Source organism: Arachis hypogaea, chromosome 8 (assembly GCF_003086295.3).
Source record: "Arachis hypogaea cultivar Tifrunner chromosome 8, arahy.Tifrunner.gnm2.J5K5, whole genome shotgun sequence".
NCBI classification, from domain to species: Eukaryota; Viridiplantae; Streptophyta; class Magnoliopsida; order Fabales; family Fabaceae; genus Arachis; species Arachis hypogaea.
This window is the reverse complement of record NC_092043.1, coordinates 44,422,431-44,553,371: the sequence shown is the minus strand read 5'-3', so window position 1 is coordinate 44,553,371 and position 130,941 is coordinate 44,422,431. Positions and strand designations below refer to the sequence as shown.

At 32.5% G+C, this 130,941-nt stretch overlaps 11 protein-coding genes across 34 annotated transcripts; 6 read left to right on the top strand and 5 right to left on the bottom strand.

Annotated features, from left to right (window-relative positions):
- Positions 1–7,858: 7,858 nt before the first annotated feature.
- Positions 7,859–8,152, bottom strand: LOC112708467 (small ribosomal subunit protein eS28-like). Its single transcript, XM_025760612.3, has one exon. It carries the CDS (start codon positions 8,088–8,090, stop codon positions 7,893–7,895), a length of 198 nt encoding a protein of 65 aa, XP_025616397.1. The 5' UTR covers positions 8,091–8,152; the 3' UTR covers positions 7,859–7,892.
- A 10,640-nt stretch (positions 8,153–18,792) lies between these two features.
- Positions 18,793–28,123, top strand: LOC112707690 (uncharacterized). Of its 2 annotated transcripts, XR_003156124.2 has the most exons (12): positions 18,793–19,104; positions 19,191–19,258; positions 20,164–20,245; positions 20,381–20,464; positions 20,918–20,957; positions 21,707–21,752; positions 22,200–22,258; positions 23,925–23,992; positions 25,823–25,906; positions 26,629–26,693; positions 27,195–27,365; positions 27,682–28,123. XR_003156124.2 is itself a non-coding variant. In XM_025759581.2 (11 exons), the coding sequence occupies exons 1-11, from the start codon at positions 19,049–19,051 to the stop codon at positions 27,744–27,746; spliced, it is 717 nt and encodes a 238-aa protein (XP_025615366.1). In that variant the 5' UTR covers positions 18,793–19,048; the 3' UTR covers positions 27,747–28,123. The 2 variants fall into 2 exon arrangements, 1 of the variants encoding a protein (XP_025615366.1); XM_025759581.2 differs by lacking the exon at positions 27,195–27,365.
- A 9,361-nt stretch (positions 28,124–37,484) lies between these two features.
- LOC140174746 (uncharacterized) lies at positions 37,485–38,033 on the top strand. Its single transcript, XM_072200256.1, has one exon. It carries the CDS (start codon positions 37,485–37,487, stop codon positions 38,031–38,033), a length of 549 nt encoding a protein of 182 aa, XP_072056357.1.
- An 11,672-nt stretch (positions 38,034–49,705) lies between these two features.
- On the bottom strand, positions 49,706–51,438 carry LOC112707689 (uncharacterized protein At5g64816). The gene is made up of 2 exons (XM_025759580.3): positions 51,297–51,438; positions 49,706–50,506 (listed from the first exon to the last, which is right to left on the bottom strand). The coding sequence occupies exon 2, from the start codon at positions 50,502–50,504 to the stop codon at positions 50,127–50,129; it is 378 nt and encodes a 125-aa protein (XP_025615365.1). The 5' UTR covers positions 50,505–50,506; positions 51,297–51,438; the 3' UTR covers positions 49,706–50,126.
- Positions 51,439–54,555: 3,117 nt separating this feature from the next.
- LOC112707688 (nuclear transcription factor Y subunit A-1) lies at positions 54,556–60,697 on the top strand. Of its 5 annotated transcripts, XM_025759579.3 has the most exons (9): positions 54,764–54,896; positions 55,223–55,312; positions 55,493–55,612; positions 55,732–55,777; positions 57,000–57,115; positions 57,353–57,424; positions 58,289–58,453; positions 59,424–59,832; positions 60,343–60,697. In XM_025759579.3, the coding sequence occupies exons 3-8, from the start codon at positions 55,583–55,585 to the stop codon at positions 59,781–59,783; spliced, it is 789 nt and encodes a 262-aa protein (XP_025615364.1). In that variant the 5' UTR covers positions 54,764–54,896; positions 55,223–55,312; positions 55,493–55,582; the 3' UTR covers positions 59,784–59,832; positions 60,343–60,697. The 5 variants fall into 5 exon arrangements, with proteins under 5 accessions (XP_025615362.1, XP_072057564.1, XP_025615364.1 ...); XM_072201463.1 differs by having other exon boundaries at positions 54,758–54,896; positions 55,493–55,777; XM_072201465.1 differs by lacking the exon at positions 55,223–55,312 and having other exon boundaries at positions 54,767–54,896.
- A 2,483-nt stretch (positions 60,698–63,180) lies between these two features.
- On the bottom strand, positions 63,181–66,782 carry LOC112707687 (TATA-box-binding protein). 4 transcript variants are annotated; one of them, XR_003156120.3, is made up of 11 exons: positions 66,479–66,780; positions 65,915–65,996; positions 65,654–65,741; positions 65,342–65,413; positions 65,022–65,072; positions 64,860–64,904; positions 64,676–64,768; positions 64,118–64,219; positions 63,948–64,021; positions 63,800–63,857; positions 63,181–63,578 (listed from the first exon to the last, which is right to left on the bottom strand). XR_003156120.3 is itself a non-coding variant. In XM_025759574.3 (10 exons), coding segments are annotated over exons 2-10 (603 nt in total). In that variant the 5' UTR covers positions 65,992–65,996; positions 66,479–66,782; the 3' UTR covers positions 63,181–63,577. The 4 variants fall into 4 exon arrangements, 2 of the variants coding, with proteins under 2 accessions (XP_025615359.1, XP_072057563.1); XR_003156121.3 differs by having other exon boundaries at positions 66,226–66,776; XM_025759574.3 differs by lacking the exon at positions 63,800–63,857 and having other exon boundaries at positions 66,479–66,782.
- Positions 66,783–74,236: 7,454 nt separating this feature from the next.
- On the top strand, positions 74,237–75,733 carry LOC112705411 (L-type lectin-domain containing receptor kinase VIII.2-like). Its single transcript, XM_025756242.1, has 2 exons — positions 74,237–74,328; positions 75,283–75,733. Exons 1-2 carry the CDS (start codon positions 74,237–74,239, stop codon positions 75,731–75,733), a joined length of 543 nt encoding a protein of 180 aa, XP_025612027.1.
- A 433-nt stretch (positions 75,734–76,166) lies between these two features.
- Positions 76,167–86,080, bottom strand: LOC112707686 (carotenoid 9,10(9',10')-cleavage dioxygenase 1). Of its 12 annotated transcripts, none has more exons than XM_072201453.1 (15): positions 85,111–85,506; positions 83,661–83,731; positions 83,469–83,483; positions 83,016–83,127; positions 82,185–82,284; positions 81,775–81,837; positions 81,203–81,313; positions 80,937–81,121; positions 80,340–80,478; positions 79,955–80,072; positions 79,745–79,846; positions 79,282–79,533; positions 78,801–78,912; positions 77,802–77,874; positions 76,167–76,518 (listed from the first exon to the last, which is right to left on the bottom strand). In XM_072201453.1, the coding sequence occupies exons 1-14, from the start codon at positions 85,321–85,323 to the stop codon at positions 77,851–77,853; spliced, it is 1,617 nt and encodes a 538-aa protein (XP_072057554.1). In that variant the 5' UTR covers positions 85,324–85,506; the 3' UTR covers positions 76,167–76,518; positions 77,802–77,850. The 12 variants fall into 12 exon arrangements, with proteins under 12 accessions (XP_072057554.1, XP_072057557.1, XP_072057562.1 ...); XM_025759571.3 differs by lacking the exon at positions 76,167–76,518 and adding an exon at positions 77,373–77,639; XM_072201456.1 differs by lacking the exon at positions 83,469–83,483 and having other exon boundaries at positions 83,645–83,731; positions 85,111–86,080.
- Positions 86,081–93,702: 7,622 nt separating this feature from the next.
- Positions 93,703–103,388, top strand: LOC112707683 (structural maintenance of chromosomes protein 2-1). The gene is made up of 20 exons (XM_025759563.3): positions 93,703–94,308; positions 94,866–95,546; positions 95,675–95,818; positions 95,927–96,217; positions 96,309–96,494; positions 96,611–96,775; positions 96,914–96,973; positions 97,459–97,521; positions 97,878–97,969; positions 98,786–98,882; positions 99,450–99,566; positions 99,710–99,928; positions 100,756–100,896; positions 100,970–101,137; positions 101,211–101,395; positions 101,500–101,593; positions 101,671–101,759; positions 101,846–102,071; positions 102,632–102,706; positions 103,017–103,388. The coding sequence occupies exons 1-20, from the start codon at positions 93,991–93,993 to the stop codon at positions 103,134–103,136; spliced, it is 3,531 nt and encodes a 1,176-aa protein (XP_025615348.1). The 5' UTR covers positions 93,703–93,990; the 3' UTR covers positions 103,137–103,388.
- LOC112707684 (CRM-domain containing factor CFM3, chloroplastic/mitochondrial) lies at positions 100,822–112,117 on the bottom strand. 4 transcript variants are annotated; one of them, XR_011864894.1, is made up of 12 exons: positions 111,776–112,117; positions 110,739–110,810; positions 108,998–109,809; positions 108,525–108,897; positions 108,316–108,446; positions 107,886–108,230; positions 107,598–107,754; positions 107,226–107,518; positions 107,081–107,140; positions 106,838–106,918; positions 106,414–106,614; positions 100,822–101,026 (listed from the first exon to the last, which is right to left on the bottom strand). XR_011864894.1 is itself a non-coding variant. In XM_025759565.3 (11 exons), the coding sequence occupies exons 3-10, from the start codon at positions 109,784–109,786 to the stop codon at positions 106,414–106,416; spliced, it is 2,349 nt and encodes a 782-aa protein (XP_025615350.1). In that variant the 5' UTR covers positions 109,787–109,809; positions 110,739–110,810; positions 111,776–112,117; the 3' UTR covers positions 100,822–101,026. The 4 variants fall into 4 exon arrangements, 3 of the variants coding, with proteins under 3 accessions (XP_025615350.1, XP_025615353.1, XP_025615349.1); XM_025759565.3 differs by lacking the exon at positions 106,838–106,918; XM_025759568.3 differs by lacking the exon at positions 100,822–101,026 and having other exon boundaries at positions 106,196–106,614.
- A 14,064-nt stretch (positions 112,118–126,181) lies between these two features.
- On the top strand, positions 126,182–129,375 carry LOC112707682 (uncharacterized). Of its 2 annotated transcripts, XM_025759560.3 has the most exons (3): positions 126,182–127,562; positions 127,722–127,823; positions 128,830–129,375. In XM_025759560.3, the coding sequence occupies exons 1-2, from the start codon at positions 126,455–126,457 to the stop codon at positions 127,802–127,804; spliced, it is 1,191 nt and encodes a 396-aa protein (XP_025615345.1). In that variant the 5' UTR covers positions 126,182–126,454; the 3' UTR covers positions 127,805–127,823; positions 128,830–129,375. The 2 variants fall into 2 exon arrangements, with proteins under 2 accessions (XP_025615345.1, XP_025615346.1); XM_025759561.3 differs by lacking the exon at positions 128,830–129,375 and having other exon boundaries at positions 127,722–127,942.
- Positions 129,376–130,941: the final 1,566 nt, after the last annotated feature.

Here is a 130,941-nt window from a genome sequence, read left to right as displayed (position 1 = left end):
CATTGTTGTTTAATAAAACAAAAACTTACATTTATTTTGGACTTTTTAGTTTTTACATAAATAAATTAAAAAAATTATTTGTTTTCCCTAAAGCCTACAGCAAAATTAAATACACAAATGTCCTCTTTATATATTAAATAAAGTATTTTTTATCTCAAATATTTTTAAATTTTTTTAAAATTATTTTTAATATTTAATTCAATTCAATTTTATTCTGATTTTAAAAATAAATTTTAATTTTATCTTTATTGTTAATTTTTTAACACTCAAAATTATTTCTCTTCTATTTTGTCTTCCTCACTCACCCTCACACTCACACTAATTAAGGAGTGGGAATCACAATCCTATTTGCATGTATTCAATCCGATCGAGTAAGATTACTAATCCGATCTATTGTAGGTAAAATTAAGCGCATAGTGGGTTGATTAAGTAGGGTGTGGGTTGAGTGTTAAACCAAGAACCTTTCATTAATATAAAAAAATCTTTATTCATTAAGTCAAGATCTTCCTGGAACTTTTACACTTTCGTTTTTATAAAAGTCAAATCTATTTATGGTCCGTTTGGAAACACCAAAAAGTTACTTTTTTTTTTACTTTTGACTTATAAAAAGTTACATTAATAATGTTTGGTACAATTTTTTAGATAAATTTTTAACTTTTTAAAAAGTTATTTAAGACTTTTTGAAGAAGTTAAAAAATGTGACTTTTTCTATTTTCAAAAGTTATTTTATCACTCCTATTTAATGTACAACTTTAAAACAAGGATTTCTATAATAACTTTCCAAACACAAATAACTTATTTAAAAGTTATTATTCATAAAAGTCTTTATATTTTAAATTTCTTTTTCAAAAGAACTTATTTAAAAAGTTTAGCCAAACTGACCGTTAGTGATGTATCAATACCAAATTATAACTCCAAGATCTCATCAAATTATTGAATATTATATTTTTTTATAAGGCACATGTAGAGTCAGATACCCGCAGATTAAAGGTAGATAAGGTTAGGATTGACATGTTATAAACCTGCGAATAAAGTAGAGTTCAGTTTTAGTGAAAAAAAATCTTTTTAAGGTTGAGTTTAAACCCTATCCTACCACATCCATTACCACCCCTACTCACTCTCTCTCATCTTCTCATTCTTTCTCTTGTGTTGTACATGACTGCTACTATTGTCAAAAGTTGAGTGATGAAAACAACGACGATGGCCAAGAACAAGTGTGAGTAGTTGGGCGTATTCAGCCCCAGCCCATGATTCTCTTTTTGTGCTAGGTTTTACATCTACAATATTCTTAGATACTATCGTATTTTTTAAGAAGACGATGAGCAATTACAAAAATATAGTTAGAATTGGAAATTTCAGAGACTCGCGGATACCCACTTTGCCCTGCCTAGTTGGGATGGGTAATTATCCAACCCAATGCCAAGTGAATGCTTGGTAAGTGTGGAATCTTGGGTTGAGTCAGATTTAAAAAATACCACTTCGATATGTATGAGTGTGTGTAAAATAATTTGATTCATTGTTGATTGTTAAAAAATTAACAATAAGAATAAAATTAAAATTTATTTTAAATAATTTTTAAAATTTTTAATACGTTAGCAACAAAAACATACATTACTCATGCATATTTATATAAATCGTGTTAAGAACTTAAGATACTATACTCACGAAGCTTTTTTACGCAAATAAAATAAAAAGAAACTAAAATTATATGTTTTTCCTAAATCGGAATCAAATACATGAATTCCCTCTTTCAATATTTATAAAATCGTCCCAAGGTGTTTAACTTTATATTAGACAATACTTCATCTTATCCTAGAACGATTTACGCTTAAAAACTTATTTTTTATTTACTAATAAATTGTGCTAGACTACTGACTTTTATTTTTACACGTAAATTATCTTACTCTAGAAAATTTACACTTTTTGAGCTTAAGCACAATATCTTGTGACTATTTACACTTTTCTTGCTAAAGTATAGAAGGTTGGGACGATTGATGTTTTAATTGCAAAAGCTCATGATTTGTGACGATTTATGTGTAAGAGTGAAGTACAATAAGATTTCACGATCAATGTTTCCTCCATTGCAGTGCCATAGAATACTTGCCTGAGGAAAAAGCACCACTATAAAAGGACAGAGAAGAAAGTTTTAGAAGGCAGCAACAGAGGAGTTAGTGCATGTTTGGACGTCATTATTTTGTTAAAAAAAGATTTTTTTTGATAAAAAATATCTTTTTTTTATTTTTTAACGTGTTTGGCAAACTTCTAGTAGTAAAAGTAAAAGCACTAGTAAAATCAAAAAAGATCTTTTTTGAGAAGCTGTAATTTAAATCTTTTTTTTAAAAGATCTTTTTTCCTTAAAAAAAAGATGTTTTCATGTAATAAATAAACAAAAAAGTACTTTTATATTGTTATACCCAAACATAATTGATAGATAAAAAGACCTTTTTACATGAGATATCCAAACATAAAATTACTTTTGTTTTTCAATAAGATCTTTTAAAAAAAAGATAACTCGAAAAAAGATTTTTTTTAAAAGTTCACCCAAACAAGACCTTAATAGTGGTTCACGAAGGAGTTAAAGGCAGCATATAATACTGGCGGAATTATTGCATTTGACGAGTTTATTATATCCTTCAAGATAGCAGGTTGTCACGGCCTTGGACACACTCCAACGCTACTGTGCCGGCACTCGGACTTACTCAACCTCTTGAACTAAGACCAAGTCAGCCTAACCCTCAATACTTAGCAAGAAAGCTAAGAATACAAGAGAACACAAGAGAAAGGAAGCTTTGGTGGAAGAACACTTTATTGCTCAAGTGTGGTTACAAATGATTCACACACACCCAAACTAACTCTTACCTCCTATTTATAGTCATCCACCTCCTCAATTGATGGTTATGATTAAATCTAAGCAATGGTCTAGATTAATCATCTAGAACCTTCTTTATAAATATCTATCCTACCACTACTTTCTAAATACTTCTAGATTATTCCATACCACTCTTTATACTTCTGTATACATCTATACTCTTCTAGAATATTCTATGACCTTCCAGAGTCTTCTAGAACCTTCTAGAGTATTTCGGAACCTTCTAGGACATTCTAGAACGTTCCGGAACCATCTAGAGTATTCTCAAACACTCCAGAAAACTATACAAACACTGTTAAATCTAACCTTCTAAAAATTTACCGTTACATTCTCCCCCACCTAATGCGCAGACGTCCTCGTCGCGTTCTGTTCATGATAGTGCTCTAGGTGTTCTTGGAATTGCCACAGATCTTCACGAGCTTCCCAACTAGCTTCAATTATCGGGAGCCCTTTCCACTTGATCAAATATTGAATACTTGGTGGTACCCCTCTTCGTCTCACAACGCGATTAGCTAAGATCTCTTCGATTTCTTTATCGAAGGATTTAATCACCACAGGCGGAGCACGACTCGAGTCACCTCTACTCGGTTCATCTTGATCTTCATGATATGGTTTAAGCATACTCACATGGAAGACCGGGTGGATCTTCATAGAGGGAGGGAGTTGTACTTTGTAAGCAACCTCCCCAACACGTCCAATGATCTCAAATGGCCCTTCGTATTTGCGAATTAAGCCCTTATGAACCTTGCGAAAGGCTTTGAATTGTTGTGGAAGAAGTTTAATCATTACCTTGTCTCCCACTTGATAGCTTGCATGCCTCCTCTTCTTATCTGCCCATTTCTTCATCCTCTTGGCAGCTTTGTCGAGGTAAGAACGAGTGACATCTGCTTATTCTTCCCATGACTTAATCATATGATAAGCTCCAGGGCTCTTTCCTGAGTAAGGGGGAAGGAAGAGAGTGAGGTGTAAGCGGTTGTTGTCCAGTCACAATCTCGAACGGGCTCTTCCCTGTGGACTCGCTCCTTTGCAAATTGTATGAGAACTGAGCAATGTCTAGGAGTTTTGTCCAATCCTTCTGATTAGCGCTTACAAAATGCCTCAAGTAACACTCAAGTAAGGCATTCACTCTCTCAGTCTGCCCATCGGTTTGAGGATGGAAGCTTGTTGAGAAATGAAGCTCCGACCCAAGGAGTTTGAACAGCTCTGTCCATAGTCGTCCTGTGAAGCGTGGATCTCGATCACTAATGATGCTCTTAGGCAATCCCCAGTACTTCACCACATTCTTGAAGAATAGTCGTGCTGCTTCCTCTGCAGTGCAGTCAGTAGGGGCAGGTATAAAGGTAGCATACTTCGAAAATCAATCTACTACCACGAGAATAGATCCAAACCCCTCGGACTTCGGTAAGGTAGAGATGAAATTTAGAGAGACACTTTCCCACGGTCGCTCTGATGGAGGCAGAGGTTCCAACAACCCGCTTGGTGTCTTGTTCTCAATCTTATCTTGTTGGCACACAAGACAAGTCTTCACATAGCTCTCCACTTCATCTCTCATTTGAGGCCAATAATAAGAAGATTCAATGAGTGCTAAGGTCCTTCGCTGACCTTGGTGACCAGCCCACTTGGTGTCATGGCATTCTCTTACCAACTTCCTTCTTAGATTTTCCCATTTAGGAACGTATAGTCTTCTCCCTTTTGTGTAGAGAAGGTCGTTTTCTAACCAAAATCTTTTGGTCTTACCTTCTCTAGCCAACTCCACCAACTTCTTGGCTAATGGATCGTGATGCAACCCTTCCTTGATGGTATGCACAATATCTCCTTCAACCATAGAAATGGCCCCCATCCTGTATGGTTTTGAGATAGGCGGTTTTGCTCCTAACTCCAATTCAATGTTGTCATCCATCTTTCTTCTAGGTGGTAACTGCTTTGGCAACTCGAGAGGTATCACATCCTTATTTTCTTCAAGGACTTCCTTGATTTTATAGGGAACATCTTCTCCTTTGGCTGTTGACTCCTCTTGTAGTAAAGCCAAAGACATCATCTCCTCCTTCTTGAAACCTTTCTTGAGTTGCATGGTCGAGAGCATCGGGATTCCTCTCGCCTTTGAGATTGTAGGGACCATGCATGGAGACCTTTTCTCCATGACGCATACTATATTGTAGTATGGCATATGTATTATATTTGCCTTCCTTTGCAAATCGAGCCCGATGACTATTTTAAAATCGTCCATGTGTGCTACTGAGAAATCCACAAGGCCTTTCCAAGAACCAATAGTCATCTCAACCCCTTTTGCTACTCCCTTAAGGGGTTCACCCTTGGTATTCACAGGTTTGAACCAACCATTCTTTTCGGTGATCTTCAACCCAAGCCTCCTTGCTTCATCAGGCGTGATGAAGTTGTGTGTAGCACCAGTGTCGATCATAGCCATGACAGGTTTTTCATTGATAAAGGCTTTGACATACATCAAGCCTTTCTTTTCTGCAGTGCTTGCCTCTTTGGCCTTCACAGCATTTATGTGTTGGATAGATCCAACACACTCAGTTACTTGAGTTTGGGCCTCTCGTTCCTCGGCAATAGATGCCAGAGTCCCTAACTTGGGACAGTCCTTCATTTGGTGTGGTCCCTTGCACACGAAGCATCCTCCTTTAGGTACGAAAGCCTTCTTCTTTTCCTCGTACTCTTTCTTTGAAGAGTATGTTCCTTCCTTCTTGATTGAGAAACTCTTCCCCTTGTCTCCCCCACCTTTAGCAAAACTGGGCTTAGAGGAAGACTTGGGTTTAGAGTCTCTCCTATGATACTCAGTGAGTGATTCGGCCACCACGATGGCCTCATCGACATCCTTAACATTCCTTCTTTGTAGTTCTTGCTTTGCCCAAGGTTGGAGTCCATCAATGAAGAAGAACAATGCATCCTCTGATGCTAAGTTGGGGATTTGAAGCGTGAGAGTAGTGAACTCCTTTACGTAGTCACTAATTGTACTCTTGTGCTTCAACTCCCTCAACTTCTTCCTTGCTTCATAAACCACATTTTCAGGGAAGAATTGTCTTTTCAACTCCCTTTTGAAATCTTCCCATGTGGTTATGTTGCAAGTACCCTTTTTCATATCTACGCACTTTCTCCTCCACCACAAAGTAGCATTATCAGAAAGGTAGAGAGCTGCAGTGCGTACCTTTATTGCTTCTTCGACCACCCCTTGGCCTTCGAAGTACCTCTCCATTTGCCATAGGAAGTTCTCCACCTCGCGAGCGTCCCTTACGCCCTTGAATTCCTTTGGCTTGGGGAGATCAATCTTTGTCGTCTCCCTTATAATGGTTGGTCGAGATTTTGCCTCCTCGAACCAAACTCGAACTTCCTCAAATAGCTTCAAGGAATTCTCAAGCTTCTCTTCGATTTGGAACATGCTTTCTTTGAAAGCATCTAGTTCTCCTAACACGTGAGCCTCGAGGGTCTCCTTGTCATGTTCTATCCTTTGGAACCGCTCATCCATAGAGGATAGAACATTTTCCAACATAGAAACTCTTTCTTCTAAGAAGTTAGAGTCCTTACCTCTAGGCTCACTTGAAGAACGTACCTTCTTGCCTCCCCATTGAGAAGGAATAGTATCCCTTCCCCTTTGTGACTCAACATGCTCCATGGTGATATTTGAAGCCATACCCACAAACCACTTGTGCTCCCTCTCGAACCTTGCTCGGATACCAAATTGTCACGGCCTTGGACACACTCCAACGCTACCGTGCCGGCACTCGGACTTACTCAACCTCTTGAGCTAAGACCAAGTCAGCCTAACCCTCAATACTTAGCAAGAAAGCTAAGAATACAAGAGAACACAAGAGAAAGGAAGCTTTGGTGGAAGAACACTTTATTGCTCAATTGTGGTTACAAATGATTCACACACACCCACACTAACTCTTACCTCCTATTTATAGCCATCCACCTCCTCAATGGATGGTTAGGATTAAATCTAAGCAATGGTCTAGATTAATCATCTAGAACCTTCTTTATAAATATCTATCCTACCACTACTTTCTAAATACTTCTAGATTATTCCATACCACTCTTTATACTTCTGTATACATCTATACTCTTCTAGAATATTCTATGACCTTCCAGAGTCTTTTAGAACCTTCTAGAGTATTTCGGAACCTTCTAGGACATTCTAGAACGTTCCGGAACCATCTAAAGTATTCTCAAACACTCCAGAAAACTATACAAACACTGTTAAATCTAACCTTCTAAAAATTTATCGTGACAAGGTGGCGAAGAAGACATATACCACTTAAATAATATTGCGTTGATCGTTGGATTTTTTGATGGTGAGGTTGGTTTTTATTTCTTTCTATATGACTACTTATTGATAAATTTTTTATTTTAATAATTATAAATATTTATAATAATATTGTTGGTATATAGATTTTTTTATGTTTTTTGTATGTCCTTATATTATGTTTGTTGTTATAGTTTTTTTTTTGTATGTTCTTATATTATGTTTGTTGTTGTGTTATGAATATGCAGTTTGTGTGAATATCTAACTATAATATATCTGACTAAAATATTTGATTTTTTATTTAAAAATAACATATTTAATTTTTTATTTAAAGTTGGATAAACATCTCTGACTAAAATATTAGTTATTAGTAATTGATAGATTTATATAATTTTAGTTATTTGTTTAGGAGATTGATATCTCGTTAGTATTTTGTGCTTAAAATTTTGTGAGGATATTGTTGTTGTTAAGTTATTGGGATATTAACATTTTATTTTTTACTAATTTATATTGTTTTATTTGTTATAGTTATCTTTGTTGATATTGAACCATTATTTGAGCATTTTGTTGCCGTTTTATTAAGACTTATTCTAATATGAATTTAATTTTACTGTTTTGTCAGTCAACTTTGTTAGAGAATTATTAGAATCAATTTAGATCAATTAGTATCGTCTATATTTATATAGCATATCTGTACATTAATTATATGATTCTATGTCTTTATTACTTTGATTGCATTTGTAGGCAACAAAAGAAAACACTTCAACGCAACCTCCTTGCTTCTCTTTCAGATTCAAGCAGGGTGAGAACATCACCTTCTCTAACTGGTCCCTTCACATTCCTCATAATGTGACGGTTCTGATCATCCAAGAACTTCACTCTAACCTGAGTCACCTGACCTCTGGATCCAGTACGGCCAATAACTTTCACAACAATAGCATGCTTAATCCCAGAATCCATCTTGTGGCACAGACGAAGTGGCGGAGGAAGAGGAGAAGGAGGCGGCCTAAGCTTCAAAGCTCTCTCGCTAGTAATGTTGCTTTGAGTTTTGTTAGTCAGTGAATTCCCAATTATATTGCTTTCTTTTTATGTTTTTATTGGACCTATTTTTCCATTTGAATTTTGGCTTAATGTGTATTAGATTGATATGAGAGTATGGATTAATGTGTTTTGATTTCTAAAAAAAAAAAAAGACCTAAGCTCTGATACCATGATAGAAACAAGAGACTGAGAGAATGATGTGAAAAGTGTATTATTGAGTTGTATGTCAGGTACAATATACAAGGGGTATTTATAGGTGCTAAATGAATCAAAGTAATAAAGACATAGAATCCTACAATTAATGTACAGATATGCTATATAAATATAGACGATACTAATTGATCTAAATTGATTCTAATGATTCTCTAACAAACTTAATGAATAAAAAGTATTTGTAGACAACAGAAGACAATTATGTATGATTGTATAGTGCCTTATCTATAGAATGTTGGGTTATATTATGTTATTAGGTTTAATGATTAATGGTTTAAATTGAATGAGTTACTGCTCGCCTTTCACCTATTGTTAGAGAATTGTGTGAAAAATAAAAATAAAATTAAAATTAAAATTGATTATTTATTTTAATTATTTTTTTTAAAATTGATATTATCATCGGATTTATCGTGAGAATAATTCGACGGTAATAGTACACGAAATAACATTTTTTTGTGCCAACAATATTGTTTGAAAAATCTGTCGGTAACCAATTAATTTTTTCGAACTAGTAATCCATCGCAGATTTTGACGGTAATTACTAGACGAAAAAAATCTACGATAATCATTTATCGGCGAGGTTTATACCGTCTAATTCATTCCAACGGCAAATTCGACGGCAATTTAATTATCGTTGGATTTTAATTGGTTTTACGACGATAAATCCAACGATACTCAATGTTTTTCTTGTAGTGTCTTCTTTTAACTATCTATTTTTATCTATTCAATTAAGGGAAAAAACTTTGACTGCAATGGTCAATAAGGTGTATTTGCACTTGAAATAAATTCAATCTAACATATTAATTAATGTTACAATATTAATTATATTCGATGATATTAAATTTAATAACTTTTTTTACCAGTCACAAACTTAGAAAAACACCACTAACTCATGTTGGTAAAGAACAATATTGTATATAATCATTACTAAATAAAGTAACCTAGCAAAAAATATGTCGTTCGAGATAATTTACATAATATAGAGGAATGGTTAACCACAAAAAAATCTCCCAAAATATTATGTCACCAACAAAGTGACCCCATTTTTCGTATCGACAAAAATACCCTTTAATAATTTAAAAACGCACACGAAACACCCATCTATCAAGAGCAACGTTCTCCGTTAACGTGAATATTTGATGTGGCAAATAGAAAAGCATATGTGGCTAACAGAGTTACCTAGCTGGCAACTTATTCCCAAATTTTCAAAATTTTTAACCCTAATCCCCAATTTTCAAAATAAAAAAGTCATCTCTGTGAAGGTGGTTCCTAGCAATGGCAGATAGGGTGTTCTCTCTCCTTCATCTTCTTCCATTGTGCTTTCTCTTTCTCTCCTCTCTATCTTCTTATCTTTGTGCTTTTCTCATTCCTCTTCTTTCCTTATCGATGTCTTTCTCTCTTCTGTGTAGCTCTTCTCTTTCTTTTATGCATCAATGGTGGCTCCTCCATTTTTTGTGTGAGCTCCTTCTTCTTTTCGATGCCACCTTCTTCTTTTTTTCCTCCTGGCACCGAGTCTTTATCACATCTTTCTAGTGTTATCGAAATATAATTAGTATTTTGTTTAAGCACTTGCAATAAAAATTGTGATTTTGGTATTAGAAATTGAGAATTTTTTGTGAAGAAGAAGGTTTTGGAAGCTTTGGACAAGAGTGGGGTTGGGAATATGAGAAATTTGGGATCTTCATCATGAATAATTTTGAAATTGGGGTTTGGTATAATTAAAATTTGTAAAATTAGTGGTTTGAATTAGAAAAATTAGGGTTTTAATTTAAAGTTGTGCATGTTCTATTCTTTAATCTAATATTTGTTTTTGTTCTTTTTCTGTAATTTTGAAGAGAAGTATAGTGACGGGTTGTGTTGATAGTCAGGAGTTGAGAGAGGAAAATTGAGTGTGAAGAAGTGAGAGAAGAAAAGAAGAAGAGAATAGGGGGAATGGTGCTGTGACAGTGGTAGTTCGCCGGTAGATCTGTCACGGGTGACATAGGTGTTGCGGATGCGTGAGTGAGTGAGTGAGTGAATTAGTGGGTGGGTGAGTAAGAGAAGAGAAAGGGAGGAGAGAAAATTGGGAAAGAAGAGAAGAGTGTGTAGGCCATGTCATTCTCTCGTTTGTCACCTCAAACATTCACGTTAACGGAGAATATTGCTCTTGACGGCGTACCAAGATCAGATGCAGGCCAGTGGCAGCAGCATTGCTAGAGGGGCACCGACATCACCACCTAGTTCGCCGCATCAGTAAGACCAAGAAAATGACGACTATCATGATTTTTAGTGATTAGAGTTTTTGTTCTAGAATATTTCATTATATTTTATTTATTTGATTTTTAATTTTTTTGTACACTTTATATTTAATTCAACTTATTTGGTTTCTAATTTAGAATTTGACTACTAATTATGCAAAAGATAAATTTAAATAAAAAAAATTAACCACCTATTATGTTCAAAATAAAATAAAATAAAAACTTAATTTATCAAGAGAAAAAATCCGATAGTAATTAGGCGGGAAAGAATATAGTAGAGCGCCAAAATTACTGGTGGAAATTTTCCTTCCGCTGCTAATTAAATAGTTTTTAGGTAAAGAATTAATCGCAAAATCCGATGATAATTGGTTATCGGCGAATTTATACCGTCAGTTTAGTTCCAACAAAAAATTTACCGATAAATATATTACCGACGAATTATTTCGTTATTCTGTCGGTACTCAATATTTTTTTTTGTAATGGGTGTTTCGTGCACGTTTTTAAATTATTAAATAGTATTTTTGTCGATACAAAAAATGGAAATTATTTTTTGCCAATGATAAAATATTTTGGAAATTATTTCTGTCGGTGATATAGAATATTTTAGGAATATTTTTTGTGGTTAAATTGATGAGTAATCTTTTTTTATCTTTTTAAAAATCTAAAACTAAACAAGATATCTCAATTCTACATATTTTAATACTCTCATCTATCAAATAAATAATTTAAATTAATCATTTTGATAACAACATACATGCATTTTTGTGGTCAATAAAGCTTAAGCTAAGAAAATATACTAAGTATTACAAAGAATTTTCACTCGGCATATATTTTTTTATATTATAATATTTTTTATTAATTATTCTTATGGTTTGATCTCCGAAAAGGAAAAAAAATTCATTTTTCTTTTTTCCCATGTTATAGAAAAAAAAATTAAACTTAGATTTATATTTTAAACTACTACTTAAGAAAAATAAACAAAAAAAATTCGTGACACTTGAATATCACATTTCTTTAGTAAATAACTTACATGTATTTGGTATTTAATATATTTTATTTAAAACATAATATTATAATGATTATTATATGGACTAAGATGTTACAAATTATTTTTTATATTGAGGTGAGAATGGTGTTTTCTTATGATCATGGGATATAAAATTGTTAATATCAAATGTGGTATTGTTTGATTTAAAATGTAAAAATTGGATTTTTCAATTTTTGGGAGAACAAAAATTGGACTCTTTGAATTTGTAGAGACAAAAATTGGACCATTTGACATGTGAACTTCAAAATAAAAAAATTACAACAAACAAAATAAAGTCTCTAATTTAATATTAATTTTTTGAGTATATACTCATTTTGGTCCTCAAAGAATTTTGGACCAGACACTTTAGTCTCCAATTAAAATTAATTACTCGATTGGTCCCTAATAATTAATTTCGTCAATCTCTTAGGTCCTTGGCTCCGTCAATTCTAACGAAAGACAAAAATGGTCCCTGACAACTATAACAGGGGACAAAATGATCCCTGACAACTCTAACAAGGGACAAAATGATCTCTGACTCTTTTATTCGAAAACGACACTATTCTTCTCTAATTTTTATCATATCTCGCATAACCCTAACATTCATACTCTCATTCTTCATCTTCATAGTCTTCTTTTCCATCTTTTCCTTCCTTCTTTTTAGCTCCAAGATTAAGTCATGATGTAATTACCATACGTGTCGCATCTACCTCAACATGTCATGGACCACACACACTTCCTAAATCTCTATGATTGGTACATCCACCTCCACTGCACTTCACCCACCAGAAGCATTCACTTCCACGTTCTCGATAACATCACCTCAAACCCCGACAACGTCCACGACATCCTTAAGACCAAGTTCTGCAACTACTCGAAGGGTACGCCTTTTTTCACTCTCCGGCAAGCAATATAGATTGTTGGACATTAGGACTTCATGATAAGATTCTTCTTCGATATCATATGCAAATTCTCATTTGAAATAGACACCGAGTGCTTCATTCCTTCTATCTCGAAGTCCAAGTTGGCAGACATCTTTGACCTCACATCCAAACTATCAGTACAACAAGTAATGTCATCGTTGCCTCTCATATGAAAACTAAAGTGATTACTGAACATTGGTTCGGAGAAGAAGCTGACGGAAGAGATCAAATTGGTGGACAACTTGGTGATGGAGATGATAGGGTAGAGGGGGAGATGACAACGATGGCGACGAGTCTTAACAATTCAGACTCGCTGTCTAGATTCATGGGATCCATCTAAGACGACAAGTACTTGAGAGACATAGTCATTAGTTTCCTGAGTATGAATTGGTTGAGAACAAGTTGAGAATTTTTTTTCTTGTGAACATTAAAGTTGTAGAGTGTGCATTGTGTAGCTTGAAGTTACAGTGTTAGATTGTTAGTGTTATGCGAGATATGATGGAAATTGGAAGAGAACAGTGTCGTTTCCGAATATAGGATATCAGGAACCATTTTGTCCCCTGTTAGAGTTGTCAGGGACTATTTTGTTCTCCGTTAGAGTTGACGGAGTAAAGGACCTAAGTGATTAATGGAGTTAATTGTTAGGGACCACTCGAATAATTAGTTTTAGTTAGAGACTAAAGTGTCTGATCTAAAATTCTTTAAAGGCCAAAATGGATATATACTCTAATTTTTTTTCTTATAAAGTAATCAGACTATCCAATTATATAATCCCATACTAAAAAAATAACTTATGCAAAACCAACATAATTAAATTATATACTGTCTTTATTTATAATAAAAATTTAGTCCTAAGATGGTTTTCAGTGTACTGTTTAATAATATTTTTACGGAAAAGCTATTATTTTGTAATCATTTCTTTGAAAAATTGTCATTTTCAACCATATAACAAAAATGATAATTTACTTACGCTATCAAAACCATTATTTTGGGAATTGAAAAATTAGTCAAACAATTGGTTAATTGATCTATTTTTTAACAGTTAATTAATTTAAATTAATAAATATAAAATTATTTTTTTATAGCATGCCAAAGATTAATTTGCCAGAAATTTAAGCTCCATTTAAAAGTCTATTGTATATACAAAGAGAAATTCAAATTTTCGACACGTACTTAAGTGGACAAGTAAGAAGACCATTCGACCAACCCAAGTTAATTATATAAATATATCTTTTAAAAAAATTTTATTTGAACACTAAAATTAGCCACCAAAATCAGTCAATATGTGTACACAAATACATGTATTGTTTAACTCATTTTCAATATGTATTTTATATTTCAACATATATTTTATATTAGTAGCTGCTTTTAGTGTACGCTTAGTTGGTTATTTTAGAGTAATTACCCAAATCAGTCCATGAAAATTTTAAAAGTGGACACTTTATTCTCTAAGAAAAACTAATACACAAAAATATCCCCAATATTTTTCTCCGGCAGACAAATCAATCCCTGACTTGCTTTCTTTGAATATGCTCGACAAAAAATGCAGTAGCACGTTTAGACACCACGTAGACCATTATGTGTCAGGGTGACATAAATGGATGAATAAGTCCATGTCCTTGTCATCAGAACTACGTCGTTTTTTCTGTAGCGCCCTTCTCGTATTTGTTCTTTGAAAATAAAAAATCCTACGTTGTTCAAATTCTTAAATTGGGAGTGTTCCAAATGGAAAGTAGTGGAGGAGGCTTAGCCGCCACGGAGGGAGATTTGTCCATAAAAGCGCTGGGAATTTGGGTTTAAGTAAAGCAATAACACTCGGAATGCTTATTCGATCTTTTTACAATTATATCCAAATCCGTCACCGTCATGAATCCAAGAAAGTTGTTCTTTGGGTATCCAAGGTATATGATAATCAATGCTACTCTATTGTTAGACTCGAATCATTTGGATATAAAATCTTGTGAACACAATGGGGGTTTGTACGTTGCGGGAAAAACAATCCTATATTGCAAGTTCTTTGCGTGGGTTGACATGATTTTTAACCTCAATACAAGGAATGTTGGTCTGAAAGAAGTCGTTGTTGTTGATGATTTGGTTGGTGGTTTTCGAGAGACTTTCTTGGAGTTGCAAGTGAAGGATTACTATATGTTCATAACACGTAGCGGAAGAAAAGAAAGTAATACTAGATATCTATTTTGTGCTTAAACTTTATTCCAATAATATAATTTATAGATTAGATCTAAATACCTTTAGATGTTTTAGTAAAAACTTTATTCTTCGATTGTACGAAGACTCTATGCGTATCTGCACCAAAACCAACTTTTGCTGTCCACTCCTTGACCGATGGATATCTTATCTAAATTGAGAAACCTCTTGCAACTCTTTGTATACCATAAAATTTTTCTCCAAGAATTAGGCTCACATATGTTTATGTGTGTAGAGGTAAAAGAATAAAACTCTTGTGTTTTATTCTCCTGTATTTTCTGTACTCTTAGCATACATATATATAGTATGAGATTTGTTATTGATTTTAAATTTGAATCTCAATTCAAATTTAAATCATATCTTGAAATTCTAAATTTGAATCCTTCAAATTTATGAATCATATCATAACTCAATTTGAAATAGAATCAGTTAGGATCTCATCCAAATTTAGAAATAGAATAACTAATTATTCTCAAATCTCATTTAATATTTTCAATTATCATACTATTATATTCTTTGTGCTAGCAAATAATGTAATAATATTCTATTTTGAATTAATATAATTATTTATTTGATCGAATCAAATAATAATTAAATAATTCTATAGCAAAGATTAGAACACTCGTTAGTGTGTGACCCATAGGTTCAATACCAAGCGGGTAGTAAATTAGTTATACTAAATTTACTAATCAAGGTTGGCGTCTAGCAACACTCTTCAACGATCCGATAGTATGAAGTAATATATTTTTACTAAGAACCTTAGAATAATAAAGTATAATTCTTTTCATCTTTCCACCTCTTGGTTAACCCTTCGAGTATGGTTTAATTGCCAAACTCTAAATTGTTACCATTATTATAATGAACTGTGAATGACTTAAGAAACTCATTTCTTCATTCATTCAATCTCCTTGGCCAATGTTTTATTCTTCTCAGTCATTATGATCATAGAGCTCAAACTCTTTACCGAGAGTTGACAGAATCCTTATTCACTAATCATTAATCCTATAAGTATTTAAATCATACCTAATATCTATTCAACTAGTACCCTAGGGTATTAGGTGTCCATAATCAAAGTATAATAAATACATTATTAATTACTATGACAGTCGCAGGTCAAAGGAAACTCTATCACCATGTTCATCTTGAGAATATCCTGTTGACAAATATGCGGTAATTATAACTATTAGAAATTCTCAAAGTGAGTCAGTTCAATTGTCATATCTCTATATACACCATCTACATATATAATTTAATAAATGAGATCTATTAATCTTCATCCAATGAAGACTATATATATATATATATATATACATGTTGATCTTTCCAGATTATTAATGTCATTTTTTAATAATCCGATGACCAAGAACAATTTAGATTAAATTATAAAAGATTTATATCTCAATATTATGATCACTATCACAATGATAAATCTCTAAATTTAATCAAGGACATTATTATATTAACATTTTAATATAATAACAATATCAAATTATTTGACACATGCTTGATTGGATTGTGGTCATACTATTTATTCCCAATAGCAAGACAAGGTGGTTACATTAGAGAACAATCAAAATGCAGCCGTGAAGAAAGACTGGAAAAATAATTACTTTAATGTGTACTTATTGGTTAGGTTTATTGTGTTAGTTTGTGTAGTTGTGTTCAATTGTTCTGCAAAATCTTATATTTGTATGTTTCATTTGAATTTATGAATGAAATCAAACTATTATGTATATTGTGTAATTTTTAGAGTGTTTTTGTTTAGTAAATTTGTGTTGAATTCATAGGAGTAGTTGCATTATGTTCCGAAACAAACATAAATCAGAAGTATATCTTCTAATTAGCTATCATAGGTAACTAAGCAATGAACCAATACATGAATTAAGAAAAAACACCATTGAGTACTGTAATTGAAAACATATTTAGTCATACATTCAACACCACAAATCCATGAAAGATAACAACAATAGAAAAGAAATATGCCAATTTCATGCAAGGCAGTAGCATGAGCAAGTGTGGAGTAGTTTCTCATTGCTTCTTTCTAGGAGCCTTGAATCCTGGATTCGAGATGAACTGAAACATTCTTGACATTGTACCTTTATTAGCAGTAGTCATTGTTTCTGTCGAGACCCTATCACTACTTCTAGGAGGTGGGATACGTGGTAGAGTGCTTGGCTGTGCTGGTGATGGTGGGAAATGATGTGGTCTAATGATAGGCAGCTTAAACTCTTGCATGTGGTAGAACATTGGATTCCAACGCAAGATTCTGTAAATTGCACAAACCAAAAAATGTAGTTATTATATACTCTACTAAAAGAGAAACACAAGATTGCAATTTTGCAACAACTTACCACATTTGGAATTGAGTTAATATTAGGGTTAGGGTTGGAAGTGAGTCGAGCTAGACCAAGCTCAAACTCGGCTCACGAAAATTAAGCTTGGCTCATAGTTAGACTCATTAACAATCGAACTTATTTTGTGAGCTCAAGTTCGGCTCAACAAAAGTTCACAAGATGACTCAAATAATAGGAACATAATCTATAATTCTATATCAATAAATTATAACTTATATATATATATATATATTAAAAATATAAAAAAATGATAAATTTTATATATTGTCTATCTATCAATTGTGTGTGTGTGTGTGTGTATATATATATATTAAATTATGAATACGCATATCCTATATGCATTTAATCTATATTTTTAATATTATATATATAATCGAGCCAGCTCACAAGCTAATGAGCTGAGCTTATTCAAGCTCAAGTTCGGTTCATTTAATTTATGAGTTTAATTCCAAGTTCAAGCTCAGCTCGCCAGCTTACGAGTTCAGCTTATCGATCTATTAACGAGTCGAGCTCGAACTGACTCATGAGTTAACTTGACTTACTTTCAACCATAATTAAGGTGAAAAGCTTGAGTGTGACCAGTATTTTAACCACCATTTTAAAATAGTAATAATATATGGTTCAATAGATGTCCAAATCAAACCACGAAGGGAACTAAAACAAAAATAGATCTGTCCTTGAAAAAATTTAAAATAGTCATTTAATTCCCGAGAAAATTTCAAACAATCATATTCAGTCCCCTCGATCAGTTTGGTTCATGTTATACGTGAGGTTGTGGTGCTAATTAGGAAACATGGATCTCACCTGCGCCTTGGTTAGAGGTTTCAGAACCGGTTTCAGCACCAAACCATTTGAGTATGAGGCATCATGAATGGTAACGATTAATGAAATGTGGAATTTGATCAACGTTGGTGACGATGGTAATGTGGGAGATGAATGTTTCAAGGTGGTATGGCTTTTTCTGTAAAAAACTGAACATAGGTGGGTGTATGGGATCTTTTACCCTGATATTAAGTGAAATATACGAGAGAAGAGAGACTTTTCATATCCATCTCAAACGATGCGTTTCATACCACAGATACAAACGACATTGTTCTGTTGACTAGAAATTGAAATTATTTGTCCATCTGTGTCACCCTAACACGTAACGGTCCACATAGCGTCTAAACGTGCCACTTCATTATTTTCTGTCGGGTACAAACGGAAAAAGCAAGTTAGGGACTGATTTGTCAGCTGAAAAAAATCTTGGAGACGTTTTTGTGTATTAGTTTTTTTAGATTAAAATATCTACTTTTAAAATCTTTAGAAGCTGATTTAAATAATTACTCGTTCTGCTTTTTTTATTTTAGAACTAACATATCCGATTATAACTTAGTTTGGTAAAACTTGTATTTTTCAAAAGTTGTAATATCTATATTTAATAAATTAAATTAAAAATGAGTTTATTAAATACAAACAACAATAAATATATTTAGTAAAATAAATTTAAAAATTTAAAAATATTATAATAAATATTAATATAAAATTAAATTTAAATATTAATTAATAGATAAAATTATATTAACTTTTTAATTTTGATACAAACTAAACTTTTAAAAATTAATAAACAAAAAATTTTTTACTAAACCAAGCCTATACAAAGTCCAAACCAAGCCTATATCCTAGTGACTCCTATTTTTTTTTACGAAGACTACACCTTCTCTTCGTTTTTTTTTTGATCAGGAAGACTACACGTCTACACCTTCTCCTATCTACTTGAAACCCTGTTGGGCTTCACTAGAGAGATCGGAAACATGTATAATTAAAACCCACGGGCCCAAAATCGCTTCCATCAGGCCAGCACCACTCCGGAACAAAGGGCAACCGGCGGCGAACAGAGATCGACAAAGGCAATCTGAGTCGTCGAGGGAGAAGAAACATGGCTTCGTTTGGTTCTCTAAAATCCACGATATTCGAAAGAGAAGAGAGAAAACAGTGCGTATTTTTTCTTCTTTGTTCTTTATTTTTGCGTCTTATTATTTTCTTGTTCTTTAGGGTTCCATAACGTGAATGTTTTTCAGGCAGTATCAGGCGCATATTCGAGGCCTCAATGCATACGATCGCCACAAAAAGTTCATAAAAGATTACGGTATGATGATTCCACATTTCAAGTGATAACTATACAGCTTCTTTTCAATTTGATTATTATTATTATTGTTGTTGTTTTGCTTTGTTCTTCTTGATTGAATTGTGAAAGCAGGAATGCGTTCATCTTTAGTAATCTTTGATACTGTCTATTGCTTTATAACCAAGAAGAGTTTGTATTATTATGTGTATGTTTTTAAGAATTTAATTTGGTTGCCCAGTGTAAAAAAGTTTTATGAATCATTTGGTGCTTCATTTCCGTTATCTTAAAAGTTTTACAATACAAGAATTTTCTTGAGTGCTTGTTTAAGATTCTCTTTTAGTGAATAGAAATTAAACTTGATTTTTTAAATAGCACTTTCAAATAATTTTTATTTATAAATGGTCAAAAGGAATTAATCAAATCATGAGCAATTTGATTTGGTTGGGTCCTTATGTCCTACAGGAAAATGGATGATGAACAGTCTCCTCCTCTGAGAAAGAAAGGAGGCTACAATCATCCTGAAATTTAAGTAAAACCCTGTTAGTGTTCACAACTTATTCTTATGTTTTTTCTTCTGGTGCCATTACCAATTCAAGAATAATGATGCTCTAGAGTTAAATTAGCTCGGTGTGTTTCTTCTTCTGTTTTCTGTGTTCTGTTAGTGGCAACTTTTAATTTGCTTCAATTTTCTGCTGGAAGTTTGATGTGAAACACCTTTCCAAAAAGTATTGATATTTGGTAGGGTATTGTAGTAAGATTTCTTCTATTGTTGCTGTTGTTTCTGGGAAGTTTTTGTAGCATTTCTGTGTAATGTAATCCTAAGTTCAAGTGCTCCACGTTATTTTATTTTATTAGCTTGGTACTATTTCCAACAAGAGACTCTTCCTTATCTTAGATTTTTTATTTTTTATTTCTTGATATTACAGTTAGTTTCTACAGGCAAGATAAACCTTCAAATATAAAGTTGCCTATCAAAACAGATCAAGACACACTAAGAGAAGGATACAGGTAGGATTATCATATTCACAGCTTATATTAGCTAAAACTGTTCAGGCATTTTATTTTCTATCCTTATCATTTCTTCTCTCAACTTGTGTCATATGTGACAAAATCTTAATTCTGTTAGTCTAAATCTATTGCAAGATTCATACGCTCCGAGGAAGATGATATGGAATCATCATGGGAACAAAGGCTGGTGAAGCGTTATTATGATAAGCTTTTTAAAGAGTATCCTTTAGAAACTTTGATCATTTTCTGCTAAAACTGTATATACAGTAGGAGTGCTGGTTTATTTTATTTTATTTTTTTCAATTACTTTTTGTTGGATTCATATTATGAATTTGTTTTACTTATTTGTTAAAAAGATTGTTGAAAATGCAAATTTATTGAACTATTTCAACTTGAATTCAGATGGTTGCCTGTAATATATCAACATGTAATTCTTATACCAGGCCTTATATACACTTTTATTTATGAATGCTTATTTTACAAATCTTTATTTTTTCCACAATGTGACCATGAAGGTTGTTGTGGCCTTGAGCTTGTTGTTCACTTGTTTGTTATTGGTGAGAAATATTTATTTATTTATTTTTCTTTTACAATAAATTTATTAAATATACCATGAGTTTTGCTGTGAATTTTGTTGCACTTGTTGCCTTGTTTACCTTAAATCTTTTCAAGATACTGCCTTGCCGACATGTCGCAGTACAAGAGTGGTAAGGTAATTATCTGTAACGTATATTGTATATAATCTTGCTAGATTGTTGTGCCATTATGGTTGTTTATGTGTGGTAATCCGAAATTGGTCACTCTTCAATTGATTAGATCACCATTGGTTGAGCCCTTGACAAAAATTTCTATTTCTTTACTTCCTATATAGGCTATATTTCATATTCCTCCATATGAGTCAGTGTTTGTTTATCCATGTGAAGCAAACAGAGTGCACAGAATCAGTTCATGCTCATCCAATCTCATTGGACGTTTTTTTTTTGTTTTGTTTTGTGGGTGGGTGGGGGGGGGGTAGTGTGGGTATGTCAGTGTATCAAATTTACACTTGGGTCAGAATTTATAATACGTTCCTCTACCTTTGTGCCTAAGTGGCAGGGTGGATATCTATTAAGGTTCTTGCAAGCTATACATCTTGTTATGATTATTTTCATTGTAGGGTCCCATTTAACTTTGGTTTGCCCTTTTGATTGATCTCCATTTTGCTTCAGCGAAAAGTTGTTTATTGCTAATGAGGAGATGTGTAACGTGATAACTAGGGTAGTTGGTGATAGAGGATATTTTGAGAATCTCATCCTAGGATATCTTTGTAATATCCTCTCTTGTATAGATTGGGTTAATGTGTTTTAGATTTGCCTCATGTCTAGGGATGTTGATGAGAGTTTTTCTCAAGTCAAAATAATTTAAGTGATCTAAAGTACATCTCAAAGGATCACTTGTTGATGAATGGAATTTTCTTTGTAGATTGGTCTCAGGTGGAGGACAGAGAAGGAAGTCATGTCAGGCAAAGGTAATAATTATTCACTGGCTAGTTAAACTTAATATTCTCTTGCTCTTTGTCCCTGTCTTGCTGCAACTCATAAAGCATAAAGCAAGTAGGTTTTAGTGTGCGTTATTTCTATAGACTTCATTCAATTTTTTTTTACAAATGAACTCAACTATTCAAGAGAACGAGCAAGACCCTAGTTTTTGTCATCCAAAGATACAAGCTAATCACTTTATCTCTCATGATTTACTAGAAAATTTTAATTCCAGTTTTTAAGCTTATCCCTAAACATTTTTTATTTACAAACTTTCAAAACTTTTGTGGGCAAGATATAGTTGTGCTGGAGATCATTTATAAACAACCTAGAATCATTTACCTTGTCCTTTTCTAGATTTATTCTGCTTGCATTGCTCTAGAAGTACTTATCTTGGTTTGTTTTATAGTTCTAAACTTTCATTTACAACTTTTCAGGGCAGTTCATATGTGGTAACAAGCATTGTGATGAGAGAAATGGATTAGCCAGCTATGAAGTAAGTGCTTATTTATTCAATTACTGTTGAAAACTCTGATAGGTATTTTCTTATGTGTGTACTAATGTGATACAGAATTAAAACCCATGAATCCTGTTTATGGTTGTGCTAGACTCCAATCATAAGAGAGCTAGCTATACACAAGTTGAAATACCTAAGATTAAGATATGATTTATAATAAGATGTTACCTTAAAATTGGTATACAATTATCATTGGTCTTAACGAACATTATCCGGACCTATTATGCATAATTTTCTCAATCATCTGATCTTGTTAGAACTGGAATAAAAATATGGAAAAAAAAGTTAAAATGAATCTGTATTATTAAGTTTGGATTAATCGCAAAGTGGCAAGAGCCCTAGAAAGACTACACTAATTTAAGGAGAGTTAGAGCTTCCGAACTTTCAAAGGTGCTAATGAAATGTCAAAGACTCCTGACTGATTCCATTCTCTCCTTATTTGTATTCCCTATGTAATGTAACTAAGTCCTAAGTATCAAGGTCCTAACAGATCTATATAGCCAACTTGGTGGAACATGATTTGGTAGCTGTTCTTTTGAACCTATGATGAGCTTGACTCCATCTTTGGGATTGTTCAAGGAATCAAGAGATGAAAACTAAATGGAAATTGTGCAAGAAGGAAAGAAACTGAGAGGAGAGAAAATGTACTGAATGCTATATCAATAATGATAGCTCTAAATTTGATAGGGTATGATATATTGTTACAATGTGTATACAACTCTGAATCTTCTATGCTTGCCATTAATTTCTCACAACAGGAACTTGCTCAATCATGACTTACCTCAAAGGAATAATTGAAACCTACTTGCCTTACATGTGACTTATCACTCTCTAAGATACTTGTAAATATTCTAACAGTTACCAATCGATCATTTTTCATTAGTCCATCAAGATGGAGATGAAATGAAGATTGTTCCAATTGAGGGCTTAGTTTGATGAGCTTCTCCACAAAGATTTTTTGAAAAACTAGAAATTATTTTAATGTTTAGGTGTCATATTAAGATCTTATTTATCCTTGAGCATTCTTTTTTTTTTCTGAAAGATGAAGATTGTAACTTCTCAGAAATATATTCTTTTTTCCTACTTTCCTTGTGGCTATGCTTTTACCAAAAAGTTTTACTCAAACATAAAAGAATAGAAGTACTTATATTTTGTTTTAAAAAAAATATTTTACAATAATAATAGCACTGAAATAATAAGCACTAAAGGCATGGGGAATTCCTCAGCAAGCATTAGGGGGGGGGGGGGGGGGGGAAACTGTTGAAGAGGTCCTTGATTGGCTTGATATAACTGTTTTAGTGAAAGTATGGTTTTAGATAGAGCCAAGTGGCAATGACATCAATGCATGTAACAAACTCTGACTTTTAGGATGGGAATAATGCTTGGTTTTTTGATGTTGTTGTTTAGCTTGTTTCATGATATTATTCTATCACTGGCTTCTGCTTAGACATGATGCATAGCCGTAATTTGCATATAACTTATTAGGTGCACAGCACCGTATTTTTTACCATTTGTTTGGCTTGTTTTGTTAAAACATTGTTTTATCCTTCTTCGATCAATTCTATCACCGGGCAATGCACAGCTGTAATTTGCATATCACTTATCAGGTGTCCCACTAAAATTTACCATTTATTTTATATTACAGGTTAACTTTTGTTACTTCGAAGCTGGAGAAAACAAACAAGCATTGGTTAAATTGGTAGCATGTGAGAGGTGAGTTGGCACGATACATGTTGGTTTTATTGGAAATTCATTTGTTTTTTTTATTTTGTCATTTTACATATCTCCTTCTGAATGAGGCTCCCCATCACATTTGTTAAGTGTTTCTACCCTCTTAATTGTTGCTTATGTACCTTTAACATACTGATAATGATTGAAATTCCTATCCTTGGAAGTGATTGCTGGATTGGGATTGCATTGATGTCTAAATCTTTTCTCGTCTTCTTAAATTACCTTTAAGAATCAATGCTGATGTGATAAGAATACAATTTAATGCATGTCTCAAGAAAATTTACTTCCATACAGATTTTAAAATATTTGTTTGACACTACAAAGTTTGCTTTACTGTTCTACAACAATACCTGAACAAGAAGCCGTCATTTAAGCACTTCTTGGTGACATGCCATAACAGAAACCGAGTTTTCCGAATGTAATATCTGCAGGTGCCCTTCAAACTAGTCAATTTGTCAAATTCCAAATCCCAAAATTACCATGACTCCCTGGACAAATATTTGTTGGCTGTAGCTTACCTACTTTAGATGCATAATCATTTACAGGTTGTTCCATAGGGTTCTTGTTCACTGTGATTTATGTGTCTGATTTTAATTCACTTGAAACTGGGCTTTTTTAAATGGGCCTGAATTTCTAGCAAATAAGATAGAAATGTGGATAACCTCACTAAACCAATATCAAGGTAATATTTAGAAGAGAATGATGGTAAGACACCATGAAGAAAACAAACACCTAGAAAATGAAGATATGCATATTATTGGACGCAAGAGTGCTTAATCCTCTCTCTCGTTGCAAGTTCCTCATTTCATCCTTTTTCTTTCTTCACATTTCCTGTCCCTTTCTTATACCTTCCCTAACTATCCAACTTCCTACCCACAACAACAACAACGAAGCCTTGTTCCTCTACGTAGGATGGACTACATGGATCAAATGATGCCATTATGCCCTGTAATGTATCATGTCTACAAAAAGATCATTTATACTTAAATCTCTTTTGACCACTTCATTCAAAATTCTTTTAAATCTTTCCTTGCCCTAATCACTGGTCTATTTTCCATTTAGCAGTTTTCTCTCCACATGCCCAAGCACCTAAGATGGATTCTTCAATCTTTTCAATAATAAGTGCTTCTCTGACTTTCTCTCTTATGTCTCTGTTTCTTATATTGTCCATTTGTGTATGACCACTCATCCATCTATGTTCATGCATTTTTATTTGGCCACACTAATCTTATGTTCATGCATCAATTGTTGCCCAACACTTCGTTCCATACAATGTTTAATGGCAGGGCGATAAACTTTATCCTTAAGTTTTAAGGGTATTTTTTTGTCGCATATAAAGTCCAAAGTTTACTTTTCCATTTTGACTAGCCTGCTTGAAACCTATGGTTAGATCATCCTTTATTTTTTTTTTTATTGTCTTAAATAATATAACCGAGATACTTAAGTCTCTCGACCTATGGTGTGTGATATATTCCTACCCACAGTGTGACCTTTTTTCTCTTTGCACCATCAGATTTACTATCTACACTGCTCCCTGAGTAATTCAAATTTACACTGCAATCCAAGTAGTTGTTGATTACATTACAAAATTGGCAGTTACATATTTGAGGTCCTGCAGCTTTTTCCAGTCTGAATATTTCCTCCTTAGTGCACATCTGTGTTACGAATGGGATCTATCAGCATACTATCATCCCTTTGCGTAGGAGTGTCTCCTTCAAAGGCATTAAGAGCTTTGCATGACATTTTTAATAATTGAAGGTTGTATGAAAGATAAGATTCAATTCAATTTTTCACTTGATTAGTTTTTAATAGATGTGCAGAGAAACTTAACTACAAAAGGCAAAAAGAGAAGGAACAATTACAGAAAAGAGTACAAGAAGAGGATAGAAGAAAGAGGTAAGGAGGAACCTTTCTTTATTCATTCACTTGCTTCCTCTTTTTCTTTTCCTTTTGTTTTTAATTCTTTTTAACCTTTGGTGATATTAAAACTGGATCAGCCGATTCAATTGGAAAACCGGTCATTGGCCTAGCTTGGTTTTGACATTTGAACCAACAGCTGTCAAATGTATTGAAATAAGTGTAAACAGGCCGGGTTTGGGACCAATTCGGTTTATGAACCATTATTGTTGTAAGTGAGGACATTGCACATACAAAATTCTGCATTAATTATATCCACGGCCCATGATTGAACCAGGGTGCTGTAACATGTCATTGATATGCACCAAACACTTGGCTAGCCTGCTTTTTGAGATATAAAGTCTATTTTTCATATTAATTCAATTCAATTTAATTTTGTTAATTTTTATTTATGGAATTCAACTAATGATCCACTGACTGGTTGAACTAATGACCCAGTGGCCCTACCTTAATTGTCTAGTCGGTTTTAATAACTATGCTTTGATGATATCCAAGCATTGCTGGACTAATCCTTTCGGTTCTTTGACAATTGACATACCCTGAAATACCATTGGACTTGATACTGAGGAGGGCCCTGATTAATTGGTGCTTTTCCCCCCGCCTCCCAGGCTTGAGCCAAGCTCAATTAATCATCATCATTGGCTTATTAATTCACTTGTTATTGACTAGAAAATATGGAGACTTAATCTTTTCAATTTCAGGAACCGGTCAAAGAGTGCTGATGATCTAGATGAGTTCCAAGAAAGCAAAGATAGGAGACGGAAAGGTTTGGTTTATTATTTTCAACTGGAATGCCATTTTTACCTGATGGTGGGATAATTTCAGTATTTTTTTAGATGGATTGATATGATCATTTTAGATTTTTAGCACTTTAAGCTCTTTCTTTGTGGAAGGGGCAGGGATCACTAGAGGAACTTAGCACGAATTGTTGTGCCTAGTAGAGGAATTAATGCATTTAAAAATGGTTTAATGGTTAACATTGCATCACTGTTACTGGGCCTCATAACTTAAGTTTAAAAAAAATAAATTGGTAGGGTCGAGTCTCGTCTTTGAAACGCTTACTTTTGTGCTGTATGGGTTTTGTTGACATTGGGTGAAGAGCATTCAAAATGTAGCTTATGGGCTTCATTCTCAGTTGTGTTTTGTCATCATTTGCTCTCACTAGTCATTACTTAAGTTTTTATCTAACGAGCATGAGAAGCTTGGTATTAATTCCGGTTTTGCTATATTGATGGGTCAGATGTATGTTTTACTTTCTTTGATTAAGATGGTGAAGCTGGTAGAATTTTGCATTCGTGGTTTAAGTAGGATGATATGGAGTTGGGGTTGCACCAATTATAGAGAAGATGGTGGAATTTTGTCTGAGATGGGATGGATGTGTTTGGAGAAGGTATGCTGAGTATTGAGGCTCCAATTCAAAAGTCGGATCACATGAAAGGTAGTTCTGTAGTTAGAGGTAGAGGGAAACTTAAGAAACATTTAAAGAAAATTATCAAAAGAGATGTGATTAAAAAATAACACGATTTATGATTCAAAAAAGAGTTGCACTTTAGCATTGTTTGATCTATGTATAACAGATCTCATATAGCTGGGATATGGCTTAATTGTTGTCTTGTGATGGATGATTGCTATACACTTTGCCTTCTTCCCTTAGAAATGCCTGTTTCTTTTGTCTTAACATTTATATGCTTCAATTTTCCTTTTTCTTTCTCTTCTGGTTCATAGCTATAATTCTTTTCTAAATGCATTTACAGGTAAAAAGGCTGCCATTGATGATGAAGATAACTTCGACGAGTTTCTCGAGGAGATGTTCCCCTGATCATGATTGGTTCAGGAATGCAAGAGATACACAAGATTAGGCATTCATAGGACAGCCATTCTTATTGATAATCAGTAAAACGGCTCAGAGAATGTTGTGGCAACTATGATTATGTATATCTATAATATGGTAGGTAAATTTTCATTGTGCACGATACATCGAATGGCTTACCTATGTATGTAGTGTAAATAAAGTAGCTTTGCAAAAGGAACTAATTACTTGGTACTGGGAAAAACCACATTTAGTATGTGTATTGAAAAATTTATGATTGCTGGGACCAAACAAGGGGAAGTTGTTATTCCCACCGATATTTGGGAGTAAGATATTCTTCCATTTTATAGTGATAAAATAACTATTATTATTTACAAAGAGAAAAATCTTTTTTTTTTTTTAATAGTTGTTGCGAATATGTATTTCAGTTCTTTGAACATTTAGAAAACTTAAAAACAGCACAACAAATAAATTAAAACAAAAAAACAAAAATCTACACATTAAGGTTGTGTATTATGCTTGACTACTCAGTTTGAGTTTTGATTTGATATAAGTTGTTGGTTGGATGTGTATTTGGAGGACGGTAATTAGGATTAGGAATTCATGGGAGATTTGCCTATAAAATTAAGCAAAGTTCCATAGTCAGTAGGACAACAGTAGAAGAACAGACCTTCCCCGTCTTGTGATTTGCGTTATCCATAGAAAATTTAGACTGAAGTGTCAAACATCATATTTGCAAAAAGAATTACTAAATATCTTTTGCAAAAGAAAAAAAAAAGATATATATTTTTAAATGTAGATGTTTTTTTTTTAAATGTAGATGTTACTTTCGACTTTTTATTTTTTGTGTTGTAGTGGTAGTGGTGTTTTTCAATAACATGAAATTTGGTGAATTTTTATTTTGTGTGGATACCACAAATTTAATATTCAGACTTGTGGGTTTTTTTCTTTAATTTATAAAACCAGCCTACCGATTTGTTCTACAGTTAAAAAAAATTCAATCCACACAATATCAAGGGCCAGTTTCGGTTTTGTAATTTTTCTTTTAATTTACAAAACCGATCTACTGATTTGTTTCATAGTTTTAAAAAAAAAAATAGCCTACACAATACCAAGAATCCGATTTGTTGATCACCAAAATCCGACTCTAGATTTTCTTACTTTCACAATTCCAAGCTTCCCATTTGTGAATTATAATTTAAAAAGAATTTTTTTTTCCATATCTATAAAAAATATGCCAACAATCCATAACAATAAATAACACGTAATGAAAATTCATTACCCAAAAAATTAGCCTACTTTCGAACATAGGAGGGAGTAACAAATCCGTCCCTAACAAACATTGTCATATCATATTCTAATGGAGCTGAGAGAATTGCATAAAACATGCATCTTTTGAAGCAAGTGTATTTGGGTATTGTATATCAAAGCATTTTTGTGAACGTCAGAAACTAATCATGAATATATATATTCGTCTTTTACATATTTTTCTAACAGTACAATTAATTATTAAAATAATCAAAATTTAACATTTGAATAATCATTTTGTTTTCAATAAATTAATCAAATATTTTTACAGTAAAATAATTAAATTTTATATGAATATGAAAAATTAATTATTAATTAGTCATCATAGTATTTCTGTGAGATTCATATTTTGATTGTTATACTATTTATATTATTTATGAAGCTTGATTATAAATATGGATGATATTATTTTCAATTCTAATATGCATAGTTGATTTCTAGTGATCATATAACATGATTGATTTTTTTCATTTTCTTTACCTTTTGTTTCATTGTACGGTTACTCCATCTTTTATACAAACGGTTGATTAATTATAAATTTTTGGGGTCATATACCATGGTAAAAAGGAAAAATTAATTATTCTTAGATTATTAAAAAGCATTTTATCCTACTTTCGCACTTTATAGTGGTTCTCAAAATTTTAATTATTCTTTCAAGCTATCCTGTCTAGGCCCCTGAATAAAATTGGCTGGGATAAAATTGCATAAAATATATGCAATAAAATTGGCTATAAAATGTTTAATTGAGCATATCCAATTACTACATTGAATCAACGAATCGACTCCACATGTTTCTAAATAATTTGTAGATAACAAATGAGTAGCAGTAAAAATTTTAATTTGATCTTTTGGGTTGTGGATGGCTTTTGTCAAAAATATTAAGAATTAGTTTATTTTATTTGTTTAATATTTTTCTGTTGAGACGTTGATACTCTACCTTATTGTGTTGAACTTTTTAATTATTTCAGAAAAATAAATAAATATGATAGTAAAGTGTTTTTAGAGAAGCATTTATTGTGAATCATATGAAGATCTGATTTAGGGTATATCACTAAGGATGTAGTTGAATTATTTTGTTGTTGACAAAATATTTTTAAATTATTTAAAAATATAATAAAAATATATGAACTAAAATATCATATGTTAACAAAAAAATAATGTGCAAACAATTTTTTATATAAAAAATAAGACTCTAATTATGACAAGTGAATTATATCATACTTTTATATTAACGGAGCAATTTTTTTATTACTGTTAGATATTTTTGACATTTTAAAATATTTTTGTTTGATAATAAAATTTAAAAATATTTTTATCTACGGTATGATAATTTGAATGTAATTTTAGCTGTTTATTCTCTTATTTAAAAGTAAATGTGTTAAGCCACTTGGAGAATGCAGAGCGGGTAAGCTTACATGGCCATCGATGTTAGCAGCAAGAATAATTTCTTATGTTGTTAACTAAAAAATCATTACTATAAAGAAATGAGTTTTATTTTGGCGCCGCAAATGTGAGTAGTGAGTTAGAAAAGGGTAAAGTCTCGTTTTTTTTTTTTTAAATTTAGGGTAAGTTTTATTTGTGTTTTTAATATTTAAATTGTTCTATTTATATTTTTAATGTTTATAAAAATAATTTAATATTATTCTGTTATCAATTATATTAATAAATTAGATTATATTTTTTAATTATTCTCATTTGGATATATTCATTTTTAATTAGGTCTTATTTGGATGTATTCGATTTTAATATTATACTTACTATTTGTCTTTAGGTTCAATTATATCTTTAGAAAAATAAATTATGTAAATGTTGTAGGAATTAGTTTCAATTTTTTATGAACTATTTTTAAAGTAAATAATTGATTTTATCTCAGATATTTATATTCTAATTTCAAAAAAAAATTAAAATTCAAACTAAAGTGTTTATTGACGTAGGAGAATATTAAATCACTTTTATAAACATAAAAAATACAAATAAAACGATTTAAATATTAAAAACATAAATAAAATTTATTCTAAATGTTTGAGAACAAAAAGTCAAAAACAAAGTTGAAAGCTACTTTTGTCTCGAAACATTTCTATGGCTTCAATCAAACGCAGTCAAGATTATGCACAGAAAGTCAATGCCTTGTGAATTGATAAAAAATAAAGCGACTATCCTTTTTTACACTGATTGTGTTAAATATAAATAAATATTAAAAATAAATTTTTTATACATATATATCTATATATATGTTTTGTAAAAACAATTTTATATTTTGCGCATATACATTAAAAATTTGAGACAGGGGCACCTAAATTGTATCCGTTACAATTATGTATTGTAACTAACATGATCATTATGAGTCATACCTAAATTAATAATGGCCTCCTAATATATACTATAAGACTTCTCTTTTGTGCGTTCATACTTCCCGATATGCCAACTCTTTAACATACCTAACCTAATTATCTTAATTATCTATGACCATACAATAATAACCAGGGGTGGGTGGAACTTTTGTGGTATAATTTAACCTTAATCAAACAGTCTTGGGTTAATTAATACACCTGCCAAACTATGAGAGGTCTTCACCATTTTATGCCTGCGATTTTGTCCCCCAAGCCAATTCAGTATAATTTTCTCCTGCTACACTTTCTAGGTTAGGAAATTTATAGTATGATCCTTATAATATATATGGTCCTTATCTTTAATATCTTAGTACTTAAATTTTAAGTTAAACGCATGAATTCTTAACATTTATTTAAGTTCAAATCAATTATATATATATATATATATATATATATATATATATATATATATATATATATATATATATATATATATATTCAACATTAAAAATAAAAACTCATAAATTTCAATAATTATTATCTTAATCTTCGTTGTTTGTTTACTCTTTCGAGTAATTATTTGACCGATTAAATGTTGACGTGTCATATTTATGTTATATTAATATTTTAACTTATTTAAGTATTTTACGTTATTATAAATTAACAATGCGCAATCATATATATCATGCATATTCTCTAACCCAAGTACTTATTGAGATTCGTGGTTACATGCAGGATGAAATCTTTTTATTATAGTTGTTAGAATTAAATAGGTGATGGAATTCATCAGGGTATTGCATCATTGAGTCATTGATTTAATTGATAAATTATTGATTAAATTAATTGATTTGTCTTTACGTAAATAAAAAATAAAAATTATTAAAAATTTATCAGAATTTATTATTTGTAATCATCACGTAATTATTAATATTTAAAAAAATAAGATAAAATATATTATTAAATTATTAAATTTAAAAAAAATAAAATAAAAAAATTAAATTAATAATTAAGTGATGACAAAAAATAATAAATTCTTATAGCTTCTTAGTATTTTTTATAAAAATATAAAATAGTTAAAAATTTATAATTAAAATTTAAAATATATATCTTCACTAATATTTTAATAATAATTAAATCTCAATTTTTAAAATAAATAATACAAAAATAAACATAGAATTAATTCGTACTACTACAATAATATGATAATATCTTAAATTTGATACTATAAGAGTAATAATTCATAAATTAATCCAAGAAGTAATTTCAAAATCTAGGTATCTTTTTTCACAAGTGTAGAGCTACATCCAAATTGTCTTCATTTTGATTTATATTTTCACAAAATTATTATAAACTCCATCATCATCTTGATCATCTTTCAAATTCAGTTGATCTAGCATCTGAATAATTTTTCACAAATCAATATTAATAATTTTGTAAAGCATATCAAAATCAAAATTTGATCAAACTTCATAATATGATAGACACTACAAGAAAAACACTGAATATTGTCGAATTTTTTATCGAAAAACGAACAAAATCTGACGGTAATTAAGTTACTACTAAAAGAAATCGGACTGTATAAATTTCACCGGTAAATATTTACTGTCGAAGATTTTCATTCGACGGTAATTATCGTCGGATTCTGCAATAGATTACCTGATTGAAAAACTATTTGATTACCGGCGAATTTTTTCGACAGTAACATTGGCGACACAATATGTTGTTTTTCGCACTATTATAGTCGGATTATTCCCTCAGTAAATTTGATGATAATGTCAATTTTTAAAAAATTGTAAATAAAAGGTCAATTTTAATTCTTTATTTAAAATTATTTTTCAGACAATTAATGATCAATTTATAAATCATAGGAATTTATTATCTAAAATAAATAATAAAATGTTCAAATAAATTAAAAGTCAAGTAAATCAAATAAATACAATGAAACAATTAAACAAAACACTAATCACTAAAGATTCAGGTAGTCCTCCTCGTCGTTGTCGTTCCTGGTGACTTCTTAAGGCGGCGCAGAAGGCAGTGATATCTGTGTGCCACCAACAGAACTGCTGTCATCAACAGCAGTGCTACCACTAGCAGAGATGATGCCAGCGACGCGCATCTAAGCCTGGTACACTTCCATCTGAGCCTCCATCCATTGAAGCCACTCCAACTGCTCCCTCAACTCTAGTTTGAGATCATCTGTATCTGTCACACATGTAAGGATCTCCTGATACCTCTCCCAAAAATTGTTCAGCTCCTGAGCTTGTTGGTGAAGGCTGCGAGTGAGCTCTTGCACCTACAGCCTCAAATCCATGCCTTCCTTGAGCTAGAAGGCTCGACTGGTGTCAGAGGTGGATGACGGCCTCAACGTGGAGGTGCGGAGGCTGCTGGCGAAGAACGACCCCAGCCCGTATACGCGGTTCTTGTACGACGCTGAGGTGGTCTCGTGTCAAACTACATCAAAATCGATGGCTGAAGCAGTAGATCCATCGGTGGCGTCCTTCCCACTTTGTTGAGATTGCTGAGTCGCGGCCTCTAGTCTCTGCGTGTAGGACTCCTGTATAACACATGTTATTGTGATTAGTAACAGCTACAAAATTAATCTCTAATTTTATATCAGAAGATCAAATGTATGTTTAATAATCCTGAGACCGATGATAAGCAAATCTCGCTTTATTCTCCGTCAACGTGTGGGTGTACTGAACGTCTCCGCCAATGTCGTCTCGCTATCCAACGACTTCGACTACACATGTTGCATTGAAACAATATAATTAGGATTCGTAGTAATAATATGTAAAAGAATATAACTAAGTTAATAACAAAACTAAAGACACTACATACCAGCCTAGTCTTAGTCTTCATGAAGGTCATTGAGCCACCGATATACTTGGATGACCTGACCGATGTCCTGTTAGCTCTGTTGGTGAGACACCGATGCCTGAACCCCTCATCGGTCTTGTTATTTGATATTGAGTAGTCCCTTTCTTGTTGCATCAAGAAATTGGATAAATAGTAGAGTAATTATCTTTGTATTCAATTTCAACCTATCTTTTTGTTTCTATTACAGTTACAATTTATCTTTTCTATTCAATTTCAATTCTTGTCTTGTTTATCTTTTTTATTTTCTTATCATTTGGTATCAGAACTTAAATATTAGATTAATCCTTACTAATCTATGTCTGTTCTTTTTGTATCAAAAAATAAAAAATAAAAAAGAATCCAATATCTCTCACATCCTTCTTTATGTTATTGTCTTTCTTATTTGTATTTCATTATTTATCTTGTCGTTATTGTTGATTTTATATTTAGAAAAAAATAAAAAAGTACAAAAAAAAAACACAATAAAAAGTTATCTTTCTTGTATTTGTCCTTTTCATACACTAATTTTTCCACTAGAAGATTTGAGGATGAATCTTTTTGAAAAGGAGGAGAATGATACGTGCTTCAAATGTTCGGGATATGAAGAGTTCAAATATTATTCAGAATTATTAGTTTATATTTTTAGAATATTCAATTGAATTTAATGTATTTTAATTTTGTTTATTTAGTTATTAGATTGGACTTTGTATATGTGGGCTTAGTATTGAGTTATTGGAGGTACCAAAACATTTTTTTTAATTTCGTGGTGAAACTATAGTGTGGACAAATGAGGTTAAGTGAGTTGCATGGGAAATTGGGTAAAAGGTTGACGAGTTCATTCTATTCAATTCCCAAACTGTGATGTGGACAAGTTAGGTTGAAGAGTCTCTTTCTTGTTGCATTAAGAAATTAGATAAAAAGTAGAGTGGTTATCTTTGTATTTAATTTCAACTTATCTTTTTTGTTTCTATTTCAATTACAAATTATCTTTTCTATTTAGTTTCAATTCTTGTCTTGTTTATCCTTTTTTTTTTCTTATCATAGAGAGAGAGAAAGGGGGAGGGAGAGTAAAATTTGAATGAGGGGGAAGAGGGTTTGCGCTTTGAATTTACCGTCCAAGTTACCGTCGAAAAAATTCGACGGTAAACCATTGTGCGTCACCAAAACACAGCGTTTCATTAAGTGGGTTGACCGTCAAATTTTTCGATGGTAATCCCGACCGTAAAAGACGCGCCAATTTATTATACAAAGCAATGAAGTTAATGACAAATCGAGTTGGAGTAAATCGAAGTGTTCCCCGTCCAACTGTAAATTTTCGCATCAAGTACAACGGATGACAACGATTATATATGTACTTCATAACCATTAAAGTTTGTGACACAGTTTCACTTACTTTCTCAAACTTTTTAATATCTTGAAGCATCAGATTAATACAATAAGTAGCACAAAGAGGCCAATATAGTTTAGGAAACTCAGATTCCAATAACATTCCAATAACAATATAATTTGTAGTATTTTTCGTTACTATATACATAACATTCTCAAGCAACAAATAATACATCCTCAAACAATTTAAACAAAGTATTGACAATTTTTGAGACATAAGAAATATCAACTAATTTTAGAAAAAACAATTCCTATATTATAATAAACTAAAAATTAATTAAAGTACACCTACAATAATTAGTTCATCTGTCGGCCATCATAGTACATCTAATTTATTTCCAAATCTCACAATAATTTTCAATAATTTTTTTTACATCTTCAATTAATTTACTCAACAAATACACATGAACTCTACATAATTTGGGCCCATATACCCTGTAATCATGCTTACAATAGCATCAATAATCATTGGTTAATATTTGATAATATAACTTGAATTATCTGCATTAAATGATACAACGAGTATCCATTATCCATTTTTTAATGACAATGTCACATTTTTTTATAATTTCTTTGCTTTGGAATACACTTTTTATAGTAGGTTGAGTTCCAGGTGAAAAAAAAAATTATAATTCTTTGAATTGTTTTTCTTTTCTAAAATTAGGTGATGGAAGTCTTAATTTTTGTTGCTATCGCATTTCATTCTCATCAAATTTTCTTTCAATTTCATCACAAGTATTATAAGTTTTTACATATTATTCTTGAGCTTTTATCTTCTTACTTTGAAGTTTTTCGATGTTCTGATTAAATTGGTATCTTACTAGTGCTGGCACCTTTTGACATAACTTAATATCTCCTCTTTTTTCGACCAAATAATATTTAAACCGATTAATTTCTCCACCCTTAATAAACTTCTCGCAATATATGCATAATATAATGATTTTTTCAAATTCAATAACTTTTTTACAATGCCCTATGCAGGATAATTTTTTCTCTATTGTTATTTTTTTGGATTTCAATTATTGCATCAAGAGTTGATAATTATTCTTGGGATAATGGTATTTTTGATGACGTATTTGATGAAAGCATCCTAAAATAATATAGCATAACAACAACATAAACAGTATTAAAGTGAGAAAAAGAATTCTATTTTTTTTAAAAAATGAATTCTAATTTTATTTTAGATTCAAATTCATGACTTGAAATAATTAATTGTATGAATGAAATGAAGTGTGTATTTTTTACTATTTTATCTTTGTGATTTCTTTATTTGTCTTTATTATTTATTATAAATATTTTTGATATTTCAATCTTTAATAATGATGGAATTGCAAATCAGACATTTTTTTGTCTGATTTAACTTGAACACTAATGTGAGAATTGGAATTCTCTTGAAAATGATACTTTTTGTATTCCAAACCAAAGAAAAGATTTTTTTTTTTGAGAGTTCTATTCTCAAGATGTTACAAACACACTTTTTATATCTATACTTATTATGGATTTTTATTTTTTATTTTTTTTGGATCAAATGACATCAAACGAAGTTTGAACCAAAAATTTCTAAATTAAAAAAAAAGAGAGACATATACCATGTGAATTACAGTTCGTTAGCCTTTTATGTCCTTTAACTCTATAAATAACTAGGGAGCTCCGTTTCTCTCAATAGGAGAGTCTTCAAAGAACTTCGGGTTCTTCTCCAAATGTAAGGGAGTTTATTCTCAACCTTGTTTTCAACAATCAAATCCACATTTCTACATAATCCTCATCTTTCTTGAACCGTCAAACCACTGAAACCTGAAACACATTACATTTCCCACATTAAACTCTGAACCTGGAACACATAACTTTCTCTACATCAACTTTCAACATGAACACCATCGAAGGAAAAGTCATAAAGCTCAACAAGTCGGGAGAAATGGGATATAAGAAAGATTGCTTAAACGTGGTGGGAAAGCTAATAAGTGACAAGGAGATAAATTTCAAAACTTGCAAAAATGCCTTACTGGGAATGTGGGGAAACCCTCAAGGAGTGGCAGTTACAGATATTGGAAGAAAGAAGATACTTTTCAGCTTTAAAGACAGGAAGAAAGGGTTGCAGATCATTCAGAATGGACCATGGAATGTCAAAGGTAATATGATTAATCTCAGGTTGTGGAAGGAGGGCGAGTCTGTTTTTGAAGTTGACCATGACTTCATGAAATTCTGGATTCAAGTTCACGGCATACCACTTGAATTCATGGAGAAAGAAACTGCTAGGCTTATCGGAGAAATGTTAGGAGTCTTAGTCGAAGCTGAAGAACCAAAGACAGATGGAGTCCTCAAAAAGCCATATCTGAGAATTAGGGTGAGCATCGACATCACAAAGGCATTACCTACAGGATTCTGGTTAGATAGAGAGAGTCTGCCTCCACTGTGAATTTTTTTCAAGTATGAGAGACTGCCGGACAGCTACTGCTTCAACTATGGCATACTAGGGCATGAGAAGAAGTCATGCAAGAATCCAACAGCCATGGCATGCTAGGATCCTACAAAGAAGAAATATACACCGGGACTGGGAGCAAGTCAGGGTCGAACAGGATCAACCATGGGAGGAGGTACCCCAAACCAAGGAGGACGGAATCAGGATGGGGAGATGCAGGCGCGTGAACAAAGGAACCCGGAGAGAGAGAGAGTAGCGATGAACGAAGCTTTGAAGAGAGTAGGATGAGGTCAGAAAGAGTTTCGCAGCAGAAAATCCGGGAGGAAAGTGTCTGGGAAAACCAAATGAAGAGAGAAGAAGAGATGGCAGATGCAGAGGAGCAGGTAGAAGAAGTACCAAGAATCCCTAATTTTCAGGAAGAGGGGGATACGCATCATGACCTAGAAGCAGCCTATAAAATTAGCAATCTGATTGAAGAGATAAGAGAGAGGAAGAATGAATGGGCCAATTTCAAAAAGGCCCAGATGCAAGAAAGGAGGAATCAGGAAAAGAAATCAGATGGAATTGGTCAAGCAAGGGATATTGGGCCCAATACAGGGGCTTCACACCAGCAAGTAAGGATTGCGGGAAAAAGTGGGCTAAATAAGTATGCAATGGAAAGAGAAGAAGTGAACAGCTATAAAATAGAAGATTGGAGAATGGGCCCAGGAAAAAAAGGAAAGGAAACTATAGGCCAAGAATTAAAAAGGCTTATGTTAGCAAGGAAGCTGGATAAACAGGAATGTGTAGCCAGAACAGAGGAAAAAGAGAAACAAGAACTTCTGAAGGGGGAAACAGAGGAGAATGCTAATGGAAGACTATCCAAAGAAGATCAAATGACAGAACATAAAGGAGAGTACCAAAAAACAAAGCCAGGGGATAACATCTATTATGTTGAGTTAGCAAGTGATGAAGATGAAGAAAAGGAAGCGGAAGCACAGACAGACTGGGAGATGCGACTTGCAAAGAAATTGGAACTGAATCTGAATCTGAAGAGAAAATGAGAAACCAAACAGATTCCAATGCTAACTTACAGAGAGAGACAAGAGGAGCAAGAGGATAGAGAACCCAAGAAAACAAAGAACAGCAACAATTCCAATGGTTCAGGGGAGTATCAGTTAGCTAGGTTTGTTACTGGTCAGATTACTGAAATGCAAATGGCTGAGGAGGCAGGCCTTATCAAGCCCCACCCTCAGCCATGAGTATCATCAGTTGGAATTGTCGGGGAATAGCGGCTGCCCCGACAATTTCTGAGTTGTATAACCTTTGTAAAAAAGTAAAGCTGCTTATAGTGTTTTTAATGGAAACCAGGGCCAGTCAAGAAAGAATGAGTAGGATAAGAAGAATGTTGAATTTTGACAAGCTTTTTTGTGTAGAACCCCGGGGCTTGTCCGGTGGGCTATGTCTGCTTTGGAAATCCAATATAAATATTGATGTTTATGAGTGGTGTGATAATTATATTAAAGCAAGTATTAATATCAATAATGTTATGAAATGGCAGGGTATTTTTGTGTATGGCAACCCAATTTTCCAAAAGCGAAGGAAACTCTGGCAGGAGCTTACGGTAAGTAATAGAAACAAGGAAGAACCTCAAGCTGTTTTGGGAGATTTCAATGATATCCTAAGTCAAGATGAAAAGGTAGGCCTTCATCCTCAACCAAAAATTTATTTGGATACCTTCAGAAAATTTGTAGATGATAATGGTTTAATAGATATTGATCTTAAAGGAAGTAGGTTCACATGGTACAGCAACCCAAGAAACAACTTTGTCACTAGGGAAAGACTAGATAGGGTATTAGTGAATTGGAAATGGCTTAGTCTACATCAGAATGTTGTTCTAAAAGCTGCTCCGGCCATAAGTTCGGATCATTGTGCCTTAATTTTGGAAACACAGCCGAAAGTTAGGATGAAAAAAGAATTCAGGTATGAGGCCTTTTGGACTGAGCATGAGGAATGTGAAGAGGTTATTAGGAGGAGCTGGCAGCAGGATGATAGAAATAGAAACTGCTGGAATCAATTCATCAAAAAGAGGGGTAGATGCATAAGGGAATTGACGGAGTGGAGCAAAAGAAAGTTCAAAAGAGCAGACAAAGAAATAGAAAAAAGGAAGAAAGAGTTACTTCAGATACAAAAAGGTGATATGACGGACAGGGATCAAAAAAGAGAGAAAGAATTGAAGAAACAGATAAATGATCTTTGGAGGCAAGAAGAAAAATACTGGGGGCAAAGATCAAGGTTGAAATGCCTCAAATGGGGAGACAAAAACACAGCTTTTTTTCATGCAACAACCATACAGAGAAGAATGCGAAACAGAATTGATAAACTAAAAGATGAGGCTGGACATTGGATACAGGGAGAAGCAGAAATCATGAGACTAGTAGAAACACATTTTGCCAAACTGTTCACCCCGGAAGGGGATAGGAACATGGAAGAATGCTTAAAACATATACCTATGAGGGTCACGAGAAAGATGAATGATAACCTAATGGCAAAGATCAAAGATGAGGAAATCAAGGAAGCAGTCTTTAGCATGGGAAGCTTAAAAGCCCCGGGTCCTGATGGGTTAAATGGACTTTTCTACCAACAGCATTGGGATATTCTGAATAAAGAAGTGTGTGGTGTGGTGAGGCAGATTTTTGAAGAAGGCAGCTTACCAGAGGAGTTAGGAGAAACAACTGTGGTTTTAATTCCGAAAGTGAGGCAACCGGAGAGTCTGAATCAACTCAGACCCATCAGCTGCTATAACTTCATATACAAGATTGTAACAAGGGTCTTAGTCGGAAGATTGAGGAAAGTGCTTGATATTATCATATCTCCGGTTCAGAGCGCTTTCATAAAAGGAAGGCTCATACAGGACAATATAGTAGTAGTGCAGGAAGTGTTTCACAAATTAAACAGAAAAGGAAATCACGGAAGTAATGATATAGCCATCAAATTGGATATGAATAAGGCTTATGACAGATTGGAATGGAATTTTTTGCAAAAGGTCATGGAAAAGTTCGGCTTCAGTATAGAATGGGTGAAGCTGATGATGAGTTGTGTTAAGAGTGCCACTTATAGATTTAAAATTAATGAAAAATTATTGGCCAAGATCCACCCTCAAAGGGGACTTAGACAGGGAGATCCGTTATCACCATATCTCTTTATCTTAGCAGCGGAAAGTTTTACTATTCTCATGGAAAGGGCATTGAAGGATAACCTGATTTCAGGAATAAAATTAGCTCCAACTGCACCAGTTTTAACCCATTTGCTATTCGCTGATGATTGTATCATTTTTGCAGGTGCGCAAGAAGAGGAGATTTATCAATTAATTCAGATCATAAACAAATACACAGAGGCATCAGGACAAAGAATAAATATAGAAAAATCTGGACTGATCTTTGGAAGCCAAGTATCGATTCAGAGGAGAGTTAATATTGAAGAAATCACCGGAATGGCGTCATGGGAAGAGCCATGAAAATACCTAGGATTACCAGCTACATGGGGGAGATCCAAGAACAAAGCACTAGAGTGGATTCAAGAAAAAATACTAGATAAAATGCAAGGATGGAAGGAGAAACTCTTAAATCAAGCGGGAAAGGAGGTTCTGATAAAGGCAGTTATACAGGCGATTCCGGTCTATGCCATGAACATCATCAAATTTCCAAAGTCTTTTTGCAGGAAAATGGGATCAATAATTGCAAAATTCTGGTGGACTACGAACGATAAGGAAAGAAGCATTCACTGGAAGAGCTGGACAAATATGACTAGGAGCAAATTAAACGGAGGCTTAGGATTTAAAGATTTTGAATGCCAAAACATAGCACTCTTGGCTAAGCAAGCTTGGAGACTGGTAAAGGAGGAAGATTCAATATGGGCTCGGATTCTAAAGGCCATATACTATCCAAATTGTAGCCTATGGGAAGCGGAAAGAGGAGGCAGCGCATCATGGATTTGGAGGAGTATGTTAGAGGGTAGAGATTTTCTCAGAAGGAAAGGAAGGTGGAGCGTAGGAAATGGAGCAGGGATAGATATCTGGAAAGATAATTGGGTGGTAGGAATAGACAAGTTGAGGAGAGTCGGAGAAAATCAACATAGAAAAGTGAGCGAGCTAATAAGAGAGGGCGAGGGATGGGATTTAGACAAAATTCAAAAATTTTTTCATGGAAATGAGATTGAGCTGATAACAAGAACACCCATTAGTTTGGTCAATAAGAAGGATCATTTGGTTTGGCCGTATAGGAATGACGGAGAATATTCAGTCAAATCAGGGTATCAGGCAGCGAAGGAGGAGAAGGATACAATGGAAGTCACAACAATAGGCAAAGCTTCAACAAGTCAGAATTCGAAGGAGATATGGGAGAGGATTTGGAGATTACCGGTACCGGAGAAGGTTAAAATGTTTCTTTGGAAAGCAGCACATGGAATTCTGCCAGTGAACGCGAGTTTATATCAGCGCAAAAGTGCTATCACTCCCAAATGCAGCATATGTCATGAACAAGATGAGACAATAGAACATGTGTTGCTATTATGCCCGTGGACGAGAGCGGTATAGTTTGGATCTAGTATTCAAATCGTGCCTACGGCTTATGAGGTCAAATCTTTTGAAAAATGGTTGATAAACACAACTGACAAAATTAAGAAACTGGCAGGAGGTGAACAAGACAAAATTTTGTGCAAATTAGGATGTGTTTGTTGGTGCATTTGGAAAGCTAGGAACCAGCACATATTCCAGCAAAAGAAACTCAATCCACAAAATACAATAATTCATTCAGAACAGATTACAACAGAATATCATAATGCAACAAAAGATCTCAACAAAGACATTAAAGCTATGGCAGATAGGAATGGAGAGAAGCGGAGGATTACCTGGAGGCCTCCACCCCGCAACAAGATAAAAGTAAACATAGACGCGGCTTTTCAAAGGGAGACAGGAATCGCAACAACAGCAGCAGTGTTCAGGGACTGGGAAGGCAAAATCATAACCGGAGCTTCATCAAAATTCAAATCAATATCAGCTTTAGCAGCAGAAGCACAAGCATACAGAGAAGCTCTTATTCTCACAAAAAATTTACAGATAAGGAACTGCATAATTGAATCAGATTGTTTACCTTTGGTTCAAGCGATCAAGGCAAGATCGCCATTAGCTGAAGCAGACGCAATTATCAGGGACATTCTGCAACTGCTGGAAGAGGCGCCGGATGTGGGAGCTACTTGGACTCCACGAGAAGGCAACACCTTAGCTCACCAACTGGCAGCGATGGCAGCAGTAAATCAGCTACAGAGGCAATGGACATTCAATCCGCCTATACAGATCATGAATATTATCAGAACAGAGGCAGGATTCGCAATTCTTCAGAACAATCAACGCAATCGAATTCAAGACAATCAGGTTTCAAGTTCAACCAACCCTCAAGGAAATCAAAGAGACGAAGGATTACCTGGGCGGGTGGAAAGGGAAACCTGGAACAGCCATGCAACTCAAGGGAATCGGCGAATTCACAACCCGGTTTCAACTCGGCAAACAAAACCCACCAGCAGAGACACGTTCAATAACACAAATAGCCGCAACAAATGGAACGAAGACTCATTTCATATTGGGCAGATGCTCTCTCAGCACAAGTGCAGCAATGGTCACAATGTGGTTGAGAATTCAACAAACTTAGGACGTGCTCAACGGCAGCAGGGGGAGCTTCAGCGAGGAGGAGAACTCGCGCCGGATGAAGATGGGACACACACAATGATTGGCGAGAGAATCGAAGCTGGAGATATAACTCTGGACGGCCCGCAGCAGTACCGTAATTTTCATAAGGAGCCGCTGTGACGCAGCAGAAGCGAAGACGCACTCATCGGAAGGATGAAGAAGAGGGTGAGGTTGCTTAGGGTTCTGGGTTTGGTCGGGCCTGAGAGTGGGTGAAATGAGCGGATTCGGGTTGGTTTTCTGGGTTTGGGAGTTCGGGTTCTGGGTCTAGGCCAGGTTTGTTCTTCTGGCCCATGGCCATGTCCAAAAAAAAAAAAAACTCTATAAATAACTAATCTTAAAATAAGGCAATTAACTACAACATATTTTCCCAACTAGAGTCCATGTATACTCTGCCCAAAATATTTTACTTCGAAACAAATGTCAAAATGATATTTGTAAAATAACAATAAAACTGAAAATTTGGGATTCTTCAAAAAATTCAAGGCGTCAAAGTGCACACGAAAAAAGTATACAAATAATAAAAATTAGTCATTCATATTTAACAGATGCAAATATCGGTTTTTTCCCTCTTTTTTCTAATATTATTCATGTACAGGCTAATTTTTTTTATATGAAAAAAATTGTGTATAATTTATTATTATAGATAATTAGTGTGTTTTTTTTAATATAGATTAATTTTTTTAACTTTAAATAATAAATCGAACCCTCAAATTTAAAAAAATAGAAAAATTTGAGAATTAGATTTCATAAAATTATAAATCTGAGAAAAAAATTTAAAATAAAAAAAACTTAAATCTAACTTAGATTTGAATTTCTTTTAAAAAAATTAAAATCATAAATCTGACCCTCAAATTTATAAATATCAACAAAAAAAATTAAAACACCACAAATTTAACACTTATATCTATATAAATAAAAAACACACCAACTTTTTATCTTATTTAAAAACACCACTTTCTACTCCATATTAAAAATACAAAGCGTCATCTACATTCTTCAAGGTTCAAATGATATATCCGACAAAAGATCATCCATGATAGCTCAAACAGCACAACACTCTACATAAGCTATAGCAACTTCAACACTCGCCATCTGTTCTCTTGTATATATATATATAATTTAAAAATTCTTCAAAATAAAAAATTCATAAAATAATAAAATAAAATTTAATTACTATTAAATTTATAATTTTTATAAAATATATATTTAATATTTTAATTTAAAAAAATTTAATTTATAAAAATTTTATATACACATGCAAAATTAATTATTAAATTTTTATTATACATTTATATATAAATATATATTTTAATTGATTTTTAATATATATTGTTATATTTTAATAAAAAAATATAGAGAATCAATAAAATATTTATATAATATGTACAATAGAGGTTTAAAGAGTATTAGAGATATAACCATTAATGTTACTTTCTCTTATCAGTATAAGCTTTTGGAATGAGTGCTATCATGACATGGTATGAGAACTTTAGATCCAAAAAATTAAGAGTTCGATCTCATTGTACATATTGTACAAATATTCCATTAGCTCCTTAGCAATACTCATTTTAATATTATTATTTTATAGAGTAAAGTATCGTTTTTATCCCCAACGTTTGAGATAAGTTCCAAAGTTGTCTCTAACATTTCAATCATCCTATTTAAGTCCTAACGTTTCAAAAACGTTAGGATACATAGAAATAAATTTTAATTTTATCATTTAATAATATCAATTTTTACTATACACAGTATTTAATTATTTTTTAATCACATCTAAATAAAATACACTTAATCATATTACTTTCATTCTAAATAAATTAATTTTTTATAATTTTACTCTTAAAAATTTTTAGTTATCATAAAATATTTGTAGAATGATTAGTATATAAACTTGCAGAAAAAAATAATATATATATATATAATAAAATATAAATTATATATTTTGTCTCTAATGTATCAAAATTCTTTAAAATTATAAAAAATAATTTTATTTAAAATAAAAATAATGTGATTAAGTATAATTTACTTAGATGTAATTAAAAAATAATTGAATACTATGTACAGTAAAAAATTAATATTATTAAAAGATAAAATTGAATTAAAAATTATTTTTATGTATAATTTTTGTCTCTAATGTTTTCGTCCTATTTAAGTCTCTAGCATTTTAAAATTGTTTCAATTTTGTCCCGTCGTCAATTCTGTTAACGGATCTCTAACGACAGAATAATATTCAATCAATTTTAAAATGTTAGAAATTTAAATAAAATGATTGAAATGTTAAGAATAAATTTGGAACTTATTCTAAATATTGGGATAAAAATGATATTTTAGAATAATTTATTTTTTGTGTACACACTGTATAATTATTTAGATATACCACGAATTCATGATCGGCACGCGCCTCGTAGCTTCTGCACGTGTCTCCCTCTGTCTAAGACCTGAGACGACGTTTCACTCCTTTTGCGGGTTAAACGACAAAAAGAGCCAACAAAAATACAAAATTCCGCAAAACGACAATACGCCAACGCTAGTGTGGCATGGCCGTACGGACACTAGAGATGACACGCCACACGTGGCACAAGATTTAAAGTAGGGCTCACTTGCGTCCTTTCACTCCTTTGTTTATTCTTGCGACACGTATGGATGGTACTATGGTAGATACTATACTATTTTGGGAGTAAATATATGGATAGATAGCTCTCTTTAATTAGACACCACTATTTGTTCTATAGTTTCAAGTAAAAAGATTATCTAGTTCAAATTTGGAGAAATTCTCTTTCATTATATAGTGTGTAAATTCGTACCATTATTGGTTTATGAAGTATGCCTCGGTAAAGATTCAATAAATGAGGGAACAATCAAAGTTGAGTTAGGGTGGGTTTGGATTAGAGTTTGTAAATAAAATTTTGTATAGAATTAATTTTGTAAATTTGATTATGATATATATAAATGAACATATAAAAATTTTAAATAAAAATATTTATACTATTAATATAAAAAATAAATAAAAAATTGATAAAAATTAAAATTTAATAAAGAGTACTAATAATAATATTAAAAAATATTTATTTATGAAAAAAATTCAAGAATTTTGATGATTATTTTTAGTATTTTTTATTGTAGATAAGATTGAATGGTAAAATTAATAGAATGTCAATTAATTTTTTAATTTATAAAGTGAACGCAAAGTAGCTTTTGCTAAACGGGAGTTTAAATTCAAAATCATGTTCGCGTTCAGAAGAAAAAAATTAGCCAAACAAAAATTACAACGTTTAAAAAGATTAAACGCACTTCTTGTGCTTCTAACGTGTTTACCAAACACACCCTTGAATATATTCATCAAGATAAACTTGTCGCCATTAAAAATAAAGAAAGTCTATGGGCCAGTATTTTTGTTGAAATCTGGCCAACTTTTAACTATCAAAAGAAAAATGATTAATCTTATACCATTAGATATCATTTTATACCATTAAAAATATTAATAATAATTAATTAATGACTAAACATCACAAATTCTATTGACCCCTTAACACCCCTCTTAAAAATAATCTCCTTAAAAAAACAAGAACTTACAATCCTTCAAAAATGATAAAAAAAAATAATTGACAATTTTACGAACTATGATTGATTTATAAATTTTAATAATTGTTTTAGAATTATTTAAGAATAACGGGCACAATATCATACTAATACAAAAAAAGGCACACAAAAAATACTAATACCAAAAAGAGATCATGCTTACTTGATTAGTAAAGGTTTCTAAGTTTTATAATCTTTAAGGTGTTTATTGATCAAATATTGTGATAAGTATATAGATAGATAAGGAAATCATATAACTTTTTTTTTTTTTTAATTTGCATACGGTATTTTTTAACGTATTAAAGATTAATTTATGGTGGATTAAAATTTTATTTAAAGATTTGCAGTCAAAATGAGTTGCTATATATATATATAAAGTATAATTCTAATTTTTAACATTTAAACTAATGAATTAATCATTAAACTAATTTAAATTGGTTAAAATGATATAACTTTAATCTAGCCAAGAACTGCACCTTTTAAAAAAAAATCTTTTCTTTCTTTCTTTTTTGCTTTTGCGTCCGAAACTTTAGTTTGAGATATAACTTATTCACACTATTTTTAAAAAAAATAGCTTAAATAATAAATATTTATATTAAAAATAATTTATAAATAAATTATTTTATCTGTAAATTTTTAATTTTAAAAATATTTATTTTTCAAAAAATAAAAAACTTTTTATTATTAAAAAAATTATTTTTTTTATAGACACTAAAATAATTTTTTAAAAAATTAAAAATTAATTTTAAAATTTATATCAAACATTAATACTATATATTTTTATAAGCTAAAAATTAAAAAAAAAAATAACTTGTAAATCTATCTAGACGACCCATATCTACTTGTGGCCTTGTGGGACTACCTTCGGCGTTAGTGGATTAACATAGCAATAGCATAATTGAATTTAAAGGAGCTACTACTGATTAAATTAAATACATGGAATTGTAACCAATAAATAAATAAATAAATAAATACATGGAAATATCAACCGGGACCAAAAAGAAGTATGGAATTGAATGTTCTAGTTTCATACTTCATTGTATTCAGCTTTTATCATAACAAAGCATGGAATTTATTCTTCACACTTATCATGAATATGTCCCCATACGTAATCTCTAAGCATATCATGTCTAATTTATATGTCCAAAAATTATAAAAAAAGTGATATTGTCACTTTTTTATTGTGTGATTTTTCTTTTCTCTATTTTTTTTATTTTCGTTATTTTATTTTCTATAGTGATAGAAGAAACTTTTCATGGTGAGGATAATTTCATAAGAATATAGATGAGTGATATTATTAATTTAAAGAATAATAATATACACTTCCAAATTATAAAAATCTTTGATATAGATGAACTCTTAGGTAATGTTTATCGTATTTTTTCTGGTATTAAAATTTCAGTCTTTATCTTTAAAATTTTAGTACTTTTAAAATATAAAGATACAAGAAACTGAAAATTTTTGGAATTAAAATTGAAATTTTAATAATATTTTATACTTAAAATACTCTTATTTGAATTAATTAATTCTAATTTTATTTTTTGTGCAAATTAAATTAAAATTTTATTTTTATTTCAGTCTCTGTCTCTTATTTACACCAAATACAATACTAAAACTTATTTCAGTATCTATCTCTTAGTCTCAATCTCTAAATCTATATCTCTCTTTCAAACACTACCTTAAGGCTTAAGCAAAACTGCTGGATTGTTACTCTCAAATTTCAATTTTATTATTTTACAAGACATGTTTCTTTTGTATAGTTGTCCTTATTTTCTAGGTTTTGGGTGTATTTTCCTTGTTATTGATCTTAGCTTCTTACAGTTACTTGGTCTTCAGTTAAAGAAGGTTCCTGCCATCAATTGCTGGATAGTTTTTAGAGAGGTGAAAGACCAAAAAAAATACAGATTTAGTTGCATTTGGAAATTATTCGAGACAAAAATACAAAAACAATAGATACAGAGACTCATTTAGTTATAGAAACAGAAACAAACACACAATTGTTTTGTCCAATAGATATAAATAAGAACGATAAACTTCAGGAACAATAATGGGCAGCAAGAGTATGATCAATATATTAAATAATGCTCTGCTTGGACAGTTTGTATTTTTAGACAGAAGTTAAGTATATTTTGTGTCTCTTAAGTTTACAATTTAAAAAAAAAAACTCTTAACGTTTAATTTCAATTAATATTATCCCTAACATGTTTAATTTGTGTCAAAGCTATCTCTAGATATTTTGATTTGTACCCCTAATATTTTAGATGTAATTAACGTGTGAAGATAATTTTGACACAAATAAAAAATGTCAGAGACAATTAAATCTAATTAAACATTATGAGTATTTTTTAAGAAAATTATAAACGTCAGAGACATAAAGCATATTTTATACTTAAGATAGAAATGAAAATTGAGCAATAGTATGGCAATGTTTCCACACTTCATGCACCGAAGTCTAAAGTTCGGGCAGCACTCACACCCATTCCCATTGTGGCAACATTACATTTTCCGTTGAGCATTGCACATTGCTGTCCTCATTTTGCTTTGTTGCCAATCATAACATAATGCTACAACATTGAACGTGTGTGAATGCCACCAGAAATTACAGATAGAGAAGCAAAAGAAACAAGCATTTGATCATAAATGAACTATGATCTAGTTGACTAATTTCCCATTTGCATTTCCATAGGATTGCCCAAGAAAACTGGGATTATAGAGTTAAAATGATGAAACAAAAACATGCAAATGTATACACAAACTTTTTCATTGCACTAAATCTGACAATCCATCAGTTAGGAAGATTGAGATGAGAGTTTCAGGCATTCACTCTGGCACCTCCTAAGGCATATGTCATTCCAATTAGGTACCTGATGCTGGTTAACACAAACAGTGCGAGCGCAAGCGTCAGCGCATGCATCAAGGTCAGATACACCACAGACAGTGACACAAGTATCAGGAATGGGGTCCTTTGAGAATGAGCCAACCTTCTTCAACATCCTCTTCGATGTGCATACCCTTTCGCAGACAAAGATTTCATCGGAGCTCCTTTCTCTTCCCCTTGTGCTCTTCAGCCTCTGCTCCTCTGCATTCCTCTTCTTCACCCTAAAAGCTTGTCCTGCAACAACCAAAGGGATTGCAGCACCCAAAAGGGACCACCAGAATTCCCCCATCTCTAAATATACAATGTCAGCTACCTTGCTTCTAATTATAAAATTTCTAGTTCAACTCGTTCATCAGGATTATCCAACAAAATAACTAAACAACAAGAACAACAAGTCAACAACAACAACAACAACAAAGCTTCATCCCACTAGGTGGGATTGGTTACATGGATCAAGCACGTCATTGAGCCCTATCATCTATCATGTCTAGAGTGATGTTGTTTAAGCTTAGAGCGAACTAAATCAATTGAAAAAAAAATCCCAAAATCAAAATCTTTAGAGCGAACTAAATTCCTCAAATTTATCAAACAAAGACAAGTACACCAAAGATTTATATAAAGCATATGTCACTGTTCCATCTATCCTAGTAGACTCATAATAATTTCTTTTATTACTAATAAAAAGAATGAATTATTACATTATCCTTGTCTAGAATACGTAAAAACATCGTAATTACAACAGTGAGAATGAAAATTGAAAAAAATGAAAATGCCAAATCAAGTGAAGCATTTTAACAAACAGATAACGTGCATTCTGGGGGGAGAGAACAAAGTAGTGCATATGCATTTGCATTCTCCACATAGATGCTTCAATTGTGCAGGAGTAAGTAATAACAATGCAATAATAATAATCAAAACAAGTTGCAACAAAGGAATTAAAAGAAGAATAAGCAAACAGAAGTTGAAGAGAATATTATTATGTAAAACAGAACTAAACGCAAGAAATGGGGAATTTAAAAAAAAAAAAAGAGAGAAAGTAGAATGAATGAGTGAATGTGTAAGAGAAGAAAGGAAGGATTACCGGCGGTTGTGGGATAGAGCGGAATTGAACCGTCGGCGAAGGCCAATCAGTAAAACGGTAAACAACTAAACCCAGCTTTCTTTTCTTTTGGACTTCTGATTTTGGGGAAGGATGAAGAGTTCAGAGTTTTGACTTTTGAATAGTTATTTTTATTTAAAGGAAAAGTATAGGGTACCAACATATTTATATTTGTGTTTTATGGAAGTGTGTTCGTAGATGTGTCTAATAATTAATATATTTTAAATACATATATAAAGAGACACATCCAGACAATATATCTATAAAGACACTTCTATTAAACACAGTTATAAAAAAGACATTTTTATTAGACACATCTACGAACACACAATTATAAATAAGAGTTGGTAGAAGTTGGTGCTGTTGGTAACGTAGCGGAACCGTTATTTAAAATTTTAATCTGAGTAAGACATATAAAACAGGTCTCTATCAAGTTTTGTTCGAATAAATTACTCTAACAAAAATTTGTAATAAATAAGTTTCAAGTTTTATAATAAAATAAAATAAAAAATTTAATTTTGATGCGCCATGGGTATAAAATAATTTTACACATATATTTAATTATGTAATATCACATCAATAAAAATAGAGAAAGTATAGGGAGTCAATGAAATATTTGTACAATATGTACAATAAAAGTTTAGGGAGTATTAGAGATATAATACATTAGTATTATTCTTTTCCATTAGTTAAAGCTTTTGGGATGAGGTCAAGAGTTCGATCTTTGGTGAACCCCAAAATCAGTTTAAACTTTTGGGATGAATGGTTTTATGATCTAAAATATTTATTATTTCTAGTACTCAAATGATTATTTTAAATAGTATGAATGATGTTCATTTTGTAACTCAATAATCTATTCTACTCGCTAGCAATACTCATAAAAATAATAACTTTTTATATTGACCATGTAAATGGTCAAAAAAATGGATGTAATTGCACGTAAAACGCTTTACATTATTAGTGCATTAAAATTAAACTCTAAAATTATTGTTTAATGAAATAAAAAATATGAGAAAGTCTAGAGGCAGTATTTTTATTGAAATCTGGCCAATACTTAACCGTCAAAACAAAAATAAATAATCTTACATAATTAGATATCATCTCACACTATTAAAATAAGCATTACATATCACAAATTTTACTTACTCCTAGCACTCCTCACAAAATAAATTAGTTCCACATGTAAACATTTATCTCAATTTTTTCAAGTATTTTTTTTTTTCAAAAATAATTCTTTTGGAGATGCTCCTCCATTCAAACCAAACCAAGTCATGTGAGGTATAGACTATAGAGTTTAGTAATATCAATCATGTGTTATTACACAGATAATCCATTTTCATTATGATAATCGGCATTTTTAAGAGTGCCTTTAGAGGGATATAAAAAACAAAAATAGAGATAAAATCATTAAGTAATATGTTTGATTGGACAAATATACACTAAGATAAATATAGAAAACAAAAAGTTAAATTACTTTTTTTTATTTTTATATTTTTATTAAAAATTAGGTGTTTATACAACTTTTAAATTTCTAATTTATCATGCTATTTAAAAAATTTAACTTGACAGAATCTACTCAAACATATTTATTAGTGGTGTGATTATGAATGTAAACATTTTTATAAAGTTTAGGATAAAGTATTGTTTTGGTTCAACGTTTGGAGTGAATTTTATTTTGGTTCCTAATGTTTTAATCGTCTTATTTTTATTCTAAAATATTTAAAATAATATCAATATTATTTCTCCAACAAATTTTTCACTAACAATTAATTAAATTGATATAACTAAAGTGCTCAACCTATTCTCCCACTTTTATTTTTTCAATAAGTTCAAATTTTATTGTTTTACTCCTTTCTTTCTTTTCTTTTTATATTATTAATTCTCCAAAAAATATTTGAGGAGGAAAAAGAAAAGAATAGGACAATAGAATTTGGATTTATGAAAAAAGTAAAGGTGAAAGAAGAAGTTAAACAAATATAATTTTAACAAAAATATTACTAACAGCATATCAATTTTGTTAAAATTTTGGTGAGCAATTTGATAGTAAAATAACATTATGTTATTTTAAACTTTTTGGGATAAAAATAAAAAGATTAAAGATTAAAATAATATTCATTCTAAATTTTAGAGACCAAAATAATACTTTATCTCAATATTTATTATTAAAAAGATTTAAGTTCAAATTTAAAATTAGTATAAGAATTTTAAATTTAATTAAAAATTAAAAAATATAAAAATTAATAGAATAATTTAATTAAAAAAGTATAACAAAATAAAAACATACAAAATAATTATTGTACCAAGATAAAAATAAACTATTTTGCAAGAATAAAATACATTAGAAAAATATATTTTTGTTTTATTTAATATTAAAATTGGCAAAACAATTAACTCCAGTGAAAAAAAACCAAAAGGTAAAAAAGAAACATAGACAAAACAGATTTGTCCTTTAGTAAATTATCCAAATAAAGACAACAACAACAAAAAAAAAAACCCTAAAAGAAAAGGATTGTCGACTTATTTTTTTTAGTAATGGAAGTTACTGTTTTGTTATCCTTAGTTATGAGAAAGTTGGGTGTTTTAATTTAATATGGTGGTGATTTTTTTTAATTGTAAAAACCAAATTAGAGACTCAGATTTGGGTGAATTAAAATTTTAAATGAAATTTGAGGATTAGATTTTTAGATTGACGAGTTTGAATTTGAGATTGCAGAAGGGTCCAATTTTTAGGTGGTTGATTTTTTTTACCATTAAACAAAATTGCGGGTCAAATTTATAAAATTTAAAAAATAGACTCTCCCATTTCTTCTAATATAACCTTCACAGCTGAGTGAAAGTGTAAAACACACTAACTCCTAATAACTAAGCAAAACACAACCATCTCTCTAATATAAAATTAAAAAGTATACTAGTCCTACTAATAAGCAGTTCACATTAATCAAAATAAGAGCAGTAGTTTAAATTGGTTTTAATAATATTTGTTTTGAATAAAATTAGAAATTAATATTTTATAATATAAGATAAATTAATCTCTAATAAAATTTTAAAAGTATATTAATCATATAATTTTTTAATTTTTAAATAATTTATTTTTTTAAAATACTAAGAACAAATTGCCAAGAAAAAATATTAAATGATAATTTATTTTCTAATATTCTAAAAAGTGAATTACCCAAATATACCCAAACATGCTTCATTTATAATTTCGTATATTCTACATTGAATAAGGTGACACAAGGATGAAGCTTGATCCACTTTTCAGCAGAGTTTTTGTTAGAAAAAAAAGATCTCAATTCTTCTTGCATTGCACTCAAGTAAAAGTAATTAGGTCATTCTGGTTTCATTCTTTTTTTTCTTCCAAATTGGAGACATCAGAGATCAGACATTGACATAGACCTTTGCGTGAAGTAGAAATAAAATATACTTAAGTTAATTAATTAATTAAAATTCATTATTCATATAGGTTAATTCTCATCATTGCATCATGCTCCATTGTGAGTGAGAGAGAGAAAGAAAGGGTCTTCTTATCTCAATCTCAATGTAATTCAGTTCTGAAGAGTGAAAAGCATAGCTCCTACCATAGTAAGTTCTTTACCAAAACAACAAGAAGAAATTCTCTTCTATGCTTCAAACTCATGAGAACCTTATCTTTGAATTGTATTTGACTAGAGAGTTCAAAAGCGCATTCTACTGTTCTGTGTTTTCTTCTTTTCCTTTTTTGTTTTAATCTTTGTCTATTGCTTCTGAGAAATCGGAATTTTTCTGTTTAGTGGTTAATGTTTGGTTGGGAAGAAAACATGTGAATATTAGTTTCATTTTTTGAGGTTTCTAGTGTAGTAACGGAAATTAAAAATGAAAATATAAAAGGGAAATCTTTACTTTGTTCTCATTCTATATAGAAATTTCAGGGTAGCAATAAATAAATCCGATTCCAGGTCAAGAACAAAGAGGCTAGGTTGATCACGATCAAGTTTCTTTGGGGTTTATCTGAGTAGAGGGTAGGTCTTCATATTCGTTTCCTTTTCAACTTCATAGATGCAACGTTTAATTCAGTTTAATGGAGTTAACAGACTGAGATTTATTTATTTCTTTGTGTGTTTTGGGAATTTAAGTTTGTTTTTGTATATATATGATTTTAGAATGTTTAATTTGTTGTTGTATATTTGTTTTGGATCCAGGGAATACTTGACTTAAGATGCCAGGAAAACCCGAATCAGACGAGTGGCGGGCGAAGCGAAGCCAGCAGATTCAGTTTCAAGCTTCCATTTATGCTCAGCCCTGGTGGCGCGGCGGAGCCGGTGAGAATTCCCCAAAATCATCATCAGTAGATCAGCAGTTGAATGGTTCATCAGCCATGAATGGTGGCACAATCACAACACAATCAGAGACTAATGAAGTTGTTGGTTTCAATAAACAGATGCAGTCTTTGATTTCTCAATCACTACCTGGAATTGATAACTCAGGTGTCTGTATTTTGGCATAATGCATAGATGTTCTGGTTTTGAGTAAGTATAACACTTTCCTAAATCGTATCCGTCCCGGATTTGGCTTCTCTAAAGTGAGTTTATTGGTAAAGTGGGAAATCCAAGAGGATAACTAACATTTCATCATTTGGTGAGTCCTATACATGATGAAAGCTATTGATTTAACATTGGTTATTCATTAACAGTTAACCCTTTACTTTATCACTTTACGAACATCAACATGCTTACTTTAGAGGAGCCATATTCGTCCCTTTTCTGTCCCATTAATCGCTGCTCACAGAGAGAGTGTGTGTGTGTGTATTAAGATCAAATGACAACGATGTCAATTTAAGTATATGTTACACTGTTGAATAGCTTTTTGCTTGTGTAATTGTTTTAAAAAGTTCAACTGTTGGATTAGAAACTTTTATCTTATAGATCTATATCTAGAAAATTTCATGTGAATTCATAATCATTTGCTATACTTTTTATATCCTTAAAAATCAACATAATATATATGTTCAGAATATAATAAACCAATAGTTCTTCAGTTGCATGCTTATTGATATCCGATTTCTTGAAATTTGGTATAAATAATCTTTATATATTGTGATTTAATGGTTAAATTGTTAAAATATACTTCCTATTAAGTTATTGCCTATCTTCCACGTGGCAAGAGGTGATTAGTGAGAGAGGAGAATTATTGTTTTGGTAGACTGAGTTGAAATAACTTCAGGTCAGTTGCAATTTTGCTACTGCAGTTTCTCCAACCAATTGAACGTTCTCACCTTTAATAGGACTCTTTGTCATCAATGAGTTCCATGCCCTTTAAATTAGGGTTTAATTGTCATAAATATAAGAAACTTATCTACTATATGTAACCTTTTTGAAAGGGAGGAATTTGTATCTCAAATGATGGTTTTTGGTTAGTTAATTGTCTTTTTGTCTTGGTTTTGGTCAAAAGAAAAAAACGGTTATCATTTGATCTATGTAGCCGGCTCCACTTATTGGGATAAGAATTTTGATTAGTTAACTGTCTTTTATTTTCATTTTTTATAAAAAATAATAATAAATAAAGTGCAATTGAACCTAAATAGAATATAGGTAGGGAATTGCATGAGGTGCATAGTAGAATTTACTAGGAACTGAATTGTGCTTTTGCATAGACACTGGAATGTTATATGAATATGATATTTATAAATATTTTGATTGTTGTTCTCAGGTGGAGATGTTACCAAAGAGCACCAGAACATCAAACATGCTTTTTCCTCAACCCCATTTACCATGGGAAAACACCTTGGTCCGAATTCCGAGAATGAAAGCATTGGTCATTCAATTGTAAGACCTTTGGAACTAAATTTTTCAGTCATATGCAACTATGGCATGATCCTTTGTTTACCGAGTTTATAGTGCATAAATCTAGTCCATATTCTGTTAATCTTCTTTTTCTTTGTTTCTCCATTTTCTTATTTTTCGGTTTACAGAATCTGGAACCATGTGTTTGTATAGTATACACATTTATTATGTTGGTTTAAAAGTAAAACAAACATAATAGGAGTTCTGAGTATGATGCAGGTTTTAACTTCGCAAGCTTATTTTGATGCACATTATGGTGGAGGCTTGACACCCTATGGGCAACAAACTATGGTATACTATCTAGGATTTTCCGTACGGTGTTTACGAAAATGGTTATCCCTCGAACACTCCTCTCTCTCTGTCTCTCTCAGATATTCTTTGCATAAATAGCAGACCATAATTAGGCATAGTTACCAAAATTGCTACATAACAATAATTATGCAAACAAGAAGACATGTCTTATCACTTGTTCACTTAGAATTAATGCATTTCAGCAATGCTAAAACTGTAACAATAAGCATTGAATGCCTTTTTGTTCTATTCCATTCTGTAAGCTGGACTCTTCGCGTCCTTTAGGCGGTAATCGCTGCAAATGTGTTACCTTTCAGGATGGTTTTCCTTTTCTCTAAGGGATTTCTGTGCTAAGTTATATTCAATATTCTTATTCAATCAATTTAGTGAAATGTTACTTTAGGCTCCGTTTGGTTAATGTCTATGTCTATCAGAGACATGGACACGGTGGTACGTGTACACCGTTTGTTTGTTTGCTGAGACATAAAATTTTAAAAGACACGGTTACACACAGATGCACATAAAAGACATGTATTTAGTGTATCTCTTTCAAGCTGTGACACTAAGACACAACCCATGAGACGCAGATTTTTCCAATTATATCCCTAATTATTTTTTAAAATTCCAACCATTGTCCTTTATCTTTAACACTTGAGTTGTTTTAGTTTGGGGATAAAATGGACTTTTGAATTAAATACATGTGTCTTGTGTATTATCACCAAACATGTTATAAAATTTGTGTATCTTTGTGTTCATGTATATTTGTGTCTTTATGTCTATGTCTCTATTTTTTTAAGACAACAACCAAACACTGCCTTATTGATGATTTATTTCTAGTCCTAACAGCTGTTGCCATGATTCTAGATAAACCCTCAGCTGTATGGGATGAACCATGCTAGAATGCTTTTGCCACTTGAAATGGAAGAGGAGCCGGTTTATGTCAATGCAAAGCAGTATCATGGTATTCTGAGAAGAAGACAGTCACGTGCTAAGGCCGAGCTCGAAAAGAAAGTGATTAAAGTTAGAAAGGTACATTTGATATCCAAATTGTTCAGAAAGTAGCATCTTGAAATGAATGATTCTATTGCTACGAGAATGGGGAGCTTGTAGAAATTCATAACAATCAGAGTCCTGAGCAGTATGTCTTTAGATTTTAGAACACTTTAGGAGTTTTGAATATCAGAAGAACATAAAAGTTCTGTTACTCTTGATATGAGAGTTGAGTTTATGTATTAAGGAAAAGTCACCTGAACATCAGTTTATCTTTAAATATGCTTCTCCGTTCCACGACGATTAGTAAGTGGAATGATTCTGCATAAGCATATCTGGTATCAACTAGTCTATGATGATAACATTTGGATCATACTACTTCTGTTACTTGTTTTCGGATAAAATCTGAATCCGTCCTTTAAATTACTTTTTTGGGTGGGCAACTTATCCATTTTAAGATTACCTTCACAAAGCATAAGTGTGACCTAAACAGTTTGGACTTTGGACACATAGGATTTGAAATTGCTGATATAGGTGGTCCTTTATGATAAGTCAGTTAGATGGAAATTTTCAAATTTTTTACTTCAAATTATATACTGTGAGAGTCTAGAAGGGGAACCTTGGAGCAATAGGTGAGTTGTCTCCGTGTGATCTCAAGGTCATGGGTTCAAGCCGTGGAAATAGCCACTGATATAATTATCGGGTTAGGCCGTGTACATTACACCCTTTGGGTGCGGCCTTTTCCCGGACCCTGCGTTAACAGCGGATGCTTTTATACTGTGTGAGTCTAGCATTGTGTTTTTCTCTGTACATGATCATGGTCATTTAGTGCGGTAAATATCACAAATGACCATGATGCTTATTGAGGCTTCATCATTCCTCACACTAGTAGGTGTTTGAGTGAATGTTTTGCATAACTTTAGATCTTTCATTTGTGTCCAATAATAAGTGATAGTTATTACTGATGGTTGTAACTTGTAACTTGTTTCACTAATTTCTTTTCTTTCAGCCATATCTTCATGAGTCGCGTCACCTTCATGCTATGAGAAGGGCAAGGGGTAATGGTGGTCGCTTTCTTAATACAAAGAAGCTTGAAGGCAACAACAACAACAGTATAAACCCCTCAATGGAATCCGGAAGCTCCCTTTCCACGGCTACTTTACATTCCAACAATGATCACTATGTTGTGTCGCAGTCCATGGTTCATGACATGGAGAAAATGCAGAATTTCACCATTGGTTTCTATGGTAGCAATGGTCTGTCCTCAATGTACCATTCACAGTTTAATGGAAGAAATGAGGGACATTGCTTTGGTGGAGAAAGGCAAGGCATGCTTATGCATGGAGCCCCAAATGGGGCTATTGAATGACATCTCCCCCCAAGTTGGTGGTTCCCTCCAGCACATGGCGACTCTAAAGGTAACCTGAAAACACTTTACAACCTTGTCTATTTGTTCTAAAGATTATTGTGGGTAAAAGTATTCTAACATAGTAGTATTTGATACATATACATGGATAGCAGACATGGTTTTAATCCGAAATCAAAAGCATGTCAACAACCTTATCATCGAGTTTTATTTTGATGCACTGATAGTGTTTTACACCGTCGTTCGATCACATCATTCTTTCAAATGACTATTCATGCAATCAATGTAAAGGTAGTTATTTTTGTTGATGTGCCGTTACACGATTGAATGCACATGTAAAACTGTTTTACACTAACAGTGCATAAAAATTAAATTCCTTGTCATTTTGAATATAGAAAGTTTTTAGTAATGGAAACAAATATAAGACATACCCATGATAAGAAGTTTTACAAATCTACTTGTAAATAACTTTATACTTTGAAACTTTCCTTTACATGATTAAGAGTGTTGTGTGTTTGTCCATTATTGCTTTAAATCTTATATAAGGCTAATATTGTTGCAGATGAAGTTGGTGAGCTTTGTCTCATCCAACTTTGGAGGAGACCACCGTTACAAGAGAGTTTCATCTCAGGCAACTCATTCTTGGCTCAGTTAAATGGTGAGATCAATAAGGAAGGTTCATGGTTCAATCCATGCCTTCTTTGGTCTCCCTTTATCTCAATTTCCCTGCACTAAATCCATTTGTAAAATGGATGAAGGAAAGAAGACAAATAACTTTGATTTCTGAACTATTTGTGACTTGGATGTGGACATATAATATTTAAATATGGGAGATATTTGAAACTGGATTTGAATGTTCATAGAACCGTACATTAACATCATTTTGCGTGAAAATTTCATAATGTTGTGTTTCTTGACATGCATCTCCCTTAATTGGTGAGTATTTAGTGGCTATACTTTCATATTTATGTGCTTTTGTATTTTTTAACATTGATAGTAATGATTGATGAATATTATTAAGTATTAAAAGTATACATACTATTTTTTTCAAGTCATTATGTATACAATAATAGAGTTGTGCTGAGTTAATTTATTTCAAATCATAGTTATGAAATAGAAAAGGTTTTAAATACTAATATATTTTTAAAAAGTTACAATATGTACAGGAAAGCAAACTCAATTTAATTTTAAAATCATATTTTTATTAAAAATTATAAATAATATTAAGTATGAAAGAAAACCAACTTAACCTGAGTGCGATCTTTTACCGTGACTGTATTACTGTATTTGTAATTTTGTATGACCGAAAAAAAAAACCATAATAATTAACCATGTTCTTAACCCAAAACAGGTTTTCTTCTAATGAAATTTTTATAACAGTCACAAAATGTACAGAATCAACAATCAAGTACAAAATAAAAGAATTTTGATAATTTTTTTTTCTTTTGCATAACATACATTACTATGAAAAAAATTTTATATTTTGGTAAGGACATTACTATGAATTTTATATTTCACTTTCTGACTTTAATCCAAAATTTGAACTCGACACAACTTTTTTGGAGGCGAACAAATCTTCTACCATGTCACTGCCTCAGTGACAAATTATTTTGACATTTGAAACTCAGAAAGTTTTAAGACTCGTTGAATATTTTTACATTCACAATTTTTTATTTTTTCTTAACTTCCTCTCTCTCAATTGCTTCTCTCACAAGTTTAAAATACGTGTAACTCTTTTTTATTTTTTTTTCTTTTTCTCTTATCTAGATTTTTTCTTAACCATCTAATTAAATGGTTAATTAAGTAATTTATATATTATATATACATTTAATTATGTGACATTATCCTTGTGTCATGAATCTCAACTATTGCTCTAAACATCTAATGTCCAAATCTGAAGAATCTCATCACATTATTCAGAATTTTTTTTTTTTGTTCATAGGCTTTCATGATCTCATCTATTATCTATGCGTACTATATCCATTTCAGATGGCTTCCCTTAATTTATCAAGATTCTAGGACCATAACTCATTTTTAATTATAATATGACAGAAAGTGTGCACTGTCTCCATTTGTGAATTAAAAGTTTCCTTGAATACATACACTGGAAATTAAAGAAACAATTTGATAGATTAGAGCATATTTTAAACTAATATGCCGCATTTAATTTAATTCTAAATGTTATTTTAGCATTGCTACATATACAAGTTGTATGTGATTCATGTACTAACCAAGTTTTCAATCGCAAGGTAGGTTCATTTATTAATATATTTTTTGTTTCGTGCTGTGTTTCTCAATTTAATTTTCATATTCGATTTTCTTTTATTTGTTTCTTTTTCTATTTATACAAACTCAAATATGTTATTTGAGTAATTTATAAACCTGTTATTACGGAAGGTAAAATTATGCGTTGTAATGTTGAGCAAGAAATTAGTTAACTGAAATTTAATTAGAAAAAACTCATTTATACATATTTCTTGAATCTACCTGCCATTCATTGGATTCTTTTCTTTGAATTATTGGGTAACCACCAAAAACACCCCCAAATTATTCATACACTAACAAAAATACATTCGAATTTTATTATGGACAAAAATACCTTCAAATAATTTAAAAACGCAACAAAAATATCCAACAATAAATATGTATTTTAAAAAATGCTTTAGAAATTAAATTTTGATGAAATTTTTTACAAGTATGATTATAAAAATGAAATATTATTATCCTTAAAATTTGATAATTTTTCATTAAGTATATATATATTTTGTAATGTTTTTAACAACCAATAATACTTTTAAAAAATCACATAAATATATACTTAGCAAAAATTACCAAAGTTTAAAAATAATAATATATCATTTTTTAATCATACTTACAAAACATCGCATTAAAATTCAACATCTAATGCATTTTTTTGAAATGTTAAATTTTTTATAAGATTATCTAACATTAAATATGTATTTCTCAAAAAATACATTAAAAATTAAATTTTAATACAATTTTTTACAAGTATAATTAAAAAAATAAAATATTATTATCCTTAAATTTGATAATTTTTTTGTTTAGTATACTTTTTTTTATTACCAATCAATAATACTTTTAAAAAATTACAAAAAATTATATACTTAACAAAAAAAATTATCAAATTTTAAGAATAATAATATCCCAATTTTTTTCATATCAAAATTCAATCTAATCTCTAAGACATTTGTTGAAAATTGAATATACATATTTACAAACATTTTAATTACGTTTTTAAATTATTTAAAAACAATTTTATCTATAGTAAAATTCAAATATATTTTTATTAGCATTTGAATAATTTAAAAGCGTTTTTGGTGGTTAACTCTTAAAAAAAATATACCTCCACATGGAAGCTATAGCTATGGACACATTACAATATTATAATTGTTACAATGATTTAATTACGCAAGTTTGTTCTCATATAAGCAGTTACGTACGGTCTAAATCAAAATCAAAATCAAATGTGTGGTTGCAATTTTACATAAATAAAATTTCCTTTTCTCTTCTAGCTCCTCGATATTTTTTTTTTTCTTTTCCACTTCTCTCACACCTCTCTGCCTCTTCAAAATCATGTTTTGTTTTGAAATTTCAATTAGAATAGAACAATGTGCTTCACTTTACTAGAACATTCAAAACAGAGAAACAACTAAAACAAATGGGTCTTAACTAATATCAATCCAGATGTTCCTTTTTTTTTTCTTTTGTCTTGATATTTACATTTCCATGGAACATCATTCCTTTAGTGGCACTTTGCTCCTTCCCTTGAAAAAAAATCTGTCACAATTGATCAAATACTTCATTAGGGCCCTCAAAATAAAAAAAAAAACCAAAAAAAGAGATGATATTTGTAAAGTCCAGTACACAAGCTAACATGCACTCCGTCTCTGCCCTTGGATGGGGTGTGGAATCTTCTAAAATGAATAAATACCACCACATCCAAAGGCGAGAGGTTAGAGTGCACACTTAGTGTACAAGGCAAACATGAATAACAAAACCTTTTTCTGGAAAATTTGCTAGAAAGCAAGAAATGTTAAATTGTAGAGTCCAATATCTCTGCAATTAACCAATATTACAGTTACAATTCAGAGTGTAAACCAATAAATAGCAGTAATTATGTTAAAATGAACAGAACCACATCCATACCATTGTTGGTTTTTCCTGAACTCAGTAAGCACGGGATATATGTTCTCGAATGCTGTGTAAGTCTCATCTCTCACCTAGAATATGGAAAGAAAAACAAATAAATAATCTTGGGAACAAGAACATCAAAACCAAAATGAGAAGAACAGACTAAAAATACGAAGGAATATTACCTTGGCACCTGTTAGCACAATTTTCCCAGAGACAAATATAAGCAAGACTATCTTAGGCTGCTTCATACGGTAAATTAGCCCCGGAAACAGCTCTGGTTCGTACTAACATCACAAACAGCAAAGTTGAAGATTTATTCAACATTTTCTTTAACTTGATGACATGGGAATTGATTGGACATGCAACTTGTTTCATGATTACAATACCATTTATTAAGGTTCACTATTTCCACCATGTTACTTATAAAAATATCATACAAAAGAAAGAAATATAGGCTTCTGCAGCGTTCAATGAAACATTAATAACTAAACAAAACCACCTTAAGGTTGTTCAATATCAGTTTTGCATATGGAGTTCAATACATGTCAGATCAACACTCTCAATAGTTGGAGAAACTAAAATTTACACAACATATAGTTCTCTATATATAATATCTCACAGGGTACGTAACTCAATCTCAATATAATTATTTTTAATGTAGAAGTCATGAGATACGCAAACCAACCCAAAAGCCATTAAAAATAATAATGTTATTGTTAAATAATAAGTTAATAACTTACACTTGAGAAAGCACCATGGGAATATGCAAGACCCTCAAGTCTTATGGGGAACTTGACATCACAAGAGCCAACAATATTCTGAATCTTGAAATCCTGAAGCATGGAATGAGTCAACTACTATTAGATATAACAGTAGAGAGTGAAAATACTTCGTAAACATAACAAGATATAACAGAAGTATTACCTTAAACTTGGCCGGGAAACCAAGCTTCTGGATAATTCGAGCATACTGAAGGAAGAAAATGTAAAATTAGACAATGATGCAAATTTTTAGGAATAAAGAGCATCCTAACCCACCACCCGCTCTCTTTCCATATGAAGAAAGAAGGCAAATGGATACTCATACCTTCCTTGCGGCCAATTTAGACTGTTGCTCACTCTTCGCTCCAGTACACACCTAGCCGTACCAATGGAATTTAACATTAGGAATGTAAGCTAAAGCTTAAAAGAGACAAATTCAACTAAAGCGACAAGAATCATCCAATCATGAATAAAATCACAAAGCAAGAGCATTATTGAAATCATGGCAGAATACAATGAATCATAAGATGATCAATTAGCAAAAGTAGTTGCATATAAAAAAATTCACCACCGTTTTATTTGAGGACAGTGATATCCACTACCATCATTTATAACAGAATAATAAGTTAGTTTTAAGGAACATACCATCTTGCCAGAAGCAAAAATGAGGGCAGTTGTTTTTGGTTCTCTGATCCTCATAATCACAGCAGCGAAACGCTATAAAGGATGATAACACAACTATTAGCACAGTGTACAAGGTTAATTATTGATTTTGGATCAAATATAAACATATGTTTATATGTTTCAAATATAATTTTTATATGTTTCGAAAAGCAAGATACATGGACAAAATGCATGTAGTTCCTAAGCAAACCATAATTATGATAGAGCAAAGTGTTTGTACAGCTTAGAACAATATGCATAAGTTAAATTCAACATCAACTAAGTGAAACTTGCCTTGGGATTGTACTCTGCATTACGAGCTTGAAGTGCAATCGTTTTAAGATCCAACTTACAGTCCAAATTGACCGTTGATACAATATTTCTGGGGTACAAATAATTTGGTTATCAGATTATAAAAGCAAAGTGATTACATATTCCAAGATAAACAACAAAGCTTTAACACATAAAGTCAGGTACATAAACTAAACCTCATTGAAGTGTTCTATTGTAAATTATATAGGAAGACAAAATTATGAAGATCAGATAGATACTCACTGAAGGGTAGGCACAATCCCAGAAGGGTGCTTGGTCAGATCCACTGGTTGGCTACCCTCCAATCCTTGGTCAGCCATGTACCCTAATAATTATATAACATTACACTCGGTCAGTACCAAATTTTCATCCTCGTTTTTTTTCTTGCATAAAAGGAACTATTCCAACCAAAATAATTATTAATATTTAATATACACCATCTCCTCCCCCGCCCCCCCCCCCCCAAAAAAAAGGCACCCAGATCTTAAAATCTCCCCAAAATAAAAAAACTAGGAAAAAGAATGAAAAATCTAATAGCTGAACAAAATTCTTACCACAATACAATATCTTGACCCTTATTCATAACACGAGGAAACATTTTTACCGAAAGAACACCCAGAAAAATGAAAAGGAACTCAGATCCCATATTTCCCCAAAAGAATTGAGGAAAGAAACAGTTAAAAAAGAAAACCTAACAACTATAGACAAATTCCCCAAAATTCTGTGTTCTCCTTTTAATTAAATATAAAATAAAAAGAGGGGTTGTATATATATATGTCGATTGAGACAGAGCAAGCGAGATCGGACCTTTGAGGGCAAAATTAGGTTCGGATTAAGGTTAGGGGTAGACGAGAATCTACAAATCTTGAAAAATTGAAACTTAATTGAGGAGGGGAGTGTAAGAGAGAGTGGAGAAAGCGGGAAGGATTCGAAAGAACGGTTCTTTTATATGAGAAAGAGATGCGATGTTAATATGTTATATAGAGAGAGAGAAGAGAGATTTGGGAACAAGATAGAGAAAGTGAAAGAAGGTTTTGTTCGTTGGCTGTGTGTTGCGGAAAGATCTGGAGAGCTGAAAGGGTAAGAAGGACAATGTAGCCGCTCCAACCTCTTATTTATAGAGAGGTGTTACTATAAATAACCCTTTCAAATTCGTCAAAAAAAATAAATAACCCTTCCCATCAGTAAAGTATTCACTTTTTAATTTTTAATTTGCCTATGGAAACAAAAGTGGCGTTGGACTCGAATATGGGAACAGGTACTTTATAGCCATGTGGTATCAGTGAAATAGAACTCGAATCATGCGAGTTGCGAGTTCTTCATCAGTAAAAAATTTAAAACAACAAACAATTCGAAGAGTCCGTTTTCTAACTTTTAAAATTTATATTTGTCCAATCACAAGTAGGACCATGCGATTTCAAGCAAAATTTTAAAATCAAATAACTCGCATGGTTCGATTTGTGTACTCTGAATTTTTTCAATTTTTTAACATAAATCGGAGGATTCGATTTGTGTACTCTGAATTTTTTCAACTTTTTAAACACAAATAGGACTCGGAAAGTCGAATTTGTGTACTCCCACAAATTTAAAAAACACCAAAAATTACCATGTTAAAACATATCACTCATTTTATTTCCATATCAAACCTTTTTAGCCGTAAAGTATTTGTTTGGACAGTATTTTCTAAAAAATATATTTTTTAAATGATTTTTTTAATAGATTTTTTATAAAAGTAAACATAATTTTATTTTTGAATATTTTATATAAAAATATTTTTTTATTTATTAATTATATTTAAATAAAATAAGATAAAAATATTTTTTGTTTATTTATTAAAAATTTGTTAAACACACTAAAAAATAAAAAAAAATCTTTTTTATAAAAAATATTTTTTTATTAATTTAATAGTTCCCAAATAAGTATTTTATATCTTTTTTAAAAGATTTTTTTCTTTAAAAAAATATTTTTTACATAATAAATGAACAAAAAATTACTTTTATCTTATTTTATCCAAACATAATTGATAGATAAAAAAAAAAATTATATGAGATATCCAAAAATAAAATTATTTTTATTTTTATAATTTTTTTTAAAATATCATTTAAAAAATATATTTTATGAGAATGACGTCCAAACAAGTCTAAATTGTAACTTTTTAAAAAAGATATTTTTTATTTTTATAGTTGTTCATACCCTAACCCAACACTAAGGCTCAGGTCCAAATACACCAAAAGGCCCAATCCAAAGACTGACCTTCGTTATTCACCGACCTCTTCAGAAGAGGTCGGACTCAACACAGACTTCTTTCCAAAGAAGTCGGGTCCAAGAGATAGCTGGCAGATAACACTTATTCAAATAAGTAACTGCCCCTAAAATCTCTCAACCCACTTCCAGAAGCCATATCCCAACAATCCCTAGATAAAGAGACGGTTATCCACCTAAAAAGGTGGCACTACTCCAACGGTGGTTATTGGATCACCACTATAAATACCCTGACACCCCTAAGGTATCTCTAAGTTCAAATACATTCTAAACCTGCTTAACCCCATGCTGAGTTAGGCATCGGAGTGTCTTTGCAGGTACCACCCCCATTCTTTCACACCCACAAGTCGGAAGGAGGCTCCCAAACGTAAACCAAGGCGGATGATCAACAAGATGGTCGGACAACCTCTCGACATGAATAAGATGCAAGCATGTTAAAAAGAAGTTGGAAAAGAAGCTGGAATACAGTTTCTATGGATACTAGAAATCCCATAAAAACTTCTCCCAATGGAGAGAGGATATCAAATAGGGATGATGATTCTACTTCTACAGTTAAATTGGATTAAATCAAACAAAAGAGAAGAAAGCACCGTCCCAAGGCCATTGTAGAAAGCAAACCAAAACGAACTCGAAAGCCAATTGAATAAAAGAATTTTCAATTCAGAAAATTCAATTGGCAAAAGAAGTTACGTGAAAAAAAATGAACTTAAAAGTCAATTGAATAAAAAAATTTTCAATTCAGAAAATTCAATTGGCAAAAGAAGTTACGTATAAAAAAAGAGGGAAAAAAAGGGGAACGTGACTAATCCCAACCTCTTCGTGAAATAGGATGGATAATGACATTTGTGTCGACTTACAATCTCAGAAAAATCCATGATACCCACTCATGGAATGGAGCAGTTGCATGTTCCAAATACGCACGTTTTATAAACAAATAAAATATCCCATATTAGTCAGTAATTGAAGAAAGAAGGGAAAACATTGTTGATAAAAACAATGAAACCTTTCTTTTCAACTTATGCCAAAAAATGCAGCATCAGTCCATTTGAATGCAACTCAATTCGACAATAAAGTGATGAATCCAGTTTTTTCTTCATTGGATTCACATATCAATTACAACAGAGCAGTGAATAACACGAAAAATTCACATGGCACATCTTTCGTTGGTTGCTCACAAATTACATCACTGCAAATGAATATGGAAGGAAATAATCCGATGGTAGAATTTGATGTCGTTTGCACACCAATAAAGATGGATGTCTTCCAGGAAGAAAACTGAAATCCAATCCAAAGGAAAAAGAAAGTCAGATTGACAAAGGCTCAGTCTTCATTGGAGGAGATGATCTTTTCTCTAAACAGGTCATGCGTACAAAGGTCCTAAAAATTTTTCAACATCCTAACATGGATCCCTACGATGGATCTACTGATCCACATAACTATCTCAGCAACTTTAAAGAAGTCCACCAAATCGGAGAAAGCTGTACAAAATTCAACCTCTTTTAGAAAGCTCATAAAGAAAAGTCCGACCTCTTTTAAAGAGCTCATGAAGAAAAGTCCGACCTCTTTTAAAGGTCAGAGTTTACAACAAGGTCGGATAAGCTTGGAGCCCACAAAAAAAATCCGACCTCTTGCAAAGTTCATGAAGGAAAAGTCCGACCTCTTTAAAGGTCAGACTCTACAATAAGGTCAAAAAACCTCCAGACTAATAAAGAAAAATATGACTTCTTTTAGATCCTACGAAGAAAGTCCGACCTCTTTTAAAGGTTAGACTCTACAAATGAGGTCTAAAACCTCATTTGCTCAGAAGAATCCGACCTCTTTAGAGCCGACAAGGGAAAAATCCGACCTCCTTTTGGAGTTTGTGAAAAAATCCAACATCTTTCATGATCAACTCTGCAATGAGGTCAAAAATCTCGAAGATTACCAGAAAGAAATTCTGACTTCTTTTAAAGATCAGAGTCTACAATGAGGTCGAAAACCTCCAAGCTTAGAAAGAAAGTCCGACCTCTTTCCAAGCTTAAAAAGAAAAATCTGACCTCTTCTAAGGATCCAAGCTTATAAAGAAAATCTGACCTCTTCTGAGGATTCAAGTCTACAAATAAAAATCCGACTTCCTTTAAGAGCTTACGAAGAAAATCCGACCTCTTTTAGAGGTCAGACTACAATGAGGTCGAAATCTCTGAATTTATAAAGGAAAATCCGACCTCTTTTAGAGCTCACAAAGAAGTCCGACCTCTTTTAAAGGTCCGACTTTACAACAAGGTCGGATAGGCTTAGAGCTTACAAAGAAAATTCCGACCTCTTTTTTGAGGTACGACTTCGAGAACCAGATCCCAAGCATAAATGGCCATGAGAAGGTCATACGAAGAAATTTCTCAATTGACAACCTCGTCTTGATTCAAAATGACATCGGGCCAAAATCGGACGAAGAAAAGCCAACACCAAAATGAACAAATCCCAACAAAGTCACTTAAGACTTGAAAAAGAACTACTACAACATACTCGACTTACTCGAAAACAATCTACCTAGATTGTGCCATGTCTACAACAAAAGGGATACTACATCTAGAAAGCACACCTTACTCCCTAATGCACACTTTTTCTGACTTGAAGTGATGAGATCCAAAGTGGTGTAAGAAGTTATAAATGCAAATCGTGGTCCGACCTCACTAAGCCACTTGTACTAAATCAAGCTGGCAAGGGGCAAACCTAAAACGAATTGCACATATAACTTAAGGACAGCGTGACCATAATCAAACATCAACACGAAGAGGATGTAAACCCGACCTCACAACAATTTGTTTAAAACAAATTGAGAAAAGAATGGCGATTTATAAGAATGCCTCCTCAAGCCAAGAGATAAGGATCCGACCTTACTAAGTTGACACAACAAGTATAAAACAAGTTATCCGACCTCCCAAAAAGAGAGTCCAAAATAACTTGTAAAAGTCATATAGCAACAAATAGCAAAGAATGGCATGACTGAATACTCGAGTCCAACTTCATGAAGCTCGACCTCGAGTAGTGGCACTGGCTTATTATGAGAGCCAAGTCCAAAATTATCAAAAACCAAAGATAACATTCTACAATGATGCTAGAGCACGAAAGAAGAACTCGACCTCCTTCCAAAAATCTGAAAACAAACTCAGATAAGAAAAGAGGCTTTGAGAAATTATACAAGGAAGTTGGTAACATTCAAGTTCAAAAGAAAAGCTTGACCTCCTTCTAGAAATTTGAACTCGGATAAGAAAAGAGCTTTCGAGACAAAGGATGGCTACGAGATTTGCCGCAAAAGACCTCATCTTGATAGGAAATAATATCGGGCTATAGAGGTCGAGCAAAGAAAAGCTGACAGCAAACTGGATAGGACCCTAGAAGTCTTAAGAAAGGGGTTACTACAAAATGTCCAACTTGAATGGAGCTTAGCTCCCAAGGTCGTGACATGCTTGCAATTTGAAGAGAAATTTCCATTAGTATTTCTACGACATGCACCGACTTAAGCTCGGAAAATCGCAAAAATCTAATGCCCGATCTACAAGGTTGGCAAGATAAAGTGACGAGGTACAAGTCGGTGTAAAGAGGTTATAAAAGATGATCATAAGAACTCGGCAATAAGATGGCAAACGACTAGTAAGTCGGAAAAGCCCCCGAGCAGAACAAAATGTATCGCAAAAATAACCTAAGTTAAGAAAACGATTCAATGATAAGTCAAATTGATCGTCCGAACTAAGTAATGAAAAATCCCTCCTCTAAATCCTAAAAGTCTAAGGTTCCCAGTAAAGGCTCATGCCAAAATCTCACGGCTCAACAATAGATGAGTTGACCTAGGTTATAAAGGCAAGCCTAACAAAAACCTAAAGACGAAGGATATAACACAGTAAAATCTTGAGAAAAAGGTTCAAACAAAGGCTCAAATCCCTTTGAAATAATTTTAGCAATGCAGCAAGCAAAGAAAGTTGGTAAAACCCACCTAAAGGGACTAATGTCAAGTAATGTGAAAGTTATTGAAGTCCTTTGTTAAAGGACCAAAGATCAACCATATTTTCAACGAACTTGTGTCAAGTCGTATCAACCTAAAACCAAAGCTTTAAAAGTGATTTGTATAAAAATAAATCATTAAAGCAAAGTATTAAAAAGTGATTTGTATCAAAATCACTAAAGCAAAATCAAAACAAAAATCCTTCGACCAAATAACTCGTATAGAAACGAGTTAAAAAGGAAAGAAAGGATTGTAAATGTTTTTGAACAAAATCGAAACGTAAAAACTATCCTCAAAAACAACTTGGGTAAAATAAGTTGTATCATACACAAGGATGACAACCTTGTAAAAACTAGAAAGGGGAGGGAATAAGCATATAATCCCTTCACCTAAGGCGCCAATTTATGCTCGACAAAGCGCAAAAATCACGAGCTGACCTTTTCAACGGTCGCTCGGATAAAGCGACGAGGTACAAATTGGTGTCCAATGGTTATAATACGGCTTGATGATTTAAAAATAACTCAAACTCATGAGTTGACCAAAATCGAGTAAAAAATAACCATATGATCTATGCAATTTGTATTAAAACAAATCGCGCAAAACAACTTGATATATAACAAGTTGTGCTTCAAAAAAGTGACTTGTATAAAAAACAAGTCATTTATAAAAAACTCAGAATGAATGAGTTCAACAAAAAAAGGCTTCATTCGAAAATCCTTTCTGCTTGATTGCTCGAGTCCGACTTCATAAAACTCAACCTCGAGCAGGGGCACAATGGATAAAGCAACAAAGTCTGATGGTTATAAAGATGATATGATACTTTAAAAGGACTCAAAATAAACAATTTGTACTTGAAACAAGTTGTGAAGTCCTAAAAATAGCTCGAATCTAAATGACTTGTATGAAATTAGATCAAGAAATAGCCACGTTTTAATTAAACGATTTGAAATAAAACAAATCGTAAGACCTTAAAACTACTCGCATCGAACGAGCTAGATGAAGTTATACTCAGAAATAATTACGAGTTTTGAAATAAACGATTTGTATCAAAACAAGTCGTAAGAAATCAGAATAAGTTTCAAAAAAGTGATTTGTATTAAAACAAGTCATGTATCCTCAAAACAACTCGAATTGAACAAGTTGTACGAAACTAGGACAAGAAATATTCTTTGGTTAAGTAAGATGTGCTAAAACCAATCATACAGAGCCTACAAGCCCGAGTTCAAATACTCGAATCCAACTCTTAAGAAAAAGAGATTGAACTCGAGTAGGGGCACTGTTCATACCCTGACCCAACACTAAGGCCCAGGTCCAAATACACCAAAAGGCCCAATCCAAAGACTGGCCTTCGTTATTCACCGACCTCTTCAGAAGAGGTCGGACTCAACACAGACTTCTTTCCAAAGAAGTCGGGCCCAAGAGATAGCTGGCAGATAACACTTATTCAAATAAGTAACTGCCCCTAAAATCTCTCAACCCACTTCCAGAAGCCATATCCCAACAATCCCTAGATAAAGGGACGGTTATCCACCTAAAAAGGTGGTACTACTCCAACGGTGGTTATTGGATCACCACTATAAATACCCTGACACCCCTCAGGTATCTCTAAGTTCCACTACATTCTAAACCTGTTTAACCCCATGCTGGCTTAGGCATCGGAGGGTCTTTGCAGGTACCACCCCCCATTCTTTCACACCCACAAGTCGGAAGGAGGCTCCCAGACGTAAACCAAGTCGGAGACCACCCTCCTCTAGTGCTTAGACCTCACAAACAAGCCCAACCACCATCCAGTTCTAGGGAAGCCCCAAAATAATAGTACTTTTATTTTTATTACTAAAAATTTTTTAAATACACTAAAAAATTAAAAAAAATCTTTTTTTATTAAAATGTTTTTTATCATAATAATGACACCCAAATAAACACAATTACAAAACATATCCCAAAACTTCAAACATTCAAAAATTAATATTTTAAAAACATAACCAAAAACTTTAAACATTCCATTCCAATCCTTATTAGTCACTGTGCATGATTTAAAAAAAATAGAGGCACATATATGAGACACAATCATAGATAATTGTATGGAATTCAAAGAAAATCAAAGAAAAAAAACACAAAAATCACAAAATAATTAATAAAAGAAACAATAAGGTGAAAGTAGTGAGAGGAGACGAGGGTGGTGAACGGTAGTGAGAGTGAAGAAGAAGAGGGAGGAGAGGGAGAGAATCTAAGAGGAGGAGAGGCACCCAGCAACAACGGTTTTGTCTTTTGCAGTGACCTTGAGAGTAAGAGGTAGAAGAAGTGAGAGAGTACGAGGGTGGCGGATGGCGGAGGAGGGTGGCGGAGAGAATGAGAGGGAGGACAGTAGAGAATTTGAGAGAAGGAGAGGGAGTAATGATCGCGAAGAAAAGCATTCGTATTATATTTACTGCATTATTTTGACAAGTACAAAATTTTAATAAAGCCATTAATATATATAAACTAAACAAAATTAATTAATTTTAGGTGGAAATTCAGATGTAGATAATTTTATGTGAAATTGATAGTTGAAAATCGTTAAATAATTTTATCAGATTTGACTAAAAAGATTTCCAGTTATTAACGTCATATGAAGTTAATTCACCCGAATTTTCACCTTAATTTTATTATAAAACAATTTGTTACAAGATAAATGAGTCTTCTTCAAAAAAAATTTTCTTTACTCCCCACAAATAGGGATCGCAAAAAAGTTCACACACGTGATGGAGAGGTTAACGGAAACTCCCAAAATTTTTACTGAAACAGAGACTCATCCTCACGGATAAATTGAGACGGAGTGGGATTAAAGTACCTGTTTATATTCTAACCCAAAACATAAGTCAAGCCCAATTAGGCTAAGAGGCATAATCCAAAAAGATTGGCCTTCATCGTGTATCCGACCCCACTAAGAAGTCGGGGTCGACACCAACAAGCAGTCAGCACTTATCCAAGTGAATAACTATTTCTTTAAATCTCTCACCCACTTCTAAAAGAGAGATCCTAACAATCCTAAGATAAGGGGGGAGGGAGACGGATTTGGTATAATAAACACGTTTGCGCACCGTAAGTGCCAAAAAGTGATTTGGCTGACTGATGAGCACTTTTAATGAGAAACCATTAGATTATTGTGTATTTTTTAATCTAACGGTAAAGATCTTCCTGAACCTAGTTTCATATAATTGGCTAGTTAATATTTTATACAATTTTTGTGTCAGTAGGGTAACTTCATAAATATTAGTTTTATGATGGTTATTGTTGTTAAACATAAAATGTTTTGTGGTATTATATCAAAAAATTAAAAAAATCAAATATTTAAATTAATTCAATTTGACTTTGGAACCTTAACGCTCAGTTCTCTCAAGCTCCTTGGCGACACTCATTTGAACAACGGAACCGTCAGCCTCACGCGCGACCTTCCTGTCCCCAGCTCCGGCTCCGGCAGAGCCTTATATTCTCGTCCGATCAGATTCCGCCAATCGAAAAACCATTCTCCGGCCAGCTTCCGAACCTTCTTCTCATTTTCTGTAACCAATCTCAACCCTTCATCAATTGGCGGCGGCCTCGCATTTGTCCTCTCGCCGGACGATGATTCCCTCGGCGACGCCGGCGGAAGTCTCGGCCTCGCTGCCGCTGCCACGAAGTTCGTCGCCGTTGAATTTGACACGTTAATGGGCGCTGAGTTCAAGGACATTAACGGTAACCACGTCGGCGTGGACTTAAATAGCATGGTTTCGGCGAAGGTTTTCGACTTGGGATTCATTAATGTCGATCTCAAAAGCGGTGACACGGTGAACGTGGATTGAGTTCGATGGATCAACAACGGTTTTAACGGTTTGGGTCTCGTACTTAAATCTGAAACCGAAAGACCCCATTTTGACCATGAATCTTGACGCCAATCGATACTTCAACGATTTTATGTATATAGTGTTTTCTGGTTCTACACAAGGAAGCACCGAGATTCACAGCGTTGAATGGTGGAGCTTTAGCTTTTTCTTTCCGTCGTTGTTGGTAGTGGAGATAATGGAAGGGGCGGTGCGCTTGGGACGGCAAAAAAAGGGGAGGAAGAGAACCTGGAAGAGGAGGCGGCTTTTAACAATTAAGTGAAATATATTCATTTTAAAAAATTAAAAGAAGTTACCCCTATTTTATGTGTAATTGTGAAAAAGACTCCACAAAAACATGCATTTTGATTTTGATATTTTTTGGCTGATTGGTGCGCCAAACAACTTTTTGGCATTTCGGTGCGCAAACTCCTTCCTTGTACTGAATCCGTGCCCGATAAAGAGATATGTATCCACCATCAGAAGTGGAACTACTTCAACGGTGGTTATTGGTTCCTTTCCTATAAATACACTGACAACCTAAACTTAAGTTCCAATACATTTAAAACTTGCTTAACCCCTTGCTAACTTAGGCATCAGAGTGTCTTTGCACGTACCACCCCCCATTCCTCAAAGCATATAACTCGGATGGCAGTTCCCATACAGTAATAGCTTAGAGACCACCCTCCTTCAACGTTTGAGCCTTTCATTCAAGTCCAATCATCTGATTTTAGGTAAGCTCCAGAACAGTACCGTCTCATGGGGACCTGCGAAATCTCCACGAAATAAAACTTACTTAAATGTCCTTATGTACATAAGTTATATGAATTTAATTTTGATGCACTATTAGTGTAAAATCGTTTTATACGTGCATCCAATCACATAATGTCATATTAGCAAAAATAATTATCTTTTACATTGATTGCGTGATGATCATCTAAGAAAACGGTTGTAATTACACGACTGTATAAAACGTTTTACAATGTCAGTGCATCAAAATTAAACTCAAGTTATATAAGTAACTAACTAATTTATTTTATTTTAATTTATATGTTAAAAATTTTATAAATATATTATTATGTTAAATGATGTTTGATTTGATATATTTAGTTAAATTATATAAGATTTTATTATGGTTATGTGAATTATTTTTAACAAAAATTTAAAACTTAAATAATCTCTAATTATCCATGATTATCTACGGGTATTCGCCACCCTCGCTAAAAAAATAAACGAGAACCTGTGAGGCCGCGACAAAAATGGAGTAAAGATGAAACGGAAGGCATTTTACTGAACAGAAACAAGAGAACCTCTCCCACTCCATAAAAACCCCATTGTCATCCCTACTCACAAAACGAGTTTTCTTGAACCAGTAAAGTGACCTATCCATGTTACGGTAGCAATAACTCAGAATCTCTATGAGAATACAATTTTGTTGAAGACCTAAATGTCCATCAAAATTTCGTTGCAACTACTTTGGGTTTCATTCAAAAAGGAAGTTATGCAATGTATTGCAGTTTTTATTGTCCCACGGGCCATCTTTGTGAGTTAGAGTTTTAGAAGATATTTTGAACCAAAGAAAAAAATAAAAAAATGATAAAAAAAAAAAGAAGAGAAGAGAGAGAGAAAGGGGTAAAGTTTGGACTTAATAAATCTTTTTAATTTTTTACACAGGGGCTTAATAAATCTTTACTCTTTAAGTTGAGAAATACTCAATGAATTGGTCCCTCCCTCACTCCAGTCCCAACAACAGAACAACTAATAAAATATATTTCATACATGTTCATTGACATACATAATTTTCCTATACATTTCATGAGGATGAGGTGAATATTCACACACATTTTTTAGTACCTCATACGCCCGCTTACTTCTTTACCTACTTGAGCTGAAATAAGATATTCACATTTTCATTAATTTCTGCTCAAGAAGATGCAAAAGTTGTGTTAAGATGGAAAATTTCTTTATTAATTTATTTATGATAGTGTACTGGTATAAAATAGGTTGTTTCAACATAACACTGGATACATAGTATATAGCAGATACTTGCCTATACATTATGAGATAGTACATAGTGAAGCTGTCAACACTAATCAAAGTTACGCCTGTTCTTGCAGTTGGTCCTGCACATAGATCCATGAAATGAAGAGTTAGCATCATGAACTAATCATGCATACACAGGTTCGGATCGCTCGGAAGGAAAGGAAGGAAAGGGAAAAGTTCAATAAACTCTATTTTACTCTTCAAACCCTTCCCTTCTTTCACATTCCTATGAACTTTTACATTGAACAAAAATGTAAATTTCCAATAATATGTTTCTAGTATTAAATTCTTAATAATGTAAAAACATTCTGTAAACCACACGCCATTATATAGGTTTTAGCTGTATTTCATAGTTCCTTAGCTTTCACCTTTATACCATCCTTTTTAGAAGGGAAAAAGACATGGGAATTTTATCATGTCTCCAAATTTCCCTCTACCACCCTATTTCAAAGCTCCCCTAAACTGGGGAGTCTCACAGGATTACAATGTAAATTATGAGCTTATTAAATTATTTTACAAGTAAGAAAACTTAAACTCAATTCTTCTCTGTCCTTATGCTTCCTTTTCCCTTTCTTCCTAACTCTCAGTCTCCCACATACAAACATAATGCTTTAGAAAAAGCTAAGCATTAAGCAACAATGTAACTAACTCCTTTCGGCCTGTTATTGTCGAAGTACCCGCTAGTTTGGTAAAGCTATATGGAGGTACAAAGGAAATGATTACTAGATTAGATTAATCATATAGGGGGTAAATTATATTAATCAATGGCAAGCATAATTTAGGACTTCTCACAAACTTGGAGCTATGACTTCAGTCACAGGCATTTCTGTGACTGAACCAGTAGGTTTGACTGATCTTCCTATTAATTAGTTCATATCAGATAAGCCCATAATTTGAGAGATAATGTAATATCCTATAGAATACCCAAATGAACACTACATGCAGTGGGGAAGAGAGAGAAACGAAATTCAAAAAAAAAAAGTAATGTGAAGTGAGTAACACTAACCTCTGTCACAAAGAAGGCGTGGAAACCATAAGGAACTCTATGCGGCAGCTCAACAACAGCAACAGGATCTGCTGACATTGTTTTAGCATCGATGACATGCACGAACGATTTTCTGCAGTGTTGTAATTTAATTTAAATTCAGGCAATTAGGTTTTTATTCTTTCGATAGAGGAGACTAAAAGAGAAAGCCATCTCAGAGTAAGTATACAAGAGATGACTGATTTGTGACGACTAGTCATAGTAGCCATGATGGCCATTACTGTAGCAGTTTTACAATTCATAGAGATTCAAAGTTTTACATTGACTATCAAATGTTCAAGAGAACCCTCCTCTTTTATCCGATCTTGGAACAAGCTTTGTAAAAAGTTTGCAACAAGCTCGACATACACAGAATCACAGATTCTCATATAATTCATTCACATTAAAAGAGAAAAAAAAACTGCATAAGTAATCATTTGAAATGTCAATGGAAAAGTCATACCCAGTATTCTCATCATGTACAAAACAGATCAAGTATCCATCATCTTCTTCAGAGGTTGTCCCAGGAATACGTGGGACAAAAATAGCCTCGGAACCAAACCTCCCGGGTCCCAAGTCGTAGAGACCCTGAACATTTCCTCCGACTTCAAGCTTTGTTTTTCCAGAGTCCGGTTCGGCATGCAAATCAAATTTAATAATTCCAGTAACTTTTGCAATGCTGTCTAATGTGGTTCCATATACATATCGTTGCTTCCTGATTTTGACAAAGAAAATAATAAACACAAGAGAGGCAAAACAAACTTAAATTTAGTTATCTTAGAACATAATATGAAAACCATATATCGCAGAACTATTATAAACATTGTCCAAGAAGCACAAAGAATGTGACCACAAAACCGTAAACCCTTAACCGAATAGAACGATGACCAAGAAGAAATAAAATGGTCAAAACTTTGGTATCTTACCTGCCAGTGTAGCTTTCATTCACCCTAGGAAAATCAACAGCAGATGCAGATAGTTTCTTTTGAGAAGCTTCGCCAGATTTCATGTTAAATCGCATTTCATACCTTAAAAAAATTGTCAATATATAGTTAATATAGTTATTTACAATAAATAAAAAGTTTAAGTAAATTTGATTCCAATAATTACAGGGTGAAGAAAAGGAGTCTATTTACAGTTCATTTGAGAAATTTTCAAGCTTTTCCTTGACAGTTCCGCTGACCATGTCCAGATCTGGATTCTCAAGGCGGCATGTGATCAAAACAACTTCATCCTCCTCCTCCCATGCATTAGCTGGTTTTTAAAAGAATAAAAGAAAAATAAGGTTGTCAAAAAGGTTGAAATCAACCAGTCAATCAATGAAATGAAAGCAGAGATAACAAGTTGGTTTCACATCCTTTACTTGTATATTGTTCATCCCCATAACCCATCATAATGGACTCATCACTTAAACTGTTAGCAGACAGTTCACCTTTATGATCATTGAATTTTTACTGAATCATAATTGCAGAATGTTTATCATTATCATATATTAAGTAGCAACAGAACATATAAACATACCATTGTGGAATATGAAGCAGTTTGGAAGCTCGAACCACCTAATATGCTTCTCATCCTTAGCATACCGAGGTAGGACCCCAAATCGAGCTTTCTTGGTCGAATCAAATGTGAATATCAATGTCTTATTCTTTACCATTTCCTGAAAAGTGGATTTTGATATGGTATGTTCAGTGTAACAGTAAAATTAAAGAGAGTTTATTCAAAAGCTAAAACTATTAGGTGTAAACATTGAAATAGCTTTTATCTCAAATATGTTTTCTCTCAGAAAAATCTTTTTAAATCCTGGGATCACTTTTACAGTGCAAAATTATAATTTAATTAAGAATGGGAGCAGAAAGATTGACCACAACAACTTCAGTTGCTCTATGACCATGTCAGGAACAAACAGTGCAAATTTTTTAGGCTTGCCATTTTTCCTATAGTCTACCACAATATTGAAATTAGAAAAGCAAAATGTTTTTTATCCTTATAATTATAATAATCATAAATAAGACTCATTTGAGAATCTAAATACCATGCTTGGCATAGTTGAACTATAATTAACTAATTCTTGTTTTTCCCTTTTTTAGAATATATGAATAGAAACACTCGAAATACCTTTGGCCTAAAATACAGAGGAAGATCCATAAATATTGCATAATTTTCTGTGATGGCAAAGTCATGCATCATGATAGGCTCTGCTATTGTTATGGGTACAGGATCATGCATAAAACCATCCTTTGAAATAACTCTGTACGTAATATATGGTGGTGTATGTGAATAGCCAAATGTGAACATCTCGCCTGCAAACAGGATATTCATTTAGTTGGAAATAGGAATAATTATTCCCCTAAATGATTCAACTTAATTGAAGATGGCTTCACCAGTAAATGGGTCAACTTTTGGATGAGCTGTGAAAGAATGGCCCAATCTCTTGTCATAATCTAACAAACCAAGTGTCTGCAAATCACCATCTTCAAAAACTTTAATAGCATCTGCAAAAGTTCAAAAGGACCATGTCAAGCTGTTTGTTTTCCTCTGGACAAAACAATTTAAAATAAAAAAAGAGAAAGGGGGGGGGGGGAGAGTATTTTACATCTAAAATTTTCAATATAATTGAAAAAATAAACACTGAATTTTTAAGAACTTCTGATTATCTTTTAAAAAAAAAATATTTAAATGTGTGAAAATTGTTTTTTTTTTTTAAGGGGGGAAATAGTATCAGTAAATATAATGATAACTAGTTGAATCCTCAGGTACAACAAAGTTGTTAATTGAAGTTCAGTGTCTTTCTCCATGAAGGAAAAAATAATTGCTTAGATGATCATGGCTGAAGGATGGCCGAAAACTTAAGGGTTTTCTCAAAACCTTTGTTGAATCCATATAGTGACAGTTAAGATAAAATCAAGAAGTGCATAGTCTTCATAAGCCTAAAACATATAATAGCCGTACTTACAGGGTTTATCAGCTTCTGAGAGTGCTAGAAGCTTTCCGTGATGATATATAAGAGCTGTATTGGCTGGTATAAATTAGAGATGATTACAAGTTAGTTTCAGATCTTCCAGTCATGGTTTATAAGAAAATGAAAATGAAGAAATACAAAACAAAAAAAGAAAACTTAACAAAGCACATTTATCAGAAACCATCAAGGCTGACCAAAGGATAATGCACTATCTGGTCATTCTAGAAAAGAATTAAGAGCTATCTTGAAATTTGAAAGATCGGTTAGAAGTTTACAGTATTTCGTAAAGTACCGATATTGAATAGATGTCCATGCATGATGTAGCAAGCACATAATGTTCACATACAAAATACATTAAAATCATGGTCTGAATTGGACAGAACAAGATAGATAGCACAATTTACCTGTTCCATTCCCAAAAGACAGATCAAGTACTTTCAATTTAGCTCTCAATATTTGCATGTTAACCATCAACAGTCCAAACAGACCCTTGAGATCTCCAATCTGAAATGACATTTAAGAGTATTTAGCACTTTCTTGTAGAATGGATTTTAGAAGTTGAATGGAAGACTTGACCTTTGCTCATTTAATACAAATTTGGATCCTCTAAAGTGAGGATTTCACTTTTGAAGGTAAAATAAGAAGTTTTACCATTGAAGCAATAAAGTAAAATAACTTCTATTCTTAAACAATAGGGGGAAATCCTTCACCTTATCCCCTAAAGCGAGATCCTCACTTTAGAGGGATCCTTATACAGTTAAAAAAGGATAGAGAAAAAGTAGTAAACAATTGGAAGCATATAGTTTTGACTGAATTGAACTTTCGTATGCTCATATTTAAATGAGAGAGAGGTTGATAGGTTCTAGGGGAAGCAATATCACAAAAGTGAAAGATATTGACAATTGACAGTGTCAGAAGCACAATTGATTCAATCAAAGAGTGAATTAGATAAATATTAAAGCAAAATAACCATCAAGAACAGATTTGAAATAGGAAATGTTTGCAATGATGCCCCACTGGTCATACTTAATTAAGAACTACAAATAATACAACTAATCCCATGTGGGCATTCATGTCTGCACACTAAAGCAGTCACTCACTTAATCAAGCACGCAACTCAGGAAAAAGTGCATGCAGAGACAGACTAAAAAAGAAAATATTTAAATAAAATAGTAAAAGTAATAATGAAAAAAAAAGAAAACAATGACAACAAGTTAGTGCACATGATATCATACCTTCATAAATTTGGCGCCTCCAAAGTACTCTTCCTGTTTAAGACGAGAAGTTTTCACATAACGAGAAACATATGTTGCTTTTCCATCTTTGATACGCAAACCATGAATCATTCTGAAATTCAATGATATGTAGAACAACATCGGAGGGCCATAGTGTAATATAATCAGAGAAAAGAGTTTACAAGATTTTGATTTGAGCTTGCTAAGGTATAAAACAATTCATCTGCCTCTACCAACAGCTCAAAAGGCACACAAATGGTTTTATACTTAACAAAGTTTTTCATTCACAATATTTCTCACTTATTTCAATAATAATAATAATAATATCCACCAACCAGAGCATTCATCCTCACAGATCTAGGATCAAATATCACCACTCTATTTACATGAAATATTATTCTTGAAGACACTTGAAAGAAATGTAAGTTTGTATGAAGGAAGAAAATTACATACCCATCTCCATCAAACCTGCAAAACGAGCGAGGAGGGTATATTGTATAAGCAGTGCTAAGAATAAACACATTTCAATCCAGATAAGCTGAGACACCTCCAGTTTAAAACTAAATCTTCCCATAAAAATAAATATTGCTAATGGAAAATCAATAAGTTGAAGCTAAACGGATGAAAACCAAAGAACAAAATTACCAGTGATATCCGGCCACAGGAGAAAACTTCGGATTAGGTCCAACCCTGACAAACTCACCATTCAAGCAATCCTACAAAAAGACTTACAAATGGTAAGAAATGAGTAACAGCAGTTGATACAAGAAAAGGTACTGATTATAGACATTTTACTTCAGCAATCAGCAAATATAAATAGTAACCAGTTTTCAAGGGCAGAAAAGCAGAAAACCCAAAAACATAAAAGAACTATTTTCATCATGGCTAGTAAAGCACAAGAAGGTCTATGAATTTGAACTGAGGCAAAAGACGCTACAATAATTGAAGGACTGTAGTTCAAACAACTAAAATTGGAATAGACCTACGTCAACTTTAACAATTAATGCCTAGTATTTTCCTCCTCCTCAAAGTTATATGGATTTCTCATTTTTAGCTTTCAATTATCTATCAGCGTGAATATATGAAACTTTCTTCAGTTGCACTTAATACTTAAATAATGTCATAATACCAAATCTAAACACCTTTGAAGATGATTTCAATTAATTCAGCCAGTTTACTATGAGAAAGCGGCAGCTTCAATGCTTATTAACTACTAAGCACCAAGTCCTGTATAAACAGTCCTAAGATCATAGCATAACATGCTCAGTAAAATCAATTGACAAAAACTAACTACACAGCGAAAAATACTGAAAGCTTATCAATAAAACAATTCAGTTGTTGCACTGATTTCTATAATATGCCATAGAGACACACTCATTAAATACATTGGAGTCCCTCTTAAAATTCCCAGGAAGCTACTTATGTATATATCTTCCCTCATAACATGGCAAGATCCAAATCCTATATTTATTTATTTTAGTTAACTGGATCCAAATCCTTTACAAAAAGTTACAGGCTAGGATAAAATAATAAATAAATAAACAGAAATGCTTTGATGTTTTCAACAACCATTATTGCAGAGGTCAACAACTTCTATTATCTATTTAGCTTTGGAAGACTTATGCAGGAAAGTTTACAAAACAAGAGAAAAAATACTAAATCCAAACCTTTTGTTTATCCAATTCTTCCTACGTCTTTTAAAAATAAAAAAATAAAAAAATTATTCAACCATACTAGGCATACAAAGAAAATCAGACACCAAATCAACCACTCATAATTAAAATGTAAAATACATATTGAAAATATGTAAAACAACACATGTATTTATACACAAATTATTGGTGGCCGATTTAGTGGCTGGTGTTAACATAGCATTTTTTTAATCATTTTGTTCATCATAGATATAAATCCCTTTCCTTTCTTCATCTAGCTTTGGTTTCCACAACCAAACCAAACCAACATATGAAACACAAACACACAAGACTGTTAAGCTATGCTGTACAAATTAAAAACAAAAAAAAAAAGAGTTACTGGCACGAATTATTCAAAAATTGCAAGAAAGAATAATCATATGATAATCTTGATAGTAACTAACCGGGAGGTGGCCGGTGAGTGGAAGATCCTTAGTCGGAGGGGTTTCATCGGGAAGAGGTGCGAAATTACCAGTGAGGTAGTGATGTGGGAGTGAAGTGTCATACATCAACTTCACTAGAAGCTTCTCCAACAAGTCTATCACTTTTGACGTGAAACCATTGCTCGGTTTTGGTTCAACCGAAACTATCCCGTTCCTCTTCTTCTCTTCCTCCATGCTTATCTGATCCTCTCTCTCTCTCCCTCTCTTCTTCCCCCGTTCTTATTCTGGAACTAACATAAATATATGGTGGAGTTTCTTGTTTTGTTGTGTGTACATACTGACATTCATAGGAGAATTCACCAATCGCCACTCATTTTAGTTGGGTTAAAAAAATGAATTTATTAGATAGGAATTCTCGAATTTAGAGGTCACGATAAAACTGATAAATAATAAAATAAAAACAATTATTATTAAATTTGTCATTCTTAATATTTATTATATGAATTTCACTATTTTAATTTAAGGTAGAATTTTTAATTCTATTATTTCATTAATTTTTTTATGAAAAAATATAGGTTGCCAAGACTAAAGTCGGCCAACTATTATCGATAATAATTAAAAATAATTTTATATAATTTTATAATTCAATTAGAAATTAATGTGGGTCCATGATATAGCATTGTAAAGGATTGTGAAACTTGTAACCATGTATGAGGCCACTAGAAGTCTAGAACGCTGAAAGAGAACGCCTTCTGACCCGATCACGCAACCCGAATTCTGTTTTTCATTGCCGACGGTGTCTCCTTCGTAAAATATTTTCAGTCATCGGGACACCGCCATGATCAGTCGACGGTGACCGTCTCTCCCCCAGATCTCACTTGATTGCACCAACACCCCTGTGGAAAAGAGCTGCGACGTGAGTGCATGAGGGTGTCGCGCAACTCTCTTCTCCTCAACCATCCCCAGTAATTTCTCTATCCTGAATTTGTTCACGTCCATTTTACGACTTTAAGACGTGATCTTATGTCTTAACTAAACCCTTGAAATAAAAACATTTTTAATAACTTTGTATTTGTCGTAAAATAAATAAGAAATATATAATAAATATAAAATAAAAGAGTTGTAAATAAATAATTTTAGTATTAATATTTTTTATAATTATTATCTCAATATAATAAATATGATTAATATTATATATATTACTAATATACAAGTGAGAAGGGTATCTGATAGTATAAAGGGGAGATAAGAAATTTTATTATTGATCGTGAAACCTCTATTTATACACATAATAACCCTTACTTTTTCAAAGTTTATTTATTTAAATCTGTCTTGAAAATTGATTCCTTCGATATTAAGAAAGTTGGCTGCCTAAATCATGGTCATCCACATCTTTATCACAACACTCCTTTTTAGATGACTATTTAGGATTATGCCTCATTAAAACCTTACTAAAGAAAATTTAATGGGAAAAAACTTTAGTGAAGGAAAAAGAGTACAATATTCTTTGTGATGGGAAATGCCTCGTTAAAAACCTTGTCAAGAAAAATCCAATGGAAAAAAACCTGACCAAGGAAAAAAGAATACAGTCTTCCCTTATTGTCGACATCATTTAATATCTCGAAATAAACGCATCCCAATCTGATGTACCAATTTTTCAAAAGAGAATTTCGGGAGTGACTTTGTGAATAAATCTGTCAGATTGTCACTTGAGCAGATTCATTTGATATCAATTGTCTTGATTTTGAAGATCATGAGTGAAGAAGAATTTGAGAGAAATATACTTTGTTATATCACATTTAATGTATCCACCCTTAAGTTGAGCAATGCATGCTATATTATCTTCAAACAAGACAATTGGGGCTATCTTATAATCAATCAGTCCACATGATGACAGAATATATTAGATCAAACTCCTGAGCCAAAAATACTCGCGACTAGCTTCATATATCGCTAGTATTTTAGCATGATTAGAGAATGTTGCCGCAATCGTCTATTTTGTGTACCTCCGTGATATAGCTATACCACCATATGTGAATAAGTATCTTGTTTGAGATTTTCCTTTATGTGGATCAGACAAGTATCCAGCATATGCATAACCAACTAATTGTGACTTGGATTCATATGGATAAAACAATCTCATATCAGCCGTTCCATGAAGATATCAAAAGATTTGTTTGATTCCACTCCAATGTCTTCTGGTTGGAGAGGAACTATATCTTGCTAGTAAATTCACAACAAATGATATATCAAGTCATGTATTATTAGCAAGATACATTAGCACTCCAATGGCAATAAGATATGGTACTTTAGGACCAATGATATCTTCATTTTTTTCTTTAGGACGGAATTGATCATTTTCCACATATAAAAATCTTACGATCATTGGGGTATTCAAGGGATGTGACTTATCCATATAAAATATCTTCAAAATATTTTCTGTGTATGTTGTTTGATAAATAAAAATTTTATTTTTTGTATGTTCGATCTGCAGGTCGAGACAAAATTTAGTCTTTCCAAGATCTTTCATCTCAAACTCTTCTTTTAGATATTTTATAATAGTTGGAATCTCTTTAGGAGTTCTAATGATATTTAAATCATCAATGTACACAGCAATTATAATAAATTCAGATGCAGATTTTTTTATGAAAACACATGGACAGATATCATCATTATTGAATCCCTTTTTGGTCAGATACTCAGTAAGACGATTATACTACATTTGTCCAAATTGCTTTAGACCATATAAAGATATTTGCAATTTAACTTAGTATAACCCTTGCGAATATTCATTGGATGGTTTAGATATCTTTAGTCCTTCAAGAACTTTCATATAGATATCACGATCTAACGAGCCGTATAAGTAAGCTGTTACCACATCCATTAAATACATATGTAATTTATGATATGCGGATAAACTGACCAAATAACGTAATGTTATTGCATCCACTACAAGGGAATATGTTTCTTCATAATCTATATTGGCCTTTGTGAAAAACCTTGTGCCACAAGTCGGGCTTTGTAGCGCACAACTTCATTTTTCTCATTTCGTTTTCTCACAAATACCTATTGGTATCCAACAGGTTTTCCATCTTCTGGTGTATGGACTACAGGTCCAAAAGACTTCACATTTTGTAAGTGAGTCTAACTCAACTTTCATGAATTTTTTTTTCCATTTTGGTCAATCATTCCTTTATCGGCATTTTTCGACTAAACTTGGCTCAAGATCCTTATTTTTATATATGATATTTAATGTAACATTATATGCAAATATCTCATTGATAATTGTCTTATTTCGGTCTCATTTTTCTCCTGTAAATACATAATTTATCGAGATCTCGTCATTTTCACAATTTTTAGGTACCTGAACGTCTTCCGGCGTTAAAATTATATCAGAATTTTGGACAACTACATATGTCTTTACTATGTCTTTTTCAATAGTAATAGTATTTACCTCTTTTCCTTTTCGAGGATTTTTGTCTTTGGAACCGACAGGCCTGCCACACTTCTGGCGTGAATTTACTTCAGTAGCTATTTGTCCGACTGGGACATCAATTTGAATTGGGGCATTTTTTCCTGGTATATAAGATTTGGTTATCCTCTTTGTATCAAAAAATGTACCAGGCAAATTATTTGCTATTATTTGCAAATGTATAATCTTTTGAACTTTTAGTTCACATTGCCCTGATCGGGGATCTAAATGCATCAACGATGATGCATTCCAATTAAGTTCCTTTTCAGGAAGTTTATTCTCTCCTCTATTATTGGACATTTTGATTCATCAAAACAACAATTCACAAATCGGGCTTTAAATACATCCCCAGTTTGTATCTCAAGATATCTTACTATAGAGGGAGAATCATATCCAACATATATCCCAAGTTTTTTTGGGTCCCATTTTAGTGCGAGAATGTGGTACAATAGGAACATATATCGCACATCCGAATATTTTTAAATGGGAAACATTTGGCTGCGGGCCAAAAGCAAATTGCATAGGAGAGAACTGATGATAACTTGTTAGTCTCAAACGAATGAGTGATGCGGCATGTAAAATAGCATGCATCAAACTGAGGTTGGGAGATTTGTTCTCATAAGTAAAGGTCTAGTAATCAATTGGAGGCGTTTAATAAGTGATTCCACTAACCCATTTTGTGTGTAAACATGAGCTACTGGATGTTCAACACTTATTCCATTAGTCACACAATTAGCATCAAAGGCTTGGGAAGTAAATTCACCAGCATTATCGAGACGAATTATTTTGATTGAATTTTCTGAAAATTGTGCTTTTAATCGAATAATTTGAGCAAGTAATCTCGCAAACGCCAGGTTGCGAGAAGACAATAAGCACACATGTGACAATCTCGAAGATGCGTCTATTAGGACCATAAAATATCTAAAAGATCCACATGGTGGATGAATAGGTCCGCATATATTGCCCTGAATCCTTTATAGAAATTCATGGGATTTAAATCAAATATTTACTGGTGATGGCCTTAAAATTAGCTTTCCCTGCGAACATGCAGCACAACAAAATTTACTAGATTTAAGAATTTTCTCGTTCTTTAGTGAATGTCCATGGGAGTTTTCAATAATTCTCCGCATCATTGTTGTTCGCAGATGACCCAATCGGTTGTGCCAAGTTATGAATTCATTTGGGCTAGTAAACTTCTGGTTTACAATGACATGTGATTCAATTACACTAATCTCGGTATAATATAACCCATATGAGAGTGATGGTAACTTTTCTAATATAACATTTTTATTTAAATCTTAAGTTGTGATACATAAGGCTCCGTTTGGTTGATGTATTTGATGAGACATAGACACAGAGACACATGCATTAAAGACATGGACATAAAATATTTGTGTCTATGTATTGTGTTTGTCAAAAATAAGAAACAAGACACATATATTTGAAAAATACTGAATTACCCTTCATTCAACCACAAACTTTACCACCATTACAATACACCTATTATCCCAAACAATGCATGCCATCACCATTAAATTTTTATTTCTTCTAATAATTTTTTATTTCTTCTAATACCATCTTAAATTATCATTTAAATATTAAATATATAATTATTCTTGAAAAAAATAGAAAATTAAAGTTCAGAATTTATCAAAGATTAATCAAAATTTAAATAAATAAAAAAATTAAATGTACAAATTTTTTTTGAAAAAAAATAGAAAAGTAAATTTAGTTGTAGAATCTAAAAGAGAAAGAGAAAAAAAAAGATTTGGGAAGATAAGAAGACAAATTTTAAAAACTCAATAAGGGTAAAAGAGTAAAAAATTAGTGTCTCACCAATTTGAAGGTACACAAATTTAGTGTCTCCATGTCCATCCGTGTCCTCCCGTGTCCTTCGAAAATCTGTGTCTCACCAAACAAAACAGCAGAGATGTGTCACCGTGTACCACTATGTCTATGTCTCAGTGTCTATATCTCAGTAACCAAACGCTATCTAAATACTCATGATTTTCCTCATTCATTGTTTCAATATGATATCCATTTCAGCGAATATCTTTAAAACTGAACAAGTTTCTTAGAGACTTGGTAGACAATAGTGCATTATTTATTATAAATTTTGTTCCTCTAGGAAACAAAATTATAGCTCTTCCGGAGCCTTCTATCCCATTGCCTGAGCCAATAATAGTATTAACATATTCTTCTTTTGGTACAAGATGGGTAAAACATATATTATTTTTGAGAACGATGTGCGAACTTGTAATATCCGCAAGGCAAATATCTTTACTATATGTCATTGTCATTTTCTTCAAAGATAAATAATAATAAAATGAGTAGAAATATTTACGCAGTAAAATTATTTTCTTGATTGAAAATATTTTTCTAAAAAGTAAAATATATACTAAAAAATTTATTATTATTATCTTAGCACAATACTTTTAAAATTTATAAATATTTTATTAAACATTATTTATATACATCGTACTTGCAATTCAAATGCATAGAAAATAAAACTTAACAAAAAGTTCTTTACATTATTTATTTACATGACTACTTAACAATCTCACATATTAAACTATTATATCATTGATCAAATGACCAATATTTCCTTTTGAATCCTCAAAGAAATCAGATACATCATAATGAGTGGTGGAATTTTCAGCATCATTTGAAACAAAATTCAACTCCTTTCATTTGCTGTCTTTTTTCAAAGATGATTGATAAAGATCGACTAGGTGCCTTGGGGTACGACAGGTACGTGACCAATGACCATTTCCACCACAACAGAAATATTTATCCTCTGTTGATTTATTTTGCCCATTGTTCATTTCTTTATCCCACTTCTGGTGAGATCCTTAGTAAACATAATTCCTTTTCATTCCATAATTTTTCTTGTTACTAAAACCTTGCCATTTATCTCTTATGGGGTAATGATTTGCCGCATTTGCTTCAGGAAATGGGGCGGCGCCAACTAGACGCACTTCGTGATTTTTTAAAAGCAACTCATTGTTACGTTCAACAACAATAAGGCAAAAAATTAACTCATAATATTTTTTAAATCATTTTTTCAATACTGCTGCTGTAGGAGCACATTCGAGGCATGGAAGGACGAGAAAGTTTTCTCTAACATATCATTATCAGATATATTTTCTCCACATAATTTCATTTGTGAGGTGATTCAAAATATTGCTGAATTATATTCATTTGTGGATTTAAATTCCTGTAGACGCAAGTGCGTCCATTCATATTGGGCTTGAGGAAGTATCACCGTCTTTTGATGATTGTACTTTTCTTCAAAGTCTTTCTACAGATCTACAGGATCTTTTAATGTGAGATATTTATTTTTCAATCATTCGTCAAGATGACGACGAAGAAAAATCATAGCTTTGACTTTATCCTTTTGGGATGTATTATTTTCAGCTTTAATGGTATCTCCAAGATCTATTGAATCAAGATGGATTTCAGCATCTAATATCCATGATAAATAATTATTTTCAAATACAGTGACAGAGCTTGAACAGAAATTTTTGAGGGGCCAATATATAATTTAAAAAATAGAAGATAATATGTTGTATTTTTATTTTAGTTACAAAGAAAAAAATTAAACTAAATATATTAAAATTATTTTAAATAATTTGTACCAGATAAATAATAATAATTTAAATATTTTTTATATTGATGTTATTTATCATAACATCTTTTAATTTCATCTTTTTTATTTGAATGATATAGTCAAAATTAAAACTAACTATTTCTAGGATTTCATTCTAAAGAAATAAGATCAAATTTATTAATTAGTTATGATTATTTAAACTTTTAAAAGTTATATACTTACATTGAATCATTTTTTTTATGATTTATTAGAGTAATAAAACTATTAATAGATGTTGATATTATAGATTATGTATTTTTTTTAAACATTAGTTTTCCTCTTAAAAAAAATATATTTTTTTATTTTTATCATTATATTTGTAAAAAAATTAGAATATATAAAATATTAAATATGCAAAAAAAATTATCATTACAATGATAAATATTAAAAATTATAATATACGCTAATTGATAATTTAAATGTTTTATGGATAAAAAAATTCAATTAAGAAAATAGAAAAATATAAAATAATATTAAATAAATTGATAAAAAATTATTTAATTTTTTAAAGATAATACATAAAATTATAATTGTCTGGAAATTAGCTTAGAAGTTAAATGATCGAAACTTTGAATATTATAACACTAATATTTTTTGAATATCTTAATTTTGTATCTAAAAAATTAATAAAACTTAAAATAACATTAAATTAAATTATTGTCAAAAAGTTAATTATCAAAGTTTATTATAGTTCAATATATATTTTTTTTTCAATTTGTAAAATTTCAATTAGGTAAAAAGATAAAAGTTCAAAAGCTATTATACTAAATTTGGCATAAAATATTATCAAATGAATGAATTATGTAAGTTTCGAATACACATAAATAATTTTACTAAAAAGATAGACAACTAAATTAGCTAAATAATATGTTTGAAGAAGTATTACTTATTTTATATAAAATATCATGAAAAGCTTCGTCCTTATCCAGATATATTAAAAGCATTAAATTTAAGATAAGAGAATTTTGACATAAAAAAATTTGTTATCTGAGTCTTCTTAAAATTTAGTCAAAATCTCATGCTGATACTGTGTTGTAAAATAAATAAAGAATATATAATAAATATAAAATAAAATAAAAGAGTTATAAATAAATAACTCTAGTAGTAATATTCCTCACAATTACTATCTCAATATAATAAATATGATTAATATATTTACTAATATATGTAGTATCTTATATAAAATAGAAAAGAGTATCTGATAATATAAAAGAGGGATAAATTTTTTTATTATTGATCATGTTTATTGTTAAAGATTTAAACCTCTATTTATATACATACTAAGTCTTATTTTTTTAAAATTCATTTATTTAAACTTGTCTTAAAAATTAATTATTCCTTCAATATTGAGAAAGTTGGCCCCAAATAATAGTTATCCACATTTTTATCACAAGAGTATTGGCTTATTCCCAAAAATTTACACCAAAATTCATTGCTGAACCAGAAATTATTAAATTAAAATTAAAATTATTGGTCTAAAATTCTAAATGATAACCAAAACTCAAAAAGTATTTTCCCGCCTTTTGGGCATTCCCTTGACTTCAAGTCTTCAACTCATGAACACAACAAAACAAGTAAACAACGCAGATCCATCATCACTTACCTCAAAATTTAAATTTCAAGTCTTTCTCTCCCTTTTCCCACTCTCTAAATCCTGAAACCTTCAACAACCCGCGGTGAAGCACTCAACCAAAGCTCTTTCATTTAGGGTTTCGATCTCCAAAACCCTACGCCCTTCATTTCTTCCATTTTTATTCCCAATTTTTTATACTTTCGAGCGATGTACATTAAGGAGGTTTGCTTGGAAGGTTTCAAATCATATGCGACGCGAACCGTTGTTCCGGGTTTCGACCCGTTCTTCAATGCCATAACGGGCCTGAACGGTTCCGGCAAATCGAACATTCTCGATTCGATTTGCTTCGTGCTGGGTATCACCAATTTGCAGCAGGTTCGAGCTTCGAACCTCCAGGAGCTTGTTTACAAGCAGGGACAAGCGGGGATTACAAAAGCGACGGTGTCAATTGTTTTCGATAACTCTGATAGGAGTCGAAGCCCTCTCGGATATGAAGACCATTCCGAGATTACAGTAACAAGACAGGTTACTGTTTTTTAATTTGTTGAATTTATCTGTTTCTGATGCTTTTAGATGTTTTGGTTGAATTAAATTTTCTGTCACTAGCCGTTTATAAGCGATCGTTTTAATATTTCGTTAAGTTGTCTGTTAAGAGCTCGCAATTTCTCTTTTGTATACTAGTTATAATTCTGTACATTATTGGCAAACAAAAGTTGACAAAAAATAAAATAAAACTTATAGTATGTAATTTTGAAAAAAAGAAAGCATTATTTTATATGGGTTTTGTCTGTCTAAATTCTGTATATATTTTTTTTAGTTCTGGTTAGTTAAGATCTATTTACAGCTTTGTAATTTCTAATTTTGATACTATTTAACATAAAAGAAAATAAAATGTTAAACTAAAAAAAGTTGACTTATGGGTTCTAAGATTCATAGTTGTGTGAACTGATTTTCTCATTATACTTTTAAGGTTTCAAGTGGTTGTTCACTGCACTGTTTAGGTAACTATTGCTTCTAAAGTCAGATGTTAGTTAGTAATTCTTGTTTTGTATACCTATGTCTTTAATTGACGCACAATGCAGATAGTAGTTGGAGGGAGGAACAAGTATTTGATCAATGGGAAGCTTGCACAGCCTAGTCAAGTCCAGAATCTTTTTCATTCGGTGCAGCTAAATGTTAATAATCCACATTTTCTCATAATGCAAGGGCGCATCACTAAGGTTTTAAATATGAAGCCACCAGAGATATTGTCTATGCTTGAGGAAGCTGCAGGGACGAGAATGTATGAGACCAAGAAAGAGGCTGCTCTAAAAACACTTGAAAAGAAGCAAAGTAAGGTTGATGAGATTAACAAGCTTCTTGATCAGGAGATATTGCCTGCATTGGAGAAGTTGAGAAAAGAAAGGATGCAGTATATGCAATGGGCTAATGGCAATGCTGATTTAGATAGGCTTAGAAGATTTTGTATTGCTTATGAGTTTGTTCAAGCAGAGAGGATTAAAGACAATGCTAGATCTGAGGTGGAACAAGCAAAATCAAAGATAACCGAGATTGATGAAAGTGCTAAGAAGGCTCAGGTAGAAATAAAGGAAATGGAAATAAAAATAGCTCAGTTGACTTCTGAAAAAGAGGCGAGAATGGGTGGAGAAGTGAAATCTCTCTCAGATAAAGTAGATGCACTTTCTCAGAGTCTTGTCAAGCAAACATCTGTGTTAAATAATAAGATAGACACTCTCCGAAGTGAAGAAACCAACAAGGTTAATGTAAGTAGGAAGTAATTTTGGTATTAACTTTGTTTGGTACTAATGATTATAGATTCATTTAAATGTTAAATTTAAAATGTCCATTTTGTGAACCTGATATTTGAGTTTAAACCCTGGATATTTTTAAGATTGTGAAAAATATTGAAGAACTGAAGCAATCTGTAGAAGAGAAGGCCATTGCTGTTAAAAAAGCTGAAGAGGGAGCTGCAGATCTTAAAAAGAGGGTCGATGAGCTTACTAAGAAGCTGGATGAGCATGAGAAAGAATATCAGGTACCATAAGCATATATTGGTTTCATGTTCACAACTTTCTCATGTCAATGGGTAGACTATCAGGTTGAGGTGGATTTTTCGTATTCTATTGCTCAAAACTGTTGGCAGGGTGTTATAGCTGGCAAGAGCAGTGGGAATGAAGAGCAATGCTTAGAGGATCAACTAGGTGATGCAAAGATAGCAGTTGGGAGTGCTGAAACAGAACTGAAACAGTTGAAAACCAAAATTAGCCATTGTGAAAAGGAACTGAAAGAGAAAACTAAACAATTAAGGTCAAAGCGTGAAGAAGCTGTTTCTGTAGAAAATGAGCTTGCCGCTAGAAGAAAAGACGTGGAAAATGTTAAGATCGAATTGGAGTCTATTCCATATAAAGAAGGAGAGATGGACGCTCTGCAAAGGGTTAGATCGGCTTTGTTTTGCTTCTATTCACTTCTCTACAATCTAACAGGATTAGCACTAAGATATTTTCGTCTATAAAAAAACTTTTCAGGATCGTGCATCTGAGGTGGATTGTGTACAAAAGTGGAAGGATGAAATACGCAATATTTCGGCATACTTGTCAAATGTTGAATTCACGTATTGTGATCCTGTCAAAAACTTTGATAGATCAAAGGTGAAAGGTGTCGTTGCAAAACTCATCAAAGTAAAGGATAAGTCCACAATGACTGCCTTAGAGGTTGGATAGCACGATCACATTATATTTTTTTGGTGAACATGTATGATAACATTTATCTGAATTTGTTAGTAAAAATTTATTTATATGTTAATCTGATAATACATGTTTACTTTCAGGTTACAGCAGGTGGAAAGTTGTTTAATGTTGTTGTTGACACAGAAGATACTGGAAAGCAGCTACTACAGAATGGCAAACTCAGAAGAAGAGTGACAATCATACCCTTGAACAAAATACAATCCTATAGTGTTCCCGCTAGAGTTCAACAAGAGGCTACTAGATTGGTTGGTCTCTGCAACTTTTATCTCTCACTTAGTTTTTATTTTTATTTTTATTTTTTTTCTTTATCTCATTAATTTGCATTCTGACTGACTTGATTCCTTACCTAACTTTGCTGACGATTTTTCTTACTTGAATTTCAGGTGGGGAAAGAGAATGCTGAAATAGCACTTTCTTTGGTTGGTTATGAAGAAGAATTGAAGGTGCTACTCCTTGAATTTATATTAATATTAATATTAATATTCCCTGCTCTGCAAAAGTTAAGTCTTATTCCCACTAGATGGGTCAGCTAATAATTTTTTCTGTTCGTGTTCCCTTTTTACCCTCCCTCCAATCTGAACGATATATAATAGAATCATTGATACTGAAAGCAATTTCAATGCCTTTTCAATTTGTACGAAACATCTCTAGTTTTATTTTGAATTTCATATTACGGACATTTTATTCAGCTGCTCAAAAAAATTGTTGCATGTTTATTTTTTACTATATTTTGGGGGGGGGGGGGGGTGTTAAAAAGAATTGCTGTTCTTTCCCCTAAACTTTGTTGGAAAGATGTTGATTGAAGCTGTCTTGAACACAAAATAACCTAAGCCAAACTCAATAAACTAATTTGATGCTGAGATTGAACTTTTTTTTTTATTTTGGATAAATTACTCAGTTTTGTTTTTAATTTGTACTTTTGTTTCAGAGAGCAATGGAGTACGTTTTTGGTTCAACTTTTGTTTGCAAGACCATGGAAGCTGCAAAGGAGGTAATTGATGAAAACCATCTTTTGCTGCTTAGGCCTTCTACACATTACATGTGCATCCCCCCCACACCCACCCACCCAAAAGAAAACCATCTTTTCCCTATTCTTTACTTTGCTAAATGTGCATATCTTCTATGAAGAAGTGTTTGGTGACTACATGCCCACCTCTACATGCTTCTCTTACAATACTATAGTTTTTGTAAATATGCTGTTCTCTTGGATGAGTCTTCATTTGTTTCCACTAGTAGATACTTTGTCTATTTGTTGATCACAGTCATTATTGTCTTAGTATAATACCTTTTGAGGATTTTACTCTCCTATATGCATGCTCAATTTGGATTGCACTTTGTGAATGTTAGGTGGCATTTAATCGGAATATTCATACAACAAGTGTCACTCTTGAAGGAGATATATTTCAGCCAAGTGGCCTTTTGACTGGTGGAAGCCGAAGGTATGCCATTATCTGGTTTCGTGAAAGTGAAAATGAAAGTATGTATTAATTCACTTGGAGAACATATCAGTTGAGATCTTCCCCCTTTGATATGGTATATGTAACTGGGAAAAAGAAAAGAAATTGGAACTCATTGCTCATGGTATTCAAGTAACAATTCCCCCTTAACACATCTTTGCCTAGTCTCTATTCCTACCATGCTTTCACTATCCCAACTTTGGGAATTCAGTGTAGTGACAAGCTCTCAATTTCTTCTGTTATGTTGCCACCAGCCCTATTTTTGTTTTTCCTCAGATATACTCTTGTTAAAATATTTGGCACTAGGCGACATTTATATCTCAGGGAAGTTATAATGTATGATCAATATGAGGGGATCTAACAGAATTCTCATAAGGAAGATCAAGAGAAAACATGTATAAAAATGATCTTGCAAGCTCCTATAAAAGAATTTTTGAACAGGAGTTAGATGAAGATAAATGGTAAAATTGGCAAATAGGAGAATCATGAAAAGAATTAAGCTGAAAAGGTCTTCAAAAACCACTAGAATGAGGAACATTTCTACATAAGTATACCCTCAAGTTTTGAGTAAGGCTATTAGTCTATCACCATGACTAATGAAAAACAAAATAAACCTTGCCAGATAAACTTCCAAGGACTAGCAAGAGTAGGTTTGTCCAATACTCTAATTGAAAGTGTTAAAAATGCATAGAAATTTTTGACGTATTTTATTATGAGGTTTCATTGTCTTTTGTGTAGATGATATTATGAGAAATTGTAAGCATTTCTTGTAACATTGTGCTGGCTTTGACAAAACAGGGGTAGTGGTGATCTTTTGAAGCAACTGCATGATTTGGCTGAGGCTGAGTCAAAACTTTCAGTGCACCAAAGAAGGTTATTGGAGATTGAAGAAAAGGTAGATCCCCAACACTGCTTTTTCCAATAAAATATGGAAACCATAGTAGTCATTCTCGGATCTTGCTGCATCCCGGAGGTCCCAAAAACTGTAATGTTGGGATCCCGGGACGTAGGATGGCTGGGATTTGAACAAAGGTAGAGGGACATTGTGATATATATATATATATATATATATATATATATATATATATATATATATATATATATAACATGCATATTGTATATACATTTTTTTAGATAAAAGCAGCAAATCTTAAGTTCTATATTTCATAATAGTTCCATAATCCATACTAAATAAATTCGTTACCCATAAATTGTAATTTAAGTTGTCAATGATCAATCATCGTCATAGAAGGGCAATGAATTTACCAATATAGCCTCTTTAAAACCATTGTAGATGGTGCTTATAAGGGGGCAAAACCGGTTGTAGATGGTTGGAAAAAAGGGGGGCGGGGGTTGGGTGGGTGGGCAGGGGTGCTATTTCTTTTCTAGTAAGCTTATGATTCCGAGATAAATTTCAATCTCACAGTTCTTTGTACTTGGCCTTGAATCTTGTGTAATACAGATTACAAAGCTTCTCCCTCTTCAGAAAAAATTTAAAGACCTCAAAGCACAACTAGAACTTAAGTCATATGATCTTTCACTATTTCAGAGCAGAGCTGAGCAAAATGAACATCATAAGGTATTGTTCCTTTCTTTTCATTCCAAAATTTGACCCTGTACTAGACACACCAATTTTACCTTGATTTCGTCAATTTTTTAGTTCTTTTTTCTTCATGTTATATATCTCTGTCAACGTGCTTCCTTTCTTGTTTCTCTTTGTAGCTTGGGGAGTTGGTGAAGAAGCTTGAGCAAGAACTTGACGAAGCAAAAGTTGCAGTAAAAGAAAAACAACTTTTTTATGAAGAATGTGTCAAGACTGTTTCATCCCTTGAGAAATCAATCAAAGAACATAACAGTAGTCGAGAGGGTAGGCTGAAGGAATTAGAGAAAAAGATAAAGTCAATCAAATCCCAAGTGCAATCTTCTTTAAAAGACCTGAAGGTAATTCTCAAAATGTTTTCTCATCATCATGATTCATTTGAAATTATTTTTAATTTTTTTTCCATTAGAAAATTTGAAATGTATTACTACAAGTAAATAATGCCATTCCTAGTGTGATAGTGGGTTCAAATCTTGGAATGAATGGTTGGGCTCTACACAAAGGTCTATGGCTTATAGTCTATTCCTTATATCTTGGCTACACACTGGAGATTGCTTATGCCTGAAACAGAATCTGTACATAATTATAAGATATATACAATTAACTAATTGTATTATAACAATTCCTAAGATTTTATCTGATCCTATAAGGTCATAACTATTTTATTCACAGATTCATAGATATTCTAACACCCATAATGTGGCTCAAGGTGCAACGAAACTTCTGATGTGCCAAATTTGACAATTTTTCGAAGTGCCTTCTTTGCTGACTACTGTCATTTTGGGGATATATCAGCTTTGATCCTTTGACAAGGTAGTCAAAGGCGTAAGGCACCTTTAAGAGAGTAGGGGCTCATAATGCTGCTATTTTTATGGCAGCCTTGATTTGTATTTCAAGAAATTCCATGATCTTTTATGCCAGTCTTGCCCATCTGTTTTTGAGGGACAATTTGGAATTTGAGTACTAAAATATTTGAAGTTTCCAATCTAGATTGTGGAATTCACTATAATTTGCAACTGGTATTTTTCTTATTGTAATCCAAAGATTAAGAAAAGGAGAGACTTGTGATGGATAAATTGTTAGAGAAGCATGCTTGGATTGCTTAGAGAAGACTATTAGATAATGCTTCTCTAACAATTTCTCTAACAATTTGCCTGCTGGTTTGCAGGGACACGATAATGAAAAGGAGAGACTTGTGATGGAAATGGAAGCTGTTATGAAGGAGCAAACATCCTTGGAGAATCAACTAGCTTCTTTGATAACACAGATCAGTAATCTTACATCAGAAGTAGAAGAGCAAAGTTCTGCAGTAAGAATAGTTATTTATATTGTTTAGAATTCTTCGTGAACAAGAGTTGTGACCTCAAACTTTCCATGTGTAGGTTGATTCTGCAAGGAATGATCTTGATCAAGTTCAGTCACAGCTGAACTCAGTTCGCCTGAAAATGAAGGAATGTGACAAGGAAATCAGTGGTATTATGAAGGAACAGAAAAAAATTGAAGATAAACTTAGTGAGAGTAATCTTGAAAGGAAAAGGATAGAAAATGAGGTAATAATTTATTTTCTCATCTATGCATTTGGAGGTGCCTTGCTAATGAAGAAATTCCTTATTGTTATTCTAGGTAAAACGGATGGAGATGGAACAGAAAGACTGCTCTGTGAGAGTGGATAAATTGTTAGAGAAGCATGCTTGGATTGCTTCTGAAAAACAGTTGTTTGGTAGAAGTGGAACTGATTATGATTTTTCTTCCCGTGATCCTGGTAAAGCAAAAGATGAACTTGAAAAGCTTCAAGCTGAACAGTCTGGGTGTGTTGACGTGATAAACTGACTTACTGTTATAATAATAATAAATGTTTTGTGCAACTATGATTATTATATTGTTAAAGGATTTCATGTAATTTTTCCCTTAGGCTTGAGAAACGGGTCAACAAGAAAGTAATGGCAATGTTTGAGAAGGCAGAAGACGAGTACAACGATTTAATGTCAAAGAAAAACATAATTGAGGTTTCTTTTTGCCCATCTATTTCAATAATTTGCCACATTTCTTGCATAATTGGTTATTCTATCATTGTGTTGTGCAGAATGACAAGTCTAAAATCAAGAAAGTGATTGAAGAGTTGGATGAAAAAAAGAAGGAGACACTAAATGTGACCTGGGTCAAAGTAAACAAGTGAGTTTTTTCCACCACTTCATATATGCCCTTTACTCCATCTATTTTACATGCTTTTCAATTTGGCAATGCCTTTTTTTCCCCAGTGATTTTGGATCCATATTTTCTACACTACTACCGGGTACGATGGCTAAGTTAGAACCTCCAGAAGGATGCAGTTTTCTTGATGGTCTTGAGGTTCGGGTTGCATTTGGAGGTGTCTGGAAACAGTCATTGTCTGAATTAAGTGGAGGTCAGCGATCTCTACTGGCACTTTCTCTGATTCTGGCACTGCTGCTATTCAAACCTGCTCCACTATACATCCTTGATGAGGTATGCTTTGCATGAATTGTGATTCCTCCACCACCAGCAAGAACCTTGGTATCCAATAAAATGCCAATGGCCCTTTGATTTGTTCACTTTGCAGTTAAGAATTTAATTATTGCATGGTACTTTTCTATTTCCGTCCTCAATGTAAATCCAGTCAAAGCAATTTATTGGATATATTACAATAATAATTATTAATTACCTTAAATTCAGCCAGAAAGAATATTGTTAGCTTGAGTTTGGAGATTGATCTATTGAGCTTCTACTTTTGGTTATTGAGAATGTAGGAGGTGTTGGTTTTCAACTTTTCATGTCTTTATTCTCTACTTCTATTATTAATTATTAATGTATAAAAGAATGACCAAATAAAAAAAATTGAGAATCCAAAACTAAAATAACTTGTATTTTATGAGTATTAAAAACAGTTACATCTTTTCCTTTTTCCCCCTCTCTATATTGTATTCTTACCTCGCGAGTTTCATCTTAATTCACTGCCATTCCCCATTTGGTTCATTCTTTCTATATTTGAAGATTTCCTTTCGGAGTTAATTTTCTAATTGTTGCAGGTTGATGCGGCTCTTGATTTAAGCCACACACAGAACATAGGGAGAATGATAAAGACTCATTTTCCACACTCCCAGGTAAACAAAAAGGACTAGTTTTTATAGTGTGGTGTAATTTCCTTGAACTCATTGAATCCTTTATTTTTCTAATTCCAAAAAATGAAACCCAACCAAATTTTTCTCCAAGTTTATTAATACTAATAACAGTAGTTTGTCTTGGTTAGTTGGTTGACACTCAAATCAGTAATGTTTCCAACAATATTCATTATTTTTTATTTTTTTGAGAGGAACAACTAAATTCATTTTTAGTTTCCAGATTTTCAGAAAGTGTCTGTTCAGCACTCGTTGAATTGAATAACCTCGTGTCTTTTGGTTTCTTGTTTTGCAGTTTATTGTTGTTTCACTGAAGGAAGGCATGTTTAATAATGCAAATGTTCTTTTCCGGACAAAATTTGTCGACGGTGTTTCAACGGTTCAGCGAACTGTTGCTGCTAAGCAAAGCAAGTGAAATATTGAATTTTTTATTGGTTCAATCCTGCAAATGAGTTCACCTTGCTAGAAAAAGAAAATGTTCATTCAACTTGTGAACAACAAACACTGTAAGGCTCTTATGTATTAGTATTTAGTCTCTGTAGAGTAAGAACTTAATGTTGGACCTGGTTTAAGTAAATCCATACTGATCCATTTCAGATGGATTATAATCATCAATGTAAAAGTGTATGGAGAGTTTTGCTGTAAAATATAGTTTAATTTTCTTGTATTCATACCCCTTACGCAAGCCTTAGCCAGTGGTTTTGAAACCAGCCAGCCAGTGCACCTTGCATGAAATGCACCTTGGTTTCGAAACCAGCCAGTGGCTAGTAGTGGTGTATCTAAACGCCCTCTGCGCACCCTTTCAGCACTCCTTTGGCTTAAAAAAATCACTATTCATAAAAATTATTTATATGCAATATATTAAATTTAATATTTACGATAATATATAAAAATTTATAGTATTTAAAATATGAAAATATAAAGTATAAACAACTTAATAAGTTTTTTGTTATGAAAAATAATTTCTGTATTTATTTATATTTTGACAAAGCCAAGCAAGTCTAACCAATTAGTTAGGTTAAATTACAAATATGGATTTGACTAAATAATAAATTTAAGACTTTTATAACAGCTTGAATCTAGACACATGTGACAGATCAAGTAAGGTTAGGCCGAGCACAAGTCAGCTGTCAATCCTTGACAAATTTCTGACCTCTTTCCACTCCTAAGTAAGAATATGCATTAACATAGAAAGAAGGCAGGAAAAAGGCAAAACAAATCATGTACAAATAAGGAGTGCAATCCCTTGAGAAAAGAAATGTAAAAATAAATGACGAAGATGAGTACTGTAGCTTTTCTCCCCTCAAGAAAGGGGTTGTGCTATGGTGTTGACAGTAATTTTTCAGTACATGCTGAAATGAAGTGACATGAAGGAGCTGTCCAGGCGTGGTTTGCCTGTAGCCACAATCGGGGACAACAGCTGATGTGCAGTAGATGGGTGACAGTCATTCGTTAGTTGGGAAAAAATAATTGGTCATGTTTACAGGATAAATTAATGCATAGTTGAGAGATTAATGGATTGTTAAGGGAGATAATTTTTTTTTCTATTTTTGGTATGGCCAAATTAGGGGTGGCAATAGGTAGAATAGGTTAAGGTTTGAACTTTGAATATAATCCTAATCCAATCCATAGATTAAGAATATTCCAACTCTAACTCTATCCGTTTTTAACATACGGGTATCCGACTCTACAGACTTAATCCAAAAAAGATGTAGCATTATTATATAATTTAATGATAATTTAAAATAGAATTGACTTTTATGTAAAAAAACGTAATAAATTATCAATTAATGACCTTCTCTTAATAACTAAGAATCATTTGTATTTAGTGAGAGATCTTTAGTTCAACATCCACTTAAAACATATATATATATATGGTGCGGGTTGGTTGGGTAGAGTTGAGACTCAACCCGCATCCTGTCTAATCTGCATAAGAATCCTACCTGCACCCTATTTATCCATTGCAAATTGGGTTGAATATCCATGGATAGGATTATATTGCCACCCTAATGGCCATGCTATCTGGATTATGAAATACTCTTTTGGACATAAAAATCAAATTAGGCCATGAAATGCTTTTATAGTAACAATAAACAAAAAATATAAAGCCCAGAAGAATAAATAATGATAATAATAGTAATAATAATTATTTACCAAAAATAAATAGTAATAATAATTATAAATAAAGCAAACTGTGCAGTAAAATTATAAATACTAAACCTTAGATAATTAAATGGTGAAAACACTAAGGAAACGTGTAACAATTTGAAATTTAAGATGTTTTTTATGTTTAATGCAAATTTCGATACAATTATATACTAGTTTGGAAGTGTTCAATTAAATATGAAAGTTTAAGTTGGTTAATGGGTAGGAGTTAAGAATTAGGATATATGGATTAAGATTAGAGTTTAAGGTTTATGTTATATGTGCTAGGCTTAGGATTAGGGTTTAGTATTAGAATTTTATTGTTTGTTGTATACATATTACGTTTAGGGTTTTAAATTTAAGTTTAGGATTCGACCGTTCGAGGTTTAAGATTTAGGATATATTCCTCAATATAGAAATTAACTTCACCAACACTAATAATCATCATATTTATATAACATATTAATCAAGAGATTAAAAAGAAAAAAAAATAAACAAATTTAAAACACATCTCTAGATGAAGAATATACATAAAGAAATGGAATAAAAATGACAATAAAAAATATATACAAATTAACAGAAAGAACATATCTTCATAAGAACATACAAATAAAGAAGCAAGTCTAACAACAACAAAAAATATAAGACAAACACCATATTAAGAAGATTAAGTCCATCAATTAAAATAAATACAAAAATAAAAACAAATAAAAAAATAATTTTTAATATAAAAAATTTTTGTATTGTAAAATATTTTAAATAAAAAACATATTAAATTTAATATTAATTTATATATATTTTAACTAATTTTTAAATAATATAATAATTAAAACATAATTTAATATATTTTATACTATCATTAATTTACCAAATTGGTGGGCGGGTCTCACTCTAATAAAGTTAAATTTTCAATCATTTTGCTATCAATAGTAGTCTGAGCAGCGAAAGTGAGAAACAAGAAACAGTAAAGCAAATAGGATGCGGGGAAAAACCCCCTAAAGTCAATGTTGCTCCACGACCACTCAGCTCTACCTCCAACAGTCCAGCCACACCTCTACCTCCGGCGGCTGCCACTCAGCTCCATCTCCAGCAACAGCATCGCTACGGCCGTCCACCTCCTCCACTGCAAGTTACTAACTAATATTTGACTGTTCTAATAATTGGATCTGAGTTGTGTTTAGAAATTCTGGTTCTTATAGTCAGATTTAGGATTAATTATATCTAGGAATTTCTGGTTCTTGTAATTATATCTAAGTTATGTTTATCCTAATTTTTTCCCAAATATTTTTCAATTTTTTTTTTATTTTATGTTTCAAAAAGCCGTGGATATTCGTGGGGAATCGAGTCAGTCACAATTGTATCTCATCAAATTGGATATTTACATATTACATGGTAATAATTTAGAGAGAGAGAGAATAAGCAGCATTCTAAGAAACAAGATAGCAGTGAGATTTCAATTGGTGATGGATTCCTTAAGCATGTCTCGCTGGAAAATTGAATAAACCGGAACGCAGCAATTTTATTCAGCATATATGCAGACTTGATACCTAAATTGAATAAACCTGGCTCCTGGCTGCATGCAACGGCATGTCATCCACAAACTTCACCGCAATTCTGTACACCTGCCATCCGGGGATGATCATCATTTTCAAAGTTTTGAAACTTCTAATCCTCAAAATCCCAGTCACTATCTTCCTCATTGCCAAATCACCGTCATTTTGTTCCCCGTCCGAAGCTTCAAGCTCACTCTGGAAATAACAATCAACAAATATTCAGTTGTCATTGTAACTAGAATAGAGATCATCTTCCATATTTTATTTTATTTCATCAATTCTCCTCGATAGCAGCTTTCAGATGATACGAAATTTGATGTTAATAGGGGAAAAAATGCTGTAAGAACTATTTATATAAGATCCAAAGCCAGTACATAAATCCTCTACAAGAAACTATATATTTTTGAGGGTGTCTTACCAGGGTGGATTCTGACATGATCTATACGGTTAAGGTCCCTATTCCACCCCTATCTTCAGGCTCCAAATCATGAGACAAACCCTTTGAATAATTCGAAGTGACAATAAGTATTGAATATACAAAACACAGAGAAAGCTGATGCTAACATGCAAGACCACCAGATACATAGAGAAACCTGATGATTAAGTAACATCTACCGGGCATGCAAATGATGAATGCAAGTTATGATAAGTCAATACTTACAAGTTCCTCTTTCATTTCTTCTATTTTTCTCCCCAATTCAGTAATATGCTTACTCAGTGCCTACACAGGTCATACAAGATCAATTGAGACATAAAAGATATAGAAGGAAACATACGGATTTGCCATTGACATAAAAATTTGGAACCTCGTGGCGTTGCATGGCAATTGAACGCTTTAATGCCTTTGCCTTTGTTAGAAGGTTTCTTGGCTTTATGGTAACGGGACGCCTGTAATTTTTCCCACGGTAGTAAATAAGACAAAATCCTTTTGGAAGTCTATCTATCGACACTAGTATTCCACCACTCTCATATTCCAGTAATCTAGCTGTGTCCTCAACAAAAGCAAAGGTCTTTTGTTTTGTTATTAATTTAACAAGCTCACGATGTCTCCAATGCAAATGCATATTCTCAATGACACCATCAAAAACTCCACGTATACCTGAAGATTATCATTAATAGTTGTTAGGTAATGAACCATTATAATATAGCAACTTTCAAAACAGCTGAAAATTACCCACCAAGTGGCAAGTACGGCTTCATAATTAAACCAACCCTGCGGAACATAGCACGCTCTTCTTCCGATATTGTTTCCTGATCACAATCAGGATCAGCTGGAACCAAGGAAGCTTCTACCTTGGATAAAAGATTTTCTGCTCTAATCTTTTTGGTCTTGGCCTGTTCAGAATTAGAGTTGTAATGATGATAATAATAAGAAGAACAAGATCACTACTAATAATCATAAATAAATGAAAAATAAAAAAACTCAAGTATATAATCTTCAACAATGAAAAGGATTAGAGACTTACAAGAACCAGTTTACGTTCAACTTTTCTGAAAAGCTTAACATTCTTAGCTTTTGCAGACTCTTTGATCATCTTCTCACGTTCTTCAGCAGATATATCCTTTCCCCAGCGTGTCTGAGCTTCATAGAACTCAGCCAATGATCCTGCTTGAGTCGTTGCTTCATCTGTCCCTGATTGAGTTACATCAATGGCTCTGTGCCGTGCCTTCTCCTCATCATCTACTACTTGTTTTGTCATTTCTTGTCTTTCAGCTAAAACAGCAGCGACACTAGTTGGGACAAAGTCCTTCCCGCGATATATTACAATGAAATATTTATTTCTTATCAGCAAGGTGCCTCCTGTTAATTTCTGAACCAGGAAAGAAAAACAAGATTTATCATCATGCTCCATTGAACAATGACTAGGACTATAACCGAAGCTACAGATAACATACCTTTAGCTCCCCGGCCATTAGTTCATTGTTTGTATTCAGGATACCACGCTTAACAGCAATCTTCACAACTAAGCTTTTTTCCCATAGCTTCAGAATAGCAACTGCGAGACCTTGGAGATTTCGATTTCTACCTTTACAAGGTTCAACAAAAGATCCATATAAGTAAAAGGACAATGATTTAATACATTACCGTAGTAGAATAACATTACCTAGAGCAAAATGACAAGGAAGAGCTTTGGAAAGTTTCCTCATATTCGTCAGCTCTGCATCTGTTAGTCTCGGAGGCATTCCAGTTGGAAGAAGTCTAAGGGGAGTCTTATATCCAGGTACAGCAGGAGGAAGTAAATCCGCATCAATAGGAAGTATTCCCGTGCCCCACCATTCGACAAAACGAGGACCTAAACCACCAAGCATCCTGTCAAACTCTTCTTCCTCTGGCGTCATGTTCGCAAGCTGTTCTTGATTCATCATAACCGGCTCACTCCTTTCCAAAGATGCAGGTGTTGGTCCTTCATAGTTTTTCCCACGAAACACCAGCATAACACTTCCTGACCTCCATATAACTAACCCTCTTGTTCTGCGCTGCAAAATGCTACAAGATTTCAGTTCATAAGTTCTCTAAACAAAAATGCTATTGAAATCAAGAACAAAATAAGAATAAGTGAAAGGGGAAGCAAGAAACCTCAACAATTTCATGAGCAGTCTTCATATCTCTGGCAAGAAGCTCATGGAACTTGAGCCTAACAACTTCCTTCTTCCTCCACTGATCATGAATCTTGTCCAGCACGGCCTGCGTGAGCCCAGCTTTGGCCACATTCACCTTCTCCTTCAGTTGCATCCCCAGTCTTCGCAACCGCGCCTGCTCCTCCTCCTCAAGAGTCAATTCCGCCAAAGTTGGCGGCTTCACCTTCCTCTTCTGCATCACCTTATTCTCTACCTCCACAGCTTCCTTCTCATCCTCACCTTCGTCTCTATCCCATGGCAGAAGCATGTCGTTAGCTTCATCCTCAGCCAATGCGGTATCAGAACGAACCCAGTCTCGGCGTAGCAAGCGACTTAAACCTCCGGGTGCTTCCATGTTATCGTCGTTGTAGGAGGCTAATCGTAAATTTCGCAAGCGGAGAACGACTCTGTCAATTGCGTTGCAAGGGTTGTTGTCATTCCGCAAGAAGTGAGAGTTGTCGGAGTCAAAGAGGTCATCGGCGGCCGGTTGGGGGAAACGTGGTGAGGGTTTGGGGTTGGGGAATCGGGAAGAATTAGGGTTAGCGGGAGGCCACTTGGTGAGCCAAGTGTCAGATGAGGTGACTTTATCGGAAGGTTTGGGTTGGGAGTGGGTTGGGTAGTTGGCAGAGACACAGAAAGGCCTCAGAATGCTAAGTTGATAAGAGTGCGAAGCAGTTGTGCACAAGTATGAGGTCCCGACACTCAGAGGGAGTTCCGATAACTTAGCAGTACTGTTCCCAAGTGCCATATTAGCCTCTCCCCAGCATTTCTCTGCGCACTCAGAGTGGCACAAACATAGTTATGCATGTGTTCACAAACATATTAATAACAATCTAGTAACAATTTTTAGACATACCTGATAATGCAAAAAGAAATAATAAACTAGTTCCTGGTACAAAATACTTTCTCAATTTAAATGAACAAGAAAGAGAACAAAAAATAACACAATCAGTAAATCAAATTCAAGGAGTGATCTCAAAGTTGGCATCTATATCTTCATGGGACAAATTTGAAGCTTGACCAACATTTCCTTCATTTTAATTTGTATCTATATCTACATTTGTGTATTTTTCACAAATCAATACCAAGAATAATTCATAATAGGAACCGAGTTGTGATCAAGACATTTTTAAAATTCTAGCAAAAAAAATAGAGAATGGGAACAACAATTTAACTGAACAATTTTATTCTGACTTGCAGAGAACATGAACCTCATTTCCAACAACAAATTCAAATATGATAATTTTCAGTAACAAGAGATTAAGGTCAAAAGATGATTTACAGATTTACAGCAACAGAAAATTCAGCTAAGTGATTATTTCAGCAAAACAACAACAGACAACCTTCAGTGATGATAATCAGTAATTCAACTCAATGATGATTTTCCGCCAAAAAAAATTAGTTCAGTGATATTTTCAGCAACAAATTCAACTTTTAGCAACAAAGTCAAGGTGCATTAACGAATTACAGCAACAAAAAATTTAGCTAGGTGATTTTTTTAACAGGACAGCAACAGATTCAAGATTCGGTGATGATAATCAGTAAACAATTCCACTCAGTGATGATTTTCAGCCAAAAAAAATTAGCCCAGTGATATTTTCAGCAAAATATTCAACTTTCAGCAATAAAATCAAGGTGCAAAGATGAATTACAACAACAAAATTAAGCAAGAAAGAAAAGAGGAATTTGTTAGAACTCACTAAATCAGGACTAGCTGCTGACGGCGAGGCTCGAAGCAAGAAGACGGCATCGACGACCAGCCCCGGAACGTGCTTAAAATAAAATATAAAATATAATTATTAAAAAATTAATATATAATTTTAAATATTTAAATTTAATGATTTTTAAGTTGATAAAATTCAAAATTTTACAATTTTACCTAATAAATTATCCATAATTTATCATTAAAAGTTCACAAACATCTTCAAACATTAAAATTTATAACTAATAAAAATCAAAATGCGCATAAATGACAAATCGGAATCAGAAAAATCAGCATAAACAACTCAGAATAAAAAAAATCAGCATAAACAACAATTCAGAGAAAAATTCCAACATAAACAATGCAGTGAAGTACTGCACCACACCACCATCAACAACTCAAATCAGAAAAATCAACAACCAGAATCAACAAATCAGAAAAATCAGCATAAACAATTCAGAATTAGAATCATAGCATAAACAACTTAGAATCATAAAAATTCCAACATAAACAATTTGGCGCATTGAGTTGAATTGAAGATGTAGCACTAAAATCAAAGGATGCCTCAACTTCCAAGGCTAATTAACATCTGCTAAACAAAAATCCTAATTCAAACCTAGTGTTCAAAATTAGTAGAATCAAATCAGCCCTGATCACCTCAGAAGCATTAATAAAAATAAATAAATAAAATTCACCCCGCAAAACAGAATCATATTTACATATTTGGAGGAGTAAAAACTACATGCCAACCAAGAAGTAAGAACATGCCATTTACTATTCTTGACATCAAAACAAAGCACATGCTCTTGATTTGAATGATGGAAGTAGCAGCAGCGGTAGCACAAAGCAATTATATTATATCAGGACAAAAAGCATGAAAATTGGAAGCAATTTCTATTTCATATTTCATAGCTTCCATAGGGCATATTTGGAGACTAATCCTAACACAAGAACACACAAACGAAATCTATTGGATTTCTCATAATCCTAAGAAGTGACCCTTATTAAGATTACGAATATATCCAAATTTAATACCAAATCCAAATCTAATTCTCGTGCAGCTCTCAATGAGACTGATAAGACAGAGACAGAGTGAGCTCGGAGAGAAACAGAGAGCTTGAAGAGAGACGCGACGGCGAGGAGAAGAACTCCGAGCGCGACGGAGAGAAGAGGGCTGATCGATAGAGACCACTTTTGGCGACGACGGCACGCTTTCTATCACAATCCCGGCGGCGACGACACCCTCTGGCCAATTAGAGGAGATCAGTGATGGAGACGGTGGCGGCTAGGGCTTCTGGTGGTGATTGCTCTGATAGGGTTTAGGGTTGCCTTTGATCTGCTCGGGGGCTTTTTTGTTTACATAAAACGGCGCCGTTTGAATAGTAGAAGAGCGAGCCAAACCTTTCAAAAAACGGTCGGGTTCAACCGTTTTGCCGGTTAATCTTGTATTTTGTAGATTGATTTTGAAGAACAACTGAACCGTTTTTGATAATGATATTTGCCGAGTAAATTCTCAAAATGGTCCCTCAGATTGGGTCCGTGCACCAATGTTACCCCTCACTTTCGAAATGCTCTAATTGCACCCTCCAAATTGAGCTCCGTGCGAAATCCTGGTCCTCCCACCCAATTCCGACATGACTCAGCAACCGGAGCGCTGAGCTGGCAGTTTATGATCCACGTAGGCCACCTGAACGACGTCGTTTTGCTTAGAGGGGATTGATGAATCAGAACAATGTCATTTTGTGATGAAGGGGAATTGAAAGGTTGCTTGGGGAGAGGGTTGATCATTCGTTAGTCTTTCTCCTACTTCTCTTCAAACGTTTCTTCTCCCTTTCGTCCAGAGAATGCTATCACACTAGGGCACGTTCTGGTTAGTGCTTGTATGAGTTCGTTGGCAGGAGAACGAAGGACGTCAATCGTACGAAGTTGTTGAAGCAGAGGGTATCATCATCGTCAGCTACAACAAAGTTAGAAATACAGTGTGTAGTTGAAGTTTAAATTTTTTTTGGGTTTTCATTGATGGCTCTTCACGTGATGTGTTGATTGAAGGAGATTTTATCTTCGTTTGGTGTTTTGTTGAGATTTCTATGTTGTTAGATTTTTTGTGGTTACGATGTTAGCATGGGATTTGAGTTGCTCTATTTTTTTTATGTATCCAACAAGGGCTCTTTTCTCTAATGATACGGTTGTCTAGTTATGGTCAAAAGTTATTGTTGCATGTGTTTAATTTATTTGTTTACTTCTCTTGCAGATGGATGAAGTACTATACATTATGTTTCATCATAAAGGAACTTTCGAAAATGGTGTGGATGAAAAGATTGGTTACTATCCGGACAACAGAAACTGCCTTGGTGATGTTGAGGTGGATAGGCTGAATGTATTTTACCTGAGAAACTATTATAAGGAGCTAGGTTATGACATAATGAAGGAAGTCTGGTGGCTTGTACCTGGAAAGAACATAGGGGAGGGATTGAGGAAGTTGAATAGTGATGCAGACCTAAGAGAGATATGTGAGATGGGTGCAAAGAATGAGGGTCTTGTTGATATCTACATTGAACATGAGGTTTCGTCACCTGAACTTATACAAGGGAAGGAGGTTATGGTATACGTTAATGATCAAGTAAGAGACCTTGGGACGCAAGCAAAAGAAAATGTTGCAGCTGCCCCACACGATGGTGCTAGGCTAAATGATGAAAAGAATCCTACTGATAATGTGAGACGACCTACGGAGGAAGGGGTTAAAGCATCTGTTAAGGTGCCGATTGAACAAAACTTAAAAAGAAGGACAAGAACACCCTGAAACCAAATCAGACAAAAGTTCATAGGAGGTATTGCCTGAGGTTTGCAACTGGGATAGGAGGCAAAAATGCTTAGAAAAGGAGGCAGGGTAGCAAGATGCCAGTGATGTTGATGTCCTCTAATGAGGACTCCTCTAATTCTGATGATAGTTCAGAAGATGAGCCCTATAAACCAGTAAGGGAAGACAGCTCATCTGATTCATGTGCTGCGGACCCTGTTCCTTCACGTAAGGTAAAGGGTAAGAAGAAAACAAGTAATAAGAGTGATTCACAGGATAAGGGTAAGAGGAAGAATAAGATGAAAGAGAAGATTTGTGTTGATGACGATGCTTTTGTGGAGGATGATTCTGATGTTGAAGTGGATCTTGGATTCGTAGGAACTGGTAAGAATGATGATTATAATGCATACGATCTTGGGACTGATTCTGATGGTGCCAACTCTTGGCATTCATTGGAGATGCAAACCCCACCGAATTCTGAAGACGAATTAGAAGATGAGACTGAATCTGATGAGGTGTTTCCAGTTTTTAGGGAGGTGGCTAGGTTTGGGGAGCTTCACTTAGAGGTTGGAATGAAGTTTAATACGAAGTGAGATTTTAAAGAGGCTGTTAAGGAGTACACCATCCAGGAGGGAAGGCGTATTCGATTCAATAAGAACGATATGAAGAGGCTTAGGGCAGTTTGCAAGGTGAAGGATTGCAGTTCGGTTATCTTTGCTTCCAAGGACCGAGACGACACTTGCTGGCAAGTGAAGACTTTCAGAGATGATCATACCTGTGCAAGGGAGGATAAGAACAGAGTAGCCAATCGTAACTGGGTTGCTAGTAAGCTTGTGAATAAAGTGAGAAAGTATCCCAACTTCATGCATTGTGATGCAAACACCGTCTTCAAGACCAAGTATGATCTGTCATTGTGATGCCTACGTGGACCCTGAACCGCCAGCTCAGCGCTCCGCCTGCTGAGTCATGTCGGAATTGGGTGGAATGACCAGGATTTCGCATGGAGCTCAATTTGGAGGGTGCAATTAGAGCATTTCAAAAGTGAGGAGTAACATTGGTGCACGGGCTCAATTTGAGCATTTTGCGGATTTACTCGATATTTGCCGGTTAATCTTGTATTCAAAATCTTGATCGCCTGTCGATGATAGTGTCTTCAGTCTTATTTTTAAGGGTAAAGTATATTTTTTGTTCTTAAAGTTTGGCAAAAATTTTCGATTGATGATGGAGTCGGCGAAAACAGGAGCATGCCTGTGGATGGTGACAAACGACTACATCTTTAGCATCTGCGTTGAGAAGTTAGAAAAATTAGGGAAGAATGAGGATAGGGATTGGAAATCCCATCTTGAGCAGGCTCCGTTTGATTTCTGTTTGAATCTTCCAGAGTCCAGCATGATAAGGTGAACAAATAGAACTTGATAAAGTCAAGACAATAAAAAAGTTTGATTTATACAATGTCAAGAGAAATTTTGTATTTACAAAGAAAAAGTGGGAGTATTATTACTTTTATTAAAATTGTTTACCACTCAACAGATGATATACTTTCTCTGGAAAGTATAAAAGGTTTGATCATAAAATTAATTTTTTGAAAAAGTAGCCTATTTGTATAATGATACAATTTTATAAAAATAGATCTAATAGTTACTTAGATTTTTTTTATAATCATGTTTAATAAGGATTGTTCTTAAAATAAAATTATACACTATTGTAGTGGGAGATTTCATATTTTGAGAAAACGTGATATTTATTAGGCACTAGGCGTATCTTGCAAAAGGTCAAGCACATGTGCTCAAAAGTTAAGGTGTTTAAGGTCAAAAGAGTTTTAAAAAACACAAATGTGCATTAAAAATTATACACATGATTGATTGGCTCTAGTGCAAGTGAGAGATTACTGAGATAATAGTATGCCTAAGATCCAATCTATCATGATTGTCTCTCGTGCAAGTGGGAGATTGTTGGGAATAAGGAATATGACCACAATCCAATCAATCATGTGTCAAATAATTTGTTATTGTTATTATATTAAAATGTTAATATAAGAAGGTCTTTGATTAAATTTAGAGATTTATCATTATGATAGTAATCATAATATTGAGAGATAAATCTTTTATAATTTAATCTAAATTGTTCTTGGTCATAGAATTATTAAAAAGGACATTAATAATCCAAAAATATCAATATATATAATGGTCTTCATTGGATGAAAATTAATAGATCTCATTTATTAAATTATATATATAGATGATGCATATAGAGATATGACCATTAAACTGACTCACTCTGTGAATTTCTAATGGTTATAATTACCACATATTTGTCAATAGGATATTCTCAAGATGAATATAGTAATAGAGTTTTCTTTGACCTGCGACTATCATAGTAATTAATAATGTATTTATTATACTTTGATTCCGGATACTTAATACCCTAAGGTGCTAGTTAAATGGATATTGGGTATGATTTAAATACTTGTAGAATTAATGATTAGTCAATAAAAAATCCGTCAACTCTCGATAAAGAGTTTGAGCTCTATGATTATAATGACTGAAATGATTAAAACCTTGGTCAAGGGGATTGAATGAATGAAGAAATGAGTTTTTTAAGTCTTTCACAGTTTATTATAATAATTGTAACAAGTTAGAGTTTGACAATTAAGCCATACTCTAAGGGTTAACCAAGAGTTGGAAAGATGGAAGGAATTATACTTTGTTTTTCTAAGGTTCTTAGTAAAAATATAGGGTTATGTTACGTGTACACCAAAATCAGCCACTAGTATAAAATACATGTTGAAATACAAATACACATTAAAAATAAATGAAACCACATATGTATTTATACACAAATACATTGGTGGCTGATTCTAGTGGTTAATTTTAGTGTACAAAGAGCATTTTCCAAAAATATATTACTTCATACTATCGGGTCGTTGAGGAAGTTGCTAGACGCCAACCTTAATTAGTAAATTTAGTATGACTAATTACTACCCGCTTAATATTGAACCTATGGGGTCACACACTAACGAATGTTCTAATCTTTGCTATAGAATTATTTAATTATTATTTTGATTTGATCAAATAAATAATTATATTAATTCAAATTGAAATATTATTATATTTTTTGCTAGCACCAAGAATATAATAATAATATGATAATTGAGAATATTGAATGAGATTTGAGAATAATTAGTTATTCTATTTCTAAATTTGGATGAGATTCTAACTAATTCTGTTTCAAATTGAGTTATGATATGATTCATAAATTTGAATGATTCAGATTTAGAATTTCAAGATATGATTTAAATTTGAATTGAGAATTAAATTTAAAATTCGTAACAAATCTCATACTATTTATATGTATGCCAAGAGTAGAGGAAAGGTGAGAGAATAACAATGGTTTTTATTCCTTTACCTCTACACACATAAATATATGTGAGCCTAATTCTTGGAGAAGAATTTTATAACATGCAAAGAGTTGCAAGAGGTTTCTCAATTTATATCAGATGTCCATTAATCAAGGAGTTGACAGCAAAAGTTGGTCTCGGTGTGGATACGCATAGCGCCTTCGTACCATCGAAGGGGAAAGTGATTCTTACTAGCGTACACACAGGTATTTAGATATGATCTATATATTGTTTATTATTGGAATAAAGTTTAAGTACAAAATAGATTTTTAGGATTATTTTATTACTTCCGCTGCGTGTTATGAACAACATGGTAATCCTTCACTCTCTGCTCTACAAGTGAAATTTTTTTTTATAAGATGTCTTGTAACTAAAGTGATTCTCAACTGCTCTTTGGAGAACTCTTATGCTGATCGTAGGATCTGTCTTCACTGTAGAGAATAGTAGAATACGTGTTCAGTTATCACCTTCGAATCCGACTTTCTATGGTTCTGGCCTAATGTTATTTGCATGCAAGAATGGGGACTATCGTATCTCCTCCTAACCTCCCATTTCTCTTGTTTTTGACAATATGCAATGCGTATGTTCCATTTCTCTAAGTGTAATGTACATCATACTTCAACTGGTCATTTTTTACTATCATATACTACATAGCTCGCCTGATGCTATACATCTTTACCGCCATCACGGCTTCTTTGTTGTCGAATTGTTGTCCAATCTCAAGATCATGCGTTGGATCATCCTCGGACTCTCCTTAACCAAAAGATCAATCTACATTCATTGCGTCAAGGTTCAACGTTGAATAGTAAGCAAGATGATCGTATGGTCTGAAAATAGTAGACTGGGTTAGCGCAACTTGTGATACTGTGAAGTTGTTTAACTCTTCATCTTTTTTCTCCGGTATGTCTATTGGTTTGGCATCTACATCTTCATCATCAGACACAATATGAACTTAGTAATGATCTTGTTTTGGGTCTCCAACCACAGAATCATCATGACTTTCATGATCTACTTCCAACACACATCATTATAATCGTCAGGATTTCTCTCGTCTTGACTCTCTTTCAGTGGCATGTTCAAATCAACCTTTTGATGTTTGTTTTTATTACTGCCGATGATACATTCTCAACACCAACTTTTGACGATGTCATTATACACATCAAAGAGAAGCAAAAATAACTCCAATAAATGGATGTTTGGAAAATGATTATGCCAACTCCTAATTAATTGTATGTCTTCCTCACGTATTCGATATCTTGGTCAAATGAAAGATTGTTAAAAGTCATGTTTACATATAAAAATAATATAAACAAAATATCGAGAAAAAATAAGAAAATAAAAAAATAAATACCTTTTATAAATTAAAGTGCCGTTCACTTCCATTGAATATGTAGAATAGATTTTTTTCACTCTCTTTATGTTTTGTACTCTCACACTTCAATCGGCAAGTATACAAATGTTGGTTGTACAAAAATAAATATAACGGATTCATCTTCATCAAAAGTAATTTTACCATTATAATGAATTAATAATAATGGTATTTTAGATATTATAAAAAATATAATAACAAAAAATGTAGAAGAAAAAAGATGAATATAAATGTGAATGAAGAACAATCAATATATGTGGATATATATTATATGTGAAAAAAAATTTACCGCTGATTAACATAAAATTTGCCATTTAAGTGAGCGAATTTTATAAAAAGAAAATTATATGGTACAGATCTAAATCTGTACAGATTTAAAGATTTGTCTACACCACACTTTCTAAAGCCACACTTTAAACCGTAACTCTTCACAAAGAAAAGCGTCACCTAATAGAAAAAAGTAAATTAGAAGATTTAAGAGAAGAAATAATCAAGTTATCAAAATTAATAGATCAAAAATTAATGATTTTAACTAATGTTAACCGTAATGACACCGAATTCTTAAAATCAATACAAAATGATTTTTCTCAAAATCTTTATTTTACTATAAGTTATCAAAATTAATAGATCAAAAATTCATGATTTTAACTAATGTTAACTGTAATGATACCGAATTCTTAAAATCAATACAAAATGATTTTTCTCAAAATCTTTATTTTACTATAAGTTTTATTGAAGGACTTCAAAAACCTGAAAGAACTTATTTTTCACACGGAATTTCTAAGAAATGTTACCATGGAAATGATTCCCCACATCTTTATCATACTTTTAACCCACAATTAAATTCTATAGTAGATATGCTTGAAGAAATATTAGTATTCATAAAATTTCAAAGAAATAAAGAAAAAGAGAATCCTAAAGAAGAAAAAATTCAAAATATAATCAACATAACAGATCTAAAAGTAAAACCACTACTAAAATTTTGAATATTGAAGAAAAATTAGAAGAAGTTACAATGCTTTTTAAACAATTAAAAATGGCTCAAGAAAATAATATTATGGAACAAGGATTTCAAATAGAAGAAGAATTAGTAAATTCTGAAAATATAGAAAATGAATAACACATCCTAGATTATTCAAGTGACGAAGAACCAGCAATTCCAATACAAGTAAAAAATGAAGCTGGAACATCTAAAGATAACCAATCTCAATATAAATGGGAAACATGTTTTGATAATTATGCTTTTAAAAAAGGGTTTATAAATAAAGATTCAAAATATACAAAAATACCATCAAAGTACGTTCCTAAAATCCAGGAAATGGAAGGAGAAAGAATGCTCGATTTAGACTGTAAAAAGAATGAAAAAGAAATTTTCGAAAATTGGTTGAATTCCTTTTTATTAGAAGCTTTTACTAATCCAAAGCTTAGTGAATTGTCTGGAAGAGATATTTGGAATTACATAGGATTTCATACTAAAGGGACTATAAGAGATTATATGACATCAATAGAAAACCAAATAATAGAAGATTTAGCAACAAAAATAACAGCTTATGACAAGATATTATATATAATGATGATTCTATATAAAGAATTTTTTGGAAAAAATATTATAGATCATAAACAAGAAGTCTATAATAAAGAATATCAAGAAGCAAAAAACCATTTAGCTAATATCCAAATATATGATCTATGTAATGTGGAATCTTATATATGTGAATATAGAATACATTATTACAAATTAAAAGAAGAAGATAAAAATCATTATCTTAGTATGTATATAACAAAACTTCCATATCCTGCTAATGAATTTATAATGGGAAGATTTATAAGAGAAATAAATAGAGGGACAATTAAAAATAATTTTGGTGGAGCAACCGCTGCAATAAGAGAGGAAATAAAAGAACGTTGTATGCAAGAAGCAACTCAAAAAAGATTTGCAAATATAATTAGAATCTGCTGTCACGATAATGAAGAGATACCCCAAAAATATGGGCTTAATAAAAATTTTCTGAGAAAGAGAAAATATCAATTTAGAAAAAGAAAATACTATCCAAACTGGAGAAAAAAGAGGTATTTTAGAACAAGAAATAACAATAAAAACAAAAGGCAAAAAAGTGACTATTGCCCAAATAAAAAAGAAAACTGTAAGTGTTGGTATTGCCAAGAAGAAGGACACTATGCAAATGAATGTCCGAAAAAGAAAGATAAAAAAGATCTTACCAAACAAATAGAAATTGCTAAGTCTTGTTTTATGGAACCTTTAGAGGAATCTGATGATAACTTAGACTATATTTTTGAATATGTCTCAGAAACAGACTCAGAGACTGAGTAATAATGCCACATTTATTACTATAAAAATAGCAGAAAAATTTATAAATGCTTTTATAGATTCTGGAGCAACACAATGCTTTGCTAGTTCAAATATAAAACTTGATTGGAAAAAATTAAAGAAACCATTAAGAGTTAGAATAGCTGACACATCAATACATAAAATTGACCAAAAAACAGAGATGACTGAAATTTTTATTCAAAATTATAGGTTCATTGTTCCATCTATATATATGTTAGATTTTGGAATGGATTTTATCATAGGAAATAACTTTTTAAAACTATATCATCCATTCATTCAACAATTAACATACATAGTTTTAAAAGCTCCACATGATTCTTCAATAAATCAAAAATCAAAACGTATAAAAATACCAACTACTACTATAGATAAGATCTTAAAATTTAAAATATTTTCTATATTAGAAACATGTTATTTAAATTTATACTTTCAAATAAACATTCCAAAAAATAATCTTGAAATAAAGATAGAGGAACTTTTGGATGAAATTTGTGCTGAAAATCCTTTAGATATTAAAAATACAAATAACGAATTAGTAAGCATTAAATTAAAAGATCCTACAAAAGAGATAAATGTTCCAAATAAAATTCCTTATTCCGCAAGAGATAGAGAAGAGTTCTCTTTAGAATGTAGAGATCTTTTGGAAAAAGGAATTATAAAATTAAGTAAAAGTCCTCATGCGGCTCCAGCCTTTTATGTTGAAAACAATAATGAAATTAAAAGGGGAAAACGAAGAATGGTTATTAACTATAAGAAGATGAATGAAACAACTATTGGTGATGCTCATAAACTTCCAAGAAAAGATTCTATTTTAGAAAAAATAAAAGGAGCGACTTGGTTTTCATCTCTTGATGCAAAATCAGGATATTGGCAACTTCGTTTAGATGAAGAAACAAAGAAATTAACTGCTTTTACTTGCCCAACAAAAGAATCAACAAGTGTGTTACTCTATGAATGGAATGTATTACCATTCGGATTAAAACAAGCTCCCGGTATTTATCAAAGATTTATGGAAGAAAATCTAAAAGAATTAAATAAATTTGTTTTAGTGTACATTGATGATATACTAATTTTTACAAAACAGGATAAAGAAGATCATCTTCAAAAATTATTAATAGTTTTAGAAAGATGTAAAGAAAAAGGACTAGTTCTTAGCAAAAAGAAAGCAAGAATAGCAAAACAAGAAATAGAGTTTCTTGGATTAATTCTATCCACTCAAGGAAAGCTAAAACTTCAGCCAAATGTCCTAGAAAAGGTAAATTTATTTCCCAATAAAATAGAAGATAGAAAACAATTACAAAGATTTTTAGGATGTATAAATTATATTTCTGATCAAGGATTTTTAAAGAATATAACAGAATACACTAAAAGCCTATTTCCAAAAATAAGTACTAAAAAAGAATGGAAATGGGATGAAAAAGATAGTATGCAAATTCAAAGGATTAAAGAATTATGTGAAAAACTTCCAGAACTTTATATTCCAGAAGAAAATGACTACTTAATAGTAGAAACAGATGCTTCAGACATAACCTGGTCAGGATGTCTAAAAGCTAAGAAAGCTATAAAAAGTTTGGAACAAGAAAAAGAATCACTAGATTCTAAATATTCCCCAAAGGAATTACTTTGCAGGTATATTTCAGGGACTTTTACTCCAACAGAACAGAGATATACCACTCATGAAAAGGAAACTCTAGCAGCAATTAAATCTCTTAAGAAATGGAAAATTGATTTACTACCCAGAGAATTTACATTAAGGACAGATTCAAGTTATCTAACAGGTTTCGTACGATATAATTTAAAAGTTGATTATAATCATGGACGATTGGTAAGATGGCAATTATTCTTGTTATAATATCCAATAAAAATTGAATATATTAAGGGTGACAAAAATGTTATTGCAGATACATTAACAAGAGAATGGAGTTCGTCTACAACGCATTAGATCAAGAAATTCAGAAAAACGAACAAGAACTCGAAAAATGCAAGCATTGTCAGCAAATAAGGACACAGATCCAATTCCTCAAGAAGGCCATCGAAGCAATGAAATCAACACAACAACCAAAACCATCAGAGTTCAGCCAGCTAAGCGTGGTGGACAAATCAGGTGAAGAAAAAATTCCAGAAAATAAAACAATTGCTGAAATTATCAAAAAATCCACCCAAGATAAAAAATATTATGGCCCCATGAAAGGAGTATATGATGCCTGGGAAAGAGCAGCACCATTTACACATCAATCAAGGATAATTCATAAAGGAGGGTTTTTAACACTGGAAGAAGCAAAGGAATCTTTCAGGGAATATGAAACTCTTCATCCAGAGCAAACCCTAAAAAGAGCAGATAAAGCTCCAATTCAAACCCAGAGAACAGGAATAATAAGAAACATTCCTACAAGGGCTGAAATCAAGGAAAAGAAAAGGGTCTGTAGATCAAATCTCAGAGAAACCCTTAACATAGTCCTAAATTGGACTGAAGAAAAAAGGGCAATCTTGGGATATTATCCTATTGCCAAAGAACAGTTAACAAAGCTGGTTATATTTCCAGAAGCTTCCCCATCTGACACCTATCAGTTTTTCCAGTATGGATTAATTGATACAATTTTAATTTTTAATGATTTGAAAATTATTAGTGAGTTTCCTGCAGGATTCGTTGATGCAGTAAAGAGATTTAAAAATATGATTGACAACGTAAACCCAAGGGATATATCCCTAAAATTTACGAATAGTCAACCTATTTTTAATGAAGAAGAAGAATGTTTAGTTCCAGCACATCAAGTAATCTTCATGTCCGTCTTCCCAGGAAATTTTCAACCAATTGATCAAGTTCAAGATTTAACAATCTACAGTCATGAAGGAAGACTAGCCAGCACACTAGCAAGGGTCTTCGAAAGAACTCAAAAGATAACAAGGGAATCTCACACAAGAATCAATTATAAAAGCAGAAATACTTTGCTTGTGTCCAGTAAAAGGAATGAAATTGAAGAAAGAGAGATGAGACTCTTAGTGGAATTTGAATGAATCAGCATTCTACAACTTATCTGGACTCTTAGAAAAGCTCCCCGAAGGGATAAAAAGGAATATCTGCTATTTGATAAAAGACAGAGAAGACCACAAGTGCCAGCTATGTGTCTCAGAGTTATCTGAAGAAAGCAATAATGAAACGGAATCAACCCACATGATAAAGGAAGGAGACAACACATCTGAAGGCCACATAATGAAGGAAGAGGACAGCACATCTGAAGCATCTCTCAACATTATTGCATAGTGACGTAAGCGCTTAGGTCATAGAGCACCAACAATGTAGCTGGTGCAATATAATAAACAATGACGTAAGCAATGACGTCATAAGAAGGGTAAGGATGGGAATTGTCCATCAGACCCAACCATTATAAATAGGTTGCTTAGGCAATTGTAGAAATCATCAAACAATAGAAAGCAGAAGGCTAAGAGTACTCATATGCTAGGAGAGCAAGGAGGAAGCGGCCGAGGCGATTCTATAGTTTGAAGAAGAATTCCCTTAGGAAAAACCAATTCTAAACTCCCCTCTGGGGTTAGTATCTACAGTTTCCCCTCTGGAGATAAAAACATCTTATGTAAAATATTCTAAATAAAGGAAGTTTTTCTCCAGAAAGGTACGCCTTTATCTTAATCTCATAATTATGAATTATTTAGAAAGTTTAGAATTAACGGAAGAATCTGATTATTATAGATTATCTGCTTTATTAGATAATGAAAAACAGGCTGTTCTAAAAACAGAATTAAATCTCAAATCAAATGAAAATTTTAATAAACAAAATCTTTTAAAAGAAGTTTTTAATAAAAAAAATATAATATATTATGGAAAAATTCAACTTGAATCCCCTATAAAGATAAAATTTGCTAATGGAGAACTTGAAATAGCTTTGATAAATGATGAAGAATTGAGTATTGAGAAAATTAAGGATCAACAAAAAAGATCTAAAATTGGATGGATTCATATTAGTACTATACAAGTCTTAATCAAATCCACATACATGAAAGGAATTAATTCACCGATAAGCTTAGCAATCTGTGACAAAAGAATTACTGATGACCCAATAGATCAAATAATTGGAATTGTTCATGGAAACTTGGCAAACGTAAATGTTAAATTCAATACCCATCTTGGATATGCTATACCTTTATCAACTGAAAATCTTGGAAGATCTATAAGTTTGGCTTATAAATTTCACCGAAAGAATCTAATGGAACAAGACGACGAACCATTTTCAATTACATATGCAATAAATTATGCTTTAACAAATAGCCATCATAGTATAATATTTAAAAACAGAGAGAGAATTTATGTCGATGAATTATTTCAGAAAATTGTAAAAACAGAAATACCAAAATATAAAGCTATTGAAAACCCAGTTCTTTTACTAAAAGAACCATCAGGAAAATTAGTTTCATCGAATTTTCAAATAAGAGAATCCAAAATTAATAGCCCTTTAAGTTTATCTAAGTTAAAGATTAAAGAAGAAAATTCTGAAATAAAAGAATTAACAAAAAAGGTTGAAAAATTAAATGAAACCCTAAACACTAAGTTATGACAATAAATAAAGAGAAAATATATGTAACCTATCAAGATAAGAAACAAGAGCTCTTTGAAAGAGAAAATCGGTTGAATTATTTACAGTTTTATGAAATAAATCACAGAGCATTTGAAGCTCTAAAAATAATCTATGACAAATTGAAAGGAGAAGTTGAAGAGTTAGAAAAATTAATAGAATCTCTAGAAAATAGTGATAGAATTTGCAGAAATTCTAAGATAAATAATGAAGTATATAAAGATTGAAAAACCAGAAAACAAAATAAAAAGAAAAAGGGCGAAAAAATTAAAAAGTAAAATAAAGGAGTATAAAAGGGAATTAAATAATCTTCAGTTCAAAATTAATGACCTTATAATAAAAAGGATAGAAATAAGAACAAATATAAACAAGTTGGAGCTAAACTTAAAAAATTTATAAATGCCTGGAACACCATATTATGACTTAAAAGAATTAAAACTGTTGAAAGAAAAAATGGAGAATGAAGTTGAAAAATTAAAAAGATATTTAGAAACAACAGAAAGTGTAGAAATAAAAGAAGTTTTGGAGGATTTGAAAAATTATATTAAAGAAAAAGACAAACAGATAAAAGATTTTATATACAATAATCAAAGCAAAAAAGAATATTATAAACTAAAACAAGATTGAAAAACTATAAAAATGAAATCAGAATTAGTAATAGTAGAAATGCTCAATACTTTTGATTATAAAGTACCACCAACCAAATCTATACAAATCATAAATTTATTCGAAGCAAAATATGCAAAGTTAATAATTTTGAAAAAGAAATTACATTTAAAAAATTGGTATCAGAGTCAAGTTAACGATTAAGGGTAACACTTTTTCTTTAAACAACACTTTTAATGACACGCTTTTTCAACCACAAAAAGACAAAAATCTGTATATATCCATCCGTACACTAGATGGACCCTTTATAAAATTATTAAAGTTCGTTATTACAGTGGACGGCCTTGTTTCAAAGTCCAAAAAAATGTGTTCTAAAACTTATGGATAAAATTATTTGTTTTGAAAAATAAATATATTTTTTAATTTATTTCGAACAAGATTTATCTTGAATTTTTGTTTTTCGCGGACCAAAGGATTGGCTGGGTGAGAAAAAGCGGGGTTTGCATACGATCTTCAATAACCGAAACCCTAGCCTACGTCTGCCTTCTATCTCCCGGCCTTCTACATAACAAACAAATAAATCCTTTCTTCTCTGTGTTCATATTGTTGATGATGGAGTCGGCGGAAACAGGAGAATGCCTGTGGATGGTGACAAACGACTACATCTTTGGCATCCGCGTTGAGAAGTTAGAAAAATTGGGGAAGAATGAGGATAGGGATTGGAAATCCCATCTTGAGCAGGCTCCGTTTGATTTCTGTTTGAATCTTCCAGAGTCCAGCATGCCGGATCACTTTATCTTCGACTCGAAACTTTTCTTAGTCGGTAAGCAAACCGAGTCTGGCACCAAGATCTACCAAATCTCCTATGTCGGTGGCAACACGTTGGGCATATCTGAGGCAGTAGAGACGGGCGCAATCCCTCCGCTACCGACCGAAGACTTCCTTTTCCTTGCAAACATTAAAGATGAGGTTTACTTGTTGGAGCTTGGTGCGGTACCACTGTTAGGAAGAAAGACGAGGTTATGGGTTTTATGTCCCAATCCCCGTCCCCCGAACTGGCATTCCGCGCCCGATCCTCCAACCGAAGTCAACTCTGATTATTGTAATTTTCCTCTTTGTTTTGTGCTAAATGATAAATTCTTTTTGCATCGCCTGTCCGCACCAGGAATTGCATATCTCTACGATCCCCAACCTAAAGCATGGATTAAACTGGAGCGCACATCTTTTGATCCTGGTTATGCTCTTTTCCTGCGTGTGCCGTCCCTTGGGGATGTAGGCGATGGCAGTGTGGTGCTGACATGGAAAGTGAAGGGTCTTATACGTGGTGTGAAATATGACATACAGGCTTTGCTGGTGGATAATAACGATTATTGCATTCTTCGCCATCAAGACATTGATGAGTTGTGTGAGGCGATCCAACCATCCTTCTTTGATGATTTTTCCTCCGATCTCAACTTGGTTGACCTTGGCAACAACAAAGTATGTGTTACCATCTCTGGTCTCGCAGAAGGCATTCCATCCGTTTGCATTTTAGTAGTTGAATTAGGGTTGGTACAAGAGGAGCAGCAGCAAAGGTTCTTATCTGTGCGTGTACTCGTGAATCGAGTCTTCGATACGAGGCCTTATTTCTTAGATGGCCGCGTTGTTCAAGTGCTCGACACCTCCTTTCTTTTCTCCCTCAGAAAGGGAATGCCTCGCAAACATCCATATTCCCAAGGTATAATGTTGCTTTTGTCAGCATGCTTCTTGTTATTCTGAAAGAGTTACCATTAAATTATATCCATCAAAAACATTGTTAGGGATTTGGTGAATAAATTTTCTTTATTTTTTAAAAGACTTGTTATTCTTAAGACTTGAGAACAAAATTACGTTACAGATTGCATCTCTTCAAGGAAAGAGCCCAAGCTAGCTGGTGGGACGAATCCAAGCAACCCAACAACAGCATTCGAACAAGAATGACTAACTTCAACCTGTTCATGTATGCTTTGTTTTATTGTTGTTCCCTCTGCTATGATTACTTGTTTTTCATTGGCGATCAGATTTTGAATACTGATGTGTTTATTCGGCTATTAAATAAAGTTAGACATGTTAGTAGGATTTCAATGTTCATATATCATTTTGAACTTTTTTAGGTTATAATCTTTTTCATTCACAAAATTGAGAAAATATCAAGTTTTAGTCAAAGAGAATAGATGAATCAATAAAAGCATATGAGTCAAGAGGAATAAGTGATGTATCTATTTAACTCGTGGCTTATTTCTCTTGCTCTTTCTTTCACTCTTCTTTCTTTTTGATATTTTAATAATTTACTTTTCTGAATTTTATATTTTTACTTTTTTTTAAGTTAAGAATTTTCACATAAGGTGTTTGGAATTTGAGATAGATTTTACCTTTGTTGATGTCTTGATCTTTTCTTAATTTTATTGTGGCATTTATAAAATGATATATGATCGTTTCTGTATAATTTTTAAATTTCATAAATTATTGGTACCATGTTGATTATAATTTATATAGCCTTTATTGATAGAGAAAAATATACAATTCCAAATTTCCAACGCAGTTGACACTTTTGCTCTTTTTAAGCCTTTGATAGTCTTTTTCTTTGTAAAAACTTTGAGCTTTTTTTTCCTTGGTTTTAGAATTTCTTTTGGTTAAATTGCTATTAGTTATTGAATCATTATTTCAAAGCCAAGGTTACAGTAGGGGCCTGTTGACACTTAAAGGGTGAATGCTAAGATATGGTAGGGTCTTGTGGGGAAGGAGATGTTGATGTTGTCTAATTATCTTAGAATTCATTTAGTTTATTCAACAAATTATGCTCTTTTTCATTTGTTTTTTGGTGATTTGTTTCTCTGGCTTATTTAATTATATATGTTATGAGATTTATTGTTTGTGTTATTTCTAAATCTAGATGAATGAATGATAGTTAACGGAGATCACATCAAAATTTGAATTTGAGAGAGGAGGTTATTTTTGGTCTGCAGATTAAGTGTTATATGAAGCAGTTGTTGTCGATTCTCGGACATTGTCATTCTAGGGGTGTGATGTAACAAATAAGGTAAGGTAATTAAAAAAATATTCGAACAAAAAGCTATTCTTTATATACTCTTAAAAAAAATATTCCTTAAATTTTATAAATTCTTTCGGATAAAATAAATCATGCATTGAAGAGAAACTAAGTCTAAAACCATACAAAATGATTTGTATATATATTGATATATTATATTACTATATAAAAAATATTTTGAGTACTCTGATGTTTTAAACGTTTTAATAATTTTAATTATTGATTTTAATTATATATTATATATATTATAGTTGAGATTAATAATTAAAATTACTATAATACTTGAAATACTTTTTATGATATATAATAAAATGATTATCAAAAAGAAGAAAGAAACACAAAACTAAGAATATATTGAATTGGGACGTGAATAATGTATAAAAAAGGAATAAAATAAACAATATAAATTTATTATATAATAGTGATGATATTATAGAATAATGATAACAATATATTTTATATAGTATATAGGATAACATGATGATTAAATAAAAAGATACAGATTGAATTGAAATGATACATGCGAAGAAATTGTTGTAAGAGTGTCGCGGTTTCTTCTTTAATCGCTGTAGGATATAGCGGTTGCATGCTTTTCAATATAAACTGCTGTACTCTCTTAACGGTTTACGGTTTACGTGCAATCCTTAATCCGTCATATCACTTCCGCGTTTCTATAGAATTATAAAAGTTGTGTTTTCATTATTCATATGTTGTATTATAGTAATATTGTTTTTTAAATAATTTATTTCGGTAACTTGTCTTATTTTTTTACATTAATTGGTTGAATAATTATATAAAAGAACGAACGAGATTGTACCCAAAAATAAATTCTCTGGGCCATGTAAAACCCTTCCCTTAAGAGTCCAATAAAAATATCAAGATTCTTTGACCAAAATAAAGAAAGCCAAAAAAAAGTGATAAAATTAGTAAAATGAGAGGTTATTATACTTGAATATGTAGAAAAAAAAAATAAAATGATAAGATAAGTGATTAATAATCACTAAATTTGTAATTTTTATCATATATACATTTTATTATTTTAATTTAAGAGTGATTAATCTCTTATTTTATTACTTTATTAACTCTCATAATTTAAAAGATCTTTAGCTAGTATACTTATATGTTTAGGGTGCAACTAAATTTTTACTATTCGAATGATATTATTGAATAAAATTGCTAAATATTAGTGAATATTCACATAAAATTATAGATAAAAATCACTAAATAATCAGACATATTTTATTAAATCACTTAACATAATAAGTGTAAATATTACACGTGTTATATTTATGTGAAAACATTTTATGTCAATTACTCTCATAAATCTAATACTATCTAATCTAATACTATTCTTCTAATAGAGAGTTTTAAATTAGTGAAATTTCACCGTGTCGATCCTTTTAGCTATGAAAATACTGTTCATGGTATGTGACGTGTTCCCCGATATCTCGGCCTTAGAGTTAGCACCAGCTAGGCAACATATGCTCGCCCCAAGAGATCAGCCCGGAATAACCGAATTAACACTCCCCTGCTAAGTCATCAGCTTGATTAGCGATATCTTCGGCCACGCCCATTATCTTCGGCCTCTTATGCATAACAACAGAATCCACTCCTTAAGCAAGATCACACCTCTGGTCAAAGATACTAACAACGGCCTTTACCAGATACATCGAAACAGACCGCATCTCTACACAGAACGCACTTATAAGAACCAACCAACGCAACCCACAAGGACAGGTCACAAAAACTTCACTCCAGTTTTAATCACTCCTCATCTCTTAATTCACACACTTACTTGAGCGTCGGAGTCCTTTTTGCAGGTGCTCCCGCCGCCGTGTTTCAAGGTACCGAGGTCATCCACAACGCTGTTCCCTAGCGACTTATAGCTCGGACCAGGAACCTTGCAGTCACTCTAGACCACGCATACCTCGGTTCATCTAGGACGGAACATTTGGCACCCACCGTGGGGCCGAATAATTAACCCCACTTTTTTCTTTTTATTATTACTTCTTTGATCTCCTTTTTTCAG

What these genes read in the sequence shown, in the direction of transcription:
- LOC112708467 (XM_025760612.3), bottom strand. Translation starts at nt 8,090, where the DNA reads ATGGATTCTGGGATTAAGCATGCTATTGTTGTGAAAGTTATTGGCCGT.
- LOC112707690 (XM_025759581.2), top strand. Translation starts at nt 19,049, where the DNA reads ATGGCTTCGTTTGGTTCTCTAAAATCCACGATATTCGAAAGAGAAGAG. An exon ending in GAAAGAGAAGAGAGAAAACA is followed by an intron (nt 19,105 to 19,190) that starts GTGCGTATTTTT and finishes AATGTTTTTCAG; the next exon opens with GCAGTATCAGGCGCATATTC. An exon ending in TATGATAAGCTTTTTAAAGA is followed by an intron (nt 20,465 to 20,917) that starts GTATCCTTTAGA and finishes AATCTTTTCAAG; the next exon opens with ATACTGCCTTGCCGACATGT.
- LOC140174746 (XM_072200256.1), top strand. Translation starts at nt 37,485, where the DNA reads ATGAACACCATCGAAGGAAAAGTCATAAAGCTCAACAAGTCGGGAGAA.
- LOC112707689 (XM_025759580.3), bottom strand. Translation starts at nt 50,504, where the DNA reads ATGGGGGAATTCTGGTGGTCCCTTTTGGGTGCTGCAATCCCTTTGGTT.
- LOC112707688 (XM_025759577.3), top strand. Translation starts at nt 55,510, where the DNA reads ATGCCAGGAAAACCCGAATCAGACGAGTGGCGGGCGAAGCGAAGCCAG. An exon ending in ACCTGGAATTGATAACTCAG is followed by an intron (nt 55,778 to 56,999) that starts GTGTCTGTATTT and finishes TGTTGTTCTCAG; the next exon opens with GTGGAGATGTTACCAAAGAG. An exon ending in AAGTGATTAAAGTTAGAAAG is followed by an intron (nt 58,454 to 59,423) that starts GTACATTTGATA and finishes CTTTTCTTTCAG; the next exon opens with CCATATCTTCATGAGTCGCG.
- LOC112707687 (XM_025759574.3), bottom strand. Translation starts at nt 65,991, where the DNA reads ATGGCTGACCAAGGATTGGAGGGTAGCCAACCAGTGGATCTGACCAAG. An exon ending in CCCATGGTGCTTTCTCAAGT is followed by an intron (nt 64,220 to 64,675) that starts GTAAGTTATTAA and finishes TTGTGATGTTAG; the next exon opens with TACGAACCAGAGCTGTTTCC. An exon ending in TTGTGCTAACAGGTGCCAAG is followed by an intron (nt 64,022 to 64,117) that starts GTAATATTCCTT and finishes TCCATATTCTAG; the next exon opens with GTGAGAGATGAGACTTACAC.
- LOC112705411 (XM_025756242.1), top strand. Translation starts at nt 74,237, where the DNA reads ATGGCGGAGGAGGGTGGCGGAGAGAATGAGAGGGAGGACAGTAGAGAA. An exon ending in GATCGCGAAGAAAAGCATTC is followed by an intron (nt 74,329 to 75,282) that starts GTATTATATTTA and finishes CTTAACGCTCAG; the next exon opens with TTCTCTCAAGCTCCTTGGCG.
- LOC112707686 (XM_072201453.1), bottom strand. Translation starts at nt 85,323, where the DNA reads ATGGAGGAAGAGAAGAAGAGGAACGGGATAGTTTCGGTTGAACCAAAA. An exon ending in CTCTGTATTTTAGGCCAAAG is followed by an intron (nt 80,479 to 80,936) that starts GTATTTCGAGTG and finishes TCCACTTTTCAG; the next exon opens with GAAATGGTAAAGAATAAGAC. An exon ending in ACGCCTTCTTTGTGACAGAG is followed by an intron (nt 77,875 to 78,800) that starts GTTAGTGTTACT and finishes ATCTATGTGCAG; the next exon opens with GACCAACTGCAAGAACAGGC.
- LOC112707683 (XM_025759563.3), top strand. Translation starts at nt 93,991, where the DNA reads ATGTACATTAAGGAGGTTTGCTTGGAAGGTTTCAAATCATATGCGACG. An exon ending in CCATGGAAGCTGCAAAGGAG is followed by an intron (nt 97,522 to 97,877) that starts GTAATTGATGAA and finishes TGTGAATGTTAG; the next exon opens with GTGGCATTTAATCGGAATAT. An exon ending in CACTATACATCCTTGATGAG is followed by an intron (nt 102,072 to 102,631) that starts GTATGCTTTGCA and finishes TAATTGTTGCAG; the next exon opens with GTTGATGCGGCTCTTGATTT.
- LOC112707684 (XM_025759565.3), bottom strand. Translation starts at nt 109,786, where the DNA reads ATGGCACTTGGGAACAGTACTGCTAAGTTATCGGAACTCCCTCTGAGT. An exon ending in CTGCTCATGAAATTGTTGAG is followed by an intron (nt 108,898 to 108,997) that starts GTTTCTTGCTTC and finishes AGCATTTTGCAG; the next exon opens with CGCAGAACAAGAGGGTTAGT. An exon ending in AAGAAATGAAAGAGGAACTT is followed by an intron (nt 106,615 to 107,080) that starts GTAAGTATTGAC and finishes TGTTATTTCCAG; the next exon opens with AGTGAGCTTGAAGCTTCGGA.
- LOC112707682 (XM_025759560.3), top strand. Translation starts at nt 126,455, where the DNA reads ATGATGGAGTCGGCGGAAACAGGAGAATGCCTGTGGATGGTGACAAAC. An exon ending in CAAACATCCATATTCCCAAG is followed by an intron (nt 127,563 to 127,721) that starts GTATAATGTTGC and finishes ATTACGTTACAG; the next exon opens with ATTGCATCTCTTCAAGGAAA.